The 144,179-nt window shown below is 38.0% G+C and overlaps 1 pseudogene; it reads right to left on the bottom strand.

Moving 5' to 3' along the window:
- Positions 1–33,083: 33,083 nt before the first annotated feature.
- On the bottom strand, positions 33,084–113,544 carry LOC138089322 (cytochrome b-like; annotated as a pseudogene).
- Positions 113,545–144,179: the final 30,635 nt, after the last annotated feature.

The raw sequence follows: 144,179 nt of genomic DNA, 5'->3' as shown, positions 1-144,179 counted from the left end.
AGATATTCACAAACTAGATAATCACGATGGTGGGATCATGACCTAGAGCCAGACATCCTGGAAAGCAAAGTTAAATGGGCTTTAGGAAGCATTGTTGCAAAGAAAGCTGCTGGAAGTGATGGAATTCCAGTGGTGCTATTTCAAATCCTAGAAGATGATGCTGTGAAAGTGCTGCACTCAATATGCCAGCAAACTTGGAAAACTCAGCAGTGGCCACAGGACTGGAAAAGATCAGTTTTCATTCCAATTCCAAAGAAAGGCAATGCCAAAGAATGCTCAAACTACTGCACAACTGCACTCATCTCACATGCTACTAAAGTAATACTCAAAATTTTCTAAGCCAGGCTTCAATAGTATGTGAACCGTGAAAGTCCAGATGTTCAAGCTGGATTAAGAAAGGTAGAGGAATCAGAGATCAAATTGCAACATCCATTGGATCATCGAAAAAGCAAGAGTTCCAGAAAACCATATATTTCTGCTTTATTGACTATGCCAAAGACTTTGACTGTGTTGACCACAGCAAACTCTGGGAAATTCTGAAAGATATGGGAATACCAGACCATCTGACATTCTTGAGAAATCTGTATGCAGGTCAGGAACAACAGTTAGAATTGGACATGGAACAACAGACTGGTTCCAAATAGGAAAAGGAGTACGTCAAGGCTGTATATTGTCACCCTGCTTATTTAACTTATATGCAGAGTACATCATGAGAAATGCTGGACTAGAAGAAACACAAGCTGGAATCAAGACTGCCGGGAGAAATATCAATAACCTCAGATATGCAGATGACACCACCGTTATGGCAGAAAATGAAGAGGAACTAAAAAGCCTCTTGATGAAAGTGAAAGTGGAGAGTGAAAAAGTTGGCTTAAAGCTCAACATTCAGAAAACGAAGATCATGGCACCTGGTCCCATCACTTCATGGTGAAGTGTCAGACTTTATTTTTTGGGGCTCCAAAATCACTGCAGATGATGATTGCAGCCATGAAATTAAAAGATGCTTTCTCCTTGGAAGAAAATTTATGACCAATCTAGATAGCATATTCAAAAGCAAAGACATTACTTTACCGACTAAGGTCCGTCTAGTCAAGCCTTTGGTTTTTCCAGCAGTCATATATAGATGTGAGAGTTGGACTGTGAAGTAGGCTGAGTGCCGAAGAATTGATGCTTTTGAACTGTGGTACTGGAGAATACTCTTGAGAGTCCCTTGGACTCCAAGGAGATCCAACCAATCCATTCTGAAGGAGATCAACCCTGGGATTTCTTTGGAAGGAATGATGCTAAAGCTGAAACTCCAGTACTTTGGCCACCTCATGCAAAGAGTTGACTCATTAGAAAAGACTCTGATGCTGGGAGGGATTGGGGGCAGGAGGAGAAGGGGATGACAGAGGATAAGATGGCTGGATGGCATCACTTACTCAATGGACGTGAGTCTGAGTGAACTCCGGGAGTTGGTGATGGACAGGGAGGCCTGGCGTGCTGGGATTATGGGGTCACAAAGAATTGGACATGACTGAGTGACTGAACTGAACTGATCTTTAAAAATTGAAAATAATACAGTAAATTGATAACATATTAATTAAAATAATTCTACAATATAACGTTTTTGAGAACCATAGCAAACATCTTAAATACTAATAAACATAAAAAGTATTTTGAGTGGATTTTTTTTTTTTTTTTTTTGCTAAGTCGCTTCAGTCGTGTTCGACTCTGTGAGACCCCAGAGACAGCAGCCCATCAGGCTCCCCTGTCCCTGGGATTCTCCAGGCAGGAACACTGGAGTGGGTTGCCATTTCCTTCTCCAATGCATGAAATTGAAAAGTGACAGTGAAGCCGCTCAGTCGTGTCAGACTCTGCGAACCTATGGACTGCAGCCTACCAGGCTCCTCCGTCCATGGGATTATCCAGGCAAGAGTACTGGAGTGGGATGCCATTGCCTTCTCCGATATTGAGAGGATTAGACATCATGATTGATTAGGTTTTATTTAAGGGATACAAGCATATGTCTGCATTAGGAAAGTTACTAAGGCAAACCATCACTTCAAAATCATAGGACAAAAGTGATATGTTATCTCTGAATATACCAGACAGATTTTTTTTTGTTTTAATCTAAAGTGAAAGTGAAAGTGAAGTTGCTCAGTCATGTCCGACTCTTTGCGACCTCGTGGACTGCAGCCCACCAGGATCCTCCGTCCATGGGATTCTCCAGGCAAGAATACTGGAGTGGATTGCCGTTTTCCTTCTCCAGGGGATCTTTCCAATCCAGGAATGGAACTCAGGTCTCCCTCATTGCAGGCAGACACTTTAACTTCTGAGCCACCAGGAAACCCTTTTAATCTAAAGATCTTAATCTAAAGATCTTCTTAATTTTTAAATTTCAACAATGAAAAAATGGTTATACTTTTAAAATGATCTCTTCTATTTGTTACTGATCCTTTCAAGTGGGCCCCAAAAGAGTCCTCATGCCCAGTGTCACTTACACCAACAAAGTTACAAACTTCACTTCTGAGTTTGTTTCAGAAGCAAAGGAAACTTATATTTGATCAAAGAATGAAGTGTGAACTCATGCTCTAAAGTTGACAATATCCCTAGCAGGCCATTGACTGTTGTGCTATACAGGGTGCTTTACAGTGTTCTTGTTAGTAGGGAAGTGTAGTGGAGTCCTTGCCAGTTGGGCACAGCTGTGTTGTACTCAGCACATCAGATCAAGGTCCTGGGTGAAAGCATCTCTGCACATGGCTCACCAGCACTATCCTGAATCAAGGTGTATTCAGCACTTCATATTGGTTTGCCAAGTTGAGATGCTGGACACAGTGGTTCTGGGCTGAGAATGTGTTAGGTACAAGGCAGCTGAACATAAGCCTGTAAAGATTAGTGAAACTATTAACAGACTGAGTACTAAAGAAGTTAACCTTATCTTATCATCTATATCCCATCTTATCTCTTCCAGGAACACCAATTGTCTTTGCACATGACATATTTATCTCACCAAAAGACAACATTATGCATAATATGAAATTCTCTATATGTAAAGAATTCCTGCTACTGCTAAGTCACTTCAGTCGTGCCCGACTCTGTGAGACCCCATGGACGGCAGACCACCAGGCGCCCCCGTCTCTGGGATTCTCCAGGCAAGAACACTGGAGTGGGTTGCCATTTCCTTCTCCAATGCATGAAAGTGAAAAGTGAAAGGGAAGTTGCTCATTCGTATCCAACTCTTAGCGACCCCATGGACTGCAGCCTACCAGGCTCCTTCATTCATAGGATTTTCCAGGCAAGAGTACTGGAGTGGGGTGCCATTGCCTTCTCAGGTAAAGAATTCCTAGAAAATTTTAAATCAAAAAGAGCAAAATACCTAAGAAAAGCAGCTAAAGAATAAAGAATTCACAAAATGGAATCAGTAGATGGTGATAACCCATACTAGTTACAAAGACAGCTCCAACTCACAAATAGATGTGATTAGCCACATTGAAATTAGATAGAAAAATGAATAAGTGGTGTTTAAAATTATATGAATTTATCATCACCCATTTCAACATTTCCTCCCACCGAAGCCAGATATAGTTTTTCTAAGACTTTATTGCCTCCTAAAATATTATATAATGTAAGAGTTATAATGTTTCCAGTCTACTTTCTCAGAATGTAAGGTCCATGATGACAAGGGTTTTTTTTTTTTTTTTTTTGCCTGCTTTGCTTACTAATATGGTACAATTGTTCAAAAAATATTTGCAAATACAGCTGAATAGGCTACAAACAAAAATCTCATGATGATAAGGGAGGCTATTTTTATTAAGGTAAATGAATCTCAAGTTGGACATGTCTATGATAATTATTTTATAAAGCTATTTCAAAAAATAATTATCATCTATTCTGTAAGATGTCAATAGACAACCTAATAATAATAACTTTACCTTTAAATTTTCTTGCATGAGTCTCTGAAATGGAATTTTGAAAATAAAAGATATTATTTGCTTATTGTTAAGGAGGAAAATACTAGTCATAAGTTCTCTCTTGTGCAAGTTAAATTACCTCACATATAGAGAAAATTAAGGCATCATTCTTGCTGGTTAGATATTTTCATGTTATATATATTTCATATTTCTCTATCCCTGCAGCTCTATTTAGTTAAAAAAAAAAAAAAAACTGCAGTATTTATCTTCAAACATAATGCTTGTTTCTCTTTAGTATTTCTATTATTAGAATTTTTTTTTTAATTATTTCACACTCAGGCATAATAATTTTATATACACTCTTTTATTTCCATTTTCTTTTTGTAGAGTATCAAATGCTTATGGGCTAACAACAACAAAAAATAGAACTTTGTCTTCAAACTGTTCAGTTCAGTCACTCAGTCACTTAGTGCAATGTCCAACTCTTTGTGACCCCATGGACTGCAGCACACCAGGCTTCCTTGTCCATCACCAACTCCTGGAAATTACTCAAACTCATATCTGTCGAGTTGGTGATGCCATCCAATCATCTCATCCTCTGTCATCCCCTTTTCCTCTCACATTCAATCTTTCCCACCATCAGGGTCTTTTCTAGTGAGTCATTTCTTCAAATCAAGTGGGCAAAGTATTGGAGTTTCAGCTTTAGCATCAGTCCTTCCAATGAATATTCAGGACTGATTTCCTTCAGGATAGACTGTTTGGATCTCCTTGTAGTCCAAGGGACTCTCAAGAGCTTTCTTCAACACCACAGTTCAAAAGCATCCAAAAGGATGATTCTGTGAAAGGGCTGCACTCACTATGCCAGCAAATTTGGAAAACTCTTCAGTGGCCACTGGACTGGAAAAGGTCAGTTTGCATTCCAATCCCCATAAAAGACAACCCTAAAGAATGCACAAACTACTACCACACAATTGCACTCATCTCACATGATAGTAATATACTGCTCAAAATTCTCCAAGCCAGGCTTCAAACCACATGTGAACAATGAAATTCCAGAGGTTCAAATCGGATTTAGAACAGACAGAGGAACAAGAGATCAAATTGCCAACATTTGTTCAGTTCAGTTCAGTCACTTAGTCGTGTCCGACTCTTTGCGACCCCATGAATCCCAGCACGCCAGGCCTCTCTGTCCATCACCAACTCCCGGAGTTCACTCAGATTCACATCCATCGAGTCAGTGATGCCATCCAGCCATCTCGTCCTCTGTCGTCCCCTTCTCCTCCTGCCCTCAATCCCTCCCAGCATCAGAGTCTTTTCCAATGAGTCAACCCTTTGCATGAGGTGCCCAAAGTACTGGAGTTTCAGCTTTAGCATCATTCCTTCCAAAGAAATCCCAGGGCTGATCTCCTTCAGAATGGACTGGTTGGATCTCCTTGAAGTCCAAGGAATTCTCAGGAGTCTTCTCCAACACCAGATTTCAAAAGTGCTCGGCGCTCAGCCTTCTTCACAGTCCAACTCTCACATCCATATATGACTACTAGAAAAACCATAGCCCTGGATCATTGAAAAAACAAGATAGTTCCAGAAAAACATCTACTTCTGCTATTTACTATGCCAAAGCCTTTGACTCTGTGGATCTTCCAAAGATGGCAATGCCAGAACACCTGACCTGAGAAATCTGCATGCAGGTCAAAAAGCATCAGTTAGAAATGGATATGGAACAACAGACTGATTCCAAGTTGGGAAAGGAGTATGTCAAGGTTGTGTATTGTTACTCTGCTTATTTAACTTATATGCAAGGAACATCATGTGAAATGACGGCCTGGATGAAGCATAAGATGGAATCAAGGTTACCGGGAGAAATATCAATAATCTCAGCTATTCAAATGACACCACCCTTATGGCATAAAGTGAAGAGGAAATAAAAAGTCTCTTGATGAAAGTGAAAGAGGAGAGTGAAAAAGTTTGCTTAAAACTCAGCATTCAGAAAACTAAGATCATGGAATTCAGTCCCATCACTTCATGGCAAATAGATGGGGAAACAATGGAAACAGTGAGAACTTTATTTTTGGGGGCTCCCAAATCTCTACAGATGGTGACTGCAGCTATAAAATTAAAAGATTCTTGCTCCTTGGAAGGAAAGCTATGATCAACCTAGACAGTGTATTAAAAAGCAGAGAAATTACTTTGCCAACAAAAGTCTGTCTAGTCAAAGCGATTATTTTTCCAGTATTCATGTATGGATGTTAGTTTGGGTTATAAAGAAAGCTGAGCACTGAAGAACTGATGCTTCATACCATGGGATCTGCATATTAAAAAAAACAACAACACCAACTTTTTCTAAATGAGATTCACAGAGAAATAGGCATATTTTATTTGCTACATTAATGCCTACAGATAATTCGTGCTTTTTTCAGATGCAAATATACATTCAACTTTAGACAATTTTATTCACAAGGAAGTCCTGTTAGTTTTATTTTTATGCCATCCCAAACATATTACATTAAAAGGATTTCTCTTTATGATATTTTTCTATGAACCTTTATTCAGAAAACACTGCATACCCCTGCTTGTCCCTATTTCACATAATAACTCATAGTGTCTTTTAATTTTAAAATGACAATTTAAATATATTTCAAATTAAGAAATGTTTTTACTTGTAATAAAAAGAAATATTTTAAGATAAAAGGTGAAATTGAATTTGTAGAAATAAAAACAAGACACATGTATTAAATATTAGTTTAACTTTATTTTGCTGAATAGAAAGTGGTAAAAGCCATTAAAATTAAATTTTATTTTAATTCTACATAGTGAAAGTCAGGAAATTAAGATGATAAGTTTAATTTTTAAATTACTATTTTAAGTAAATTAAAAGTCTCATAGCAAAAATAGTATTCAAAAAGCAGATAGCAGAAATACAATTATGATTGTATAGAATGATGGATATAGGTTAATTAATCCACTTATGCTTTTTATTTTATACTTCTGCGTGAGTCTCAACTGAGGACCAGAAGAGCATTTAACAAAATGTTGGAGAAAATGCACACTGCGCATAACAGATGAAATCATTAATATTTTAAATTTAGAATATTTGGACTTCCCTGGTGGCTCAGAGGTTAAAGTATCTGCCTGCACTGCAGGAGACCTGGGTTCAATCCCTTGGTTGGGAACATCCCCTGGAGAAGGAAATGGCAACCCACTCCAGTATTCTTGCCTGAAGAATCCCATGGATGGAGGAGCCTGGTAGGCTACAGTCCACGGAGTCACAAAGATTCGGACACGACTGAGCGACTTCACTTTCACTTTTCACTTTAGAACATAGAACAATCAGTCTTAAACCAGAAGGCCTTCTACAACTGAGAGGAAACTTAGAAAATATTATTTATGCATTTTAAAGGCAAATATGAATAAAATATGAATAAAATGCTGACTTTCTGACATTGTATGCTGCTCAAATGTGACTTTAAATAAAGTCAAATATTTTAGGGATATTTCTTTTTTCCTTTTTTCAGTTTGTAAACATCTGGACCCTAAGCCCTCTCCGAATAGGCTTGAGTCCTAGTCCGTTTTTTTTTTTTTTTTTTTACTAAACATTTTCATTTTTTTAAATTTATTTTAATTAGAGGTTAATTACTTTACAATATTTTATTGGTTTTGCCATATATCATCATGAATCTGCCACAGGTATACACATGTTCCCCATCCTGAACCCCCTTACCTCCTCCCTCCCTGTACCATCTCTCTGGGTCGTCCCAGTGCACCAGCCCCAAGCATCCAGTATCATGCATCGAACCTGGACTGGCGATTCATTTCATATATGATATTATACATGTTTCAATGCTATTCTCCCAAATCATCCCACCCTCTCTCTCGCCCTCAGAGTCCAAAAGACTGTTCTATACCTCTGTGTCTCTTTTGCTGTCTCGCATACAGGGTTATCGTTACCATCTTTCTAAATTCCATATATATGCATTAATATACTGTATTGGTGTTTTTCTTTCTGGCTTACTTCACTCTGTATAATAGGGATATTTCCTAAATTAATATTATCAACTCATCCTCAGTATGTTTAAAATTTGCATTTCAAATGTTATTGGAATATATAGATTACCCAATTATTTGGTTCAGGAATAAGCAAATTTGGTATGATCTATTATTTTTTTTTACCCACTTCCCTCAAATACTTTATTATATATAATTATTAGGACTTCTCAGATAGCTCAGTGGTAAAAAGAATCCACCCACCAATCAGTAGACATGGGTTTGATCCCTGGACCAAGAAGATCCCCTGGAGAAGGAAATGGCATTGCACTCTAGCATTCTTGCCTGAATAATCCCATGGACAGAGTAGCCTGGTGAGATGTGTCCATGGGGTCACAAAGAGTTGCATGAGACAGAGATGGAGAAACAACAAAAACAAAATGAACATACTGGGGAGATCTCAAACAAGTATGAAGCCAAAATTAATAATGATCCAGGATTACTTCAGTACCATAGAATTTCAAACTGGAGATCACCTTCATCCTGACAAGTAACCAGTTCAGAGAGGGTCTCTGAATGGTTGGTTCGTAAAACTCTTAATTGTGGCGTTTTGCATTGATTCACCAGCATATAAATAATGCAAGCTTTGCAAAGTATATCATCATGATAATATCATCTAGATATGTCAGCATTAGAAGTTTGGAAATTAAAATGGAACATGAATGGGACATTGCCTTTGTAACAATGGATTGCATATATCTCTGTCTCAAATGCTGCAATTTTAAAGAAATAGAAAACTTCTACGTAGCTATTCAGTTCAGTTCAGTTCATTTGCTCAGTCGTTTCCGAATGTTTGTGACCCCATGAATAGCACCACGCCAGGCCTCTCTGTCCATCACCAACTCCCGGAGTTCACTCAGACTCACATCCATCAAGTCAGTGATGCCATCCAGCCATCTCATCCTCTGTCATTCCCTTCTCCTCCTGCCCCCAATCCCTCCCAGCATCAGAGTCTTTTCCAAAGAGTCAACTCTTCGCATGAGGTGCCCAAAGTACTGGAGTTTCAGCTTCAGCATCATTCCCTCCAAAGAAATCCCAGGGCTGATCTCCTTCAGAATGGACTGGTTGGATCTCCTTGCAGTCCAAGGGACTCTCAAGGGTCTTCTCCAACACCACAGTTCAAAAGCGCCAATTCTTCGGTGCTCAGCTTTCTTCACAGGCCAACTCTCACATCCATACATGACCACTGGTAAAACCATAGCCTTGAGTAGACGGACCTTTGTTGGCAAAGTAATGTCTCTGCTTTTGAATATGCTATCTAGGTTGGTCATAACTTTTCTTCCAAAGAGTAAGCATCTTTTAATTTCATGGCTGCAATCACCATTCGCAGTGAGTTTGGAGTCCCCCAAAATAAAGTCTGACACTGTTTCCACTGTTTTCCCTAAATTAAAATATGCAAGATATAACACAAATATACTGCAAGCTCTAAAGTTGATGCATTAAATAGAATTCAGGCTAAAAGATTTCAAGATATATTAGCATAAATATGATAGAAATGTTTTTTTCTCTTTTTTAATTATGCAAATGAGTTGATTCAAACTGATGTTATTTTTTTAAATTGATATATTTATTTTAAATGGAGGCTAATTACTTTACAATATTGTAGTGGTTTTTGCAATACATTAACATGAATCAGCCATGAGTGTACATGTGTCCCCCATCCTTAGCCCCCTACCCACCTCCCTCCCCATCCCATCCCTCAGGGTTGTCCCAGTGCACCAGTCCCAAGCATCCTGTATCATGCATCAAATCTGGATTGGTGATCTGTTTCACATATGGTAATGTACAAGTTTCAGTGCTATTCTCTCAAATCATCCCACACTTGCTTTCTCCTACAGAGTCCAAAAGTCTGTTTTTTATCTCTGTGTCTCTTGCTGTCTCACATATAGGGTCATCATTACCATCTTTCTAAATTCCATATATATGCATTAATATGCTGTATTGGTGTTTTTCTGACTTACTTCACTTTGTATAATAGACTCCAGTTTCATCCACCTTATTAGAACCGATTCAAATGCATTCTTTTTAATAACTGAGTAATATTCTATTGTATATATGTACCACAGCTTTCTTATCCATTGTCTGCCGATGGACATCTAGGTTGCTTTCATGTCCTAGCTATTTAAAACAGTTCTGCAATAAACATTGGGGTACGCGTGTCTCTTTCAGTTCTGGTTTCCTTGGTGTGTATGCCCTGCAATAGGATTGCTGGGTCCTTTGGCAGTCCTATTTCCAGTTTTTTAAGAAATCTCCATACTGTTCTCCATAGTGGCTGTACTAGTTTGCATGTTTTAACTCCATTAGATCCTTCAAAGGGCCTAGAATTCTTTACCCTTCCTCTGTTTCTTTTCTTCCTCCTTTTTTCACTCCCTTGCTACTTCCATCCCACCTTTATTCCTTCCTTCCATTCTTTCCATTTTTCCTTCACCACTTCCTCTTTAAAAGCCAGGGTATTTTTCTCATTTGAATGGCAAAGCAAGGCCAGCTACAAGATTGAGTTCCTAGTTCTTAGCTAGTGATGTTTACATCACACACATCATTTTTGCTTATTTTTCAACAGTAATTACTTAGTCATATGATCATATTCACAGGTTAATGACTTTAAAATTTATTTTCCACTTAAAAGCCATATACCTAGTTAATAGTATACAACTGTCAGGATAGGGAACATGTGTATACCCGTGGCAGATTTATGTTGATGTATGGCAAAGCTAATATAGTATTGTAAAGTAATTAACCTTCAATTAAAATAAATAAATTTATATTAAAAAAGTGAATTATTTTGGGAGACAATGTATTTGTCTTTGGAAATACAAATTTCCAAAGTTTATTTGTGGAAAAGAGATAAGTTGTATTTGGGAGACAAAATACAATTGTATTTGGGGAGAAATGTGTTAACCATATTTAATTTAAAACAATATATTTTTTTAATTTTTTTAAACCATACTGTGATAACAGTTACAAACTTTATTTGATTACGATTAATTATCATAAAGTATAAATTCTGAACTTATCATTATTTTGGCTATAGAGAATAAATATATGAAATGTATATTTATACTTATTGAAATATTATATATGTGTTAGATTATACAGAAAACATCAAAGAGATTGAATTTAAATATTTAAATAAAAAACAATGGCTGCTTAACTGTTGGAAATTAATTTCTTCTCACAGTATGAGATTTTTCAGCTATAATCATTTATTATGTGTCAAGTCATATGGGCTTGCATGTTCACTCATTTTTCTTCTTTTAGTGTAAAAAGTTATATTTTGCATTGTATGTATAATGTTGCCTTCATATGAACAAAATACTTCATATTGTATTGTCTGTTTTATTCACTTGATGTAATTAATATACTATTATACCAGCATAATATATACGTGCATATTATATATTAAGTAAAATGGTTAATAGGCCCATTAAAAAAAAAATCATTCAATAAGAATTCTGCTCACAGAAATTTTGAACTAACTTGTTTTGGAACAACTTGCCTGCTGGGATCAACTAATGAAATTGAATGATGTTTTAGAACATCTATTTGAAACCATCAAACACTACTAAATCTATAAGAACTGTAAAGTCAAAGTCCTGGGAAGAAAGAAAACCCATTTCAAATGTCAGCTTCATATTTGGCAACTTCTTTTCTCTTAAGACATTTCAAAACCTGTGGCTATGAGGATAAACAATGGAGTAAAAAGCAATAACTGAAAAGATGAAAATATCAGTAGAACGTCCAGCAGTATCATAATACTGGATAAAAAAAAACTGAATTTGAGGGCCCAGAAAGGGCAAAATCTTAAGTAGACACCTCAGGATCTCAGCTTTGACTCCATCATAGTGGTTACAGTAAATGACAAACAAACCAGATCCCTCATTGACTCTAGTGTTTTCAAATATGCTCAAAATATGCCAATTTAATTGGAGTAAACTATTCTGTTTATTTTCTAACTTTTGTTTAGAAATCTTTCTTGAGGAATAGAGTATCACACAGAGCCGAAAATTATTCTTGTGTATTTTTTCATAGTTAATATCTAACAGTAAATGAGATAATAAACATATTTTTAAAAGAATTACCTAAACACAACATAAAAATACAGACTGTAAAAACAGACTCAGGAGATGCTATTGACATTATCAAAAGTCAACACATTATCAAACTTAATAATACTTTGCCTAGTATGTTTGAAAATGAAAAAAAAAATATTGGTAAGGAACAAGAATCTAAAATTAAAGCCTTAATTTTAAAGTTGAAATTAAATACTTAGTCTTTAGTTTCAACAGCAAATTTGTAACAGCTCAAAGAAAGTTTGTGAGCTGGAAAACAGGTTAGTAAAAAATAGTCACCTGAGTCATAGAAGAGTAAAAGGACAGAAAATATAGGAAATTACATGAGATATTTTGTAAAAGTGAAAGATCTAATATACCTATATGTTCAGTGTGAGAGAATAGAGATGATAAAACCATAACTTGAAAAGTTAATGGAAAATGTTTCCAAAATTGTTAAAATACTTTACAAAGGAAATTCAGGACAATCACAAAGACTATCCAAAAGAATTTCTTAACAAAGTTTAAAAATCAAAGTTATAGAGAACATTTAAAAATCAGTCAAAAGAAGGAAATTTTGAGCAATTAAATATAAATCACCAACAAAATTTAGCTACTCCTAACCTAATACCAGACGGTGACTGTAGCCATGAAATTAAAAGACGCTTACTCCTTGGAAGAAAAGTTATGACCAACCTAGATAGCATATTTAAAAGCAGATATATTACTTTGCAGACTAAGGTCCATCTAGTCAAAGCTATGTTTTTTCCAGTAGTCATGTATGGATGTGAGAGTTGGACTGTGAAGAAGGCTGAGCGCTGAAGAATTGATGCTTTTGAACTGTGGTGTTGGAGAGATCCAACCAGTCCATTGTGAAGGAGATCAGCTCTGAAATTTCTTTGGAAGGAATGATGCTAAAGCTGAAACTCCAGTACTTTGGCCACCTCATGCGAAGAGTTGACTCATTGGAAAAGACTCTGATGCTGGGAGGGATTGAGGGCAGGAAGAGAAGGGGACGACAGAGGATGAGATGACTGGATGGCCTACTGACTCAATGGACGTGAGACTGAGTGAACTCTGGGAGTTGGTGATGGACAGGGAGGCCTGGTGTGCTGTGATTCATGGGGTCACAAAGAGTCGGACACAACTGAGAGACTGAACTGAACTGACTGACTGACTGACTGAAGTCACTCAGTAGTGTCCAACTCTTTGCGACCCCATAGACTGTAGCCTACCAGGCTCCTCTGTCCATGGGATTCTCCAGGCAATAGTAATGGAGTAGATTGCCATTTCCTTCTAGAGGGGATCTTCCCAACCCAGGGCTCGAACCCGTGTCTCCCACAATGTAGACAGACGCTTTACCGTCTGAGCTATCAGGGAAGTCATGCTGAACTGAACTGAACTGAACTGAACTGAACCTAATACATTGAAAGCCCTGAAAGATTATATTTAAATAATTTATATATAATTAACGCCAGGCCTCACTGTCCATCTCCAATTCCCGGAGTTCACTCAGACTTACGTCCATTGAGTCCGTGATGCCATCTAGCCATCTCATCCTCAGTTGTCCCCTTCTCCTCCTGACCCCAATCCCTCCCAGCATCAGAGTCTTTTCCAGTGAGTCAACTCTTCACAAGAGGTTGCCAAAGTACTGGAGTTTCAGCTTTAGCATCATTCCGTCCAAAGAAATCCCAGGGTTGATCTCCTTCAGAATGGACTGGTTGGATCTCCTTGCAGTCCAAGGGACTCTCAAGAGTCTTCTCCAACACCACAGTTCAATAGCATTAAGTCTTCGGCGCTCAGCTTTCTTCACAGTCCAACTCATATACATACACGACCACAGGAAATACCATAGCCTTGCCTAGACGGACCTTATTCGGCAAAGTAATGTCTCTGCTTTTGAATATATTATCTAGGTTGGTCATAACCTTTCTTCCAAGGAGTAAGTGTCTTTTAATTTCATGGCTGTAGTCACCATCTGCAGTGATTTTGGAGCCCCCAAAAATAAAGTCTGACACTGTTTCCACTGTTTCCACATCTATTTCCCATGAAGTGATGGGACCGGATGCCATGATCTTCGTTTTCTGAATGTTGAGCTTTAGGCCAACTTTTTCACTCTCCTCTTTCACTTTCTTCAAGTGGCTTTTTAGCTCCTCTTCACTTTCTGCCATAACGGTGGTGTCATCTGCATATCTGACATTATTGATATTTCTCCTGGCAATCTTGATTCCAGCTTGTGTTTCTTCCAGTCCAGCGTTTCTCATGATGCACTCTGCATATAAGTTAAATAAGCAGGGTGACAATATACAGCCTTGACATACTCCTTTTCCTATTTGGAACCAGTCTGTTGTTTCATGTCCAGTTCTAACTGTTATTTCCTGGCCTGTATACAGATTTCTCAGGAGGCAGGTTAAGTGGTCTGGTATTTCCATCTCTTTCAGAATTTTCCACAGTTTATTGTGATCCACACAGTCAAAGGATTTGGCATAGTCAAGAAAGCAGAAATGGATGTTTTTCTGGAACTCTCTTGCTTTTTCGATGATCCAGTAGATGTTGGCAATTTGATCTCTGGTTCCTCTGCCTTTTCTAAGACCAGCTTGAACATCAGGGAGTTCACAGTTCACTTATTGCTGAAGCCTGGCTTGAAGAATTTGGAGCATTAACATATTAGCATGTAAGATGAGTGCAATTGTGTGGTAGTTTGAGCATTCTTTGGCATTGCCTTTCTTTGGGATTGGAATGAAAACTGACCTTTTCCAGTCCTGTGGCCACTGCTGAGTTTCCCAAATTTGCTGGCATATTGAGTGCAACACTTTCACAGCATCATCTTTCAGGATTTGAAACAGCTCACCTGGAATTCCATCACCTCCACTAGCTTTGTTCGTAGTGATGCTTTCTAAGGCCTACTTGACTTCACCTTCCAAAATGTCTGGCTCTAGATGAGTGATTGCATCATCATGATTATCATGGTCGTGAAGATCTTTTTTGTATAGTTCTTCCATATATTCTTGCCACCTCTTCTTAATATCTTCTGCTTCTGTTAGGTCCAGACCATTTCTGTCCTTTATTTAGCCCATCGTTGCATGAAATGTTCCCTTGGTATTTCAAATTGTCTTAAAGAGATCTCTAGTCTTTCCCTTTCTATTATTTTCCTCTATTTCTTTGCATTGATCACTGAACAAGGCTTTCTTATCTCTTCTTGCTGTTCTTCAGAACTCTGCTTTCAGATGCTTATATCTTTCCTTTTCTCCTTTGCTTTTCACCTCTCTTCTTTTCACAGCTAATTGTGAGGCCTCCCCAGACAGCCATTTATCTTTTTTATATTTATTTTCCATGGGGATGGTCTTGATCCCTGTCTCCTGTACAATGTCACAAACCTCATTCCATAGTTCATCAGGCACTCTATCTATCAGATCTAGGCCCTTAAATCTATTTCTCACTTCCACTGTACAATCATAAGGGATTTGATTTAGGTCATACCTGAATGGTCTAACAGTTTTCCCTATTTTCTTCAATTTGAGTCTGAATTTGATAATGAGTTCATGATCTGAGCCACAGTCAGCTCCTGGTCTTGTGTTTGTTGACTGTATAGAGCTTCTCCATCTTTGGCTGCATAGAATATAATCAATCTGATTTTGGTGTTGACCAACTGGTGATGTCCATGTGTAGACATGGAAGAAGGTGTTTACTATGACCAGTGCATTTTCTTGGCAAAACTTTATTAGTCTTTGCCCTGCTTCATTCTGCATTCCAAGGCCAAATTTGCCTGTTACTCCAGGTGTTTCTTGACTTCCTACTTTTGCATTCCAGTCCCCTATAAAGAAAAGCACATCTTTTTTGGATGTTAGTTCTAAAAGGTCTTGTTGGTTTTCTTAAAACTGTTCAACTTCAGTTTCTTCAGCATTACTGTTTGGAGCATAGACTTGGATAACTGTGATATTGAATGGTTTGCCTTGGAGACGAATAAAGATCATTCTGTTGTTTTTGAGATTGCATCCAAGTACTGCGTTTCGGACTCTTTTGTTGATCATGATGGCTACTCCATTTCTTGATTCCTGCCCACTGTAATATATATATATATATATATATATATATATATATATATATATATATATATATATATATATATAATCACATAAGATATATATAATATACATTTAGAATTATATATCCTATAGTAGTATGTTTAATGATGAGTGTGAGAAGTATCTTTCTTGGTAAGTATAAGAGGTTGTGGTATGCCAGTGCTCCTACTTCAACAATTAGAAAATAGGATTTATTTTAAAAATGTTATTTTTAAAGACACTGGAAGAATGACAATGACATAAACTAAGGTCTGTAAAGGCTGAGTCATTTCTACACCAGCCATATTTATTAGCCATTTCTTCCTTGGGAGAACTTTCTAATTCTGAGCATAGAAAATAATTCAGGATTTTTCTCATCACAGAGATTTACTGCCAGATGGAGAAACGAGTGGAGATTTTGTCAGACCACTAATTTGATGGTCACATGTTAGAGGCTGTCATGATAGACGAGAAACTAAGAATGTTAAAGCACGTGGATATTTTCCCCACAGAACTTATGCTGACATTAATGGTTATGTACAAACCTGGGAAAACTGAGCTAGCAGGCTTGTAGAATTGCAGTAAATATTCTGCAGTCTCTTGGTATTTAAGAAAGTGAAAGTGTTACTCACTCAGTCATGTTCAACTCTTTGAGACCCCATGGACTGTAGCCCCATGACCCCTCTGTCCATGGGATTCTCCAGGCAAGAATACTGCAGTGGGTACCAATTTCCTCCTCCAGAAGACCTTTCCAACCCAGGGGTTGAACCTGAATCTCCTGCATTGCAGGAAGATTCTTTACCATCTCAGCCACCAGGGAAGCCCCTACATAAGAAAGTGACCATTAAGAATAAACCTGACACATATTGGAACTATTCCTTTTGCTTTAAAATTTGTGCTCTATTTTCTGTGCTTAGTCAGGCTGTCTCTGCAGTTTTGTCTCCTCAAATAGTAAAATAATTTTACATACAACCTGAAATATGGGCTTCCCAGATGATTTTGTGGTAAGGAATTTGCCTGCCAGTGCAGGAGATTCAGGTTTGATCCCTGGGTTAGGAAGATATCCTGGAGAAAGGAATGTTAACCCGCTCCAGTATTCTTCCTGGGAAATCCCATGGACTGAAGAGCCTGGTGGGGGTCACGAAAGTCAGATGTGACTAAGTGACCAAAAAAAAAAACAAAAAACAAAAAACATAGCCTGAAATGTACGTAGTAGCCCTTTCTCCAGGCTATACCTCCAAGGCTCGACCTTTAAGAGCGTAACACTTCTCATCCATATAGAAATAAAAAGTTACAGAACAGAAATAGCATTTATCTTACTGAACATTTACAGGGAAATTATGGCCATACCTGCACAGACTGCTTGTTTTAATATTACCACCCTGCTTATTTAACTTATATGCAGAGTACATGATGAGAAATGCTGGGCTGGATGAAGCACAAGCTGGAATATTGTTTACAATTTTTATCAGTGGGTGAGTTTTTCGGATGTTGATCATTAGTGTTCTTGTAGTTGAATAACAACGATGGTTTTTCATATCATTGGTCATGGTTAGGTTCCATGCGGGAATAATGATAATATACATTGTATTTATTTTAAGTGTCATTTTTGTGATAGGTTTTGTGGGGTTTTCTTCAAAACCTTCACCTATTTATGGGGGGTTGGGATTGATTGTGAGTGGTGGGGTTGGATGTGGTATTGTGTTGAATTTTGGTGGGTCTTTTTTAGGTTTAATGGTTTTTTAAATTTATTTGGGGGGTATGATGGTGGTTTTTGGTTATATGACGGCTATGGCTACTGAGCAGTATCCTGAGATTTGAGTTTCTAATAAGGTTGTTTTAGGGGCATTTGTTACTGGTTTGTTAATGGAGTTTCTTATGGTTTATTACGTGTTGAAGGATAAGGAGGTAGAGATTGTGTTTAAGTTTAATGGTATGGGGGATTGGGTTATTTATGATACAGGGGATTCTGGGTTTTTTAGTGAGGCCATAGGGATTGCTGCTTTATACAGTTATGGTACTTGATTAGTTATTGTTACTGGTTGATCTTTATTAATTGTGTTGTAGTAATTATAGAGATTACTCTTGGAAATTAAGTAAAATTGTGCTGACGAGGATTGTAACTAGGAAAGAGAGGAAATATAGTTTAATTAGGCCTTTTTGGTTTGTGATTGTGGTAGATATTTTTATTTGGGTTAGTGAAATGATTTTTGGCAGGATGGTTTCTAGTCAGATTAGGTCTAGGAGGGAGGATGCTGATTTTTGGCTTATTGTTAGACTTATGTAGGGGGTTAAGCGGTGTATAATTGTGGGATAATATCCTAATAGGTTAGAGAATTTGAATATGTTTGATGGATGGCTAAATTTTAGGTAGCGGGTTATGTTGCTAATTTCTAGTGCTAAAATAAAGCCTAGGATTGTGACTGCTAGGGCAGTCATTTTTAGATAGTGGGGTATGGTTATTTGGGGAATTGTTGTTGGGGGAATGCTGTTAGAAATGATGAATCCTGCAAAAAGACTTCCAATTAGTAAGCGTTTGATTGAGTTAATTAGGAATGGGTTGTTTTCATTAATAGTAATAAGAGTTGGGAATCGAGGCTGTCCTAGAAGTGCGAAAAAAATAATGTGGGTGCTGTAGATGGCTGTGAAAGAGGTGGCGATTAGTGTTATTAAGAGGGCTCAGGCGTTGGTATATGACATGTTGGCGGATTTAATAATTAGGTCTTTGGAATAAAATCCGGTGAGGAAGGGTATTCCTGTTAGTGCGAGACTGCCAATAATGAGGGCTGTTGTGGTAAATGGTATTGTTTTGAATAGGCCTCCTATTTTTCGAATGTCTTGTTCGTCGTTTAGGCTGTGGATAATAGAACCGGAACATATGAATAATATGGCTTTGAAGAAGGCGTGGGTGCAGATGTGGAGAAATGCTAAGTAGGGTTGGTTAATTCCAATTGTTACTATTATAAGGCCAAGTTGGCTGGATGTGGAGAAGGCGATGATTTTTTTAATATCGTTTTGGGTGAGGGCACATATTGCTGTGAATAGTGTGGTAATAGCCCCTAGGCATAGTATAATAGATTGGGCAAATTTGTTATTTTCTGTTAATGGATAAAAACGGATTAGTAGGAAAATGCCCGCTACTACTATTGTGCTTGAGTGAAGTAATGCTGAGACGGGTGTTGGGCCTTCTATTGCAGAGGGTAGTCATGGGTGTAGGCCAAATTGTGCGGATTTTCCGGTTGCGGCTAGTACTAAGCCTATTAGGGGTAGATTTGAGTTGTGTGGTTTTAGTATAAAAATTTGTTGAAGGTCCCAAGTGTTAAGGTTAATTAGGAATCATGCTATTGCTAGGATGATTCCGATGTCGCCAATGCGGTTATACAGGATTGCTTGTAGGGCTGCTGTGTTTGCGTCTGCTCATCCATACCACCATCCGATTAGTAGAAATGATATAATTCCAACTCCTTCTCAGCCGATAAATAGTTGAAAGAGATTATTTGCAGTGACGAGAATGAGTATTGTTATAAGAAATAAGAGTAAGTATTTCAAAAATTGGTTGATGTTGGGGTCTGAGTGTATATATATATCACATTGAGAATTCTATGCTGGATCATGTGACGAATAGTGCTACTGGGACAAATATTATTGAGAAATAGTCTATTTTGAAGCTGAGTGATAGTTTAAGGGTTTGGATGGTCAGTCAGTGTCAGTTTGAAATAATTATTTCTTGTCCTGTGTGGATGAACATTATTGTGGGAATCATGCTAGTAATAAAGGCACATGAAATGGTTGTTTTTACGTAAAGTGGATAATTGGTAGATTTATGGGTGTTGGGACTAGTTATTATGATTGGTGTGGTTAGTAGAATTAGGGTAGTTAGTGTGAGGGAAGAGAATAGCTCTATTACTTTTATTTGGAGTTGCACCAATTTTTTGGTTCCTAAGGCCAATGGATAACTACCATCCTTTAAAAGTTTGAAAAAGCCATGTTGTTAGACATGGGAGCATAGAATTAGCAGTTCTTGCATACTTTTTCGGTAAATAAGATGGTAATAGGCTTCTATTGTTAGATTCACAATCTAATTTTTTTTTTTTAAACTATACTTACAGCACAGGGGGCCTAGGATAATTTTTGGGTTTAGGGATAGAAGTAGAAGTGGTAGTATATGTAGTGATATAAGTGCGTTTTCTCATGTGAAAGAGGGTGGAATGTTATTAATGTGAAGAGTATATTTACCCCGCTGTGTTGTGATTAGTATGTAAAGGGAGTATAGGGCAGTAATTACCATGTTAAGTCCTATTAGAATAATTGTGATGTTAGATCATGAGAAGGTTGATATTACTACAAATAATTCCCCGATTAGGTTAATTGTTGGGGGTAGGGCCAGGTTAGTTGGACTTGCTAGGAGTCATCAGGTAGCCATTAGTGGAAGAAGCGTTTGTAGGCCGTGGGCTAAAATTATTGTACGGCTGTGAATTCGTTCATAGTTGGAGTTTGCTAGGCAGAAAAGTATGGAGGACGTGAGACCGTGGGCGATTATCAGGGCGGTGGCTCCTATGTAGCTTCAGGGTGTTTGGATGAGGATGGCTATGATAACAAGTGCTATGTGGCTGACGGAAGAGTATGCGATAAGTGACTTCAGGTCCGTTTGACGGAGGCAAATTGAGCTGGTTATGATTATGCCTCATAAGGATAACATGATGAATGGATATGCTATGGAGTCGGTGATTGGATTTAGGAATGGTGTAACTCGTATTATGCCATATCCTCCTAGTTTTAGTAGAATTGCTGCAAGAACCATGGAGCCTGCAACTGGGGCTTCTATGTGGGCTTTGGGTAGTCAAAGGTGAAGTCCGTATAGTGGTATTTTTACTATAAAGGCTATTATGCATGCTAGTCATACGAAGGTGTTGGATCAGGAGCTGGGTATTGGTTGTACTCAGTATTGAAGGATTAGGAAGTTTAGGGATCCTATTGTGTTTTGAATATGAATTAGTGTGACTAGTAAGGGTAGGGATCCTGCTAGTGTATAAAACAAGAAATAGAGGCTGGCATTTAGGCGTTCTGCTTGGTTTCTTCATTGAGTAATAATAATGAGTGTAGGGATTAGTGTTGCTTCGAATAAGATATAAAAGAAAATTAGTTCTGTAGTAGTGAATGTTATAATCAGTAGTTGTAATAGGATTAATATGGAGATGAAAAGTTTTTTTCGGGCTAGGTTTTCTTTTGATAGGTGATGTTGACTAGCTATAAGTATCAAGGGAAGAAGTCATATAGTTAGGATTAGTAGTGGTGTAGATAAATAGTTGGAGAAGAAAGTTAATGAAAAGTTGAGGGTGTTATTGCCGAGTCAATTTATAAGGAGTAGGCTTGTAAGGCTAATTAGTAAACTATGAAGCGTGGGGTTGATCCAGATTATGCTGTTTTTTGACAGTCAAGTTAGGGGTATAAGTATTATTGTAGGAATAATATATTTTAGCAGTGTAGTAGGTTAAGGTTTTGTACGTAGTCGGTACCGTATGTGTTTGATACCATTACTAATAAGGATAGGCCTAGTGCTGCTTCACAGGCTGCGAAAACTAGTAGGATAATAGGTATTATGCTGGCTAAGGTGAAGTGTGAATTTAGGATTATTAGGGTAGCTATGACAAATAGGGATAATATTATTCCTTCTAGGCATAGGAGGGAAGACATTAGGTGGGATCGGTATATTAGTAGTCCTATAAAAGATACTGCGAATGCTATCATAATATTTATGTATACAAGGGACATTTGGTAATTATGAGCTTAATCATAATCTAATGAGTCAAAATCATTTATTTTGTTTTAAACTAAATACCATATTTGGTTCATTCTAGTCCTTTTTGGGTCCATTCGTAGGCTAAGCTTACGGCTAGTAGGAAGATTAGGAGAAGGGCTATGGTAAGCATTGTGCTTAGGTTAGTTGTTTGTGAGGCTCATGGTAATGGTAAAAGTAGTGCAATTTCTAGGTCGAAGAGGAGAAATGTGATGGCCACTAAAAAGAATTTTATGGAGAAGGGAAGGTGAGCGGATCCCATGGGGTCAAATCCGCATTCATATGGACTTGTTTTTTCTGAGTATACGTTTAGTTGGGGAAGTCAGAATGCGATGGTTACGAGCAACGTAGCTAGCGTAAGGTTAGTCAGGAGGGAAATTATAAGGTTTATTGTTCTTTTTCAGGCTAGACCGAAACTAACTGATTGGAAGTCAGTTGTACTGATTAATACTAAAAGGACATGAGCCTCATCAATAGATGGATACATAGAGGAAAAGTCAGACTATGTCTACGAAGTGTCAGTATCAGGCAGCGGCTTCAAAACCGAAATGGTGACTAGAGGTGAAGTGAAATTTCAGTTGGCAGAAAAAGCAGACAATTAAGAAAGTGGATCCGATGATGACATGGAGGCCATGGAATCCTGTGGCTACGAAGAAGGTTGAACCGTAAACCCCATCTGAAATGGTAAAGGGTGCTTCATAATATTCTGAGGCCTGTAGTAGTGTAAAGTATACACCTAGTGTGATAGTGATGAATAGGGCTTGTAATGTGTGGTTACGATCTCCTTCTATGAGGCTGTGGTGGGCTCAGGTAATGGAGACTCCTGAGGCTAGAAGAACGGTGTTGAGTAGTGGGACTTCTAGGGGATTAAGTGGGTAAATGCCTGTTGGGGGCCAGCAGCAGCCTAGTTCGGGTGTGGGAGCAAGGCTTGAGTGGTAGAAAGCTCAGAAGAATCCGGTAAAGAATAAGACTTCGGAGATGATAAAGAGGATTATTCCGTAGCGAAGGCCTTTTTGGACAGTTGGAGTATGGTGGCCTTGAAAGGTACTTTCTTGAATTACATCTCATCATCATTGGTATATTGTAAGTATATTTGTTGTCAGACCCAGGATTAGTAGGGCTGTTGAGTTGAAGTGAAATCATATGGTGAGGCCAGACGTTATTAAGAGGGCAGATAGTGCTCCTGTGAGGGGTCAGGGGCTTGGGTTTACTATGTGATAAGCATGCAAGTATAAGCTAACTAAGAGGGTGAATACGTAGGCTTGAATTATAGCTACTGCGAATTCGAGAATCGTTAGTAGGACTAGAACAATAAATGTAATAAGTGCTGTTGTGATACTGATACTTGTTAATGCAAGGGTGGCTCCCCCGATGAAGTGAATTATAAAGTGTCCTGCCGTGATGTTGGCTGTCAATCGTACGGCAAGGGCTATTGGTTGGATGAAGAGGCTGATGGTTTCGATAATTACTAGCATTGGGATTAGCGGAGTGGGCGTTTCTTGTGGTAGAAAATGGGCAAGTGATGCTTTGGTTTCGTTGCGAAAGCCTGTAATTACGGCTCCTGCTCATAAGGGAATAGCCATGCCTAAATTTATTGATAATTGTGTAGTTGGTGTAAATGAGTGGGGTAGTAGGCCTAGTAAATTTGTAGATCCAATAAATAGGATTAGGGACATTAATATTAATGTTCATGTTTGTCCTTTGGTGTTGTGAATGCTTATTATTTGTTTTGATACAAGTTAAAGCATTCATTGTTGGAGGGAGATGAGGCGGTTATTGATTAATCAGTTTGATGTAGGAAATAGTAAGCTAGGAAATAAAACAAAGAGGGTAACAAGGGGAAGGCCTAGTATTATAGGGGTAATGAAAGAGGCAAATAGATTTTCGTTCATTTTGTTTCTCAGGGGGTTTCTTGTTTTGATAATTTTGTTGTTATTAACTCTGGGATGTAGTGGAAGTCGTGTTTTGAGATTTTTAACTGGAAGATAATGAAAAGAACTAGAAATATTGATAGAATTATTGTAAGTCACGTTGATGTATCTAGTTGTGGCATGTCATCAAGAAGAGTATTATGCTCTCAGTCTTTAACTTAAAAGATTAACGCTGACATAGCTTCTTGATGATTTTATGATATTGATGCAGATCATTTTTCAAAGTGTTTCAGTGGGACTAGTTCGAGAACGATTGGTATAAAACTGTGATTTGATCCGCAGATTTCTGAGCATTGACCATAAAATAGGCCTGGGCGAGTTGACATAGGGTTGTTTGATTTAAACGACCTGGAATTGCATCTGTTTTTAGTCCTAGGGAAGGTACTGCTCATGAGTGCAGGATGTCTTCAGAGGAGATTAGTATTTGAATTGTTATTTCTATAGGCAATACAACTCGGTTATCTACTTCTAGTAATCATAGTTCTCCTGGTTTTAATTCTGATGTTGGAATTATATAGGAGTCGAAGCTCAAGTCTTCATAGTCTGTATATTCATAGCTTCAGTATCACTGATGTCCCATGGTCTTTACTGTGAGAGATGGGTTATTGATTTCGTCTATTATATATAGAATTCGTAAAGATGGAAGAGCAATTATGATCAGAATAATGGCCGGTAAAATGGTTCAGATTGTTTCTACTTCTTGTGCGTCTATGGTGCTGGTATGGGTTAATTTTGTTGTTAACATTAGTGAAATAATATAAAGTACTAGTGAGCTGATTAAAAAGACAATTATTAGTGTATGATCGTGAAAATGTAGCAGTTCTTCTATGATGGGTGATGTTGCGTCTTGAAAACCTAGCTGTATGGGGTATGCCATATGAGATGTACGGGACTTTCACCTGTAATTTAATCTTGACAAGGTTATGTAATGTTTTACTAACATCTCATTTATTGAGAGAGACATAGTGGCTATGGTGTTGGCTTGAAACCAATAGCAGGGGGTTCGATTCCTTCCTTTCTTATTTTAGGTTAACATATGTGGGTTCTTCAAATGTGTGATATGGTGGAGGGCATCTGTTTAGTCACTCTAGATTCGTTGTGGTTAAGTCTACAGCTAAGACTTCTCGTTTGGATGTGAATGCTTCTCAGATAATAAAAATTATTAGTATTACTGCTGTTAATGAGATGAATTGAGCCTACAGATGAAATAGTGTTTCATATTGTGTATGCGTCTGGGTAGTCAGAGTATCGTCATGGTATACCAGATAGTCCTAGGAAGTGTTGTGGGAAGAAAGTCATGTTAACGCCTACAAATATGATTGCAAAGTGGATTTTGGCTCATGTATCATTGAGAGTATAACCTGAGAACAGGGGGAATCAATGTACAAACCCTCCTATGATGGCAAATACAGATCCTATTGATAGTATGTAGTGGAAGTGTGCTACTACATAATATGTGTCGTGAAGGACAATATCAAGGGAGGAGTTGGCTAGAACAATTCCAGTTAGGCCTCCGACTGTAAAAAGGAAAATGAAGCCTAGGGCTCATATTATAGCGGGAGATCATTTGATATTGCCTCTGTGAAGTGTTGCTAGTCAACTAAAGACTTTTACTCCGGTTGGGATGGCAATAATTATAGTAGCCGATGTGCAGTAGGCCTGTGTATCGACGTCTATCCCGACTGTGAATATGTGATGGGCTCATACAATAAATCCTAGGAATCCAATTGATATTATGGCTCATACCATTCCTATATACCCAAATGGTTCTTTTTTCCCTGAATAATAGGTCACAATATGGGAGATTATTCCAAATCCAGATAAAATAAGAATATATACTTCAGGGTGTCCAAAGAATCAGAATAGGTGTTGATATAAGATAGGATCTCCTCCTCCTGCTGGGTCAAAGAAGGTTGTGTTTAGGTTTCGGTCTGTTAGTAATATTGTAATGCCAGCTGCTAATACAGGAAGTGAGAGGAGGAGTAGCACGGCAGTGATCAGTACAGATCACACGAATAAGGGAGTTTGATATTGTGATATTGTGGGGGGTTTTATGTTAATGATAGTTGTGATGAAATTAATGGCCCCTAGAATTGAGGAAACACCTGCTAGGTGTAGGGAGAAAATGGTTAGGTCCACTGAGGCTCCTGCATGGGCTAGGTTTCCTGCTAGAGGAGGATATACGGTTCAACCTGTTCCTGCTCCAGCTTCGACTATAGAGGATGCTAGGAGTAATAGGAAAGAAGGGGGAAGGAGTCAAAAGCTTATATTATTTATCCGAGGGAATGCTATGTCAGGGGCTCCAATTATCAGAGGAACTAGTCAGTTGCCAAAACCTCCAATTATAATAGGCATTACTATAAAGAAAATTATCACGAATGCATGTGCGGTTACAATTACGTTGTAGATTTGGTCACCTCCAAGTAGGGTTCCGGGTTGGCCTAGTTCAGCGCGAATTAGTAAGCTTAAGGCGGTTCCTACTATGCCAGCTCAGGCACCAAATAGGAGGTAAAGGGTACCGATGTCTTTGTGGTTAGTTGAAAATAATCAGCGGTTGATGAACATGGGTAAAATGGCTGAGTAAAGCATTAGACTGTAAATCTAAGAACAGAGGTTTGATTCCTCTTTTTACCAGGTCCTGTAGTGAATTATCATATTGAATTGCAAATTCAAAGAAGCAGCTTCAAACTCTGCCGGGACTTCTCCCGCCGTTTTTTCTTCGCGGCGGGAGTAGATTGAAGCCAGTTGTTTAGGGTATTTAGCTGTTAACTAAAGTTTCGTGGGGGTGGAGCCCACCAATCTAGTGAGGATTTAGCTTAATTAAAGTGGTTGATTTGCATTCAATTGATGTAAGAAGTGATCTTGCAGTCCTTATCAGGAATTAAGTAAATTATACTTGCCTAGGGCTTTGAAGGCTCTCGGTCTATTTAACCTAAATTCCTATTCTAGAATTTAGAGGATTGGTGTAAGTGGTAGTAGTATGGTGGATAGTACGGTTATTGTTGGTAGGAGGGTTATTCGTTTTGTGGTCGAGAATTGTCATTTTATTTTTATATTGTTTGTGGAGGGGAATATTGTGAGTGCGGTGGAGTATGTAAGTCGCATGTAGAAATATAGGTTGAGTAGTGCTGTGATTGCTATGAAGGTGGGCAAGATAATGCTGTTGTTTTTTGTTATTTCTTGAATAATTATTCATTTTGGTATGAATCCTGATAGTGGGTAAGTCCTCCGATCGATAGGAGGGTGATGAGGATTAGGACTGTTATGATGGGTGTTTTATTTCATGTATGTGATAGTGACAGGGTGGTTGTGGTTGAGTTGGCTATGAATAGTATAAATATGGTGGAAGTTATAATGATATAAATGATTAGGTTCAGTAATGTTACGGTGGGATTATATAGTAGGACTGCTGTTATTCAGCCTATGTGGGGGATTGATGAGTAGGCTATGATTTTTCGTAGTTGGGTTTGGTTTAGTCCTCCTCAGCCTCCAATTATAATGGATAGAATTGACATAGTTAAGATTAGGTCTAGGTTGATGGATGGGAAGATTTGATAAAGTACTGATATGGGTGCTAGTTTTTGTCATGTAAGTAAGATTAGGCCTGAGGATAGGGGAATACCTTGTGTCACTTCTGGGACTCAGAAGTGGAATGGAGCTATTCCTAATTTTATAGCGAGGGCTATTGTTATGAGTATGAAGCCTGTTGGGTTGAATAGTTTTATTACGGTTCATTGGCCTGAGAATATTAAGTTAATGATAACAGCTATTATTAATAGTATTGAAGCTGTTGATGATTGAGTTAGGAAGTATTTGGTTGATGCTTCCGTGGCTCGCGGATTGTGTTTTTTTATTATAATAGGGATAATGGCGAGTATGTTTATTTAAAATCCGATTCAGACAAGCAGTCAGTGGGAGCTAATCAAAACGATAATGGTTCCAAGTATAACGGTTATTAAAATAATAATAAAGATGGTTGGGTTTATCAGTACGGGAAGGATATAAACCAACATTTTCAGGGTATGGGCCCGATAGCTTAATTAGCTGACCTTACTATTAGAATTTGGTGTAATTGGGAGCACGAAGAGTTTTGGGTTTTTATGAGTAGGTTCGATTCCTATAGTTCTAAAAATAAGAGGATTTATACCTCTATTATTTACTCTATCAAAGTAACTCTTTTGTCAGACATATTTCTTATGTTTGTGAGGGAATGCTTGATAGGAGGATGGGTAGTGATACGTGCCATATGCATAGGGCTAGTGTTAGGGGTAGGAAGCTTTTTCATAGTAAGTGTATTAGTTGGTCATAACGGAATCGGGGGTAGGATGCTCGGATTCATAGGAAAGTAATTGTGAGTAGTAGTGATTTGATGGTGAAATTAATTGTGTAGAGTTCTGGTATATATGGGTTGTGGAATGCTCCTAAGAAGAGCGTTGTTGTGAAGATATTTATTATAATAATGTTTGCATATTCTGCTATGAAGAATAGGGCAAATGGCCCTGTGGCGTATTCTACGTTAAAGCCTGATACTAGTTCAGATTCTCCTTTGGTAAGGTCAAACGGTGCTCGGTTTGTTTCTGCTAGTGTTAAAATGAATCATATTATTGCTAGGGGTCATGCTGGGAAAATTAGTCATACTTGTTCTTGTGTAATAATTAATGTGGAGAGGGTGAAGGATCCATTTATCAGTAAAACTGATAGTAAAATAATTGCCAGTGTTACTTCATATGAGATTGTGCTACTGCTCGTAGGGCTCCGATGAGAGCATATTTTGAGTTGGAGGCTCAGCCTGATCAGAGGATTGAGTATATGGCTAAGCTTGATATAGCTAGTATGAAGAGGACTCCTAGGTTTATGTTGATGAGAGGGTGGGGTATGGGTAGGGGGATTCATATGATTAAGGATAGGGTTAGGGCTAGGATAGGTGCTAGAATAAATATTGAGATTGAGGATGTGGCAGGTCGTAGGGGTTCTTTAATGAAAAGTTTGATTGCATCGGCGATGGGTTGAAGTAAGCCGTATGGTCCTACAACGTTTGGGCCTTTTCGGAACTGTATGTAGCCTAGGACTTTTCGTTCAACTAGTGTAAGAAAAGCTACGGCTAGGAGAATAGGGATAATGAGTATTAGAATGTTGATTATAAACATTTTGTTAAGGAGAGAATTTGAATCTCTGAATATAAAGGTTTAAGTTTTACGCAATTACCGGGCTCTGCCACCTTAACTAGGCCCTTTTCTAGGGCGGGTCTTGTTTGTGAAATTAATTAAGAGAAAAGGTCATTAATTTGTTTAAGGTGCTTTGTTAGAGTTGGCCTTATTTCTCTTGTCCTTTCGTACTGGGAGAAATACATAACAGATAGAAACCGACCTGGATTACTCCGGTCTGAACTCAGATCACGTAGGACTTTAATCGTTGAACAAACGAAACTTTGATAGCGGTTGCACCATCGGGGTGTCCTGATCCAACATCGAGGTCGTAAACCCTATTGTAGATATGGACTCTTGAATAGGATTGCGCTGTTATCCCTAGGGTAACTTGTTCCGTTGATCAAGTTTTTGGATCAGTAAGCGATAATTTGGTTTGACTTGTAAGTCTAGCCTTTAAAATCGTTCGGAGGATTTTTTGTTCTCCGAGGTCACCCCAACCAAAACTGCTAGTACATAAAGAGTGTTGTTATCCCTTGGTGGTTAAGTCTATTTTCTTTGGGCTAGTTAGTTAAAGCTCCATAGGGTCTTCTCGTCTTGTTGGTTTATCCCTGCCTCTTCACGGGGAGGTCAATTTCACTGATTGGAAGTAAGAAACAGTAAAACCCTCGTGTGGCCATTCATATAAGTCCTTATTTAGAGAACAAATGATTATGCTACCTTGCACGGTCAGGATACCGCGGCCGTTTAACGTCTAGTCACTGGGCAGGCAGTGCTCCCAATACTGGGTATGCTGGGGGTGATGTTTTTGGTAAACAGGCGGGGTTTGTGTTTGTGTTTGCCGAGTTCCTTTTACTTCTTTTAATCTTTCCTGGGTGCACTCCTGTGTTGGGTTAACAGTACAATTAATAAATCATTTATTGTTGGGTTATTTTTATTTACTGTTAACAGTCAGAGTATTATCAGATACTGACTTAATCTTGTGCAAGGAGAAAATATTTTTTGTTACTCATATTAACATTATTGCTTCTATTTAGTAATAGAATAGTCCAGTATTAGGTCTAGGAGTTAGCTGTATTATTGCTGGGATTAATGTTATTTTTATTGTTGAGCTTTAACGCTTTCTTAATTGATGGCTGCTTTTAGGCCTACTATGGTGTTGTTAGATCTTACTCTCTAGTGAAGGTTGTACCCATTTCTAAAAGGCTGTACCTTTTTAGACTAACTTTTAAAGATACAGTGAGATTTGTTTATATTTTTGGTATCTTTAAAGCTGAACTAAAATTCATTTTCTGGACAACCAGCTATCACCAGGCTCGTTAGGCGTGTCACCTCTACTTATGGATCTTCTCACTATTTTGCCACATAGATGAGTTGGTTCTAATAAACTGTCCATGAGTAGCTCGTCTGGTTTCGGGTTACTTAGCTAAAATTCGTTTTGTTAAGTTTTTTGCTCGTTAATTCATTATGCAAAAGGTACAAGGGTTAATCTTTGCTTTTTTGTACTTTAATTCTTTCTTTCATCATTCCCTTATGGTACTTTCTCTATAGCGCCATGTTTAGAATTTCTATCTCCTATACTTTAACTAGGGTAAATGTTTTGTTTTAGTTTATTTTGGTCATTTAGATTTAAGAATGAGAGTTTTGGGCTAGGCATAGTTCAAGATATTCATGGTGTGTGAAATCTTCTAGGTGTAAACTAGATGCTTTAGTTAAGCTATACCTTGGTTTGTCCAAGCACACTTTCCAGTATGCTTACCTTGTTACGACTTGTCTCCTCTCGTGTGACTGGTGCGTGTAAATAGGTTTGAGTGCATTGTATCTACTTGAGGAGGGTGACGGGCGGTGTGTGCATGCTTCATGGCCTGGTTCAACTAAGCACTCTATTCTTAGTTTACTGCTAAATCCTCCTTTGGTCATTAGTTTCATAATGGCTTTCGTATTGGATTTTCTTGGGGTAGAAAATTTAGCCCATTTCTTCCCATTCCATAGGTTACACCTTGACCTAACGTTTTTACGTGCTATGATTGAGCTTACTTTTGTTCCTTTTTTAGGGTTTGGTGAAGATGGTGGTATATAGACTGTATTGGCAAGGATTGGTGAGGTTTATCGGGGTATATCGATTATAGAACAGGCTCCTCTAGAAGGGTATAAAGCACCACCAAGTCCTTTGAGTTTCGGGCTGTTGCCGGTAGTGCTCTGGCGAATAATTTTGTTTTTGTAATTATTTGTGTTTAGGGCTAAGCATAGTGGGGTATCTAATCCCAGTTTGGGTCTTAGCTATAGTGCGTCAGCTGCTATAGGGTTACTTTCGTCACTTATTTTTGTTGTAATATATGGCTTTTTACAGCTTAATTAGAATTTAACTCTATTTGATGTAGTGCTTTAACACGTTTTACGCCGTGTTCCTGTTAGCTCGGGTTAATCATATGACTGCGGTGTCTGGCACGAGATTTACCAACCCTAGTCAATATGGCTTAGTCAAACTTTCGTTTATGGCTTAATTTTTGTCACTGCTGTTTCCCGTGGGGGTGTGGTTAAGCAAGGCGTTATGAGCTATGGGGTGTGTGCTTGATACCTGCTCCTCTTAGTCTTATTGATTTGGAGGGCATTACTCACCGGGGCGTGGATGCTTGCATGTGTAAGTCTATTGAAAGTTAACAGGAAGGCTGGGACCAAACCTATGTGTTTATGGAGTTAGTGCACTCATCTAGGCATTTTCAGTGCCTTGCTTTAAGTTTAAGCTACATTAACCATGTGCCATGTAAGGGACCAGGCACCTATATATTTACCTTGGTTGGAGTGCGAATTTGAGTATTGGGGGTAGGATAAATTTATATTAGTATCTAGGGAGGAGCGTGTTAAAAATAGTGATAAATATCTAAGAGGAGGGGGGAAAGATAAAGGTATGGGGATGTATAATGTAATGGCTATGTCCTGTGACCATTGACTGTGATGCTCGTGCCTACCATTATGGTGATGCTCAAGATGCAGTTAAGTCCAGCTACAAGTCATGCTCCGGGTCAGGGCCTCAGACGGCCATAGCTGAGTCCAAGCATCCCCAAAAATTAAAAAAATACCAAATGTATGACAGCACAGTTATGTGTGAGCATGGGCTGATTAGTCATTAGTCCATCGAGATGTGGGCAATTCTAGGTGAGATGACCCACCTAGAAGAAAGAACCAGATGTCTGATAAAATTCATTAAATAGCTACCCCCACAGTTAATGGGCCCAGAGCGAGAAGAGGGATCCTTGCCAAGCGGGTTGCTGGTTTCACGCGGCATGGTAGATAAGCTCGTGATCTAGTGGACGGGATACGCATGTTGGCAAGGACAGATTTGACTTTATGTACTATGTACTAACAAGCAGTGAAATGTCCCATGTACTGCTAATGGAATTAATGTGCTTGCTTATATGCGGGGGGAAAGTCACTTAATGTACTATATACATATTATGTCCGTATTACATTAATGTTAATGTACATGCTTATATGCATGGGGTAAGTCATGTAATGTGCTATATACATAAAATGTCTGTGCTACACCAGTGTTAATGTGTATGCTTGCATGCATAGAACAAATAGCGTAATGTACTATATACATGTGACATTTATGTTACGCTAATGCTTGTGTGCATACTTAAATAGGGTTGGGGTCATGTAGTGTTGTATTATGTGTATATCATATTTGTTGAGCGTTAGTGTTGTGCTTTTTATACCAGTGTAAGTTGTTGAACATGTTGTGCACGCAAGCTTGTAGGGTGGGAAGTTCGTGTTGTGTTTTTGAAAGTTTTAGTGGATTTAATACTGGGAAGGCTCTTAATATTTTTGGGGATATATTGATAGACGTAGTTAATAGTGATCCAGGGAATAGTTTAAATAGAACTTCAGCTTTGGGTGTTGATAGTGGGGCTATAGCTTCTTCCTTGAGTCTTAGGGAGGTTGGTTGTTCTCCTTCTTTGGTTTACAAGACCAGTGTATTAATTGTACTACAAAGACTTTTCTTCATTTTAGGAGGTTATTCTCGATAGTGCTAGCTACTGGTATCAGTACTAGGATGATAAGGAAATATATGATAGATGCTAGTTGTCCAATGATAATATAGGGGTATTCGACTGGTTGTCCTCCAATTCATGTGAGTGTTAGTAGGTCTGCTACTAGGATTCAGAATATACATTGGTTGATTGGTCGGAATATTATGCTTCGTTGTTTGGACGTGTGGAGAAAAGGTACGAGTACTAAGATTAAGATTGAGAGGACTAGGGCTAGGACTCCTCCTAGTTTGTTGGGAACTGATCGTAGGATTGTGTATGCAAATAGGAAGTATCATTCAGGTTTAACGTGAGGGGGTGTGTTGAGTGGGTTTGCTGGGGTATACTTATCCAGGTCTCCGAGTAGGTCGGGTGTGAATAATACTAGTAGCATGAGGGCGAGGATTAGAAGTCTGGCACCTAGAATATCTTTAATGGTGTAATAAGGGTGGAATGGGATTTTGTCTGCATCTGATGGGATTCCCGTGGGGTTGTTGGATCCTGTTTCGTGGAGGAAAAGTAGGTGGACTACGGCGAGAGCTGTAATGATAAATGGGAGGATGAAGTGGAAGGCGAAGAATCGGGTGAGAGTAGCTTTGTCTACTGAGAATCCCCCTCAGATTCATTCGACCAGGTTTGTGCCAATGTATGGGATTGCTGAGAGAAGATTGGTAATAACTGTTGCCCCTCAGAATGATATCTGTCCTCATGGCAGGACATAGCCTATGAATGCTGTGACTATTGTTGCAAATAGGAGGACTACTCCAATGTTTCATGTTTCTAAAAAAGTGTACGATCCGTAATATAGGCCTTGTCCTACGTGCATAAATAGGCAGATAAAAAATATTGATGCTCCATTTGTGTGTATATATCGAATAATTCAGCCATAATTTACATCTCGGCAAATGTGGGTTACAGAGGAGAATGCTGTTATTGTATCGGATGTATAGTGTATTGCTAGGAATAGGCCTGTTAGGATTTGTAAAATTAAGCAGATGCCTAGGAGAGAGCCATAGTTTCATCATGATGAGATGTTTGATGGAGAAGGAATATTGATAACCTCAGATATGCAGATGAAACCACTCTTATGTCAGAAAGTGAAGAATTAAAGAGCCTATTGATGAAAGTGAAAGAGGCAAGTGAAACAGTTGGCTTAAAACTCAACATTCAGAAAACTATGATCATGGCATCTGGTCCCATCACTTCATGGCAAACAGATGGGGAAACAGTGGAAACAGTGGCTGACTTTATTTTTGATGGCTCCAAAATCACTGCAGATTGTGATTGTAGCCATGAAATTAAAAGACACTTACTCCTTTGACGGAAAGCTATGACCAACCTAGATAGCATATTACAAACCAGAGACATTACTTTGTCAACAAAGGTCTGTCTAGTCAAGGCTACGGTTTTTCCAGTAGTCATGTGTGGATATGAGAGTTGGACTGTGAAGAAAGCTGAGCACAGAGGAATCGATGCTTTTGAACTGTGGTGTTGGAGAAGACTCTTGAGAGTCCCTTAAACAGCAAGGAGATCCAACCAGCCCATCCTAAAGGAGATAAGTCCTGGGTGTTCATTGGAAGGATTGATGTTGAAGCTAAAACTCCAATACTTTGGCCACCTGAGGTAAAGAGCTGACTCTCTTGAAAAGACCCTTATCCTGGGAAAGTTTGAAGGCAGGAGGAGAAGGGGACATCAGAGGATGAGATGGTTGGATGGCATCACCGGCTCAATGGAAATGAGTTTGGGTAAACTCTGGGAGTTGGTGATGGACAGGGAGGCCTGGCGTGCTGCAGTTCATGGGGCTGCAAAGAGTCAGTCATGACTGAGCAACTGAACTAAACACATACTGCTGCAAAAACAAAAGATTATCACATTCCTTCTGAATTGTCTGCAAAAACTAGCTACAACCTCTTCCCTTTCAGTATGAAAGAAGTCTGAAATTCACTCGGATAAAATGGTTCTTTGGGACGTGGGTTTGACATCTTCAGGTTGGCTTGATTTCAGAAAAAAGTTGCAGTTAATTTACCCAAACCTTGCAACCCCCCCACCCATTTAATGGCCTGCTCTATGGAAAGCTAACACTACCAGTTCAGTTCAGTTCAGCTGCTCAGTCATGTCCAACTCTTTGTGACCTCATGGACTGCAGCAAGCCAGGCCTCCCTGTCCATCATCAGCTCCTGGAGCTTGATCAAACTCATGTCCATTGAGTCAGTGATGCCATCCAACCATCTCATCCTTTGTTGTCCCCTTCTCCTTCTGCCTTCAATCTTTCCCAGCATCAGGGTCTTTTCAAATGAGTCAGTTCTTCACATCAGGTAGCCAAAGTATTATAGTTTCAGTTTCAGCATCAGTCCTTCCAATGAATATTCAAGACTGATTTCCTTTAGGATGGACTGGTCAGATCTACTTGCAGTCCAAAGGGCTCTCAGGAGTCTTTTCCAACACCACAGTTTAAAAGCATCAATTCCTAGGCACTCAGCTTTCTTTATAATCCAACTCTCACATTCAAAGATGACTACTGGAAAAAGCAGAGCTTTGACTAGAGAGACATTTGTTGGCAAAGTAATGTCTCTTCTTTTTAATATACTCTCTAGGTTTGTCATAACTTTCTTCCAAAGAGTAAGTGTCTTTTAATATCATGGCTGCAGTCACCATCTGCTGTGATTTGGGAGCCCCCAAAATAAAGTATCTCACTATTTCCATTGTTTCCCCATGTATTTGCCATGAAGTGATGGGACTGGATTTCATGATGTTAGTTTTCTAAATGTTGAGTTTTAAGCCAACTTTTTCAGTCTCCTCTTTCACTTTTATCAAGAGGCCCTTTAGTCTTCTTCTCTTTCTGCTATAAGAGTGATGTCATCTGCATATCTGAGGTTATTTATATTCATCCCAGGAATTTTGATTCCAGCATGTGCTTCATCCAGCCCAGCATTTTGTGTGATGTACTCTGCATAGAAGTTAAATAAGCAGGGTGACAATATGTAGCCTTGGCATACTCCTTTCCCAATTTGGAACCAGTTTATTTTTCCATGTGCAGTTCTAACTGTTGCTTTTTGACCTGCATACAGATTTCTCAGGAGACAGGCCAGGTGGTCTGGTATTCCCAACTATTCAAGAATTTTCCAGTTTGTTGTGATCCACACTGTCAAAGGCTTTGGTGTAGTCAATACACAGAAGTAGATATTTTTCTGGAATTCTGTTGCTTTTTGGATGAGCCAATTCATTTTGGCAACTTGATCTCTGGTTCCTTTGCATTTTCTAAATCCAGCTTGAACATCTGGACATTCATGGTTCATGTACTGTTGAAGCCTGGCTTGGAGAATTTTGAACATTTTTCTGATAGTGTGTGAGGTGAGTTCAATTGTGCAGTAGTTTGAATATTCTTTGGCATTGCCTTTTGGGGATTGGAATCCAAACTGACCTTTTCCAGGCCTGTGGCCACTGCTGAATTTTCCAAATTTGCTGGCATATTGAGTACAGCACTTTCACAGCATCATCTTTTAGGATTTGAAAGAACTAAGCTGCAGTTCTATCACTTCCACTATCTTTGTTTGTAGTGATGCTTCCTAAGGCCCACTTGACTTCTCATTCCTGTATATCTGGCTCTAGGTGAGTGATCACACCATCGTGATTATCTGTGTCTTGAAGAATAGCAAAGAGAGAATGCCAGAGAATATCAGAGAATATCAAGGAGAGATAAGAACGCCTTCCTCACTGATCAATGCAAAGAAATAGAGGAAAATGGTAGAATGGGAAAGACTAGAGATCTCTTCAAGAAAATTAGAGATACCAAGGGAATATTTCATGCAAATATGGGCACAATAAAGAACAGAAATAGTTTGGATCTAACAGAAGCAAATTATATTAAGAAGAGGTTGCAAGAACACACAGATATATTATACAAAAAAAATATCTTTTTGCATAAGTTCTTTACTTATTCAAAGAACTTTTCAAGTAAGTTCTTATTGAAAGAACTTATTTGGAAAATCTTTTTTGCCTTTTGTTTAAAATTTTATTCACATATATTTTAGTATTATTTCTTCTCTAGCTTTACAGTCACATGGGTACCTATGACCAAATGTTTTACCCTGCATCTCTCAAGACTAAACTGTTTGAGGCTAACTCTGAATACACACTTCTGAACACAAGGTAATGATTTAAGATATTGATACCTAATTATTCCTTAAATCTACATACCAGAGTTGTTCATTAAGATAAATAAATAAATACAAATGAACTCATGGACATTTGAAGGATATATCTAATTTCTAAACTCATTATAATATCCAAACTGACAATGATGACAATGCAGGGAGATAATAATTGTATTTTTTTTTTTTCAAATTCTTGGAAATGTCATTAAAGGGTTGTTTTTGTTTTTGTTTTTGTTTTTACTGTTTCTATAGGCTATAAAGTGGAAGAGGGCCAATACAGAAAAAGAATCTTGAAGTCTATATTTCACAATTTATGTTTTGAAAAAATAATCATGCTATACTCAGTCTACTATTTTCCATTCTAGTGTTTAATGAAAAATGCAAATCCTTTGGCCTGTAGCATTTTAATCATACCCATATTCCTTAACTTCAATTATCTCTTTACTCTGCAAGTGGGTAACAATAATAGGATAACATTAAAAAAACAAATGAGAGAGAGAACTAGTGAATTACTGGAAATGTAGAACATTATGAACTTTGAATGTTTTTAAGTTCAAGATTGAGTCAAAAAACAATAGATGCCTGATGAATTGCATTTCTAAACTTTCTTTTAAATTACTCATATTATTAAGTTATGTCTGCTTAGTACTTTGGAAGAAGAGAGATTTCTCTCCTAAAAAAATCTTAAATTTTAAAAAACAAAATTGCATTCAGCTACATAATCATCCCTCTAGGTCTTTAGCAGCTATTTTATCTGAGACACACATTATGTCTCTATAATACAAATATTCATTTTCTTGATTCAAAACTTTCTTGATTGCAAATGCCAGAGTTTGTTTATGATGGTTCAATACTTGGAACTGGCATATCACTATAAATTTGCTTGTCCTTCTGAGTAACAGTTTGTTATTTCCTAAATAGCTGAAACTTCTTTTTATTTTAGAGCAATAAAATGATACATGCTGAGACTACTGGTTACAAAGCAGCTTTTGAATCTCATATGTGGCACATTTACATATTTGTTACTAGTCTTTTGAATTATACTAGACATGAGACATGTCTAGCCTTTTAGTGGAATAACATTTAAATAAGCTAGCTTGTAAAATAGCAGAAAACTATGCATTATTATTTGTATGACTAAGTAAATAATATGATTAAAATAGTGAAAGGATACAATTTTGAAATAACTCCTAACTATAAAATAATTCATGCTCATGCTTAGTTGTGTCCAACTCATTGCAACCCCATGGACCAAGGTTATCTGACCCTAAAATTTTCAAGGTAAGGATACTGGAATGGGTTTCCATTTCCTAATCCAGGGAACCTTCCTGACCCAGGAATTGAACCTGAGTCTCTTGTGTCTCCTGCATTGGCAGGTGGATTTTTTTTTTTTTTTTTTACCACTATGAAACCTGAGAAGCCAGGTTGAGATATTTCCTTGATAAATATTATGCTAAAATAACAAATAATAAATATAGAAATTTCTAATGCAGAAATAATCAGATTTGGAGTATGTAAATTACACCAATCATTGATGCAGACAATTGTTTGCTTTGGTGTATTTTTATTTGAAAAAGGTGAATAACTTTCCTTGAAAACAATTTAAAAAGCAATTGTACTGTTTCTGTTTAAATAACTGAATTGCTAGTTGAAGCAAACATCTGTAAATACAGAAAAAGCTGAAAATTGTTGATGGCCCAAGATGTTAATGCTTGACTTGTACTTTGTAATAAGAAACTTAAAAACACTCTAAATTTCAACTAAACATAAATAAAGGACCCACTAGTTTAAAACACATGCTAATTTATTGTTTGCAAAACTCTGTGTCAAGCCAGCAGTATGCTTCATCATATAATATGCTGTATTAAATGTTATCAGTCATGTCATGACTAATTTTTTACAATATTAACCATGCTGGTATTAAAATATTATATCTTATCCTATCTCTTTATGTCTTCTTCAAAATGATGTAGTAAGTAATTAGCACAGGAAAAAAAGAGGCATTTTTGAATTTAGGATTTTAAAAACTGACTTTTTGTGGAACAGACCTGTTAACTTTGATGCAGTAGAAAAAAGGAGGACATAAAGAAACCCTATTTATGCTTGCTAATCTCTTAGCACTAGCTTTCTGCATTCCCAATATGATACATAGCAGCTGGAATCTGAAGATTTCAGTAGTGAACACCATATATTTGATCTCTGATGATATGATATGAAATTAGAGAAAAGCAAAACAAAATATAGTGAGTGAACATTTACACAAATTGATCACTATTGTTCATTACTAGGTAAAGAAACTGAAGCATGCTACCTGGACATACAATTATAGAACTCGAAGTAGAACATTCTTATGGTCTAGTGTTAGTTGCTCAGTTGTGTCTGACTCTTGAGACCCCATAGACTGCAGCCTGAGAGGCTCCTCTGTCCTTGGAGTTTTCCAGGCAAAAATACTGGAGTCAGTTGCCATTCTCTTCTCCAGGGAATCTTCCTGACCCAGCGATTGAACCCAGGTCTCTTGCATTGCAGATAGATTCTTAACTACTAGTGCCACCTGGGAAGCCCTCTTATAGTGTAAGTTACCATCATTTGTAACAGGTGTAACTTGTGATAGATGATATCGTGATAGGTAGTGTGAATAGGTGTGATAGGCTGTCGTGAATTTTCATGGACAACTGCTGTGCTCTGATCTGTGCCCCTCAAGTTGTTTGGTTGTAAAATTTCAAATAGAAGAACATGTAACAAAACACAACCATTTTTCATTTTAGTTTTTTTTTTTCAGTTTTTATTTATTTATTTATAATTTTTTTTTTACATTGAGTTGTAGCTTATTTACATTGTCATGTTAGTTTCAGGTGTATAGCAAAGTGATTCCGTTATATATATATATATATATATATACACATATATCTATTTTTTGGATTCTTTTCCCATTTAGGTCATTACAGAATACTGAGTAAAATTCCCTGTGTTATAACATAGCTTATCAATTTTATATATAGTAATAGGTATATGTTAATCCCAAACTTCTAATTTATTCCTCCAACCACCTTTCTTTTTCTCTTTGATAACCATAATTTTTTTGTCTGTTTTATTGTCCATATCATTTGATACAGCTAACATCATATTCAATTGTGAAAATCTGAAAGCATTTCCTGTAAGATAAAAAACAGCACAAAGATGTGCACTTTATTTGACAAAGTTTTGGAAGTTCTAGCCACAGCAGAGAAGAAAAATAAGTAAAGGAAATTCAAGTTGAAAAAGAAGTAAAAGAAATTTTCACTATTTTCATATGACATGATACTATATATAGAAAATCCTGATTATGCTACTAGAAATCTACCATGTGTTCTTAGTAGGTCAGTCGTGTCCAACTCTTACAACCCCATAGACCTTAGCCTGCCATGCTCTACTGTCCATGGGATTCTCCAGGGAAGAATACTGGAATGGGTTGCCATTTCCTTCTCCAGGGGATATTCCCCACCCAGGAATTGAAGCTGGGCCTCTTGCACTCTAGGCAGATTCTTTACCAACTGAGGTATAAGGGATTCCTCTAGAAAACTACTTAGTTAAATCACTCAGTCATGTCCAACTCTTTGCAACCCCGTGGACTGTAGCCCACCAGGCTCCTCCATCCATGGGATTCTCCAGGCAAGAATACTGGAGTGGGTTGCCAGAAAACTACTCGTACTCATTAATGAAATCAGTAAAATTGCAGGGTACACAATTAATACACAGAGATCTGCTGCATCTCTATACACTAACAAATTTTTTTTTACTTACCATCACATCAAAAAGAATAAAATATCTAAGAATAACAGGAAAGATTGAAGGCAAGAGGAGAAGGGGATAACAGAGGATGAGATGGTTGGATGGTGTCACCGACTCAATGTACATGAATTTGAGCAAACTTCAGGAGTTGGTGCTGGACAGGGAGGCCTGGTGTGCTGCACTCCATGGGGTCACAAAAAATCAGACACTACTGAGAGACTGAACAATAGCAACTTTATATGTAATGAAACAATTCCAAAAAACTTAGGTAAAAATACATCCCAAACTGAAAATTATGCTATGCATAATTAGTTGCTGTAGAGGCAGTCAGATCTCTTTGATGTGTCTTTTATCAATACCATACTTAGCAATTTTCTTCAACTCGTTTTCTCTAGATGAGTTTTTCAGTTAGCAGTTACACTTGATTTTCATTTAAGTGTCACTATAATTAGAAGTTAAAGTTGCAAATTGCAGAATGGACTCTGAGTCAGTTTATCAGTAAGTATAAATATCAAGAATAGTTCACTTAATCTCCATTAAAGCCCTTGAGTTTGGCTTTCAAGCAGCCAGTTAGTGGTCCACCAATGAGCCATTTCACCCTTTTGATAGTCATAGATACCAAAGCTTGAAAAGCTGATGTAAAAAATGGATATTAGTATTTCTGCCGCCCCTGCCATAGTTACTCTTAGGGCTAGAAAATAGCTTCTCTGTGACAGCATCATCCTTATTGTGTTTGTTTCTGTTTCTGATTGGTATCTATGGATGAGGCCTACTGACAAACCCTTAACCATATTTCTGTGACCTAATGCAAGTAAGTCTGGGGAAATGAAATCCTAACAACAGTTTTGAGGACAGTGTTGTTTATTAGGCAAAAAATTATCCTAACAGAATATTCCAAATAAAGCATAAACCATGCATTTACATATTCAAATTGTGAATGCTGATCATATCACCTATATAATTATGTATGACTTACTGTCTATGGCAAAAGAGTCATTGTGATTGACACTTCTCAACACAACAGGATTATTTTCGAGTCATAATTCCCAAAATGGAAAGATGCTATCATTACATAAATATCACATACATAGATTTGGATTGTTTGCCAACTGAGAAAAAATGTGTATACACACAAATATAGTATCCATCTTTTTTATTTTTTCTTTCTTATCATGTATAAATGATTATTAAATTATGTAGTCTTTCTGGTGTAAGATGGCCTGTATTTAGGAAAAGTAGGTTAAGAAAAATGGAAACAGAAATCTCTAAACTCCTTGTCATTAATCCATATTATGCTAAATAGAGTTTTGGCTTTTGAAGGTTACAGTAATGAAAACTTAAAATTTTCCACAAAGAGCTTTCACTTAACTCTTTTGCATAATATTTTCTGTCAAGAGAAAATATAGCTATTTTGGAGGTGTAACTGACATCTGTCAATTACAATATGACAAAATTTCTTTATAAAATTGTTTTCAAAATTGAAATTTTTTTTTCTCTTTTTCTATATTGATAATAGTATACATTCAAAATATCATTTGTTGACATAAATTCTGTAAAATAAGAACCAAATTGACCACTGAGATTTTACTATTTTAAAAGACCTTAAGCAACTCTAAAGAAAGCAACATCCTGCTTGAAAAAAAGCTTAGTTGACTCACTAAGGAGATGGTTAGGGACAGGGAGGCCTGGAGTGCTGTAGTCCATGGGGTCACAAAGAGTTGGACACAACTAGGTAACTAAACAACAGACTCAAAAATCTGTACAAAGATGTAACTGATTGGTTGAAGGACTAATGGCCTCCTTATCACCAAAGTTCCTCAGTTAGAGTCTTTCTGATCACTTCATGGAGATGTTGTACACATAATGCAGGCATCAGTTGGTGAGATTCAGATCTTTTTAATCTTAGAGTGACAGAATTTAACTGCCTCCCTGAGATAATATGAAAACTTAAAAAAAAAAAGCACAATAATTTACAAATTTAGATGCATTTGTTTCTTCCTCTTGTGATGCACAGCTCTAGATGAAGTTGATTTTATAGTGACCTTAGTGACTTCTGTGAAAATTTCAAGGTATATGTATATTTTTTTCAGCAGTAGCTATTTCCTCTACTACACTATGCAGAAGTAGTAACATCCAGACAGTAGCAGAGACATGAGGTTATATTTGGTATTTTGCCTTCTGAACCTAGAATCTTTAATTAAAAAGTATTCAGAAACTTAAATGAATACTTCAGATATGCTGTTTTAAACTTAGCATTATAATTTCCAGATCTACTGACATTAAAAAAATTAGGGTACTATCCCATGAAGAAATATCTTCTGTAATTCATGGGCAGTTCCTTTATTACTTATGTAAATGAGTATTGAAGAATTAAAGCCATTTAGTATGTTGACATTCTTTCTACTTCTCCAACATAAGAGAAGTTTTAAAGCAGCATGAAAATGGAAAATCATTTAATTGAAGGATAATCATATTTTTACTAAACCTCAATGTAGTCTCATTTCTGTTTGGTTTGAAAATGAACAGAGAAGCAATAAAGCTATTATATCTGGATTATATTTTTTAGAATATTAAGAAAAAAGAGAACTAGTGTGCTTTAAATGAGTATAAGTACTGGTCATTTTGAGAGCAAAGAATAATGTTTTTGAGAAAAAGTAAAATTCATTACTTTTATAAACACTGATCAATGATATCAGAAGTTTAAATGACAAAAAAAAAAAAAAAAGTTGAATGAGTATAGACCAGTGGGGACACAAAAAATAGTCTTAAATTTGACCAAGTTAAAAAAAACAACAACAACAACAATTTATAAGACAGAAACTGACACCATAAAATAAAAGTCAGAAGGTAGAAATACTACAAAGGAAACATCAGTGAATATTTAAGGCAAAGTGAAACAAACAACCAAACAAAAAAGTGAAAGTGCTGCACTCAATATGCCAGCAAATTAGGAAAACTCAGCAGTGGCCACAGGCCTGGAAAAGGTCAGTTTTCATTCCAATTCCAAAGAAAGGCAATGACAAAGAATTCTCAAACTGCAGCACAATTGCACTCATCTCACATACTAGTAAAGTAATGCTCAAAATTCTCCAAGCCAGGCTTCAGCAATACATGAACTGTGAACTTCCTGATGTTCAAGCTGGTTTTAGAAAAGGCAGAGGAACCAGAGATCAAATTGCCAACATCCGCTGGATCATGGAAAAAGCAAGAGAGTTCCAGAAAAATATCTATTTCTGCTTTATTGACTATGCCAAAGCCTTTGACTGTGTGGATCACAATAAACTGTGGAAAATTCTGAGAGAGATGGAAATACCAGACCACCTGACCTGCCTCTTGAGAAATCTGTATACAGGTCAGGAAACAACAGTTAGAACTGGACATGGAACAACAGACTGGTTCCAAATAGGAAAAGGAGTATGTCAAGGCTGTATATTGTCCCCCTGCTTATTTAACTTATATGCAGAATACATCATGAGAAATGCTGGACTGGAAGAAGCACAAGCTGGAATCAAGATTGCCGGGAGAAATATCAGTAACATAGATATGCAGATGACACCACCGTTATGGCAGAAAGTGAAGAGGAACTAAAAGCCTCTTGATGAAAGTGAAAGAGGGGAGTGAAAAAGTTGGCTTAAAGCTCAACATTCAGAAAATGAAGATCATGGCATCTGGTCCCATCACTTCATGGGAAATAGATGGGGAAACAGTGGAAACAGTGTCAGACTTTATTTTTTGGGGCTCCAAAATCACTGCAGATGGTGACTGCAGCCATGAAATTAAAAGACAGAACTCCTTGGAAGAAAAGTTAAGACCAACCTAGATAGCATATTCAAAAGCAGACACATTATTTTGCCGACTAAGGTCCGTCTAGTCAAGCCTATGTTTTTTCCAGTAGTCATGTATGGATGTGAGATTTGGACTGTGAAGAAGGCTGAGCGCCAAAGAATTGAGGCTTTTGAACTGTGGTGTTGGAGAGGACTTTTGAGAGTTCCTTGGACTGCAAGGAGATCCAACCAGTCCATTTTGAAGGAGGTCAGCCCTGGGATTTCTTTGGAAAGAATGATGCTAAAATTGGAACTCCAGTACTCTGCCCACCTCATGCGAAGAGTTGACTCACTGGAAAAGACTGTGATGCTGGGAGGGATTGGGGGCAGGAGGAGAAGGGGACGACCGAGGATGAGATGGCTGGATGGCATCACTGACTCAATGACATGAATCTGAGTGAAGTCTGGGAGTTGGTGATGGACAGGGAGACCTGGCGTACAGTGATTCATGGGGTTGCAAAGAGTCAGACAGGACTGAGTGACTGAACTGAACTGAAATGAAACAAAATCATTCATGAGTTATCAGTTGTTTATGCTATCAGGAGAAAAAGAGTCAACAAGAATGAATGAAATATTCAGATATCTTTAAAATCCTCTTTTTAGAATCTGCTAAGTACAAGCCAATATAGCATATTTACTAATTCATGGTGTTAATCAACTTCATTCAAAAGCTAGTTCCTATAAAACTCTTTATACTATAAGAATATGGCTTTTCTTCCCCTCATATAGAGCTCCGCATCGTAAATTTCTTAAATTTTTATCATATCTCTACTCATAAGATTTAAGATGTAAGAGTCAAAATTTAACTGACTTCTCTGTTACGTATTTATATTACACTTACTGGCAAGATTAAAAAAGAATATTGTATCTCTACTAATACTGGAAACACTGTTCCATCTCTCTTATGGCAAATTATGCCAAAACCAGAGCAAATAAAACAAGATGAAGATAGCTAAAATACCTCCTAAAAGAGACAGGGAGGACAATGTGCTTCTAGGTCAGTTCTGATCATCTCCTATCTTCTGATAAAACTATGAAAATGAATCAAAGTGAAAAAAGAAATATTATTGCTCAGTTCAGTTGAGTCGTTCAGTCGTGTCTGACTCTTTGCGACCCCATGAATTGCAGCATGCCAGGCCTCCCTGTCCATCACCATCTCCCAGACTTCACTCAGATTCATGTCATTGAGTCAGTGATGCCATCCAGCCATCTCATCCTCGGTCGTCCCCTTATCCTCCTGCCCCCAATCCCTCCCAGCATCAGAGTCTTTTCCAATGAGTTAGCTCTTTTCATGAGGTGACCAAAGTACTGGAGTTTCAGCTTTAGCATCATTCCTTCCAAAGAAATCCCAGGGCTAATCTCATTCAGAATGGACTGGATGGATCTCGTGGACTAGAGGAACTCTCAAGAGTCTTCTCTAACACCACAGATAAAAATCATCAATTCTTTGGCATACAGCCTCCTTCACAGTCCAAATCTCACATCCATACATGACTACTGGAAAAACCAAAGGCTTGACTAGATGGACCTTAGTCGGCAAAGTAAAGTCTCTGCTTTTCAACATGCTATCTAGGTTGGTCTTAACTTTTTTTCCAAGGAGTTGTGTCTTTTAATTTCATGGCTGCAGTCACCATCTGCAGTGATTTTGGAGCCCAAAAAAATAAAGTCTGACACTGTTTCCACTGTTTCCCCATGTATTTCCCGTGAGTGATGGGACCAGATGCCATGATCTTCGTTTTCTGAATGTTGAGCTTTAAGCCAACTTTTTCACTCCCCTCTTTCACTTTCATCAAGAGGCTTTTTAGTTCCTCTTCACTTTCTGCCATAGGGGTGTCATCTGCATATCTGAGGTTTTTGATATTTCTCCCGGCAATCTTGATTCCAGCTTGTGTTTCTTCCAGTCCAGCGTTTCTCATGATGTATTCTGCATAGAAGTTAAATAAGCAGGGGGACAATATACAGCCTTGACATACTCCTTTTCCTATTTAGAACCAGTCTGTTGTTCCATGTCCAGTTCTAACTGTTGCTTCCTGACCTGCATACAGATTTCTCAAGAGGCAGGTCAGGTGGTCTGGTATTCCCATCTCTCTCAGAATTTTCCACAGTTTATTGTGATCCACACAGTCAAAGGCTTTGGCATAGTCAATAAAGCAGAAATAGATGTTTTTTCTGGAACTCTCTTGCTTTTTTCATGATCCAGCAGATGTTGGCAATTTGATCTCTGGTTCCTCTGCCTTGATGTTCCTCCAGCTTGAACATCAGGAAGTTCACAGTTCACGTATTGCTGAAGCCTGGCTTGGAGAATTTTAAGCATTACTTTACTAGCATGTGAGATGAGTGCAATTGTGCTGCAGTTTGAGAATTCTTTGGCATTTCCTTTCTTTGGGATTGGAATGAAAACTGACCTTTCCCAGTCCTGTGGCCACTGCTGAGTTTTCCAAATTTTCTGGCATATTGAGTGCAGCACTTTCACAGCATCATCTTTCAGGATTTGAAACAGCTCACCTGGAATTCCATCACCTCCACTAGCTTTGTCCATAGTGATGCTTTTTAAGGCCCACTTGACTTCACATTCCAGGATGTCTGGCTCTAGGTGAGTGATAACACCATCGTGATTATCCGGGTCATGAAAATCTTTTTTGTACAGTTTTTCTGTGTATTCTTTCCACCTCTTCTTAATATCTTCTGCTTCTGTTAGGTCCAGACCATTTCTGTCCTTTATCGAGCCCATCTTTGCATGAAATGTTCCCTTGATGTCTCTAATTTTCTTCGAGAGATCTCTAGTCTTTCCCATTCTGTTCTTTTCCTCTATTTCTTTGCATTGATCCATGAAGAAGGCTTTCTTCTCTCTTCTTGCTATTCTTTGGAACTCTGCTTTCAGATGCTTATATCTTTCGTTTTCTCCTTTGCTTTTCACTTCTCTTCTTTTCAGAGCTATTTGTAAGACCTCCCCAGACAGCCATTTTTCTTTTTTTTTTTCATTTGTTTTCCATGGGGATGGTCTTGATCCCTGTCTCCTGTACAATGTCACGAACCTCATCCCATAGTTCATCAGGCACTGTATCAGATCTAGGCCCTTAAATTTATTTCTTACTTCTGCTGTGTAATCATGAGGGATTTAATTTAGGTCATACCTGAATGATCTAGTGGTTTTTCCTACTTTCTCCAATTTCAGTCTGAATTTGGTAATAAGGAGTTCATGATCTGAGCCACAGTCAGCTCCTGGTCTTGTATTTGTTGACTGTATAGAGCTTCTCCATCTTTGGCTACAAAGAATATAATCAATCTGATTTCAATGTTGACCATTTGGTGATGTTCATGTGTAGATTCTTCTCGTGTTGTTGGAAAAGGGTGTTTCCTATGGCCAGTGCATTTTCTTGGCATAACTCTATTAGTCTTTGCCCTGCTTCATTCTGCATTCCAAGGCCAAATTTGCCTGTTACTCTGTGTGTTTCTTGACTTCCTACTTTTATATTCCAGTTCCCTATAATGAAAAGGACATCTTTTGGGGGTGTTATTTGTACTTCACCTTAAACAAAACTTCTAGTCAGAGAAAATCCTTAAACTCTACCCATTATAATCCTTTAGAGGGGATCATCAACAAGGAATGACACCTGTTTGAAAACATTGGAAACATTATATTTTGGAAAATATTTCCTACAACCAATTAAAACAAACAAACAAACAAACAACTTTTTTTGTGATGGTATGAATATATACATTTTGAAAACCAGAAAGCAAACAGTTTTAATTAATTTATATGTAAGACTTCATAATTTGTCCATAATGATGTCTCTGCTTTCTAATAGACTGTCTAGGTTTGTCACAGTTTTCCTTTCAAGGAGCATGTGTCTTAATTTCATGACTGAAGTCACCATCTGCAGGGATTTTGGAGCCTTTAATTAAGAAATTAAAGTCTGTTACTTTTAGCATTTTTTTCCCCTTATATTTGCCATAAAGTTTTTGGACTGGATACCATGGTCTAAGTTCTTTGAATGCTGAGCTTTATGTCGGCGTTTTCACTCTTCTCTTCCATCCTCATCAAGAGGCTCTTTAGTTTTCTTCAATTGCTGGGATTAGAGTGATGTCATCTGCATATCTGAAGTTGTTGATATTTCTCCCAGCAATATTGATTCCAGCTTGTGATTCATCCAACCTGGCATTTTACATAATGTACTCTCCTTGCTAAGTCACTTCAGTCATGTCCAACTCTTTGGGACCCTATGGACTATAGCCCACTATGTTCCTCTGTCTTTGGGATTCTCCAGGCAAAAATACTGGATGGGTTGCCATGCCCTCCTCCAGGGAATTCAGGGATTGAACCCATGTCTCTTATGTCTCCTGCATTGGCAAGGGGGTTCTTTACTACTACCACCACCTGGGAAGCCTCCAGGTACTCTTCATGTACGTTAAATAAACCAGGTAACAATACATAGCCTTGTGGCACTCCTTTCCTAAATTGAAACTACTCAGTTCCATGTACTGTTCTAACAATTGTTTCTTGACACTTGTAGTACATGTTTCTGAGGAGATAGGTAAAGGAGCCTGGTATTTAAACCTATTTAAGAATTTTCCACAGCTTGTTGTGATCTACACTGTCAAATGAGGGAGACACAGGTTCAGTCCCTGGGTTGGGAAGATCCCCTGGGGAAAGGAATGGCAACCCACTCCAGTATTCCTGCGTGGAGAATTCCATGTGCAGAGGAGCCTCGTGGCTACAGTCCATGAGGTCGCAGAGTTGGGCGCCATGAAGTGACTAACACACACTGTCAAAGGCTTTAGCTTAGTCAATGAAGCAGTTTATCTGGAAGTCTCTTGCTTTATCTATGATCCAATGGATGTTGGCACTTTAATCTCTGGTTCCTCTGTCTTTTCTAAATTTAACTTGTACACCTGGAAGTTCTCGGTTCACATACAGCTGAAGCCTAGCTTGAAGGCTTCTGAGCATAACTTTACTGGCATGCAAAACAAACACAATTTTAAGGCAGTTTGAACATTCTTTGGTATTGCCTTTGTTTGGGGTTGGAATGAAAACAGACCTTTTCCAGTCTTGTTGGCCACTGATGAGTTTTCTAAATTTGCTGACATACTCAGTTCAGTTCAATCGCTCAGTTAAATCCAACTCTTTGCAACCCCATGGACTACAGCACATCAGGCTTCCCTGTCCATCACTAACTCCTGGAGCCTACTCAAAATTATGTCCATCACATTGGTGATGCCATCCAACCATCTCATCCTCTCATCCCCTTCTCCTCCCACCTTCAGTCTTTCCCAGCATCAGGGTCTTTTCCAATGAGTCACTTCTTCACATCAGGTGGCCAAAGTATTGGAGTTTCAGCTTCAGCATCAGTACTACTCAGTGCGTCAATTTTTAGGATTTTAAATAGCTTGAAGTCCATCACCTTCACTAGCTTTGTCTATAGTAATCTTTGAGTTATTTTTATTTACCTTAAGGAAATGTGTTTTCTGTATGGATTCAGTTATTATAATGTAATTTAGTAATATAATGGGCCCTCTTTAGGGATCCTGGACTGAATTCTTTCTTCACAACTTTGTGTTATATGATGGTTTGCTTAGCTGTATTATGCCTCAGTTTAGGGTATTAACTTTGAATTAATTTTTATTGCTGCCTTAACAAATGATTGCAGATTTAGTGACTTCAACCAACAAAAATATATTACCTTATAATTCTAGGTCAGAAGTTAGATTTGAATATAATTGGCTATAATCAAGGTACTGGTAGGGCTGCCTTTGTCTATAATTACTTAGCCATTCTAGTACAATATAGGTTTTGGAAGCCAGAATCACTGTACTAAATATCTTATTATTTACAACAGTGTCAGCAACATCACAGGCACTGAATGGCAGCTTGATGTTGAAAAAATAAATGCATTCAACAAATCAATCATCACACTCAGTGCATTGAATGTAATTCTAAGATAAAAATAGTGATAATTAAAATGGAGCCAATGCATTCTTTGCCTAGGTTGATTTTTGGCTACTTGGTTCCAAATTTGGACTTTTCCCAAAAAAGCATCTATTATATGACATGATGATTGTATTAATACTTAAACTATAACTTTTCAGGAAAGAAAAATCTAATGAATTTTCATTAGAAATGAAGTCAATTGGGTGCTTGTAGGACGCCTAGGCATGAAGGCCTTTCTATCTCCCAGTTTCTTGAAGACAAGACTTCACCCTCCATGAGCTTCCCTCAATTCCAAAGGATTCAAACAGTTGCTAATCAGGGAAAAGCAGCCAAGAGACTACTGGAAATAAGATTAAATGGACCAGAGAATCTCATCTACATCAGGAGAGTAGTCTCCAGAAACAAAATTAAGGGAGTAGAAGCCATGCTCACCCCCTAATCTTATCAGAGACTCCACTTTGATCCCCTGTTATAAAATCCTTCATCAAGCTCTTTGGTTTTGGGACACATAGTTTTTTGAGGCAGAACCCTGGTATGTCTCCTTTTGCCTGGCAAATAAATGAAAGTGAAAGTGAAAGTTGCTCAGTCATGTCCGACTCTTTGCAACCCTGTACAGTCCCTGGAATTCTCCATGCTAGAATACGGGAGTAGGTAGTCTTTCCCTTCTCCAGCGACCTTCGCAACCCAGGGATCGAACCCAGGTTTCTTGCATTACAGGCGGATACTTTACCCCCTGAGCCACAAGGGAAGCCACAGCAAAGCTGTAAAGCTGTCTTTTTCTGTTTAACTCAAAACTGTCTCCAGGATTTGATTCAGCACCAGTACACATGGAGACTGAGCTTTCAGTAACACTACTTCATAGAAATTTAAAATCATATTAAAGGTGATTATAAATTCTGTTTTTTCAATAAAACTTCAGTAACAAATTAGAGAATAAACAATAAAAAAGATAGCTTAAAAATTAATATAATCATGGAAATTACAAAATTTAGCTAGATAGGATACCCAGATCAGTATATATATATGTATATATATATATATATATATATATATATATATATATATACATATATATATATGTTAAATATGTCACTAATACTCATCCTTAATTTATAAATTCACATCTTTCAACATAATACATATACAGAAAACAAAGATCATGGCATCTGGTCCCATCACTTCATGGGAAATAGATGGGGAAACAGTGGAAACAGTGTCAGACTTTATTTTTGGTGACTCCAAAATCACTGCAGATGGTGATTGCAGCCATGATATTGAAAGATGTTTACTCCTTGGAAGAAAAGTTATGACCAACCTAGATAGCATATTCAAAAGCAGAGACATTACTTTGCTGACTGAGGTCCGTCTAGTCAAGGCTATGGTTTTTCCAGTAGTCATGTAGGGATGTGAGAGTTGGACTGTGAAGAGGCTGAGCACCAAAGAACTGATGCTTTTGAACTGTGGTGTTGGAGAAGACTCTTGAGAGACCCTTGGACTTCAAGGAGATCCAACCAGTCCATTCTGAAGGAGATCAACCCTGGGATTTCTTTGGAAGGAATGATGCTAAAGGTGAAACTCCAGTACTTCGGCCACCTCATGGGAAGAGTTGACTCATTGAAAAAGACTCTGATGCTGGGAGGGATTGGGGGCAGGAGGAGAAGGGGACGACCGAGGATGAGATGGCTGGATGGCATCACAGACTCAGTGGACGTGAGTCTGAGTGAACTCCGGGAGTTGGTGATGGACAGGGAGGCCTGGCGTGCTGCTATTCATGGAGTCGCAAAGAGTCGGACATGACTGAACGACTGAACTGAATGGAAAAAGCAACTGAATATAGATAAAACTTTGGACTAGATTTTCTTTGATTCTATTATTACTCTGCCAGTATATAGTTGAGTGGTTCAGTCAAGTTACATAGTTTATCCATACATTAAGAGGTTTTTCCTAGTTAGCATTTATATTCTATAACAGTAGAACTCTTTCATTTCTGTGAGGAGTAATTTTTTTTAATATATCATCTTTTATTAAAATGGTACTTTGATGTATTAAATGAGGAACAAAAGTATGATTCATAAGTAATATGTCAAACCATGACATTTCTAATGAATAAAAAAGAAATGTTCTTCCTTATATCCTGTTGGTTGAAATTACATATGACTATATAAATAATAAGGATAAATATATATAATTTATCTAGACCATATGCTTATACCCACATTATTAAAACATCTCAATTTTATGAAATTGCATCTAGCAAAACGGTATAGAATATAGTGATCACTCACTTAAGGAGATACAGATATTCTTTAACCCTCATAATTTAGCAAGCTATCAAATGTTTCAGTAAAAAAAATACATAAGTCAACAATTAGGAATTTTGTCTAATCAATTAAAAAAACTTTAATTTGTAGACATGTCATTGCTATTTTTAATATCATACAAGTACATTTCTGGTATGTATTTTTTTCAGTGACCAATATTATGATTTTCTATAATAATATATGCTTACTTAGCTTTAATTTTTAAAAGCTACCCTGAATGACATGTTATTTTATAATATTAAATTTTGTGGGATGATTTGAAGCTTGTATTTAGTAATCCCTTATTATGAACTTTTCACAGAAATATTAACTCTTTCTTGATATGACTTTCTATTTGTTTCTTTCTGTCCTAGAAATTCTGAAAACACTGGGCCCTATATAATAAAATAAAGTCAAATAATCTAAGCCCTGAGTTATTTTAATTACCATTTGAAATATTTCACTTGAAATAAGTATGAACTGGATTAATTTAATTCAATGTATTTTTCTCTCCATTGAGGGTGATTTTAAATCAAATCCTATAAGAAAATACTCCATTGTGATTAGGAAATATGAAGTCACAAGAAGGTCTTTCTTTCATTCTATTTCTAGTACATAATACAAGGTTTACAAATAATATCTTTCAATGTAAACTTCAGCACTAGTGTACTGGTCAACATAATTGGCTTAGTAACTTTCTTCTTAACCTAAAGCTGCCTAATATAGTATTCCACATATATTTCATATATATTACTTGTTCCACAGTAGACTGTAATCAAACTGATGGTATTTAGCAGATAGTCAAGATGATGCTTTTGTAATGAACCTTGTTGAAGTCCCATCTCAATCATGTAAGAGGTCTCTAACTTTGGATATCTCATGTCTTTGTGTTTAGACTTGGCACATTCAAAAAAAAAAAAAAAAAAAAAAGAGTGACTTGGCCTTCCTTGATGGCACAGTGGTAAAGAATCCACATGCCAAAGAAAAAGACACAAATTCAGTCCCCAATCTGGGAAGATAAACTCATGCACTGTAACTACTGAGCCTGTTCTCTAGAGCCTGGGAGCCCCAACAACTGGCCAGACAGAGGGTGGTGTGCTGCTGGGACACCATCCAGCTGGCCAGGGCTGGTGTGTGGCTCAGACACTGCAGCTCCACATTCACGTAGCAGGTGTTCCCCAGATTCTGAAGCCCAGCCCGCACGCCCCCCACAACCCCCTCCAACTCAGGGTGACTTTCTGGCCAGGTGCCAGCCCTGCTGACCCAGGAGCCAAGTCACCCCGCTGGGGGCGCCCAACCGCCAGTGACGGCCCCTGAGGGACAGAGGGTCCCCGAAGGGTATCCGCACCAGCGGCGCTGGGCCGACCACCTTTCCCTCCAGGTAAGACATTGAAGGGAGCCAGACATGCACCTCACCTGTGCTCAGAAGCAGCCCTCGGCTTTCTGCAAACAAGGCCCACAAGGGTTTCCATCTCCTACCTGCAGCTCCACATTGATGCCTCCTTCCCTCAGACGGTCGTCTCCAAAAAGGGGCTGGGCCCCGCCCCCTCGGTCCTTTGGGGACTTTCCCACAGCCGGCCTAGAGCCTGTGCTCTGCAGCAAGAGAAGCCACCACAGTGAGAAGCCTGTACACTGCAGCTGGAGAGAAGTTTCCAATATCTGCAACTAGAGAAAAGCCCACACAGCAACAAAGGCACAGCACATCCAAAAACAAATAAATAAAATTTAAAAATGCCTCTTATGAATTCAAAAATTTTAAATGACGCATGAATAGTACACATACTATTAATTTTATGTTCCATTTTGAAGATCAGAATAGAAGAAAATAAATCAGAAAAATAAAATTAGAAGGGATATGGGACCCCATTGAGCAGTTGTTGTTGGCTAAATGTTCTTCTCAGTCAGTGAGTCACAAGGGTAAGTATCAGACTGGTCATGGAATTTAATGCTAATTATATCTGCCATGGAGAAGGGAATGGCAACCCACTCCAGTACTCTTGCCTGGGGAATCCCAAGGACAGAGGAGCCTAGCAAGCTACAGTCCTCGGGGTCACAAGAGCAATATACGACTTTGTGACTAAACCACCGCCACAATGGCCATATTTAAGATTGTTGTCTTATATTGAGTACAACATGGCTTGGAGAAGCATCATTTATACTTGGTTCTTCAAGTGCACATGCTCAGTTGTGTTTGATCTTTTGTAACCCTATGGACTGTAACCTGACCGATTCCTCTGTCCATGGGGTTTCCCAGACAAGAATATTAAAGTGGATTTCTATTTCCTTCTCGAGGCATCAAACCCCAGTCCTGTGTCTCCTGCATTTGCAAGCAGGTTGTTTATCACCCAGTCACCGGGGAAATCTCATGTTTGGTTCTTAGGAGGAAGTATTTTGTGAGGCAGGAAGACTTATAGAGGCAGGCCATGAATTCTGAAGTTTTGTAGAGTTTCTGTCCTGTTTTATCTTTTGAGAAAAGCAGACTTGGTTATTTTTTTCCATAAAATGTATGTAATATAGGTAAATAGAGATTCAGTTCGGTTTAGTTCAGTTCAGTCACTCACTCGTGTCCGACTCTTTGTGACCCCATGAATGGCAGCACGCCAGGCCTCCCTGTCCATCACCAACTCCTGGAGTTCACTCAGACTCACGTCCATCGAGTCCGTGATGCCATCCAGCCATCTCATCCTCTGTTGTCCCCTTCTCCTCCTGACCCCAATTCCTCCCAGCATCAGAGTATTTTCCAATGAGTCAACTCTTCCCGTGAGATAGCCAAAGTACTGGAGTTTCAGCTATAGCATCATTCCTTCCAAAGAAATTCCAGGGCTGATCTCCTTCAGAATATCTCCTTGCAGTCCAAGGGACACTCAAGAGTCTTTTCCAACACCACAGTTCAAAAGAATCAATTCTTCGGCACTCAGTCTTCTTCACAATACAACTCTCACATCCATACATGAGCACTGGAAAAACCAGACCCTTGACTAGACAGAACTTTGTAGGAAAAGTAGTCTCTGCTGTTCAATATGCTATCTAGGTTGGTCATAACATTTCTTCCGAGGAGTAAGTGTCTTTTTATTTCACGGATGCAGTCAGTATCTGCAGTGATTTCGGAGCCCCCCCAGAATAGATTCTGACACAGTTTCCACTGTTTTCCCATCAATTTTCCACGAGGTGATGGGAAAGATCACTATGATCTTTGTTTTCTGAATGTTGAGCTTTAAACAAACTTTTCACTCTCCACTTTCACTTTCATCAAGAGGCTTTTTAGTTCCTCTTCACTTTCTGCCATAAGGGTGGTGTCATCTGCATATCTGAGGTTATTGATATTTCTCCCGGCAATCTTGATTCCAGCTTGTGTTTCTTCCAGCCCAGCATTTTTCATGATGTAGTCTGCATATAAGTTAAATAAGCAATATACAGCCTTGACGTACTCCTTTTCTTATTTGGAACCAGTCTGTTGTTCCATGTCAAGTTCAAACTGTTGCTTCCTGACCTGCATATATGTTTCTCAAGAGGCAAGTCAAGTGGTCTGGTATTCCCATCTCTTTCAGAACTTTTCACAGTTTATTGTGATCCACACAGTCAAGGCTTTGGCATACTCAATAAAGCAGAAATAGATGTTTTTCTGGAACTCTCTAGCTTTTTTGATGATCCAGTGGATGTTGGCAATTTGATCTCTGGTTCCTCTGCCTTTTCTAAAACAAGATTGAACATCTGGAAATTCACGGTTCACAAACTGCTGAAGCCTGGCTTGGATAATTTTGAGCATTACTTTACTAGCATGTGAGATGAGTGCAATTGTGGAGTTGTTTGAGCATTCTTTGCCATTGCCTTTCTTTGGGATTGGAATGAAAACTGACCTTTTCCAGGCCTGTGGCCACTGCTGAGTTTTCCAAATTTGCTGGCATATTGAGTGCAGTACTTTCACAGCATCATCTTTCAGGATTTGAAATAACTTAACTGGAATCACCTCCACTAGCTTTGTTCTTAGTGATTTTTTCTAAGGACCACTTGACTTCACATTTCAGGATGCCTGGCTCTAGGTGAGTGTCACACCATCGTGATTATCTGGATAGTGAAGATATTTTTTGTATAGTTCTTCTGTGTATTCTTGCCACCTCTTCTTAATATCTTCTGCTTCTCTTAGGTCCAGACCATTTCTGTCCTTTATCAAGCCCATCTTTACATGAAATATTCCCTTGGTATCTCTAATTTTCTTGAAGAGATCTCTAGTCTTTCCATTCTATTGTTTGCCTCTATTTCTTTGCATTGATCGCTGAGGAAGTCTTTCTTATCTCTTCTTGCTATTCTTTGGAACTCTGCCTTTAGCCAGTATGGGAGATCCCACCCATGACAAGATCATGCAGAGGAGACCTGACAGGCAAGACGGATCAGGACTTGAGGGACTCCCTGGACCTGCTCATGCATCTATCCCCAAACCAAAATCTGTCTGTCTACTGTATACTATATTTTGCCTTTCACCAACCCTTCTAACATTTACAGTGGGCTATCCCCGACCATCTTTCTCTGGAGAAAATAAACTTAGGGCTCTAGTTGATAAGTCTCCTGGGCATGAAAGGAGCATTTCAATTCAAACCCCCCTGTTAGCATTCTAGCTTGCTTGGCAGGTTTATCCAGACTCTTGCAACTACGCATATGATTGTTCACAAACTATGACACAGGAAGCCTAAGCATTCTAAAAATATAGAGCCCTTCGAGGGGTGAAAAAGTTTTATTAAAATAATACTGGTGAAAGGTTTCATTGTTAAGCCAATGCTTGCTGTCAAGTTCCCATATCCCTTATTCATGTGTGCCTGGGAGTGCATTAGTTAATATAGTTGGAATGTGAGAAAAACAAGTAGTAGCCTTGGTATTAACCACATCAGAACTTTGAGTTAATAAGTTCTTTTTTTTTTTCTTTTTGTAACCCACTGAACCTTTGCTCCATGAGAATGTAACTCTGTTTAGTAGATTCTGAGGCTGACACAGATTAGAGGTATAAAGAAAAAATACTTCAAGGGAAAACAAGTTTTCTGGTTGAACAACCTTTATCAAAAAAGAGTCATAAAATCTCAACAGGCCTCCAAGGCCAGAAGATAATGTGCACAACATAAGACCATTGTTTATGGGAAAGGTATGCAGAAAAAATCCTGGTTTCCATAAGGGCAAAACTGCGGGAATGTTTGAGCTGACTCTGGATGATGATGCATCTTTCATTTTCCTCTATGTACAAATCAGGGTATAAGCTCTTTTTGAAAATAAAGTTACGGGCCTTGTTCACTGAAGCTTGGTCTCCCTGTGTCATTCTTTCGTTTGCCAACGCCGTTCATCCTGAGGGTATCCCTGGACTGTGCTGAGACTGGAATCCAGCAGAACTCTGCATTCAGATGCTTATCTCTTTCCTTTTCTCCTTTGCTTTTCTCTTCTCTTCTTTTCACAGCTATTTGTAAGGCCTCCCCAGACAGCCATTTTGCTTTTTTGCACTTCTTTCCCATGGGGATGGTCTTGATACCTGTCTCCTGTACAATGTCACAAACCTTATTGAATAGTTCATCAGGGACTGTATCTATCAGATCTAGGCCCTTAAATCTATTTTTCACTTCCACTGTATAATCCTAAGGAATTTGATTTAGGTCATACCTGAATGGTCTAGTGATTTTCCCTACTTTCTTCAATTTAAGTTTGAATTTGGCAATAAGGAGTTCATGATCTGAGCCACAGTCAGCTCCTGGTCTTGGTTTTGTTGACTATATAGAGCTTCTCCATTTTGGCTGCAAAGAATATAATCAATCCAATTTCGATATTGACCACCTGGTGATGTCCATGTGTAGAGTCTTCTCCTATGTTGTTGGAAGAGGGTGTTTGCTATGACCAGTGCATTTTCTTGGCAAAACTCTATTAGTCTTTGCCCTGCTTCATTCTGCATCCCAAGGCCAAAATTTTCCTGTTACTCCAGATGTTTCTTGACTTCCTACTTTTGTATTCCAGTCCCCTATAATGAAAAAGACATTTTTGGGGCGTGTTATTTATAAAAGGTCTTGTAGGTCTTCATAAAACCATTCAACTTCAGCTTCTTCAGCGTTACTGATTGGGTAACTGTGATCCAAGCGTTACTTGGATTACTATGATATTGAATGGTTTGCCTTAGGAATAAACAGAGATCATTCTGTTGGTGGCTGTGCGGGCACAGGAGGGCCTAGAGGAGCTATTCCACATTCACGGTCAGGAGAGGCAGAGGTGAGGAGATACCCCTCGTCCATGATAAGGAACAGAAGCTGCACTTTGAAGGAGCAGCCATGAAGAGATACCTCACGTCCAAGGTAACAGAAACCCAAGTAAGACATTATGTATTGCAAGAGGGCATCAGAGGGTAGACACACTGAAACCATCCTCACAGAAAACTAGTCAGTCTAATCACACTAGGACCACAGCCTTGTCTAGCTCAGTGAAACTAAGCCATGCCCTGTGGGGCCACCCAAGATGGGCGGGTCATGGTGGAGAGGTCTGACAGAATGTGGTCAGCTGGAGAAGGGAATGGAAAACCACTTCAGTATTCTTGCCTTGAGAACACCATGAATAATATGAAAAGGCAAAATGATAGGATACTGAAAGAGGAACTCACCAGGTCAGTAGGTGCCCAATATGTTACTGGAGAACAGTGGAGAAATAACTCCAGAAAGAATGAAATGATAGAGCCACAGCAAAAACAATACCCAATTTTGGGTGTGACTGGTGATAGAAGAAAGGTCCGATGATGTAAAGAGCAATATTTCATAGGAACCTGGAATGTCAGGTCCATGAATCAAGGCAAATTGGAAATGGTCAAACTAGAGATGGCGAGAGTGAACATTGGCATTCTAGGAATCAGTGAACTAAAATGGACTGGAATGGGTGAATTTGACTCAGATGACCATTATATCTACTACAGTGGGCAGGAATCCCTCAGAAGAAATGGAGTAGCCATCATGGTCAACAAAAGAGTCCAAAATGCAGTACTTGGATGCAATCTCAAAAACGACAGAATGATCTCTGGTCATCTCCAAGGCAAACCATTCAATATCACGGTAATCCAAGTCTATGCCCAACCAGTAACACTGACGAAGCTGAAGTTGAACGGTTCTATGAAGACCTACAAGACCTTTTAGAACTAAGACCCCCCCAAAAAAATAGAGATTACTCCTTTTAAAAACTTTATTGGTGAAACCAGGAATATATGCTTATGCACATTTTCTTAGAGATTCTGCTTCTTAAAAGTATATATACAAAATTAAATATTCAAATAATGCTGTTTTAGTATATCACTTGAGTTCATGAGAATGGGAGCAATAGAGATGTTTATAGAAATAAATTTCAAATATTCTGACAAAAAGCAAAAGTAAACATTTATACTCATTAACGAGATTTAGATGTAAGGTTGTACTATCAATCATGTTATCAAACACTGTCCTTCTAAATATGACAAGGCAATTAAGCCAATATAGATAATTGCCAATAATAATAAATAGCCCAGCTACTAATTAATATGTTTAAATGATTTATCATTTTTAACTCTGATACGTAAACCCTTGGTTTGTATTACACAAAAACATTCTGAACATTCAGCAGTAGAAAGCAACCTCCATTTGCTCTAAGAGATTTAAACTAGGCCAGGGGCCTGACCTTGGGATACCCCCATATAGCCGGTTGGGTGATCTAAAGAGTAACCCTAATATAATGAGTTTGGAAGTTTACCTTCCTCTGCAATTTTCTGAAAGAGCTCGAGTAGGATAGGTGTTAGCTCTTCTCTAAATTTTTGGTAGAATTCAGCTATGAAGCCGTCTGGACATGGGCTTTTGTTTGCTGGAAGATTTCTGATTACAGTTTCAATTTCTGTGCTTGTGATGGGTCCATTAAGATTTTCTATTTCTTCTTGGTTCAGTTTTGGAAAGTTGTACTTTTCTAAGAATTTGTCCATTTCTTCCACTTTGTCCATTTTATTGGCATATAACTGCTGATAGTAGTCACTTATGATCCTTTGTATTTCTGTGTTGTCTGTTGTGATCTCTCCATTTTCATTTCTAATTTTATTGATTTGATTTTTCTCTCTTTGTTTCTTCATGAGTCTGGCTAATGGTTTGTCAATTTTATTTATACTTTCAAAGAACCAGCTTTTGGCTTTGTTGATTTTTGCTATGGTCTCTTTTGTTACTTTTGCATTTATTTCTGCCCTAATTTTAAAGATTTATCTTCTTCTACTAACCCCGGGGTTCTTCATTTCTTCCTTTTATAGTTGCATTAGGTGTAGAGTTAGGTTATTTATTTGACTTTTTTCTTGTTTCTTGAGGTATGCCTCTGTTGCTATGAATTTTCCCCTTAGCACTGCTTTTACAGTGTCCCACAGGTTTTGGGTTGTTGTGTTTTCATTTTCATTCATTTCTATGCATATTTTGATTTCTTTTTTGATTTCTTCTGTTATTTGTTGGTTATTCAGCAGCGTGTTTTTCAGCCTCCATATATTGGAATTTTTTATAGTTTTTCTCCTGTAATTGAGATCTACTCTTACTGAATTGTGGTCAGAAAAGATACTTGGAATGATTTCAATTTTTTTTTAATTTATCAAGGCTACATTTATGGCCCAGTGCCAGGAGCCAGCATGGGAGATCCCACACATGACAAGGAGACCTTGCAAGCAAGGCTTCAGGACTCGAGGGACCCCTGGACCTGCTCGAGCATCTACCTCAAAACTAGAATCTGTCTTACTATTTTATGCCTTTCACCAACTCTTCTGACATTAACAGGGGTTATCCCCGACTATCTTTTTCTAGAAAAAATTAACTTAGGTCTCTGGTTGATAAATCTCCTGGGCATGAAAGAAGTGTTTCAATTCAAACCCCCTGTTAGCATTCTAGCTTACTTGGCAGGTTTATCCAGACTCTAGCAGCATTGTTGGGCCAATGCTTGCTGCCAAGTTCCCAAATCACTTGTCCATTGTGTTCCTGGGAATGCATATAGTCAGGATGTAGAAAAAACAAGCAGTAGCCTTAGCATTAGCAACATTAGACTTTGAGTTAATAAGTTCTTTCTTTGCTGTAACCCACTAAATTATTGCTCCATAAAAATGTAACTCTGTACTTTAAGGGTGACTCAGGCTAGGAATTTAAGAAGAAACACTTCAAGGGAAAATTATTGTTCTGGCTGACCAACCTTTATCAAAAATAGGTCATAAAATATCAACAAGCCTCCAGGCCAGAAGATAATGTACAAAAAATAAGACTCTTGCAGGAAGGAACCTGATATTGATAAAAGTTAATACTGATGAAATGTTGAGTTGACTCTGCATTTTTCACTTTGCTCAATGTACAACTCAGGGTATTAAAGCCCTGTCTGAAAATAAAGTGACGGGCCTCGCTCACTGAAGCCTGGTCACCCTGTGTCATTCATTCATTCATTCACTGATGTTGTTCATCCTGAAGGTATCCCTGGACTCTGCTGAGGCTGGATCCCGACAGCCCAGGATGTGATCTATCCTGGAGAAGGTTATGTGTGCACTTGAGAAAAAAGTGAAATTCATTGTTTTGGGGTGAAATGTCTGATAGATATCAATTAGGTCTAACTAGTCTATTATATCATTTAAAGTTTGTGTTTCCTAGTTAATTTTCTGTTTAGTTGATCTATCCATAGGTGTGAGTGGGGTATTAAAGTCTCCCACTATTATTGTGTTATTGTTAATTTTCCCTTTCATACTTGTTAGCATTTGCCTTACATATTGTGGTGTTCCTATGTTGGGTCCATATATATTTATAACTGCTATAACTTCTGTCTTTGATTGATCCTTTGATCATTATGTAGTGTCCTTCTTTGTCTCTTTTCACAGCCTTTGTCTTAAAGTCTATTTTATCTGATATGAGCATTGCTACTCCTGCTTTCTTTTAGTCTCTATTTGCATGAAATATCTTTTTCCAGCCTTTCACTTTCAGTCTGTATGTGTCCCCTGTTTTGAGGTGGGTCTCTTGTGGACAACATATATAAAGGTCTTGTTTTTGTATCCATTCAGCCAGTCTTTGTCTTTTGGTTGGGGCATTCAAACCATTTATGTTTAAGGTAATTATTGGTAAGTATGATCCTGTTGCCATTTACTTTATTGTTTTGGGTTTGAGTTTATACACCCTTTTCGTGTTTCCTGTCTAGAGAATATCCTTTTGCATTTGACGGAGAGCTGGTTTGGTGGTGCTGAATTCTCTCAGTTTTTGTCAACCACTTGTAAAAAAATGAAACTAAAACACTTTCTCATGCCATACAAAAAAGTAAACTCAAAATGGATTAAAGATCTACACATAAGGCCAGGAACTATAAAACTCCTAGAGGAGAACAGAGGCAAAACACCCTCTGACATAAATCAAAGCAGGATCCTCTATGACCCACCTCCCAGAAGATTGGAAATAGAAGCAAAAATAAACAAATGGGACCTAATTAAACTTAAAAGCTTCTGCACAACATAGGAAAGTATAAGCAAGGTGAAAAGACAGCCTTCAGAATAGGAGAAAATAATATCAAATGAAGCAACTGACAAACAACTAATCTCAAAATTACACAAGCAACTCTTGCAACTCAATTCCAGAAAAATAAATGACCCAATCAAAAAATGGGCCAAAGAACTAAACAGACATTTCTCCAAAGAAGACATACAGATTCAGCTTCCCTAGTGGCTCAGAGGGTAAAGCATTTGCCTGCAATGCAGGTAGACCTGGGTTCGGTCCCTGGAAGACCTCTGGAGAAGGAAATGGCAACCCATTTCAGTACTTTTGCCTGGAAAATCCCATGGACGGAGGAGCTGGTAGACTACAGTCCACGGGGTCACAAAGAATCAGACATGACTGAGTTACTTCACTTTAACAAACACATGAAAACATGCTCAACATCACTCATTATCAGAGAAATGTAAATCAAAAGCACAATAAGTACCATTTCATGCCAGTCAGATGGCTACGATCCAAAAGTCTACAAGCAATGAATGCTGAAGAGGGTGTGGAGAAAAGGAAACCCTCTTACATTGTTGGTGGGAATGCAAACTAGTACAGCCACTATGGAGAACAGTGTGGAGTTTTCTTAAAAAAAACCTGGAAATAGAACTACCTTATGACCCAGCAATTCCACTGCTGGGCATACACATGGAGGAAACCAGAATTGAAAGAGACACATGTACCCCAATGTTCATCGCAGCACTGTTTATAATAGCCAGGACATGGAAACAACCTAGATGTCCATCAGCAGAGGAATGGATAAGAAAGCTGTGGTACATATACACAATGGAGTATTACTCAGACATTAAAAAGAATACATTTGATTCAGTTCTAATGAGGTGAATGAAACTGTAGCTTGTTATACAGAATGAAGTAAGACAGAAAGAAAAACACCAAACAGTATACTAACGCATATATATGGAATTTAGAAATATGGTAATGATAACCCTGTATGCAACACAGCAAAAGAGACAGAGATGTATAGAACAGTCTTTTGGACTTTGTGGGAAAGGGAGAGGGTGGGATGATTTGGGAGAATGGCATTGAAACATGTATAATGTCCAGGTTTGATGCATGATACTGGATGCTTGGGGATCGTGCACTGGGATAACCCAGAGGGATGGTATGGGGAGGGAGGAGGGAGGGGAGTTCAGGATGGGGAACACATGTATACCTGTGGTGGATTCATGTTGACGTATGGCAAAACCAATACAATATTGTAAAGTAATTAGCCTCCAAATTAACATAAATAAATTCATATTAAAAAAATAAAAAGTAACTCAACATCTCCAGACTTCTGAGAAACTTCTTGATGAGTTTGTTTCCCTTTCCCTTCCTTCTTTAATAAAAGAAAGACAATTTCTTTTAACTTCTGGCATCTCTGAGATTTCACAAATGTTTTGAGTGTTTATTTGTAAATGTTGAAACATTGTAGTGCTTATTATCATTAGTTACATGATTAGTGTGTTATCTAAGTATTCTTTGCAAAAAGTTAAGAACATGACTCTCAAATCTATCATTTGTCAAATATTTCTTTATCTCTTTAATGAGAAAATCAGTAAGATAATAAAGCTGGTTCCAAGGAGAATACAGAGACAGTTAGCTAAATGAGCCACTGACTTTCTAGAGTCAGTGAAGGAAAAAATTGCTGAAATACAATTCCTAAATTACATATTTAATTGTTTAGTTTCCTATAGAACGAAAAAAACACAACATGATGCAATCATTTGCACTTCTAGAAGTCTTTTAGAATTTAAATTTTAATGTCCAGGCTGACTTTGAAAGACACACAATAATCTTTTGCCAGATTTCTACATTAAATAATTTATTTTAATGGTATATTAAATTTCCCTAGTTCTAAGATGTTTGCAAGGTTTCCTGCCTTCTGAGGTTTAGGAAGAAATGACACATACCTGTATTAGACATGCTATAGAAACACCAATTTCTTTTTAAAATCAAATATACTTCAACTAAAAAAACAAAACAAAACAAAAAAACAGAACTCCCACAGTTTTTCTTAATCATTTGATGTTTTTTGGAAAGAGGATTCTAAGATACTAGTATCTACCTTTCTGTTGTTAGATTCCTATGGCTATTATTCCCTATCATTATTGCTATTCTTTATACCAGAGAATCACTCTCTAATTAAGTTATCATCTTCAAACATTCACACATATGCAGTGTTCTCAATGGGAAATTTTGAAGTTTCTATTTTTATTGAAAATGTGTTAAGTAGAAAAGTACTAAAGATACTTCTTTTTCAGTGTTAGAAATGCCTAACATCGTAGAATCATACTTGTTGTTGCTTTAGTTCCTAAGTAGTTTCTGACTCTTTCTCAATCTCAGGGACTGTAGCCCACCAGGATCCTCTGTCCATGTCATTTCCCAGACAAGAGTACTGGAGTGGGTTGCCATTTTCTACTCCAAGGAAATCTAATTGACTGAAGAATCAAATATCTTGCATCTCCTGTACTGACAGGTGGATTCTTTACCACTGAGCCACCAGAGATCTTATTTTTGTTCTCCAAATTTGTCACTGGCCACAATCCTACCTCTTACTCTAATCTTGAGGGCATCTCTTCCATAGACATCTTGATTTTTTTTTTTTTAACTTGAAAAGGTTTTTCTCCCTTCCATGAAAGTCAAGAATTATACCAAATATTTGAAAAAGGGCAAATGGAGCAGAGTTCAACTCTTTTCCAAAAGCAATAGATACTAAGGTCAAAATGGTACAAACACTAAACAGGAAAAATCCCACTACACTGAACCCTGCAGGACACTTTGCACTATTTTAAAGTTCTTAAAAATATTAAATGTGTCCAACAATGCATTGATTTCAACTGATATATTTCTTGTGTTTGATTAATGTCTTCAGATTTGGATTTTGTTTGCATTGAGAGAGAAGCTTTCAGTGACAGTTTTTCTTTAAAAGTGTTTGCTCTTGGTAAAAGTTTTAAGTGAATTAACATAGTTAAAGGGCTTCCCTGGTGGCTCAGTGGATAAAGAATCCTCCTGAAATGCAGGAGACCCAGGTTCAATCCCTATGTTGAGAAGATTCTCTGGAGAAGAAAATGGCAAGCCACTCCAGTATTCTTACCTGGAAAATCCCAGGGATAGAGGAATCTGGCAGGCTACAGTCCATAGGGTAGAAAAAGGTCAGACACTACTTAGCGAGTAAACCTCTACCACCACAAGGTAGTTAAGGTCTTGGTGGAAGTGATATGATTTTAGACTCTCAAATCTAAATGCCTGAGTTTGAATTGAGGCTTCGAAACAAGAAAAACTGCACCTCATTTAGTTTGGTGTGTGTTTTAAATTGTTAACAAATTAACCATTTAAGAAAGGTAACTAGCATAGAAGATGATGTTTGTTGTTAATATTCTTAACATAGCAGTGGCATGTTGAAAATGTCTCACCATTGTCCTAAAATGTTTACAAAAATAATCTGAATATTTATGCTACTCAAAATTAGAAATAAAGATTCTGTCACTTATTTTCATAGAACGTAAATGGTGCTATGTGACACTCTATTTACTGAATGGGAAAAAAAAAAAAGGAAGACTGTGGCTTACTGTGGGCATTCAGTGGGTTGAAAAGAGGAACTTATGCAAGGTCTGTATACTGGGGAAGGCAAGAAAAGCGTGAAGATGTGAATTTCAAAAAAAAAATACAAAAATCCTTACATTACTGATTGAGAAAAGATGAAGACTGTCACAAAGCAATGGACACTCCTAGATAATTCTTCATAGAAATTTTAAATTTAAAATGTTCTTCACATATTTGTATCTTGTCTTTTTCTTAGTACTTTTATTTTCTTTCTTTATTATTATTTTCTTTTTTGTTTAAGTAGCTGGTACAGTCAACAATAAAAAAGAAAAAATCAATTATAATGGCGACACAAACTAATAATTGCAAAAAATATTTATTCTTAAGGCAATCATGCTGATTTAAATAGCTCTAAGAATACAATACCATTTTATGGTGGTCCTGTGGTAAAGGATCCACCTGCCAATGCAGGAGACTTAGGTTCAGTCTCTGGGTCGGGAAGTCCCTCTGGAAAAGGAAATGCCACACACTCCAATATTCCTGCCTGAGGATCGTGGAGGGCTACGGTCCATGGGTTTACAAAACAGTCAGACAACAATGTTTGTTTAAACAACAAAAGCTGTGTAGCATCTAAACAGCAACAACAGTGGTAAGAATGGAGGTACATTTTTCCATAATCACTTTAGAAAATATATTTTCTTGAGACTGTCTCTCTGAATTGTGCTCAAATTGAATGTTTCAATAGTATTTGGCCACTGAGAAATTTGAATGTAGAAATAAATATTACTTTTTCTCCCATCCTTTAAGATGGATTTGCTTTATAAAAAAAAATAAATAAATAAAGAATAAATAAATAAAATCTGTAACCTCAGAATCCACTCCATGGAAAGTAATGTCATTAGATCATTATCACAGTTCTTTTCACTGTGCTAAATGAGCTGAACTTTTTTGAACAAAGAAGGCTATGTTCTTTAATAGGGCAGAACTGGGAAGCTGCAGCCACTGCCTGTTGCCTTTGCAGTGAGATATCCTTATTGTGTTTTTATCATGCCATTATCAGATACTTGTATTTGCTCTCACTTCAGCATTCAGTGGAGGCAGTTGGGACTAATTTGCCATGTCAGTTTTATGAATTTAACTGCCTTATTCAATATAATGTACCAAAATGGAAAATCCCTCAGTTTTATCTATTCCTTCTATCAGGATTTTGTACAATACTTGAATTAATTCATTGTTGAGGTTTCTTAGGAACATATAATAATAATATTCTAAAGCTCTATCTAACATAGGGTTTAACTACACAACTATTGAAAAATAAACTCTGGGCATCAGAAGCATTGTGTCACAAACACAGTAATATATTTTGTCATTTCAGCTGAAGGATAATCCAGTTTTCTTTTGCTTTCGTTTTAATATTTATTTACTTGTTTCACTAAGTGTGGCTGAGAGGAGCTACCCCACGTCGGAGGTCAGAGGCAGCAGCCTAGAGTGCCAGGCTGAAACGGCGCAGGAATGGCCGAGAGCAGCTACCCTCCGTCCGAGGTCAGGGGCAGCCGGGAGAAGGCACCCCACTCCCAAGGCCAGGGGCAGTGACCCTGAAGAGCCACCCCGAGCTGGAGGCCAGGGACAGAGCTGGGAGGAACCACCAATGCCCGATGCCAGGGCCAGTGGCTGGAGGAGCAACCTGAGGAGAGGTGGTTCCACAGACACAGGAGGGCCTAGAAGAGCTATCCCACGTTGAAGGTCAGGAATGGCGGTGGTAAGGAGATACCCCTCGTTAAGGTAAGGAGCAACGGCTGCACTTTGCTGGAGCAGCCATGAAGAGATACCCCATGCCCAAGGTAAGAGAAACCCAAGTAAGATGGTAGGCGTTGCAAGAGGGCATCAGAGGGCAGACACACTGAAAACATGCTCACAGAAAACTAGTCAATCTAATCACACTAGGACCACAGCTTTGTCTAACTCAATGAAACCAAGCCATGCCAGCAGGTTCACCCAAGATGGGCAGGTCATGGTGGAGAGATCTGACAGAATGTGGTCCACTGGAGAAGGGAATGGCAAGCCACTTCAGTATTCTTGCCTTGAGAACCCCATGAACAATATGAAAAAGCAAAATGATAGGATACCAAAAGAGGAACTCCCCAGGTCATTGGGTGTCCAATATGCTACCGGAAATCAGTGGAGAAATAACTCCAGAAAGAATGAAGGGATGGAGCCAAAGCAAAAACAATACCCAGCTGTGGATTGACTGGTGATAGAAGCAAGTCCAATTCTGTAAACAGCAATATTGCATAGGAACCTGGAATGTTAGCTCCATGAATCAAGGCAAATTGGAAGTGGTCAAACAAGAGATGGCAAGGGTGAACGTCGACATTCTAGGAATCAGAGAACTAAAATGGACTGGAATGGGTGAATTTAAATCAGATGACCATTATATCTCCTACTGCAGGCAGGAATCCCTCAGAAGAAATGGAGTAGCCATCATGGTCAACAAAAGAGTCTGAAACGCAGTACTTGGATGCAATCTCAAAAATGACAGAATGATCTCTGTTCGTCTCCAAGGCAAACCATTCAATATGACAGTTTCCAAGTCTATGCCCCAACCACTAATGCTGAAGAAACTGAAGTTGAATGGTTTTATGAAGACCTCCATGACCTTTTAGAATTAACCCCCCAAAAAAGATATCCTTTTCATTATAGGGGACTGGAATGCAAAAGTAGGAAGTCAAGAAACACCTGAAGTAACAGGCAAATTTGGCCTTGGAATGCAGAATGAAGCAGGGCAAAAACTAATAGTGTTTTGCCAAGAAAATGCACTGGTCATAGCAAACACCTTCTTCCAACAACACAAGAGAAGACCCTACACATGGACATCACCAGATGGTCAACACCAAAATCAGATTGATTATATTCTATGCAGCCAAAGATGGAGAAGCTCTATACAGTCAACAAAAACAAGACAAGGAGCTGACTATGGCTAAGATCATGAACTCCTTATTTCCAAATTCAGGCTCAAATTGAAGAAAGTAGGGGAAACCGTTAGACCATTCAGGTGTGACCTAAATCAAATCCCTTATGATTATACAGTGGAAGTGAGAAATAGATTTAAGGGCCTAGATTTGATAGATAGAGTGCCTGATGAACTATGGGATGAGGTTCGTGACATTGTACAGGAGACAGGGATCAAGACCATTCCCATGGAAAAGAAATGCAAAAAAGCAAAACGGCTGTCTGGGGAGGCCTTACAAATAGCTGTGAAAAGAAGAGAGGTGAAAAGCAAAGGAGAAAAGGAAAGAGATAAGCATGTGAATGCAGAGTTCCAAAGCATAGCAAGAAGAGATGGGAAAGCCTTCTTCAGTGATCAATCCAAAGAAATAGAGGAAAACAACAGAATGGGAAAGACTAGAGATCTCTTCAAGAAAATTAGAGATACCAAGGGAACATTTCATGCAAAGATGGGCTCTATAAAGGACAGAAATGGTCTGGACCTAAGAGAAGCAGAAGATTTTAACAAGAGGTGGCAAGAATACACAGAAGAACTGTACAAAAAGATATTCATGATCCAGATAATCATGACGATGTGATCACTCATCTAGAGTCAGACATCTTGGAATATGAAGTCAAAAGGGCCTTAGAAAGCATCACTAACAACAAAGCTAGTGGAGGTGATGGAATTCCAGTTGAGCTATTTCAAATTCTGAAAGTTGATGCTGTGAAAGTTCTGCACTCAATATGCCAGCAAATTTGGAAAACTCAGCAGTGGCCACAGGACTCAAAAAGGTCAGTTTTCCTTCCAATCGCAAAGAAAGACAATGCCAAAGAATGCTCAAAGTACAGCACAATTACACTCATCTCACATGCTAGTAAAGTAATGCTCAAAATTCTCCAAGCCAGGCTTCAGCAATATGTGAACCGTGAACTCCCTGATATTCAAGCTTGTTTTAGAAAAGGCAGAGGAACCAGAGATCAAATTGCCAACATCTGCTGGATCATGGAAGAAGCAAGAGAGTTCAAGAAAAACATCTATTTCTGCTTTATTGACCATGCCAAAGCCTTTGACAGTGTGGATCACAATAAACTGTGGAAAATTCTGAAAGTGATGGGAATACCAGACCACCTAACCTGCCTCTTGAGAAATCTGTATGCAAGTCAGGAAGCAACAGTTTGAACTGGACATGGAACAGACTGGTTCCAAATAGGAAAAGGTGTACATCAAGGATGTATATTGTCACCCTGCTTATTTAACTTCTATGCAGAGTACATCATGAGAAACGCTGGGCTGGAAAAACCACAAGCTGGAATCAAGTTTGCCGGGAGAAATATCAATAACCTCAGATATGCAGATGACACCACCCTTATGGCAGAAAGTGAAGAGGAGCTACAAAGCCTCTTGATGAAAGTGAAAGAGGAGAGTGAAAAAGTTGGCTTAAAGCTCAACATTCAGAAAACAAAGATCGTGGCATCCAGTCCCATCACTTCATGGGAAATAGATGGGGAAACAGTGGAAACAGTGTCAGACTTTATTTTTGGGCTCCCAAATCACTGCAGATGGTGACTGCAGCCATGAAATTAAAAGACGCTTACTCCTTGGAAGAAAAGTTATGACCAACCTGGATAATATATTCAAAAGCAGAGACATTACATTGCCAACTAAGGTCCGTCTAGTCAAGGCTATTGTTTTTCCTGTGGTCACGTATGGATGTGAGAGTTGGACTGTGAAGAAGGCTGAGCACTGAAAAATTGATGCTTTTGAATTGTGGTGTGGGAGAAGACTCTTGAGGGTCCCTTGGACTGCAAGGAGATCCAGTCAATATATTCTGAAGGAGATCAGCCCTGGGATTTCTTTGGAAGGAATGATGCTAAAGCTGAAGCTCCGGTACTTTGGCCACCTCATGTGAAGAGTTGACTCATTGGAAAAGACTCTGATGCTGGGAGGGATTGGGGGCAGGAGTATAAGGGGACGACCCATGATGAGATGGCTGGATGGCATCATGGACTCGATGGATGTGAGTCTGAGTGAACTGCAGGAGATGGTGATGGACAGGGAGGCCTGGCGTGCTGCGACTCACGGGGTCGCAAAGAGGCAGACGCGACTGAGCAACTGAACTGAACTGAACTACTTGTTTTACTAAGTTAGATAAGATATAGGAGTGTTTACATTACCCGTGTAAAACTGTCTTGATTTTTAATACTAATATTATGTATTAAATATCATAATCAGTTTTCTCTGGAACTAAGCAAACATTACGCATCTAATCTTACAGCATAAGATCATGCTGAAATACATGAGACTACCATACCCTGTCATAGAGAACATGTTGCAATGGTACAGTACACTAAATGCATTTTTGTATGCATTGAATTACATAATTTTCCCATGATCACTGTAAGGCATTATAGCAAGGATTATCTCCACTATACAGAACACTGAGTCTTGTGCTGGTTGTGACTTGATCTTACATTAGAATAATTGGAATAATCTAGAGAATGCTATGAAACTACAAATGCCTGTCCAATCCTAAGTTTAACTGAATGAGAATCTCTGTAGATAAGGACTGTCTTTGCAGCTTTACATTGTCTCACTATTGTGTTTTCAAAGGAGATTGACAACCACTCTTTATACTGTATGGCTTCAGACTGTCAACATGCTCAGTTACTCCATCAGGTTCCCTTTTCCAAGGGATTCTCCAAGCAAGGATACTTGAGTGGTTTGCCAGTTCCTCCTCCAGGGTATTTTCCTGACCCAGGGATCAAACCCCTGTCTTCTGCAATGCTGGCAGATTTTTTACTGCTAAGCCCCCAGGGGAAACACTTGGGCTGGCACTCTGCAATAATGGTGGGGCTGGGTCAACAGTGAACTTGTAGTTAGTGCCTTAGTAAGAGGAATCAGGCTCACCTTTTATGGAAAATACTTCAACTAGACATCTTAGACATCAGCACTTGAGGACACCATTTGCTTGCATCCTTGCCAGATAATTCCTTATTTTATTTTTCTTTACTGGTATTTTTTAAAAAGTAGAAAGGGAATGAGAGGGAGAAAGGGTCACTTCTGGGAAGTTGCACCAGTATTCCCAAATTTCTCTCTCCCAAGAGCTTTTTTTTTTTTTTTTTTTTTTTTGGCTTAGTGAAAAACTGTAGAACCTCTGAAACTTTGCTTAATCCAAAACCTGCCACAGTCAGAAAAAAACCTTCAAAGAATAATGATATCCTTGGGCCTGGTAGACCTTAAATACTGATAATGAGAAGGAAGGTGGAAACATCTTCCCCTTGGGGATTAAACACAGTCTATTGGTGTAAGACTTTTATCTCTTACTGGTGTATTCTGTTCTGCTTGCAGACAGAGATAATTTAGGTAATTGATAAAGGAAGTTAAAGAAATATGTTTCAACAGTCTACAGTAGTATTTATTATTTCCAGATTGAGTCAAGTTTAAATAAAATGTCAGGTTTTTTAAATAATTGTTTACATTTATTTTCATGAAATATAAAATAAAGATACAGAATATATACACTAATCTCTGATGTCCTAGAGATGGCATGTCCTTTTTTCCTGCTTACTTTTCTATCCCTAGTACTTTGGAATTATAATAACTCAAAGCTTATTGTAAAAACCCCATTGCCACGCTCCAATGCATTAGATACTGCATCTTCTATAAAAATTCCATTTATGGAGTCTGATTTTGATTTCAGATAAATGAGCACAGAGCATTACCTCTGCAACTGGAGATTTATAAGATAGCTCATAATGCATGCCTGGTTATCTGAATTCAAAATCTAAAACAGACAGATATCTTAATCACCTCACTTTGGCTCACAGCATTTCTATTTTTTTCTTTTTACACGAAACCTCTCTGCATTTTCCCATCACATATTTAAAGTGGATATTTTACTGTTGTCCTTAAACTATGCCTTAAGTTAGAGAAGATTGTCTTATTTCAGACAGGACGCAAAAAACTATATCTATTTGATGCTAGTGTATTCAGAATCAATGTACTTAGACTTTACAATTTTCATAATGTTTTGATTTAGAGTTCATTATCACAAGGCATTTTACACACATAAATAAATTTTCAATGCTAGAGTTTTGACATGAAGAGTTTGTTTTCTCTTTGAACATATAAGATAAAGATTCATAATTACTAAATGTATGCTTTTCTAAGGACACATAGAAAGGTAATATTGCTGTTTCTTAAGCAGTTCATGGAAGAAACCAGGGACGTGTAATTCTCCAGAAATACAGGAGTTTTATCTGTTAATAGTTATACCCTTAGCACATAGGAGATAATATATATTGATGAAAAAGTTATTGAATTATTGTGACCTTGGAGATATTATAAAACTCATCTCCAAATGAATTATTTTGATCTCTCTTGAAGCATTATGTGTTAAATGAGTTAAATATACTTCAAAATGTATTATTATGTATATTATTATGAATATTTGTAGTGGTTTTATTATAGAATAGCAGAATAAACTAGTTACTGTTTGAATACACCTATATTTTAAAGATGAATCAAAAAATAATAATTGCACAGAACATTAATCCTAGTAAAATATCAAATGTAAATCCCTGATATTTAAAAAAGGTATCTAGTTTTCCAAATTGCTAATTATACATTGTGATATTAATCTGATAAAACTTTATAAATACGTGAAATATTGTAATGTATTTCATGAGCAGGCAAGCATCAACAAGAAATCAAAATCTTGCTCTGACTAGATAAAGAGTACTATCGTTTTTTTTTTTTTTTCTTTGCATTGTTATTAATATTCTGTGGATGGGCCAGGAGGGCATTTTGCCTTCTGAGAATGCTGAGTACCATCTCCTATCCTATTTTTACCCTGGGAGACCAGGCTAACTCTACTTCATACTATGGACACTTGGTTTTCTCATATTAAGAATGAATATCTCAGTGGACAATTACAGGTGCATACTTATGGGAAAATGTAAAACTATCCTTATAAATGCAAATATCTTTTGTATCTTGGACACAAAATTACAAATGCATTTAATTTGGATGAACTAAAAATGTTTTGTCAACAGCCACAGTTTAGCATGTAAATTTAGCCTACTTTTCAAGTGTATCTGAGAGACTGCACTGAGTGAATATGTTCCTTGATGTAGAAAGATACCAGATAATAAAAACAGTTAATATAATACACTAAGTTTCAATTCTCCCAGACACCTAAGTCTGACTCATGATTGGTTTATAGCACTCGCTGATGGGCAAATAATAGCCAGCCAAGAATTTCATTTTTTAAAAGATATTATTTGCTTCCTATTTTATTTTGCTTTGCTTTAATGTAGCAATTGGAGGCAAGGGAGTCACTATTGTTTCAGGTTTATTGATTTGTGTTTAAGATTTAGGAATCCTGAGAGAGATCATAATCCTATTCATATGGACTATCATAATGATAGATGGGTTTAGCAAAAGTTTTTAAGATACAAAAAATCACTGTAAACTCAGTATCACTATACGTTAACAGTGCTGGACCTACCCAATTATGAGGTATCAGAGCTTTTTATTTGCATTGTTTTTTTGTGTTTATAGGTGTTCTCTTAACAGTTGCAAAAACCATCATTAGAGGAAAAAAGAGGAAGCCCCCTGGATCCATTGCTATAAATTTAAGACAGAAAAAAGTGCATTTGTAACAATTCCTTAATATCCTAAGTCTATAGGGTCTAAAATCAGTAATGAAAGTGAATCAGAAATTAGCAAGCATAATGTTTGGATGTTTAAAGAATTAACTAATTAATTACACAAATACTTACTACTTGCTTATTAAGGCTAGGACTTCATGCTAGAAAATGGTAAAGTGGAGATATACTGAATAAGAGGATAAAAAACTAAATGTCAAAAGAGAAAAATAAGTATTTATCTGAATCTCTAACTGTTTATCATAGAGAGATATTTGTACAAACCTAAAATTTTATTTTAAACATATTTTAAAATAACTAAACTTTTGGTGTGTGTCTGTGTGCATGCATGTTAGTCACTCAGTCATGTCTGACTCTTTGCTACTCCATAGATGGTAGCCTGCCAGTCTCTGCCCATGGGATTCTCTAGGCAAGAAAACTGCAGTTGGTTGCCATTTCCTACTACAGGGCCTCTTTTGACCCAGGAGTTGAACCCGAGTCTTCTACAGTTCAGGAAGATTCTTCATTGTCTGAGCCACCAGGGAGGCCCAACACTTTGCTCAGTCAGGCAGTTCAGTCTCTCAGTCGTGTCCGACTCTTTGTGACCCCATGAATCGCAGCACGTCAGGCCTCCCTGTCCATCACCAACTCTTGGAGTTTACTCAAACTCATGTCCATACAGTTGGTGATGCCATCCAGACATCTCATCACCTGTCGTCCCCTTCTCCTCCTGGCTACAATCCCTCCCAACATCAGGGGATTTTCAAATGAGTCAACTCTTTGCATAAGGTGGCCAAAGTATTGGAGTTTCAGCTTTAGCATCAGTCCTTCCAATGAACACCCAGGATTGATCTCCTTTAGGCTGGACTGGTTGGACCTCCTTGCAGTCCAAGGGACTCTCAAGAGTCTTCTCCAACACCACAGTTCAAAAGCATCAGTTCTTCTGTGCTCAGCTTTCTTCACAGTCCAACTCTCACATCCATATATAACCACTGGAAAAACCATAGCCTTGACTAGACAGACCTTTGTTGGCAAAGTAATGTCTCTGCTTTAGAATATGCAATCTAGGTTGGTCATAAGTTTCTTTCCAAGGAGTAATCATCTTTTAATTTCATGGCTGCAATCACCATCTTCAGTGATTTTGGAGTCCAAAAAAATAAACTCTGACACTGTTTCCACTGTTTCCCCATCTATTTCCCATGAAGTGATGGGACCGGATGCCATGATCTTCATTTTCTGAATGTTGAGCTTTAAGCCAACTTGTTCACTCTCCTCTTTCAATTTCATCAAGAGGCTTTTTAGTTCCTCTTCACTTTCTGCCATAAGGGTGGTGTCATCTGCATATCTGAGGTTATTGATATTTCTCCCAGCAATCTGGATTCCAGCTTGTGATTCTTGCAGCCTAGCATTTCTCATGATGTACTCTGAGTAGAAGTTAAATAAGAATGGTGACAACATACCGCCTTGACGTACTCCTTTTCCTATTTGGAACCAGTCTGTTGTTCCATGTCCAGTTCTAACTGTTGCTTCCTTACCTGCATACAGATTTCTCAAGAGGCAGGTCAGGTGGTCTGGTATTCCCATCTCTCTCAGAATTTTCCACAGTTTATTGTGATCCACACAGTCAAAGGCTTCAGCATAGTCAATAAAGCAGAAATAGGTGTTTTTCTGGAACTCTGTTGCTTTTTCCATGATCCAGCCGGTGTTGGCAATCTGTTCTCTTGCTCCTCTAAAACCAGCTTGAGCATCTGGAAATTCACTATTCACATATTGCTGAAGCCTGGCTTGGATAAGTTTGAGTATTTCTTCACTAATGTGTGAGATGAGCACAATTGTGCGGTAGTTTGAGCCTTCTTTGGCATTGCCTTTCTTTGGGATTTGAATGAAAACTGACACTTTGATAGAAATAGCTAAATTATTAACACTATAGTCCAAAAATAATAATGTTTTATAATGTTAAATGTTGGATTGACCTTTCCTTTACTGTGGCTGTTATTATGGTACCAAATATTTTCAACTCAAAGTACATGCTTACAATCAATTGTGTCTTGTATAGAAGCAAAATATTTTTTTATACCTCTGCAAGTAAAAAGTAAGGAATAACTTTTTTTTTCCTTATAAAAGTCATGACTTAAGTGGAATTAAATAGGTAAATATGAAATATAGTCTCAGAAGAGGACAAGATGGCAGAGTAGATAGATCCTCGTCCTCCAAGGACACACCAAAACTACACTCCACATAGAGGAAATATCTCTGAGACTGTTCTGAGATAGTAAAAAATAATTTCTACAATCAAATTAACAGTGAAAGCCACTCAGTCATGTCCAACTCTTTGCAACCCCATGGACTGTGACCTCTCAGGCTCCTCTGTCCATGGAATTCTCTATGCAAAAATTACTGGAGTGGGTAGCTGTTCCCTTCTCCAGGGGATCTTCCCAACTCAGGGATTGAATCCAGGTTTCTTGCATTGCAATCAGATTCTTTACTGTCTGGATAGGAAATGTGGAGACATGATCTGGCCAAACCATGTCTGTTCAAACTCTCTCTGGGTAATGAGATGCTGGCAGGTACAAGGTTTTATGGGTGATTTTTTTTTTTTTTTTTTTTAATGTTTGACTTACCTTCTACCTACCTGGCCAAGCACTGATGAGCACCATTTGTGACTCACCCCATCTAACTAGCACCACTCACCACACTTTGGGTTTTTCTATAAACCTTCCCTACCCAGTACTTCTGTAAAAAGTAGTCAGCCTCAGCTGTTAACAGGATACATCTAAAGTAGCTCCTGCCCCAGGAGATGACCCAGCACAAGAGACCACCTGAATAGTTGCAACCAGGCTTTACAGCCAACTGTATCAGGGGCCAGCCCTGTATGCTAGCAAACCTATAGTTATCATTGCTCAGTGAAAGCAGGAGAGTGCACACAGCCCACCAGGGGACATTTCTGGAGTAATTGGCTCTGCTGAAAGGGAACACTGAGCAGCTAGGCCCTGTAGTATATCTTTTATTAAAAAACAAAAACAAACAAAACCTCTTTTAAGACTAGGGGATATAGGTAATCTACAAAATGTATAGATAAAATTACAGAGAGAAAGGAAAAATAAAGAGACAAAGAAGTATGTTCCCAACAAAATAATAAGACAGAACTTTGGGAAAAGAACACAATGTGATGGATAATTAATCAGATAAAGAGTTCAAAATAGTGATCATAAAAATACTCATTAAATTCAAGAGAAAAATTAAGGGTCATAGAAAATCAATAAGGAGATAAAACATACTACAAGGGATCAACATTAGATTTCAAGGTTCAGAAGAATGGATAAAAGACCTGGAAGACATGGTAGTGAAAAATCACACAATTGAAATGGCAAAAAAAAAAAAAAAGAAACAAAAACGTGAGATGGCATACAATGCCTCTAGGCAGTCTTGCCATTACTAACATTTGCATTATAGAATTCCCAGAAGGAGGAGAGAAAGGGTCATAAAACTATTTGCAGGAATAATGACTGAATATATTCCTAATTTGGTGAAGGAAACTGATATCCAAGTTCAGGAATCCCAGAGTCCCAAGCAAGATGGACTCAAAAGATCCTCATTAAAATGCATTATAATCAAAATATCAAAAGCTGAAAATTAGGAGAGAGAACTTAAAAAGAAACAAGAGAAAAGAAGCTAGTTTCACATTAAGGAGCCTCCAAAAGACTGTCAGTTAACTTTTCAGGAGAAACTCTACAGGCCAGACATGAGTAGCATAATATATTTAAAGTGCTGAAAGAAAAAATTACAATCAAGAATCAACATTATTATTCAGAGTTGAAGGAGATACAGTTTCCCATATAAGCAAAAATTAAAGGAGTTCACCAATAAATTGAAATGTTAAGCAGACTTCTTTCCTTTCCTTTTTTTTTGGCAATGCTGCAAGGCTTATAGGATCTTAATTCCTTGATCAGAGATAAAACCCAGGCCTTTGTCAGTTAAAGCGCAGAGTTCTAACCCCTGGACTGTCAGGGAATTTCCTAGAGATTTATTTAAACAACAGCAACAACAACAACAAGCCATAACTAGAAATACACAAAATTAAGAAAAAAAAAAAAATCATTGTTAATGGCAAAACTAGAGAACAGGTAGTGTATCAACCACCTATGTAGCTAGTATAAGTTAAAAAAACTAAATTATTTATATCTAAAGTAATTAGTTAAGGGATACAGAAAACAAAAAAAGTATAAAAATATAAATGGTGATATTAAAAATGGTAAATTTAGCAGAGGGAGTAAAATATAAAGCTTATAGAACTCACTTTAACTTAAAAATGAACTGGTATATATACATGTTGTTATATAAGAACCTCAAGGCAACAATAAACCAAAAATCAATAATAGATGCAAACACAAAAAAGAGAAAGGAATCCAAAAAACACTAAAAATATCATCAAATTACAAGAGATGAGAAAAAGAGAAGAACAAACACTAACAAAAAGAACTAAGAAAATGATAATAAATGCATACTTACTAATAATTTAAGTGGAAATGGACTAAATCCACCAACTAATAGACAGGCCAGCTGAATGACTTTTTAAAAAAGATCAACATGTACAGTGTCCACAGAAGACTTACTTCAGCTGTAAAGATGCACACAGGCTGAGAATAAAGAAATTGAAAGAATATTTTCCATTAAAGGATATATTCTATTAAAGGATATTTTATTAGTTTTAGGCATTCATTCAGTATTTTTAGGAACATGTATTGTTTCATAATAAATTTAATAGTCTACTTAAAATTATCTATTATAATAAAAAAACTTGAATTACCTATAAATGTGTATTTTCATATTTGATTATTTTTAGTGATATTTGGTCTTAGTAAGACAATGTGATTCTAACACATTGCTTTAGACAGGACAGGACAAGAGAGCTGCTAATAGGGGTACATGAGGTATTAACTCCCAGGTAAGCAGTGATCTCCATTTCAGTTGAGATATTTAAAATTCTAAAAGATGATGCTGTGAAAGTGCTGCACTCAATATGCCAGCAAATTTGGAAAACTAAGCAGTGGCCACAGGACTCGAAAAGGTCACTTTTCATTCCAATCCCAAAGAAAGGCGATGCCAAAGAATACTCAAACTACCACACAATTGCACTCGTCTCACACGATAGTAAAGTAATGTTCAAATTTCTTCAAGCCAGGCTTCAACAATATGTGAACCATAAACTTCCAGATGGTCAAGCTGGTTTTAGAAAACGCAGAGCAACCAGAGATCAAATTGCCAACATCCTCTGGTGCCAGGGTCCAGCCCTGGTGGATCCAGGGAATTCGAAGTGGGGATGGAGGAGAGACTTATTTATTAGAGATATAAAGAGAGATTAGGAAAGAATAGTGTAGTAGGAAAATTAGTGGAGAAAAGAAGCTAAATAACTTGGTTTATGCAGAGAACCAATAAAACTCTGAGACAAGGAGTTTGCACCACCTATGTAGGCCACAGGTGTTTTCCCAGTCTCCCAAAGGAGTGGAGACACAAAGTGCCTCCCCGTTCAGATCTTAGAAGCCCAGGCATAATTAGTAGGCTTGGTGAGCCTCTGAGCTCCAGATGGGAATTCAGCCTGAAAAGGGAGAAAAGAACGACATGGGGGAGCCAAGCATTGGTGCCAGACCCACAACTTTATTTTCAAAAGCAGCTTATATTCCCCAAGTTGTACATAAAGAAATAATGGAATATGCAGAGTTATGCAGGGGCAGCAGTCCTGACCCTTATTGAGACCAGGCTTTCTTTTTGCATACCTACCCATATACAAAAGGTCTCAGGTGGTTTTACATCATCTTCTGGCCAGGGGGCCTGTTAACATTTTTATGGAGCTTTTCCTAGATAAATGTCTATCAACCAGAAAACTCATTTTCCCTTGAAGTGTTTTTTCTTTAATCTGCATCGCCCTCTAAGTACTAAATAAAGTTACATTCCTGTAGAACAAAGGTGCAGTGGGTTATAACAAAGAAGGTACTTAAAGATTTAGTGTTGCTAATACCAGGGCTATTACCTGTTTTTTCTACATACCAACTGTATCAACAAATAAGAGATATGAAAACTTGGCAGCAAGTATTGGCTCAACAAATGAAACCTTTAATCAGTCCTATTCTAATGATTTTGACTCCTGGAAGCCCCTACATTCCTAGGATGTTTAAAGCTTCCTGTGCCTCTCGCAGTCAGGAGGCCGCAAACAATCACATGCGCAGCTATAAGAGTCCAGCAGGCAGGCCAGAAAGCCATCAGAGGGGTTTTTGGATTGAAACACTCTTATTATGCCCAGGAGACTTATTATCTAAAAGCTCTAAGTTAACTTTTTCCAGAAAAAGGTGCTGGGGGGACAGCCCCCTGTTAATGTCAGAAGAGTAGGTGGAAAGCATAACACCGTAAAGCAGGCAGACTCTGGTTTTGGGGGTAGATGCTTGATAAAATCCATGGGCGACCCCTGAGGCCTGATCCCGCCTTTGCGTTTTGTCAGGCCCCCTTCCTCATGACCTTTGCCACGGGCAGGATTCCCCATGCTGGCTCCCAGCAAGCTGGATCATTAAAAAAGCAAGAGAGTTCCAGAAAAACATCTATTTCTGCTTTATTAACTAGGCCAAAGCCTTTGACTGTGTGAATCACAATAAATTGTACAAGATCCAGAAAAACTTGCGTAGACACTTGCCTCTTTCAAAGAATTAGTGAATATCTCATATTTGAGGCAAATTCTTCCTCTATATGGAATTGGTAACTGTGTGGCTTGTAGCTCTGATCACCAGGATTACTCTTTATTACTTGGGGGATTTGTAATTCACCTCAAATTAATTTCTGGTTCATGTCTCAGTAGGCTGGTATTTCCTCCTTCTTGAAATAAGTTCTAGCTCTATTATAGTGCTTTTAGGTATTCCTGCTACTCTGGCAATAGCTGGAACATGTTGTCTTCAGTTGTCTGGTTCCCTTTATCCCAAGATTCTGAATATTTAATAACCACTTATTCAGAAATCTGAGCTCAGTTCTATATGGATAATTGCTCTACAATGCTTAGTACTGGTTCCCAAAATTTTAATTTTGTATATTCATCTCTAAATGTGTTAGCTGCTTACACACTCAGCATTTGTGTAACCTCAATGTGTTACTTTTGCCTCTTCAATATTCTTAATATCTGTTTAGCATACTTCACTGGTGGCTCAGACAGTAAAGAATCTGCCTGCAATGCAGAAGACTTAAGAAACAGAAATTCCATTCTTGGGTGGGGAAGATCCTCTTGATAAGGGAATGGCTAGAGGCACACTAAGCGCAGGTGGCTGCGACTGGCGCACTAAGCCAGGCGGAGAGGAGCTACCCCGCGTCCAAGGCCAGGGGTGGCGGCTGGGAGGAGCCACCCCACGTACAAGGGCAGTGCCATCCCACGTTGAAGAGAAGGAACCATCCCTTGTTGAAGGTCAGGAAGGGCAGTGGTGAGAAGATACCCCTCATCCAAGATAAGGAGCAAAGGCTGTGCTTTGCTGAGCAGCCATGAAGAGATACTCCATGCCCAAGGTAAGAGAAACCCAAGTAAGATGGTAGGTATTGCAAGAGGGCATCAGAGGGCAAACACACTGAAACCATACTCACAGAAAAATTGTCAATCTAATCACACTAGGACCACAGCTTTGTCTAGCTCAATGAAACTATGCCATGCCCACAGGGCAACCCAAGATGGATGGGTCATGGTGGAGAGGTCTGACAGATTGTGGTCCACTGGAGAAGGGAATGGCAAATCACTTCAGTATTCTTGCCTTGAGAACCCCATGAAAAGGCAAAATGATAAGATACTGAAAGAGGAACTCCCTAGGTCAGTAGGTGCCCAATATGCTACTGGAGATCAGTGGAGAAATAAACCAGAAAGAATGAAGGGATAGAGCCAAAGCAAAAACAATACCCAGTTGTGGGTGTGACTAGTGATAGAAGCAAGGTCCGATGCTGTAAAGAGCAATATTGCATAGGAACCTGGAATGTCAGGTCCATGAATCAAGGCAAATTGGAAGTGGTCAAACAAGAGAGGGCAAGAGTGAACGCTGACATTCTAGGATTCAGAGAACTAAAATAGACTGGATTGGTTGAATTTAACTCAGATGACCATTTATATCTACTACTGTGCGCAAAAATCCCTCAGAAGAAATGGAGTAGCCATCACGGTCAATAAAAGAGTCCAAAATGCAGTACTTGGATGCAATCTCAAAAAAGACAGAATGATCTCTGTTTGTCTCCAAGGCAAACTTTTCAGTATCATGGTAATCCAAGTCTATGCCCCAACAAGTAACACTGACGAAGCTGAAGTTGAACAGTTCTATGAAGACCTACAAGATCTTTTAGAACTAACCCCCCAAAAGATGTCCTTTTCATTATAGGGGATTGGAATGCAAAACTAGGAAGTCAAGAAACACATGGAGTAACAGGCAAATTTGGCCTTGGAATGCAGAATGAAGCAGGACAAAGATAATAGAGTTTTCCCAAGAAAATGCACTGGTCATAGCAACAACAACACAAGAGAAAACTTTACACATGGACATCACCAGATGGTCAACACTGAAATCCGATTGACTATGTTCTTTGCAGCCAAAGATGGAGAAGCTCTATACAGTCAACCAAAACAAGACCAGGAACTGACTGTGGCTCAGATCATGAACTCCTTATTGCCAAATTCAGACTTAAATTGGAGAATGTAGGGAAAACTGCCAGACCATTCAGATATGACATAAATCAAACCCCTTATGATTATACAGTGGAAGTGAGAAATAGATTTAAGGGCCTAGATCTGATAGATAGAGTGCCTGATGAACTGTGGAATGAGGTTCATGACATTGTACACGAGACAGGGATCAAGACCATTCCCACGGAAAAGAAATGCAAAAAAGCAAAACGGCTGTCTGGGGAGGCCTTACAAATAGCTGTGAAAAGAAGAGAGGTGAAAAGCAAAGGAGAAAAGGAAAGAGATAAGCATGTGAATGCAGAGTTCCAAAGCATAGCAAGAAGAGATGGGAAAGCCTTCTTCAGTGATCAATGCAAAGAAATAGAGGAAAACAACAGAATGGGAAAGACTAGAGATCTCTTCAAGAAAATTAGAGAAACCAAGGGAGCATTTCATGCTAGATGGGCTTGATAAAGGACAGAAATGGTATGGACCTAACAGAAACAGAAGATATTAAGAGGAGGTGGCAAGAATACACAGAAGAACTGTACAAAAAATATATTCATGGCCTGGATAATCACAATGGTGTGATCACTCATCTAGAGCCAGACATCCTGGAGTGTGAAGTCAAGTGGTCCTTAGAAAGCATCACTGTGAACAAACCTAGTGGAGATGATGTTATTCCAGGTGAGCTATTTCAAATCCTGAAAGATGATGCTGTGAAAGTGTTGCACTCAATATGCCAGCAAATTTGGAAAACTCAGCAGTGGCCACAGGATTGGAAAAAATCAGGTGTCATTCCAATCCCAAAGAAAGGAAATGCCAAAGAATTCTCAAACTACCGCAAAATTGCACTCATCTCACATGCTAGTAATGTAATGCTCAAAATTCTCCAAGCCAGGCTTCAGCAATATGTGATTGTGAAATTCCTGATGTTCAGCCTGGTTTTAGAAAAGGCAGAGGAACCAGAGACAAATTGCCAACATCCGCTGGATCATCGAAAAAGCAAGAGAGTTCCAGAAAAACATCTGTTTTTGCTTTGTTGACCACACCAAAGCCTTTGACTGTGTGGATCACAGTAAACTGTGGAACATTCTGAGAGAGATGAGAATACCAGACCACCTGACCTGCCTCTTGAGAAATCTGTATGCAGGCCAGGAAGCAACAGTTAAAACTGGACATGGAACAACAGACTGATTCCAAATAGGAAAAGGAGTATGTCAAAGCTATATATTGTCCCCCTGCTTATTTAACTTGTATGCAGAGTACATCATGAGAAATGCTGGACTGGAAGAAACACAAGCTGGAATCAAGTTTGTTGGGAGAAATATCAATAATCACAGATATGCAGATGACACCACCCTTATGGCAGAAAGTGAAGAGGAACTAAAAAGCCTCTTAATGAAAGTGAAAGAGGAGAGTGAACAAGTTGGCTTAAAGCTCAACATTCAGAAAACGAAGATGATGGCATCTGGTCCCATCACTTCATGGGAAATAGATGTGGAAACATTGGAAACAGTGTCAGACTTTATTTTTCTGGGCTCCAAAATCACTGCAGATGGTGACTGCAGCCATGAAATTAAAAGACGCTTACTCCTTGGAAGAAAAGTTATGACCAATCTAGATAGTATATTCAAAAGCAGAGATATTACTTTGCTGATTAAGGTCCTTCTAGTCCAGGCTATGTTTTTTTCCAGTCGTCATGTATGAATGTGATAGTTGGAAATTGAAGAAGGTTGAGTGCCGAAGAACTGATGCTTTTGATCGATGGTGTTGGAGAAGACTCTTGAGAGTCCCTTGGACTGCAAGGAGATCCAACCAGTCCATTCTGAAGGAGATCAACCCTGGGATTTCTTTGGAAGGAATCATGCTAAAGCTGAATCTCCAGTACACTGGGTACCTCATGCAAAGAGTTGACTCATTGGAAAAGACTCCGATGCTGGGAGGGATTGGGAGCAGGAGGAGAATGGGACGACAGAGGATGGGATGCCTGAATGGCATCACTGACTCGATAAACGTGATGAATCTGAGTAAATTCCGGGAGTTGGTGATAGAAGGGAGGCCTGTTGTGCTGCGATTCATGGGGTTTCAAAGAGTCTGACACAACCGAGCGACTGAACTGAACTGAACAAATTTATAAACATGTCATATGTTACTACGTGGTTACTGCTTCATGAGATGTGAAAAGATATGACTCATTGTTTGATCATTTAAGATGCCTCTTGTACAGAAAAATCATGCATCAGAGTTATCTTTTGAAGAGAGAAAAGGAATAAAAAGAAAACTTATTTGACAGGTGTCCTCTCTCTTTTGTTTCCCCTGATTATAATTTGTTTCAGAGACTTACAATACTTACAGATTGACATTCCCTTTGAGAAGTTGCTGGGGAAGCCAGATTTGACACATTATAGCATACTGCTACATCGAAATATAAAAGGTATGGGAGGAGTAAAAGTTTTTTGAGTCTGTTTGGATTAGTCCCAGGCATTATTAGTATTATGAAAACCATGCAGATCCATACCATTAGCTCCTGTTAACAGACAATCTTGCTAGATGTAGCTTCAACAATTCTAGTGACTGAAGTGATAAATGTGATAACGGGTGATTGGGAAGACAGGTAAGGTTAAGATAGTCTAAGTAATGCATAACATGATCTCATAAAAAAAAAAATCCTGAGAATTTTGTTAATGTTTGTGCAGTCGTCAACTCATATTCAACCCTTCGTGATTCCATGATTTGAAGCACATTGCTCCTCTGTCCTCCACAATCTTCCAGAGTGCACAAATTCACGTTCCTTGAGTCAATGATACTTGGATGCAGTCTCAAAAATGACAGAATGATCTCTGTTGATTTCCAAGGAAAATCTTTCAATATCACGGTAATCCAAGTTTATGCCCCAACCAGTAATGATGAAGAACCTGAAGTTGAACAGTTCTGTGAAGACCTACAAGACCTTCTAGAACAAACACCAAAAAAAAGATGTCCTTTTCATTACAGGGGGCTGGAATGCAAAGTAGGAAGTCAAGAAACACCTGGAGTAACAGGCAAATTTGGCCTTGGAGTACACAATGAAGCAGGGCAAAGGCTTAAAGAGTTCTGCCAAGAGAACACAAGAGGGTCATTGCAAACACCCTCTTCCAACAACACAAGAGAAGACTCTACACATGGACATCACCAGATGGTTGACATTGAAATCAGATTGATTATATTATTTGCAGAGAAAGATGGAGAAGATCTATACAGTCAGCAAAAGCAAGACTGAGAGCTGACTGTGGCTAAGATCATGAACTCCTTAATGCCAAATTCAGACTGAAATTGCAAAAAGTGGAGAAAATCACTAGACCATTCAGGTATGACTTAAATCAAATCCCTTATGACTATGCAGTAGAAGTGACAAATAGATTTAAGGGACTAGATCTGATAGACAGAGTACCTGAAGGACTATGGATGGAGGTTCATTACATTGTATAGGAGACAGACATCAAGACCATTCCCAAGAAAAAGAATGCAAAAAACAATATGGCTGTCTGTGGAGGCCTTACAAATAGTTGAGAAAAGAAGAGAACCATAAAGCAAAGAAGAAAATGAAGGATATACCCATCTGAATGCAGTTCCAAGAATAGAAAGGAAAGATAAGAAAGCCTTCCTAAGCAATCAATGCAAAGAAATAGAGGAAAACAATAGAATGGGAAAACCTGGACATCTCTTCAAGAAAATTAGAGATACCAAGGGAACATTTCATGCAAAGATGGTTCTATAAAGGACAGAAATGGTAGGGACCTAACAGAAGCAGAAGACATTAAGAGGAGGTGGCAAGAATACACAGAACTGTACAAAAAAGATCTTCATGACCGATAATCATGATGGTGTGATCACTCACCTAGAGCCAGACATCCTCGAATGTGAAGTCAAGTGGGCCTTAGAAAGCATCACTATGAACAAACCTAGTGGAGGTGATGGAATTCCAGCTGAGCTATGTCAAATCCTGAAAGATGATGCTGTGAAGGTGCTGCACTCAATATGCCAGCAAATTCAGAAAACTCAGCAGTTTCCATAGGACAGGAAAAGGTCACTTTTCATTCCAATCCCAAAGAAAGGTAAGGCCAAAGAATGCTCAAACTATCACACAATTGCACTCATCTCACACACTAGTAAAGTAATGCTCAAAATTCTCCAAGCCAGGCTTCAGCAATACATGAACCATGAACTTCCAGATGTTCAAGCTAGTATTAGAAAAGGCAGAGGAACGAGAGATCACATTGCCAACATCTGCTGGATCATGGAAAAAGCAAGAAAGTTCAAGAAAAATATCTATTTCTGCTTTATTGACTATGCCAACTCTTTGACTGTGTGCACCACAATAAACTGTGGAAAATTCTGAAAGAGATGGGAATACCAGACCACCTGACCTCCTCTTGAGAAATCTGTATGCAAGTGAGTAAGCAACAGTTAGAACTAGACATGGAACAACAGACTGGTTCCAAATAGGAAAAGGAGTATGTCAAGGCTGTATATTGTCACCCTGCTTATTTAACTTATATGAAAAGTACATCATGAGAAACACTAGACTGGAGGAAGCCCTCGCTGGAATAATGATTCAGTTCAGATCAGTTCACTTCAGTCGCTCAGTCGTGTCCGACTCTTTGCTACCCCATGAATCTCAGCATGCCAGGCCTCCCTGCCCGTCACCATCTCCTGGAGTTCACTCAGACTCACGTCCATTGAGTCCGTGATGCCATCCAGCTATCTCATCCTCTGTCGTCCCCTTCTCCTCCTGCCCCCAATTCCTCTGAGCATTAGAGTCTTTTCCAATGAGTCAACTCTTTGCATGAGGTGGCCAAAGTACTGGAGCTTCAGCTTTAGCATCATTCCTTCCAAAGGACACCCAGTGCTGATCTCCTTTAGAATGGCCTGGTTGGATCTCCTTGATGTCCAAGGGACTCTCAAGAGTCTTCTCCAACACCACAGTTCAAAAACATCAATTCTTTGGCGCTCAGCTTTCTTCACAGTCCAACTCTCACATCCATACATGACCACAGGAAAAAACATAGCCTTGACTAGACGGACCTTAGTCGGCAAAGTGATGTCTCTGCTTTTGAATATACTACTGGGAGAAATATCAATAACCTCAGATATGCAGATGACAGCACCCTTATGGCAGAAATTGAAGAAAAAGAACAAAAGAGCCTCTTGACAAAAGTGAAAGAGGAGACTGAAAACGTTGGCTTAAAGCTCAACATTCAGAAAACTAAGATCAGGGCATCCGGTCCCATCGCTTCATGGGAAATAGATGGGGAAACAGTGGAAACAGTGGCTGACTTTATTTTTCTAGGCTCCAAAATCACTGCAGATGATGATTGCAGTCATAAAATTAAAAGACCCTAACTTCTTGGAAGGAAAGTTTTAACCAACCTAGACAGCATATTCGGAGAAGGCAATGGCACCCCACTCCAGTACTCTTGCCTGGAAAATCCCATGGATGGAGGAGGCTGGTGGGCTGCAGTCCATGGAGTCGTGAAGAGTTGGACACGACTGAACAACTTCACTTTCACTTATCACTTTCATGCATTGGAGAAGGAAATAGCAACCCACTCCATTGTTCTTGCCTGGAGAATCCCAGGGATGAGGGAGCCTGGTGGGCTGCCATCTATGGGGTTGCACAGAGTTGGACACAACTGAAGCGACTTAGCAGCAGACAACATATTAAGATCCAGAGACATTACTTTGCCAACAAAAGTCCATCGATTCAAGGCTATGGTTTTACCAGGGGTCGTATATGAATATGAGAGTTGGACTATAAAGAAAGCTGAACACCAAAGAATTGATGTTTTTAAACTGTGGTATTGGAGAAGACTCTTGAGAGCCCCTTGAAATGCAAGGAGATCCAGCCAGTCTATCCTAAAAGAGATTAGTCCTGGGTGTTCATTGAAAGGACTGATGTTGAAGCTGAAACTCCAATAATTTGGCCACCTGATGTGAAGAGCTGACTCATTGGAAAAGACCCTGATGCTGGGAAACATTGAGGACAGGAAGAGAAGTGGACGACAGAGGATGGCATCACCGACTCAATGGACACGGGTTTGGGTGGACTCTGGGAATTGGTGATGGACAGGGAGGCCTGGCGTAATGTGGTTTATGGGGTCACAAAGGGTCAGACATGACTGAGCGACTGAACTGAACTGAGTCAATGATGCTATCTAACCATTTCATGCTCTGCCACCATCTTCTCCTTTTGCCTTCTATCTTTCCCATTTTCAGGGTCTTTTTCAATGAGTCAGCTCTTTGAATCAGGGTGCCAAAGTATTGGAGCTTCACTATCAACATCAGCCCTTCAAATGTGGATTCAGGGATGATTTCCTTTAGGGTTGACTGGTTTAAACTCCTTGCAGTCCAAGGGACTCTCGAGAGTATTCTCCAGAACCACAGTTTGAAAGCATTAATTCCTTGGTGCCCAATTTTCTTTATGGTCCAACTCTCATGTCTATACATGACCATGTAAAAACCATAGCTTTTACAATATGGACCTTTGCCAGCAAAGAATGTATCTGCTTTTTAATACACTGCCTAGATTTGTCTTAGCTTTCCTTCAAAGGAGCAAGCATCTTTTAATTTCATGACTGCAGTGACTGTTCTCAGTGATTTTGGAGCCCAAGAAAATAAAATCTTCTGCTGCTTCCATTTTTTCCTCTTCTATTTCCAAGAAGTGATGGGACCAGTTGCCATAATATTAGTTTTTTGAATGTTAAGTTTAAAGTCAGCTTTTTCACTCTCCTCTTTCACTTTTATCAAGAGGCTCTTTAGTTCCTCTTTGCTTTCTGCCATAGTGATCATGTCATCTGCCTATCACAGGTTGTAGATATTTCTCCTGATGATCTTGATTCCAACTTGAGCTTCATCCATCCTGGCATTTCAAATGATGTACTCTGCCTATTAGTTAAATAAGTAGGATGACAATGTACATTCTTGTTGTACTCCCTTCACAATTTGGAACCAGTCCATTGTTCCATATCCAGTTCTAACTGTTGCCTCTTGACCTGCATACAGGTTTCTCAGGAAATAGGTAAGGTGGTGTGGTATTCACATCTCTTTAAAAATTGTCCAAGTTGTGATCCACACAGTCAAAGGCCTTAGCATAGTCAATAAAGCAGAAATAGATATTTTTTCTTGAATTATCTTGCTTTCTCCATGACTCAGCAACACCTCTCTGGTTTCTCTGACTTTTTAAAACCAGTTTGTATATCAGGAAGTTCTTGGTTCACATTTTGCTGAAGCCTAGCTTGAAGGATTTTGAGCATTACCTTGTTAGCATGTGAAATGAGCACACCTGTGCAGTAGTATGAACGTTTTTTGTTTGAACAAGAAGGCCTTGTCCTTCTTTGGGGTTGGAATGGAAATTGATCTTTTCTAGTCCTGTAGCCACTGCTCAGTTTTCCAAATTTGCCAACATGATGAGTGCAGCACTTTCACAGCATCATCTTTTAGGATTTTAAATAGCTCAGCTGGAATTCCATCAACTCCATTAGCCTTGTTCATAGTAATACCTCTTAAAGACCACTTGACTTCACATTTCAGGATGACTGACTTTAGATGAGTGACCATGGCATCATGGTTATCTGGGTCATTAAGACCTTTTTTTGTTCTTCTGTGTATTCTTGCAACCTCTTCTTAATCTCTTCTGCTTATATTAGACCCTTTCTGTTTCTCTCCTTTATCGTGCCCTTCCTCGCATGAAATGTTCCCTTGATAGCTTCTATTTTCTTAGAGGGATCTCTAGTCTTTGCCATTCTATTCTTTTCCTCTATTTCTTTGCAATGTTCATTTAAGAAGGCCTTTTTATTTTTCCTTGCTATTCTCAGGAATTTTGCATTCAGATGATTATATCTTTCCTTTTCCGCTTCCCTTTCACTTCTTTTCTTTCCTCAGCTATTTATAAAGTCTACTCAGACAACCGCTTTTCCTTCTTGCATCTGTTTTATTTTTTGCATCTGTTTTTCTTTAGAATGGTCTTGGTCACCACTTTCTGTACAGTATTCCAAAACTCTATCCATACTTCTTCAGGCACTCTGTCTACTAGATCTAATCCCTTGAATCTATTTCTCACTTTCACGGTATAATCATAAGGGATCTGATTAATGTTATATCCAAATGGCTTATTTTCTCCTTTTTATTTTTTTCAATTTAAGCCTGAATTTTTCAATAAGAAGCTCACCATTTGGGCCATAGTTCCAGGTCTTAGTTTTGCTGACTTTATAAAACTTCTCCATTTTTGGCCACAAAGAATGTAATCAATCTGATTTTAGTATCAGCTATCTGATGATGTCCATACACAAAGTCATCTCTTGTTGGAGGAGGGTATTTGTGATGACCAGTGCGTTCTTTTGGCAAAACTCTGTTAACTTTTGCCCTGCTTCATTTTATACTTCAGGCCCAAACTTTTCTGTTACTCCAGGTATCTGTTGGCTTCCTACTTTTGCATTTCAATCCCCTATGGTGAAAAAAATATATCTTTTTGGTGTTAGTTCTATAAGTTCTTGTAGGTCTTCATAGTACTGGTCAACTTTACCTTCTGAGGCATTAGTGGTTGGAGCATAAACTTGGGTGTAATGTTGAAAGCTTTGCCTTAGCAATTGAGATCATTTTGTCGTTATTGAGATTGTACTCAAGTACTGCATTTTGTGCTCTTTTGTTGACTATTAGGGCTACTTCATTTATTCTAGAGGATTCTTGCCCAAAGTAGTAGATATAATGGACATCTGAATTAAATTTCTCCATTCTCATCCATTTTAGTTCATTAATTCCCAAGATTTTGATGTTCACTCTTGTCACCTCCTGCTTGACTATATCCAATTTACACTGATTCATGGACCTAACATTCCAAGTTCCTAAGTTATATATATATATATATATATTTTTTTCCACAGCATGAATCTCTACTTTCACCATGAGCCATATCCACATGTGTGTCATTTATGCATTGACCCAGGCCTATGATTCATTTTGAAGTTATTAGTAATGATCCTCCACTCTTCCCTAACAGCATATTGGACACATTTCAACCGTGGAGGACTCATCTTCCTATCTTATATTTCTGCCTTTTCATATTGTCATGGGGTTCTTGTGGCAGGAATCATGGAGTGGTTGGCCATTGCCTCCTGCAGTGGAGACTGTTTTGTCAGAACTCTTCACTATGACTCATTCATCTCGGGTTGTCCAGCATAGCATGTCTCATTAGTTCATTGAATGAAGTAAGCTCCTTCTTCATGACACAGCTGTGATCCATGAATTTATTTTTATTTGGAGAATAATTGCTTTACAACATTGTGTTGGTTTTGCCACATAGCATCACAAATTAGCCATAGGTATATGTATGTCCCCTCCCTATTGAACCTCCCTCCCATCTCCTACCCTTTCCTACCATTCTAAGTTGTCTCTAAGGAGAGTACCGTCTCCTTCTTTTCTGTATCCACAAGGGGATCACAATATTAATTAAAGTAAATATCTCTCTTAAAATTTCCATTCTCTTATGACTTATTTAGTAGTATACTTATTTGTGGCTTATTTAGGAGTATAGCTATGACTGTAAAAGTACTTAATGTGTGTTACTAGTACCTACTTAAAAGTAAAATTTTAAAAGTAAAATTCACATTTTAGATTGCTCTATGAGTTATTAGGAAAAATCATGTGTTTGCTTATGGCATGTGAGGGAAATACTGTTTTACATAAAATTATTTCAATGATAAGTTTTAAAGTATTACAAAGTGGCCAAAATTATGTAATTGGAATTTAATCTAGCCTGATGTTTGCATAATTTATATAAGAAATTATAGTCTCATTTCATAAAAAGTAAAATGCTACAAATAGTATATTTTCATGGGATGATTCTGGATAACCTGCAGTCTGAAAAATGATTCACTAGAGATATAATTACTATGATTCCATCACTCAGATAAACACCAGAGAAGCAATTCAAAGGTATATAATTAAGGAAACTTGAAATTAGTTTGATAGCAAAATCATAAAAATTAGACATAAGTAAGTTAAGCAGTGATTAAATAACATTATTAACATTTTCAAGATAATATGGGCCTCAGAAATAGAAAAACAATCAGAAAAGAACAAGTATTCAGGGTTAGTATGCAGTATATGAGTTCTCTATATTTTCCACTAATCTGTTTCTGATAATAAATGATTTAGAATCCTTGTACAGATATTTATTAACAATACAAAAACTTGGCAAGATTCTTATTACAGAAATGTGTTCATTATGAGGGAAGAGAGAAAAATAAACTGAATTTCTAAAGATTATTGAAATTTTGTAGTAAACCATAAAATGACCTTTTACTGAGTATAACTTTTAAAATTAAACTAGTCATACCCAGACATAGCTCTAATAAATATTTTACTTATTAAAGAATACTGTAGGACACCAAATTCCAATTCTTACCAATTCTATTTCAGAAAAGAGCTAGATATAGTAAGTACACTCAAGCAAGCAGATGCTCAAGTGACCATATAAGACAACAATCCACACTTGAAGTTGCAATCAAGATTGTATTCACTGAGATAGTACATACAAGAGGCAAAAAGAGGCTTGGCTCCTCAGTGTTTAAATGTTTCCCACTGAATGGGACCAAGTGGATGCAATGCAGATGGGTCCAATCACCTTAGGATCAAGGATCTCTGAATAAAGACTTTTCATGTCTTTATGTGTATATGGGATGAGGGAAAGGAGATGAGTAGAGTCTAAGAATGAAAAGATTCTGAGTCAAAGTGGAGAATAATGCATCAGCAAAAGCCTTTATACGGAGGCCCTCCACTAATAGTAGCTGAGATGGGAATGCATATATATGTCTGAGATTGATTGGTTTGAGCAAAAAAGACTGAGCCTTTGACTGGAACTCTCTCCAGAAACTGCAATGCACTGTCTGTACACCACGTCTGATGTGAGAAAGGCAGATTCTCACCATGGGATCTGCCAAAGAAATCTAAATGCCTAGCTTCAGGTTTGAAATATCACATACAAAAGTGCTAGAACTCCTCAGGTATGAGTAGCCTATACACCCACTCCTCTTCTAAGATAAATCCTGAATAATCTTAATCATAAAGAATAACATTTATCATGCTCCACTTTTGTTCAGTATATGTTCCAAAGTATACTTGTGGAGAAACTTGCTTTCAGAACATGAGTAGGCTCCCATTATCAAAGCAAGGCCCTCAAGGCATTCATTCTCTGGGTTATGTTACAATCAACATATGGGAAAAAAATTCAGGAGGAAACATTTTTTTTTTAATGTTACAATAAAGCTATGAAAAGCATCTGCTTGTTTCAGGTATAATTGAATGTGTTATTCAGTGATAGCATAATTAATTTTATATTCTAAAATTTAGATTCAAAAGATGAACTATATTGAACTCACTGAATAAAAATCTAAGTAAATGAAGAAATACTAATGACTTTTCTTAAAGGAGGAGGAAGCTCTAATTGGTGGAGTTAAAGATAACAATGCTAATACAAGATTATTCCTTCCAAAAGGAAAGGTGGCGACCTTCAAATTGAAATTTAAATACCAATTATTTTTTCAATCATCTCAACTTCTGTTTGAGTGAATGGCTTTTTTTATATTCTTCAGTTACTTAGGTCATCTAGAGGTTTTCCGTTGAAACAAAAAAGTATGCTGGAGAGGAATATTTCAAAACGCCTAAGCAAAGATGTCTGAAAATTTACTCATCCATGGAAACAATGAGAACCTTGAAAAAAGTGGCAAAAATGAAACTTTCAGAACTCTGAAATTTAATAAAATATTGTAGGCTTTTACAGAGTTAGTTAAGAAAAGTCCCTAGGAAAAATAATTACTAGCAACAACTAAGAACAAACAAACTCAACACTGGAATGATTGACTTTGATTTGTAGAGTTGGCATATCAGATTACTTAAAAAGTTCAGTTTTCAAAAATACATTATAAGATAAAAGTAAGCACCAAAGAGTGACAAATAAAGAGAGAAAAAAAAAAAAAATGAGTCCGCAAAAACTCTCACTGAGGAAGATCACATATTGTACCTACTAGATAAAAAGAATACGTACAAACTGTAAAGAATATTATTTTCAAAAGATAAATGAAAAATTGACAATGTTTGATCATCAAATAGAGAATGTCAATTAAGAGGTCACTTTTTTTTTTTAAAGAAAAAACATTATTTACCTAGAAATTTCAAAAATAAAATGACAAATTCTCCACAGGGGCTCAACCTCAGATTTAAGCAGAAAAAAGAAGGAATTAGTAAAACTGAAGATAGATCAACTGGAGTTAGACTATCTGAGTAGAAGACATAATAAAGAACAAAGAAAAATTCTCAAACTTTTGGGACACTATCAAGTATACCCACATAAGAAGTAACAGAGAGAAAATAACAGAGAAAGCCTCAGGAATGTTTTCTGTTTCTTTCTTTCTTTATTATTATTATTTTTTTTAATAATGGCAAAAACTCCCCCAAATTGAAAGTTTATTTAGCTTCAAGTAGGATAAAATTAAAAAAAAAAAATCCATACGCAGTTGTGTTATAATAAAACTGTCAAAAGTCAGGGACAAAGAGGGAACCTAGAAAAGACCATGAGAAAAATAATGCATCACTAAAGAGTGATCTTCAGTAAGATAAACAGCTGATTTCTCATCAGAAACCACAGTAACCATAGGTCAGTGAAATGACAGATTCAAAGTCCTGAATGAAATGATAATTAACCAAGAATTCTATACACAGAAAAACGGCCCTTCAAGACTGTGGAAGAAATTCATACCACTCACAGGTAAGGAAAAACTGAAATGTCACTAGTTACCTGTCCTATGAATAATATTGAATGAAATTATTCAAGCTGTAAAGAAATAACTTTAAATAGTAAGTTGAATCCACGAGAACAAAGAGCACAAAGAAATAACACCTGATATAAATAGAATATATAAATGTATTTTCCTTTTGTTGACTAATTGAAGTGGCACATGAATAAAGCAAATACAAATCTGCATGGGCCATGATGCACAAAGAAGTAATCTGTATGACACAGTACAGACATCTTTGGGAAGGAAACACACTTTTACACAAGCAAAATTTTGGGAGCTCACTGAAATTAAGTTAGTGTATTAGTTTCCCATTTCAGTTCAGTTCAGTCGCTCAGTCGTGTCTGACTCTTTGCGACCCCATGAATCGCAGCACGCCAGGCCTCCCTGTCCATCACCAACTCCCAGAGTTCACTCAGATTCACGTTCATCAGTCAGTGATGCCATCCAGCCATCTCATCCTCGGTCGTCCCCTTCTCCTCCTGCCCCCAATCCCTCCCAGCATCAGAGTCTTTTCCAATGGGTCAACTCTTCACATGAGGTGGCTGAAGTATTAGAGTTTCTGCTTCAACATCAGTCCTTCCAAAAAAATCCCAGGGCTGATCTCCTTCAGAATGGACTGGTTGGATCTCCTTGCAGTCCAAGGGACTCTCAAGAGTCTTCTCCAGCACCACAGTTCAAGAGCATCAATTCTTCTGCATTCAGCTTTCTTCACAGTCCAACTGTCTCATCCATACATGACTACTGGAAAAACCGTCGCCTTGACTAGACGGACCTTAGTCAGCAAAGTAATGTCTCTGCTTTTGAATATGCTATCTAGGTTGGTCATAACTTTTCTTCCAAGGAGTAAGCGTCTTTTAATTTCATGGCTGCAGTCACCATCTGCAGTGATTTGGGAGCCTGAAAAAATAAAGTCTGATGCTGTTTCCCCATCTATTTCCCATGAAGTGATGGGACTGGATCCCATGATCTTCGTTTTCTGAATGTTGAGCTTTAAACAAACTTTTTCACTCTCCTCTTTCACTTTCATCAAGAGGCTTTTGAGTTCCTCTTCACTTTCTGCCATAAGGGTGGTGTCATCTGCACATCTGAAGTTATTGATATTTCTCCCAGCAATCTTGAGTCCAGCTTGTGTTTCTTCCAGTCCAGTGTTTCTCATGATGTACTCTGCACAGAAGTTAAATAAGCAGGGTGACAATCTACAGCCTTGAGATACTCCTTTTCCTATTTGGAACCAGTCTGTTGTTTCATGTCCAGTACTAACTGTTGCTTCCTGACCTGCATGCAGATTTCTCAGGAGGCAGGTCAGGTGGTCTGCTATTCCCGTCTCTCTCAGAATTTTCCAGTTTATTGTTATCCACACAGTCAAAGGCTTTGGCATAGTCAATAAAACAGAAATAAATGTTTTTTCTGGAATTCTCTTGCTTTTTAGCAAATTATCACAAACTTAATGACTTAAAGCACTTTAATTTACATTATAGTTAAGTAAGTCAGAATTCTCACTAAAATCAAGGTAGCAGAAGCTTCACATTCTTCCAGAGGTTTTAAGAGAAAATCTTTTTTTTTTCCTTCTCTAGTAATTGGAAATTGTGTTACCCCACTTTTAACAATGGATACAAAACTAGATAAAAGATCAGCAATAGAAAACTTGAACAAGAATATAAATTGATTATGTGTAACATCATCTACTTATCACTCCACGCAAACAAAGCTGAATGCACACTGTTTTTGCGTATACATGGAGCTCTTCTATAATAGAGCATATGTTACATCATATAACAAGTTTCAATAAATTTAGAAAAATTGAAGGCATTCGGAGAATATTTTCTGACCACACTTGAAGGAAATTAGAAATCAGGAACAGAAGAATATTTAAGAACTTCATAGATGTGTGAGAATTAGACATACACAAATAGTCAATGAGTCAGGCAAGAAATGAAATGAAAATTAGAAATTACTTTGAGATGAATAAAAATGAAAATGCATCCTACAAAAATTTATGAAATGCCATTCTCCAAACCTCATTCCTACCATGATTTTAAAAAGAAAGGAAAAGTAAACAATACAAGGCCACAACAATGACAACAAAATGTTTCCATATTAGACTGATTTATATGTTCAGACTATTTATTGATGACTCACTCCTGGTTTCAGTAATAGTTTCCTAGTACAGTATTTTGACTGCTCTGGTCTCAACAATTGTAGTTCTTGGAATATTAATATAGAACCAATAGATAATTTTTGGTGATATATATGGAAAAAATATACAAAAGCTTAAATATATAACCCTATATATTTATAATTACTGCTTGTCAGAACATTATTTATGGGCTTCATAATCAAACAATTGAGTTCTCATATTGTCAGTCCTAAAATTTGTTCTCTTCATGTGAATTTTGTATGACAATAATTAGCTATATAGGTATTTGTGAGACTTAAATGAGAACATATCTATGCATTACCGGATTTAAAATAGATGATAACAACTATTATGTATCAATTTATTTATTAATTAATAAGTTATTAGTATAATCTGAAACTATTTTTCAAGGTTTATGTAGAAATTTTGGCTCATTTTCCCCCGATATGATTAAAGTTCTAGAATAAAAGCAACAATATGGCCAGCACGAGTACTTTCTATTAAGATGTGATAATCGAGTCGCCAGACAGTTGGAGTAAGGACGAATGAAAATTCCCAGAGAAGGAAAGGAGGCAGTGTACCTGTGAGTGTTCCATCTTCCCATCTTCTGCTATTTTGAAAGCTTTGTCTCCTATGAGAGCAATTTAATACAAAATACAATATGAATTTCTTTCAGATTTTTAGGGGTTCTGATCATGTCCTTCAGTTTCATAGAGGTAGAATTCCAAAGTAATTTGTCTGTGGTAATATATGATTCTAATTGAGTATTTCAAGATTATTCCATTTAGCTTATGTCTAGTGGTGAGGGTTTAAACAGTCAGGTATAGAACAGATCACTTTAGATTCAAATATTACCTCAAGTCTTTATCAGTCTTTTTGAATTTTGAGATGGAATAAAACATTATTTCCTAGAACCAAACTCAAGACCTTCTGGAAAAATAGAAAAAAAGAAAAGGTTTTCAGTTGCTTTACTTAGTAGATAAATTGCATTTTCTTCAATATTTTGGCTTTTATTTACATAATTTTGTATCTTTACGTATCCACAGAATTTATATCACATGAGTATAAACTCTAGGCTGTATTATATCACTAGTATGTATTAAACAAAGAACTAATTTTAGATTAATCTTATAAAATTATACAGACTGTCTTTATTTGTTTTAATCATCTCTTACATAGAGCTAGTGATATGAAATAGTTTAGGAATGATTGATGTATTAGAAAGCTTTGTTACAATACATAGTTTTAAAATCAGTGTCAAGAATGATTCACCAAGCACTCTGTTAAATGAGAGGTTGCTTGTTTACTACTTTTTTCTCATGGGTATTAATTTAGTAAGCTGATGGGTGATTGTACTCATTATATACTGGAAGAAAGTCATCTTTTGACACCCAATTAAGGACATTATTGTATAATATGACTATAATAAGAATATTTTGATAATAGTAATTTTGTTTCTTAGGAAAAACATTCCAAAATATTGACAAAATATCTTGAATTATTTTAAATAAATGTGAACATTAATTTGGATTTTTAGTAATGATAACATGATTTGCATTAAAAAGACGTTTTAGGTTGTTGGGCTGAGAATTTTTAATCATTTTCCAACACTGATTAAGATAGAATTCAGTAACATAAAAACTCTAATTACCCTTTATTTCAATATACAATTTTATTGTTGTATAATCAATGACATCTTTAAGAATTCTCTTCACAATTTTATTTACTCTCTATTTGACACTGGTTTTTCCTCATGGTTGCATTTAATTTTCTTAATGTGTAGAGGTGGTAACCTGTTAGACTATTGTCACATTCAGTAAAATAACAGAAATACAAAGCTATATTCCTGAAGAATTTTATTTTAGTGTGATCATACAAATATAGTTCCCTGTTCCAACTTTATTAAGTAATTTTATAACTATTAAATATGCTCAATTTGATAAAGTATAAGATTCTAATCATATGGTTATTTAATTCACTTGTGATTTTACTGGACAGAATCCTATTACCTAAATAATATCTTCATTAATGTTCATTTTCTTTGTGGGAATCGATAGAAGAATAAGAAAAGCACACGATACAGCACTGTTGTGACTACTCCTTCACTACAGCAATGTGATTTTAAACAGATTCAATTAGATCTAGTTTTACTTGCCTATAGGTCATCACTTCAATTAACATTGTCTATGTGATAATTTAAAAAGAGCAACTATTTTCAACTCTATTAATGAATAGCCTCATTAAAAAAATAACACACAAAACTTGAGCTCATATAGTGAAAGCTATTCTAAAATAATTTTAATGCTCTTACATTTTCCAATTTTATCTTTAAAATTTTCTTAATAATAAATTTGACTTTACTTGACATAGTGTTGTAGAAATTTACATTGTGGTTTTATATGGGTTTTCTAATTGATAACTTCAAATATGTCAGAAAGATAATTTCTATTATACACATGTACAAAATATAATCTATCTTAATAAAGCAAGTATATTTGGGCACTGATAGTAAATGCCTAAACTTGATCTACTGCATTGTTTTCTTAAATCCTTGGATGTAAAGAAATATGTATGCTATGTGATTACTGTTATTGTTCAACCATGTCTGTATGCAACCCTGTAAACTACAGCAAGCCACACTTCTGTCCTTCACTATCTCCTGAAGTTTGGTCAAACTCATGTCCATTGATTCAGTGATGCTATCTAACCATCTCATATTATGTTGCCTACTTCTCCACCTGCCCTCAATTTCACCAGCATCAGCGTCTTTTCTAATGAACTGGCTTTGAGTATCAGGTGGCTGAAGTATTGTAACTTCAGCTTCAGTATCAGTCCTTCCAGTGAATATTCAGGGTTGTTTTTTTTAGGATTGACTGGTTTGATCCCTTTGCTATCCAAGGATCTCTCAAGAGTCTTCTCTAGTATCCAGAGTCTGAAAGCATCCATTCCTTGGTGTTCAGCCTTCTTTATCATGCAACTCTCACATCTGTACATGACTACTGGAAAACATGGACTTTTGTTAGCAAAGTGATGCCTCTGCTTTTGTGTGTGTGTGCATGATGCCTCTGCTTTTTAAAACACTGTCTAGATTTGTTATAGCTTTCCTTCCAAGGTAAAAATCTTCTAACTTTATGGCTATAGTTACTGTTCACACTGGCTTTGGGGCCCAAGAAAATAAATTGTGTCACTGTTTCCAGGTTTTCCCTTGTATTTGCCATAACGTGATGGGAGTAGGTGCCATCACTAGTTGTTTGAATGTTGAATTTTAAGCCAACTTTTCACTCTCCTCTTTCACTGTAATCAAGAGGTTTGTTTGTTCCTTTTTACATTCTTCTGTTAGAGTGGTATCATTTGTTTAGCTGAGATTGTTGCTATTTCTCGTGTCAATCTTAATTCTAGTCTCTCATTAATCCAGCCCAGCATTTTGCATGATCTACTCTGCACAGAAGTTAAATAAACAGGGTGACAATATACAGCTTTGTTTTACACCTTTCCCAATTTTGAACTGGTCAGGTGTTCCATTTAAGGTTCTAACTGTTGCTTCTTGACCTACAAATAATTGGTCACTCAGAAGACAGGTAAGGTGGTCTGATATTCCCATCTATTTAAGAATTTCCCATAGTTTGCTGTGATCCATACAGTCAAAGACTTTCAAGCAGTCACTGAAGCAGAAATAGATGTTATTTCTGGAATTCCCTTGCTTTCTCTATGGTCCAACAATTGTTGGCAATTTTATGCTAAAAGAACAGCAAGTACAAAAATATATGCTAAACATCATTAATCATCAGGGAAATATAAATCAAAAGCACAGTGAAATATCACCTTACACCTATTAAGATGAATGTCATGAGAAAGAATAGGGATAGAAAGTGTTGATGTGGATATAGAGATAAGATAAAATGTTTTTTCTTATTAAATTTTGAGAAGATTTCAGGTAAAATGCCATTTGAGAGCTCAAGAGCTAGCATGATAACATGCCAAACTATGAAATTCTTCCTCTCTCTGGGAATCTTGGGTAAAAATTTATGATAAAATCTGCTTGCCAAGTCATATATTGATTAGATGGGAGATAGCTAGACAAATAGGGTCACTTTAGAACAACTGTCATGAAATTTGAGCTTTGGACACATTTTTGCTTAGTAGTATGGTTTTCCCTGGTGGCTTAGTGGTAAAGAATATGCCTGCAATGCAAGAGTCTCAGGAGACCTGGGTTTGATCCTTGGGCCAGGAAGATCCACTGAAGGAGGGCACTGACAACCACTCCAGCATTCTTTCTTGGAGAAACCCATGGACAGAGGAGCCTGGTGGGCTACAGTCCATGGGGTCTCAAAGAGTCAGACATGACTGAAGCGAGTTAGCATGGCATGACACATGCTGCCTGCCAATTACAACCTCCTTGATTCTCATCTCAGTTCTGGTTTACCTAGGTTGAACAAAAGGACAATTATGAATGTAAAAAGAGTGATAATCAGATGAACAATAGGAGAAATGGCATTAATCAGGACTGCTGATTTTAGTTTTAGTTAACAAAACTAAAATTGGGACATACAGTGGCAAGGTATCACAGTATTTCTTGCAGTTTACATTTTTAAAATGAGATAACTAGTTCACTGAAAGAACAAGCTTTCACAAACTATTTTGCATTCACTTTAGAGGAGTATGAATTTAAGAAATATTTGCTGAATAAATTGATGAATAAGTGAAAGAATGAATATTCTTAGTTTGTCTCTAAACCTTCTTTCCTTCAAAATTATCATATAAAAATATTTAAGGAAAATGAAAACATCTACAGAGACAGTAGAACACCACAATTATAATTCAAAAGATACTAGAGGAAAAATAGAAAATGCTTTATAATTTACACCTACATTAATTGTGAATGTTAACAGATTAGGTGTTCCATTTTTATTCACATAAATAAAAAATGACTTAAATTATTAATGATACTAAGATGAACTAAAAAAATAGAATACTGATTTTACCTAAGTATAACGTTTTGACAGAAACTGTAATAAAATTTCTAATAATTTCCATTTTCATGTTATATAAAAATGAAACTTTTAAAATAATGCCATAATACTTATTAATTCCCTTGGAATTAATTATGGAATTACTTTTGCTAATATGACTCTCATTAGTAACACATTTGTTATAATTTCACATATACTAAAACATTTGTTATCTTGAATGTTTAATTAATTGATGTAATTATGTAACTTTTGCCCCTTATCATCATAGAACAGAGTGAAAAGAGACATTATTGGTGGTCTCTATTCGCAACTGAATGCAGATTTTAAGGAAAATCATGCAATATGAGAAAAAAAACAAATCAATGGAGGTGAAAAATACAAATTATTTTCTATTTCTTCTAAAGGAAGAAATTTTTATGTTATTTATATAGTCATATTATTTAAGATAATTTTATTTTCTTGAGAATTAGCCAACCATACAGGACTGTATTGTTCTTTCCATATAGGAATATGCCAAAACAGAATTTTCTGAGATACAATGTAATTAAATATGAATGGGCTTCCCTGATAGCTCAGCTGGTAAATTATACATGTGCAATACAGAAAACTTGGGCTTGATCCCTGAGTTGAGAAGATCCTTTAAAGGAGGGGATAGCAACCCACTCCATGGGTTTGCAAAGAGTTGGACATGTATGAGTGACTAAGCACATAACAGTATATATATATACTGTTTCCATATATATATATATATATGGAAAATCTGTCTCAATCATTTCTATTTAAGTAATCAGCATGTGTATTATGTGTGCCTAGATTAAGTAGCAGGAATAACTATAGGATGGAAGAGCTTAAATTAGAAGGCAACAGTGTCAGGTCAATGTTGAAGTAGAAGTAAGATGAAGAAACAGAGATTTAAAAATTCACAATTAGTTCATGGTGAAGGGTAATCTGTGAGGCAATGAGCAAACTTGTTATAGTTAAAATAAAAAGTAAAAATTGAACATATAATTTTGACTTCTGAATTATTATTTTAAAAGTTTTAATTATAATTATTTAGCTTCAGAGTTGGAAAAACAGCCCACTTTTACAATGTTATTTTTAAATATAAATTTACTTATTTTAATTGGAGGTTAATTACTTTACAATATTGTATTGGTTTTGCCATACATCAACATGAATCCTCCACAAATTGCCAGTCCAGGTTCGATGTAGGAAACAGGATACTTGTGGCTGGTGCACTGGGATGACCCAGAGGGATGGTACGGGGAGGGAGGTGGGAGGGGGGTTCAGGATGGGGAACGCGTGTAATGTTATTTTTTAGTTGGGTATAAGTTACTGCTTATTTATAATTCATCTTCATTGATATGGAGAGGAAATGATAAGAGATGAGAGAATAATTTTACTCCAGAAAATAGATGATGAAAGACAAAACTGTATTTAAAAACTGTTCCTATTTTCCAAAGTGTAAAAGCTTTTGAATATTTGGAACAGTTAGTAACAAGTATCACCAATTTAGATGAAATTAACTTCATTTTCTTTTTGCATGATGACATTAGGTATATCATATTGTTTTCATAGAGCTTATTTGACTTTTTCAGTGCAGTCAAATTAATTCATTATGCTCATTTAAAAAGGAATGATTTAGGCTGAATATCCTGTGGAGGGAATATTCATAGCACTAGAATGGTCGAAGATTAATTAATTTTAATCTAAAGTCTGTCTCTAGAGATGAGGCATGGTCCCTGACCTGTTCTACTGATTTATCAGCTTCTTGAACAAGGACATAAATAGCTTACCTCTGTAATGTGAAGGATATGCAAAGGAGAAAGATAGTGAGAGAGAGAGGATGTATGAAGACTATTGAACCAAAAAAAATATTCCAGCTGTGGGGAATAGTGTGTGATGGAACTGCTTTTTTTTGTTGTTGTTGTTTTTTCCTCAGCTATTTTAAAAGATACCAAAGAAGTTATTTGGGTGTAAGTTCAAAGTACATTATCAGGGCATCAAATTGGCCACACTAAAATATATTGCAAAAGGAAAATTATTGATTTCAGGGGAAAAACAAAACTGCCATCAGATAATCTGTAAATATCTGTAAATGAGGATTTGAACACCAAAGTTTATTAAGAACATGATGAAATACAAGATATACGGAAGAGGTTAGGGAGATAGAAATGTAAAAAGTGAAATGACGATTGCTTTCAAATAGTTAAAATATAATATGAAGGAGGCCTACATTTATTTCATTCATTATAATAGGAATAATAGGAAACAATCATTGAAAATTAATGAGACACATTTCAAGCACAGCACAAGGATCAACTAGAGTTATTTCTGAGCAGGACAGATTTCCCCACGACATAAAAAATTCTCTGTGTGGAATCTTTTACAGACAACCTCAATGTTTATGTGCCAAAGATATCATACAGTAGATTCCTCCTTGGTAGGGCCATTTCTTGTCACATTTACCTTTGCTTAATTAGACACAAATAGATAGAAATTATGTAATAATATTTGATTCCTTAAGATTTTTAGAATGCAAATTTTTAGGGATGAAACATTTATGAGGAAGAAGAAGGAAGGAAGAGGAAGAGGAAAGGGAGAATACAAAGAACAAAGTTCATCTGTACCATTTTTTTCTAGGTTCCATATATATGCATTAATATACAGTATTTGTTTTTCTGACAGCCTATTTTCAGGTTAGGAATAGAGATACAGACATAGAGAATGGAGTTGTGACCATAGCATGGGAAGGAGAGGGTAGGATGAATTGGGAGAGTAACAATGACATATATCATAGGTAAAATAGACTGCTAGTGTGCAGCTGCTGTATAACACAGAGAGCTCATTTCAGGGATTCATGATGACCTAGAACCTGCAGAAACCATGCTTTCAGGAGACTTGTGTGCAGTTGATAACAGACCAGTTACATGCCTTATGTAAGGAGTCAGGAGGCTTATCTAAGGTTTGCTTCTTCACATTCTAGTAGTATGAGCTAATGGTAACAAGGTTTAGGGGGTCTTAGTATTCTGATATTAAGAAGAGGTAGCAAGAATACACGTAAAATTTCCTCATGACCCAGATAATCATAATGGTGTGATCACCTACCTAGAGCCAGACATCCTGGAATGAGTCAAGTGGACCTTAGGAAACATGACTGAAAACAAAGCTAGTGGAGGTGATGGAATTCCAGTTGAGCTATTTCAAATCCTAAAAGATGATGCTGTGAAAATGCTGCACTCAATATGCCAGTAAATCTGGAAAACTCATCAGTGGCCACAGGACTGGAAAAGGTCATTTTCATTCCAATCCCAAAGAAAGGCAATGCCAAAGAATGTTCAAAGTACCACACAATTGTACCCAACTTACATGCTATCAAAATGATGCTCAAAATTCTCCAAGCCAGGCTTCAACAGTACATGAAGTGTGAACTTCCAGATGTTCAAGCTGGTTTTAGAAAAGGCAGAAGAACCAGAGATCAAATTGCCAACATCCATTTGATCATCAAAAGAAGCAAGGGAGTTCCAGAAAAACATTTGCTTCTGCTTTATTGACTTTGCCAGTGTGTATCACAACAAATTGTAGAAAATTCTTAAAGAGATGGGAATACCAGATCACCTTACCTGCCTCCTGAGAAATCTGTATGCAGGTCAAGAAACAGCAGTTAGAACTGGACATGGAACAACAGACTGGTTCCAGATTGGGAAAGGAGTATTGGGAAAGGTTGTGTATGGTCACTGTTTATTTAACTTATATACATCTTGAGAAATAAACAGAGTGACAATACACAACCTTTCCCAATACTCCTTTCCCAATTTGGAACCAGTCAGTTGTTCTATATCCAGTTCTAACTGCTGTTTCTTGACCTGCATACAGATTTCTCAGGAGGAAGGTAAGGTGGTCTTGTATTCCCATCTCTTTAATAATTTTCTACAATTTATTGTGATACACACTAGCAAAGTCAATATAGCAGAAGCAAATGTTTTTCTGGAACTCTCTTGGTTTTTTAGATGATCAAATGGATATTGGCAATTTGATATCTTGAGAGGGGCTTCCCTGGTGGTGCAGAGGTTAAAGCATCTGCCTGCAATGTGGGAGACCTGGGTTCGATCCCTGGGTCAGGAAGATCCCCTGGAGAAGGAAATGGCAACCCACCCCAGTATTCTTGCCTGGAGAATCCCATGGAGGGAGGAGCTTGGTGGGCTACAGTCCACGGGTCACAAAGAGTTGGACACAACTGAGAGACTTCACTTACACTTTCACATATTGAGAAATGCCAGGCTGGATGAAGCACAAGCTGGAATCAAGATTGCCAAGAGAAGTATCAATAACCTCAGATATGCAGATGACACCACTCTTATGGCAGAAAGTGAAGAGGAACTAAAAAGCCTCTTGAGGAAAGTGAAAGAGGAGAGTGAAAAAGTTGGCTTAAAGCTCAGCATTCAGAAAATGAAGATCATGGCTTCTGATCCCATCACTTCATGGGAAATAGATGGGGAAACAGTGAAAACAGTGTCAGACTTTATTTTTTAGGGCTCCAAAATCACTGCGGATGGTGACTGCAGCCATGAAATTAAAAGACACTCCTTGGAAGAAAAGTTATAACCAACCTAGATAGCATATTCCAAAGGAGAGACATTACTTTGCCGACTAAGGTCCGTCTAATCAAGGCTGTATTTTTTCCAGTGGTCAAGTATGGATGTGAGAGTTGGACTGTGAAGAAGGCTGAGCACCGAAGAATTGATGCTTTTGAACTATGGTGTTGGAGAAGACTCTTGAGAATCCCTTGGACTGCAAGGAGATCCAACCAGTCCATTCTGAAGGAGATCAGCCCTGGGTTTTCTTTGGAAGGCATTATGCTAAAGCTGAATCTCCAGTACTTTGGCCACCTCATGCAAAGGGTTGACTCATTGGAAAAGACTCTGATGCTGGGAGGGATTGGGGGCAGGAGGAGAAGGGGACGACAGAGGATGAGATGGCTGGATGGCATCACTGACTCGATGGACGTGACTCTGAGTGAATTCCAGGTGTTGCTGATGGACAGGGAGGCCTGGTGTGCTGCGATTCATGGGGTTCCAAAGAGTCGGACACGACTGAGCGACAGAACTGAACTAATTGGTACCCTTTAGCTTAGTCAGCTTGGTACATATAATTAACCATCACAGTATATGTACTTGTTATACCTTATTGTTAGTAAGCAAATCAGCTTATGATCATCTCTCTTGAGATACCATTTCCATCCTCTGTTTCCATCCCCATTTCAGAATGTCTCTGATCCCCCTGTCTCTTACTCTATCATAGTCACCTCTTTGGAAAACACTTGTGTATAGGCTACAGCCTCTGCTCACACCTATACCATCAGCTTCTCATCTCCTCGCTCAATATTTATCTACCAACACAGTGGTCTAGGGTAATACATGAATTTCCCTGCTCATTCATATGCAATTTATAAGTGACAGGGAAGAAACATTAGAGATTTTTAAAAATTCTCAAATTATTGAGTAGCCCGGCTCTATAACATTGGCCATGTCATCCTTGTATTGCTTTTCCCTCCTTCCTTTCTTTGCACTCTGTTCCTATTCTGTCTAACTTCCCCCAACACAATCACATGTAGATGGTTTTTCTGGCCCCAGTCTCTAGGAAATCAGGGCTAAAACAGTTGTTTTTCATACCTAACAAATTCAGATGTATCACACTAACATGGTTCTAAGGAAATCCATTCTAGTATAATATTCATTCAACATTCTATTCATTCTACACTCTGATTAAAAATAATAATGGCTATTGCCTGAGATTTTTCACATTACTTCTTCATAGGAGCAATTAAAAATATTATATTTTCTCATTTTTCTTCAGATTGATTGAGGTATACTTCTCATAAAACATTATACTATTTTCAGGTGCACAGCATACAGATTCAGTGTTTGAATTATTTTGTGAAATGATCAAGTGGCACTTATTTATAATATACTCGATATGAGAAATAGGCTTTGGAATGTAGCATTCTACAAGTGACAAAAATAAGAGCAATGGTAATTTTTTAGTAACTTTGTAATATCTACAAAAGTATATTATTCCTGTTTACAATCTGTCAGAGAAATGCTGTAAAATTTAATTATGAATAAATGACACATTTTTCTCATTTTAGGAAAGCTACTTTTATAAAAATTATTAATTAGGAAAAGGTCACATATCTGCAGTTACTTTATTTACTTGTTTATGTATTTATATGTTTATTTAGTCATCAATTATTTATGATGTACCTTCTATTTGCCAGAAATAGTCTCAAATGCTATCAAATGTCTGGTGTGCAAAAGTAAAATTGTGATTTTCTTTAATATTATCATATGAATATGAAATACAGGCTAAAGTGCATTGCTTTGTGCATAAATGTAACTAATGCCTTCCCTCTCATGCTTCTTTGGCCACTGATTGACAAAAATATCTATACCAATATCTGATAGATGAATTCATAAATATATGAATGCCACTTGCTCAGTTGAATAATCCCAGGTTTACAAATCCCTGACCTCTGAAAGAATGTATAAATGCTTTAAAGAAGATTGGTTCAAGAAATTCTGCAGTACTTACACACTTTATTTAGTATTTATGTTTCCAGTAGTGAGTATATATGTTCCCACATATATACTTTGGTATAGTATGTGTCTATTCATTTGAATGATTATATTGAGAAACTACTATGATTTTGGCAGTTTTCAACACCAATTTTTTTTAAGCATTTATTTTACATTTTGAAATGCACATTTTGGCAAATTTTACAACATATGGATTGAATTTCTTTGTTTGGATTAGTGTTAAGTGTAAGGTCTACTGATTGAATTATTTAAATAATGTTCAGTGTAAGGCTTGTTGTTCATAAAATTAGGTTTTAATGATATCTTAAACAATTAGGGCTCAATTTTGATGTTCATCAATTAATAGAAGGTCAGGTTTCTTCCCTATCTTTGTTATTGCAAATAGTGCAGCTCTAAGCTTTGGGGTATATATCTTTTTGAATTAATGTTTTCCTTTTCTTTGGATATATATCCAAAAGTAGAACTGCTGATCATACAGTAGTTGTATTTTTAGCTTTTTAAGGAAATGTCATACAGTTTTTCACAGTGACTGCACCAATGTACATTCCCACCAGCAGTGTAAAAGGATTCTCTTTTCTCCATATCATCAGCAATATTTCTTATTATAGACCTTCTGGTTATACAATTTTGATAGTTGAGAGGTGATGTCACATTGTTGTTTTCATTTGCATTTCTCTGATTATTAGAGTTTTTGAGCATCTTTTTATGTGCTATTGACCATCTGCATACTTTGGAAAAACCTCTATTAGTATTTTCTATTCCTTTTTATTTGAGCTGTTTCATTTTTAATATTAAACTGTCTTAGTTGCTTATATACTTTGGATATTTATTATACATTTGCAAATATTTTCTCTCAGTAATTTTCATTTTCATTTTTTATGATCTCATTTGCTATGCAAAAGCTTTTACTTTTAACTCAGTTCAATTTCCTTATTTTTTACTCTTGTATACTTTACCTTAGGAGACAGATCCAAAAACCTATTGCTATAATTTATGTTATACAATGTTCTGCCTATTATTTCTTCTAGGAGTTTTGTGATTTCTGGACTTGCATTTAAGTATTAATCTTGAACTTTAATTTCAGTTTAATTTTTGTATGGTGTAAGAAAATGTTTTAAGTTCATTCTTTTATATGTAGCTATCAAATTTTCCCAGCACTCCTTTTTGAAGAGGCTGTCTTCTCCCCATTGCATAGCCTTGCCTTCTCTGTCATGGATTAATTGACACAAGAGCATGTGTTTATTTCCAAGCTCTCTATTCTGTTCCATTGATCTATGTGTCTGTTTTTCTACCAGTACCACACTGTTTTGATACTGTAGCTTTGTAGTTTATTCTGAAGTCAAGGGCATAGTATCTTCAGTTTTGTTCTTTTAAGATTTTCAAGATTTTGATCTTTTCAAGATTGCTTTGGTTTACCAGGTCTTGTATGGTTACATATAAGTTTATTGGTGTAGGCTTGTATTTTAAACTTCTCTCTTAGAACTGCTTTTTCTGTATCTCATAGATTTTGAAAATTTGTGTTTTTATTTTCATTTGTACTTCTCCATTGATCCTTTGTTTTTTTTTTTTTTTCCATTGAACAAGTTCTGTTTTCCCATTTTGTTTTATTTTCTGTTTTCATGAAATGAAGTGAAACACTTATCTTAGTCTTGAAGGTTTGCCATTTGTGGGACTATTTCTATACAGTCTGCATGTACCCAGTGACCTTACTGTGAGAGCTGTATCTGACAAGGACAGGAGTCATGTCTCCTCCCAAGGTGTGCTGGCAGCTATCAACTTGATAGGATATGGGTCTGGAGATGGAGTGGCTAGAGCCAGAGCTAGGTATGAGCCCGGCTTCTCCTCTGCTAAGTGGCCCTTAATGCCCTATGAGGAGTGAAGTCAGGCCCCAAGTTACTGGAGCAGAAGTCCTGAGCATGGGTTCCAAGCTGGTCTGCTCCGTTTAAGTGTGTCTGCTCAACTCTTTGAGCACTGGCATCTCTGTTCTAGCAGGGGGCAGTGCTGGAGCAGACATTGTGGGTCAGGACACATCCTGAGACAGTCCCAGCAAACAAGTTCCAAGTTGGTCCAGATCTGCGCACCTCCCCCGCACCCCCCATCCCCAAAACTACCAGTAATGACTGTCCTTGCCCTGTTTGGTTCCCATTCAAGGCCCAAGTTGAGTCAATTCACCTACAACAGTGTACTCTTAGCCATGACAGTCTTTGTCCCAGTGTGGAGCTTTACAGTAGAGTAAGAGAAACCCAAGTGAACACTGAGTTCAGCCTCTGGCACACACTGGGATGATCATGGGAATCTGGCCAGAGTCTTGGGTAGTTTTAATCTACTCCTTCACCTTGTTCTTAGAGAAAGCAAGCATGTATGTGCTCTTCCTGAGCAGAGTCTATATTTCTTTCAGGGATGCTTAGTTCCACTGGCTTTCTCATCAGCTTGAGGGACTCCTCCAGTATCAGAGCCCAGGCCTAGGGCACCCATCATGTGGTCCAACCAGCTACTTACCCTTGGAAGATCTCTAAGCCTGTGTAATTCCTCTTTACTTTCGAGGGGCACAGGCTGAGTCCTTCTGTGCCTTCTCTTTCTTTCCAGATAAAATGTGTGAATCTTACTTACAGTCTTAGCTGCATGAGTCTTTCTGCCAGTCTCCCGTTTGTTTTCAGTGAGAAATATACCACTTCTAGAAATGTTTTTCGTGTGTTCATGGCGGGTGGTGAGCTTTACATCCACCTTCTCTCCCATCTTGTTCTCCTCTCTATGCTATATTTATTTTGGCACAATAAAAAATTAAGCTCAGCATTTATATTAAAATAATATCAGATGAGCAATAATGTAAGATTTGAATGTGGAATTTTTAAAAAAATCACCTTGGAGGTTTTCCTAATGGAAATGAATACAAATATCTTTTATTATTTAATTATCTAAGAAAGATAAAGTTGTAAGCAGATTTTAAAATACTAATTAACATGATTTTACTTACTGTTATCTGTATTTAAACTGCAATGTTTCAGTTCAGTTCAATTCAGTCACTCAGTTGTGTCTGACTCTTTGCAACCCCATGAATTGCAGCATGCCAGGCCTCCCTGTCCATCACCATCCCCCGGAGTTCACACAAACTCATGTCCATTGAGTTGGTGATGCCATCCAGCCACCTCATCCTCTGTCGTCCCCTTCTCCTGCCCCCAATCCCGCCCAGCATCAGAGATTTTTCCAATGAGTCAACTCTTCACATGAGGTGGCCAAAGTATTGAAGTTTCAGTTTTGTCATCATCCCTTCCAAAAAACACTCAGGGCTGATCTCTTTAGAATGGACTGGTTGGATATCCTTGAAGTCCCAAGGACTCTCAAGAATCTTCTCCAACACCACAGTTCAAAAGCATCAAATCTTCAGCACTCAGCTTTCTTCACAATCCAACTCTCACATCCATACATGACTACTGGAAAAATCATAGCCTTGACTAGATGGACTTTTGTTGGCAAAGTAATGTCTCTGCTTTTGAATATGCTATTTAAGTTGGTCATAACTTTCCTTCCAAGGAGTAAGCATCTTTTATTTTCATCGCTGCAATGCTTACTTATTGTTATTTATAAACTGGATAAGCAAATCTTTTAAAATATACTAAAGTACTATAAGACACTATGATTAACAAAAATGTTTTGTCTAGAACACTAAGTCCATTAAATAGGGTGTAAAATTGTGAATCATATTTACATAGCATGAAATCAATTTTTATTTCTCAGTTTTCCTGTAAGTCAATTTGTATAGCATTTATCCTTAAATGAATTCTTTTTTTTTTCCTCCTCAGAATAATTGCACAACATATTTTGATATTTTGTTTTCTTAAAATTTCTCTTTTCCTTGAATTTATAGAAATAGAAAGTCTATATGTATTTAAGTTATCTCCATTTATATTATAGCTTTAGAGAATATCTGAATTTGGAGAGATTTTTGCTTGAAAAGAGGGTACACGAGTTGAGAAGAGGAAATTATAACTTTAGTTATCTATAGTTCAGAAAGGTTAAGTCATCAATTAGAAGATTGGTACCCTAGACACTCATAAAAGTCAGCAAGTTTCTATACTGACTCACTGGTATGACACTAGTTTGCCACTGATTCATACGTGCATGTGCATGCTCAGTTGTTTGGTAGTGTCTGACTCTTTGCGACCCCATGGACTGTGACCCACCAGGCTCCCCTCTCCATGGAATTTTCCCAGACAAAATGCTGAAGTGGGTTGCCATTTCCTCCTTCAGGGCATATGCCTGACCCAGGAGTCAAATCCACATATCCTGAGTCTCCGGCTTTGGCAGGCAGATTCTTTACCACTGAGCCACCTAGAAAGTCCCACCATCGTTTCATATTCAGGTTTAAATCATGAGTTTTCACAGTAGCATATGATTTCATAGATCTAATTTAAAATGAGGATATATGCTTAAGTATTTTCAACAAAAATTTTCATGGTATATTTTATTTAAAATTTTGGTAAATATAAATGTTAAGAATATTGCGTTACTTACCTTAAATGACTTCCCTGGTGGCTCAGATGATAAAGCATCTGTCTACAATGTGGGAGACCCGGGTTTGATCCCTGGGTCGGAAGATCCCCTGGAGAAGGAAATGGCAATCCACTCCAGTATTATTGCCTGGAAAATCCCATGGACAGAGGAGCTTGGTAGGCTACAGTCCATGGGGTCTCAAAGAGTTGGACATGACTGACCGACTGCACTCACTCACTCACTACCTTAAATAGTGTTAATTGTCCAGCCAGTTGGCAAGCTTATTGTATTGGAAAATGAAGTTGTAAATGAGACTAATTATCTTTGTTATTGAAGAACATTTGTTACTATGCTTCTTCAAAAAGAAATGCAGATTTAGCACAGATTACCCATTTTACCCTTTTCTATTCAAGAAGACCATTTGTGGAAACAATTGCTTCTTTGCTTTCTTTCAGGCTAACAAGATTTACATTTTTCAATGTGCCATTGCTGTCTACAAGTTGATTTTGTTATATAGGTTGTTCTGAAAATGTATGCTGAAGAAAAGTTGACATTTAACCAAAAGCCCTTTCTTTGTAGAGTTTAGCTTCACTACCAAGCCTGTTGTACAAGGTGCTAGTGATTTTTGAAAAGATTATATCGATTCTGGAGCAGTAGGTTTGCTACTCTCGGGAAACAGTTTTCAAGTAGGGTTTTGCAATCAGGCATACTTCCTATTGTTCTGAATATTCAGTCAATAATTGTAGTTTTTGAATGCGTGTGTGCTGTGCTGAGTCATGTCTGACTCTTTGTGACCCCTGTACTGTAGCGCACCCAGGTTCCTCTGTCCATGTGTCGGGGGAGTGTGTAATTTCCTCAGTTCTGCTGCATCACAACAAAAATTTGAAGCGACAGATGGACCAGTGTTACAGTCCTCAGATTGACCAGTGTTAAAGCTGTTGGACTGGCCACTGTTAGGGCTCCGTGTTACAGCTCAGTTTCATTTAGAAAGTAAAGGAAAATACATCCTTGAGGTGTGAGGGAATGCCGACCCAAAAGACGCAAAGAGAAGAGAGGCCACAACCCAATTTTGGCTCCTCTTTTTATATTTTCTTCTCCTCCCCCTGGGCCTATGTAAATTGGGCTAGCCAGGAGTGCTGTTTTTTTCACCTGAGATCCTCACTCCAGTCCTCAAACCTTCCTTTGTTCTATTTTCATAGGATTTTCCCTTCTTTGTCTTTTAGCCACCACCATTTTGGACTCTTTTTTCCTAATGTAACTACCTAACATTCTCTCCTCAAGAGATAAGAAGCCCAATTATTTGGGAATAGGGGTGCCGAGATCTCTCTGGCTGCTTTCTGTTGAACTGGGATGGAAAGGGGTATTGGGCCTCCCCTTTTGCTAGGCTCAAGCCTCAGAGTCCTTAAAGTGGTATACATCTAAGGGTGAGTGATATTTTCTGTGGTTGGCTGTAGTTTTATATATCCTTGTTGAACTGGCACTGTATGTTGTAGCTTGTTGACCTGGACAGAGACAAAACAGGTTAGATACTTGGTAATACATGGAACAATCATAAACAACATCAATTTGGCGATGAAAGAGACTAGTAGGGGCATTAGCCAACTACAAATTTCCCATCACCAGGAGGATCCTCCAAAGAGAGATTGTAGCCACCCCAAGAACTCTCCAGCTCGTTCTTTGAGATCCTGTAGGGTCTGAATGATTTTCTTGAGGACTGCAAGACTTTCTTTAACTTAGCTGGAGGTATTTACCCAGAAACAACACGTCTCATTCAAGATGGCTCAAGTACCTCCTTGTTCAGGCATCATGAGATCTATCTGCTGTCTGTTTTGAAGTACACCCCTGCAAAGCTATTTTGGCTCTTGAGAGCTGTCCTGAGAAATCTTATCTCCAGAAACTTAATTTTGGGTGTGTTCATTAGATGGCACTCATTTTTAGTTTTGAATAGGTATCTGAGATCTCCCAGGGACTCACAGGTGTACTGAATGTCCTCCTCTGTTTTCTTGTATGGCTTGACTCGTGAGTAGTGAATCCAAGAGTCATGTCCTGGTACCTTGACTGCTGTAGGGGTAGAAAGTATTACAGGATAGGGGCCCTTACAGGTGGCTTGAGTTGAGCCCTTGGGGACCCATCTTTCCAGGCTTTAATTAGGACGAGTTCCTGGAGCATAGAGTGATGGTTCTTTAGGCTTTTTTGGATTCTGGTTGACACACAATAAGCATGTATCCTTTTGGAATTGCCCAATGGCCATGGTATAAGACCAGAGTGTCTGAGCCTCTGGATCTAGGAAGAGGTCATTGACATAAAAAAAGGTCTCCCATATAGCATCTCATAAGGACTAAGACCAACCTTTTCCTTAGAGGCAATTGGGTGTGGAGGAGAGTTATTGGCAAAGCCTCCTTCCATCCCAGGGAGATCTCCTGGGTTATCTTTTTTATTGCTGATTTTAAGAATTGGTTAGCTCTTTCAACTTTTCCTGAAGACTGAGGCCTCCCAGCACAATGGAGATAATAAGTAATGCCCAGTGCTTTAGAGACCCTTTGGGTAACCCTAGAAGTAAATGATGTCCCATTGTCACTTTATAATGACCTGGATAGACCAAATCTTGGAATGATTTCATGGAGCAGTTTTTATACCACCTTGTCAGCCTTCTTAGTCCGGGTGGGAAAGTCTTAAATCCATTCTGTGAATGTATCTATCATGACGAATAGGTATTTATATCCTTGAGAAACTGGCATCTGGCTGAAGTCCATCTGCCAGTCCTCTCCTGGGTAGATCCCTAGTTCCTGGACAGGCTGGGCCGGCTGGGCCAGCTGGGGTCTTTGAGCCCCTTAGTGAAGCTGGTCAGTCATGTCTGACTCTTTGCAACCTGATGGACTGTAGACTACCAGACTTCTCTGTCCATGGAATTTTCCAGGCAAGAATACTGAAGTGGGTTGCCATTTCCTTCTCCAGGAGATCTTCCCGACCCAGGGATTGAACCCAGGTCTCCTGCATTGTTAGACAATTGCTTTACCATCTGAGCCACCAGGGAAGTCCTTGGGGGTTGTTTAATTGGCAAGTGGGACAAGAGAAGAACTCTTGCCTTATAGTTGTTTGGAGACCTGTTCCTCTGAAGGATCTTTCTAGTAATCTTTGGAGGGCCTTCTCCCCTAAATGAGTGGTAGCATGTAAGGAGTTAACCAACTTCCATTGGAGGTTCCCAGGCAAAAAAAGGAGCCCCTCCCTTTGGAACCACCCCATATGATCTTCTTGAAAGCCTTCGCTCTTAGCTTTAAGAGTTTCACCTTCAGTATGTGAAGGAGTTTCTGGTAAATTAGTCTGTAGACCTAAGGTGGCAACCCCTATCATGTCACTGTTCTGTATTGCTGCTCTCTTAGCTGCCTGATTGACTGCCTGGTTCCCTCGTGCAACTTCCATGCTCCCTTTTTGGTGTCCTTTACAGTGGGAAGCTGAAACCTCAGAGGGGAGAAGGACTGCCTCCAAGAGCCTAAGAATTTGATTACCATATTCGATTGGGGACCCTTGGGTGGTCAAGTGGCCCCTTTCTTTCCAAATAGCAGCATGTGCATGTAGCACCAGAAGGGCACATTTGGTGTCAGTGTAAATGGCTTCTCTTTTTCCTTTTCTCAGCTCTAAAGCTCGAGTCAGGCGTATGAGATCTGTTCAGTTCAATTCAGTTCAGTCGCTCAGTCGTGTCTGACTCTTTGTGACCCCATGAATCGCAGCACGCCAAGCCTCCCTGTCCATCATCAACTCCCAGAGTTCACTCAGACACATGTCCATCGAGTCTGTGATGCCATCCAGCCAACTCATCTTCTGTCATCCCTTTCTCATCCTGCCCCCAATCCCTCCCAGCATCAGAGTCTTTTCCAATGAGTCAACTCTTCGCATGAGATGGCCAAAGTACTGGAGTTTCAGCTTTAGCATCATTCCTTCCAAAGAAATTCCAGGCCTGATCTCCTTCAGAATGGACTGGTTGGATCTCCTTGCAGTCCAAGGAACTCTCAAGAGTCTTCTCCAGCACCACAGAGATCTGTCAATTGGGCCTAAGTACCTGGTGGCAAAAGTTTAGCTTTTGTGGCCTCAAAATTGGAGACTATTGCATACCCAGCTCTTCTTTGTCCATCCATGACAAAGCTGCTTCCATCAGTGTACCAGATTTCCTCAGGACTGCTCAGAGGATCTTCTGATAATCCCTCTCAGGGTTTTGTCCATTGGTCCAAGGTTTCTAGGCAAGAGTGAATGGGGAAAGAACCCTTGGGGGTAGGCAAGAGGGTGGCTGGTTTAAGAACCTCATAAGGAGATATAGTCAGACCTGGATTTTCCATCAACACTACTTGATATATGAGGATCCTTTGATCAGACCATAAATGACCAGATCCATAAATGGCCTTTCCCATTCAGGAGTTGTTTCACTTGGTGGCTGGTAAAAATAGCTTGCCCTTAAGATAGAGTTTTGGAGAAGGAAATGGCAACCCACTCCAGTGTTCTTGCTTGGAGAATCCCAGGGACAGCGGAGCCTGGTGGGCTGCCATCTATGGGGTCGCACAGAGTCAGACACGACTGAAGCGACTTAGTAGTAGTAGTAGTTAGAAAGACCTTTAAAGTATCTTCCATCAGGACTGCAATAGCTACAATATTTCAAAAGCAGGAAAGACCTCTTCCCAATAAGGGAGTAGAACACTCAGGGACCACCAGAAACTTGGGAAAATATGTGTCTATCCCAGAAACAAAGAAGTGCTTGGGTGAATATTTTGTAATTGTTTCCTGTAGCACCCAAAATGGTACAAGCTGGGGAGGAGAAGCCTCTGGAGTAGGAAGTCAGGACAGATTAGGTAGCCACTGGGCGAACCAAGAACTTCTCAGACCTACCAGCCACATTCAGTTGCACCCTTGGCTCCAGCCCCATGATGGTTACCTGTGACAGGTGGGCTGGCTGGAGCGGGCTGCTTCAGTCCTGTTGAATCATCATGAGGGAAGGCTTGGCACTTTACCTTGAGGCTCCTGGGTTCCAAGGGCAGAGTGCCACCCAATGTCCCAATTGATGGCATTTTTAGCAAACCATTTTAGAAGACTTTTCAGTTTGGACACTCTTTGGCCCAGTGCCTCCCCTATCTACAGATTAGGCGTTTGCTTTGACCTTTACAGACTTTAAAGTATTTGCCATAGGGCTTCCCTGGAGGGTGGCCAGCATCTGGGCATGCTTTATCTCTTTCTTTTTCTCCCTTTCCTGGGCCACGGCCTTCCTCTCCTGTTTTCTGTTATAAAACGTATTGGTGGCTGTCTGAACCATCTCATTTAAAGAGGCAGCAGGGTCCTGCTGCTGTAGCTGTTGTAACTATCCTGATGTCTGATGCACTTGGGACAGGAATCTGTCCTTTAAAATCACCTGTCCCTCATAAGAGTCTAAGTCCAGATTGGTAAACTTTCAGCCTTTCCAGAAAGGCAATGGGGTTACTTTCCAGAAAGGTAATGGTGTTACTTTCCAGAATGGCAATGGTGTTCCTTTCCAGAAAGGCAATGGGGTTCTCATTGGGCTCCTCAGTTATTGCTGAGATGGGGCACAGTCCCACAAGTAATAGGCTTCCTTCTAGTTCCATGGGTGGACTTCCTTAGGGGTGAGTCTTTCTGAAGCTTATCCTACTCAGTGCTGTTGCAACCAGAGAGCCAGGCGTCCACGGGTCAGGGTGCAGATCATCAGGCAGGCTGAGGCATGACAGCCTCTTGGAGATTGAATCCCAAGGCAGGTCGAGGCATGTCAGCCTCCCAAGAATTGGGTCCCTGGGCAGGCCAAGGCATATCGACCTCCTGGGACCCCAGGACTGGTGGATCCCTGAGAAGGTTGAAGTGTGACAACCTCCCGGGGACCAGATCCCTAGGCAGGTCAAATTCCCAGGATCCCGGGCTGATGGATCCCTGAGCAGACTGAGCCATGACCACCTCCTGGGGAGCAGATCCCTAGGCAGGTTGAGACATGTTGACCTCCTAGGACTCCTGGTCTGGAGTTAGGCATTCCCAAGATATCCAGCACAATCAGTGTTGGGTAGGATTAAGGGGTTTTAATTTTAACATATTGCGAGTTTGTTCACCACAGGTGGGAATAGATATCATGATGTAAAGCAATCAAAGGCTATGCCCTGAGACTGGGAACCTGGTAAAACAGCAGTAATCCTTATCCTCTTACTGCTCTAAGGGAATGTATGTCACTGGAGCTAAAAGCCTCTTGATGAAAGTAAAAGGGGAGAGTGAAAAAGTTGGCTTAAAGCTCAACATTCAGAAAATGAAGATCATGGCATCCGGTCCCATCACTTCATGGGAAATAGATGGGGAAACAGTGGAAACAGTGTCAGACTTTATTTTTTGGGGCTCCCAAATCACTGCAGATGGTGACTGCAGCCATGAAATTAAAAGACGCTTACTCCTTGGAAGAAAAGTTATGACCAACCTAGAGAGCACATTCAAAAGCAGAGATGTTACTTTGCTGACTAAGGTCCGTCTAGTCAAGGCTATGGTTTTTCCTGTGGTCATGTATGGATGTGAGAGTTGGACTGTGAAGAAGGCTGCATGCCGAAGAATTGATGCTTTTGAACTGTGGTGTTGGAGAAGACTCTTGAAAGTCCCTTGAACTGCAAGGAGATCCAACCAGTCCATTCTGAAGATCAACCCTAGGATTTCTTTGGAAGGAATGATGCTAAAGCTGAATCTCCAGTACTTTGGCCACCTCATATGAAGAGTTGATTCATTGGAAAAGACTGTGATGCTGGGAGGGATTGGGGGCAGGAGGAGAAGGGGACAACAGAGGATGAGATGGCTGAATGGCATCACAGACTCGATGGACGTGCGTCTGAGTGAACTCCGGGAGATGGTGATGGACGGGGAGGCCTGGCGTGCTGTGATTCATGGGGTCGCAAAGAGTCGGACACGACTGAGCAACTGAACTGAACTGATTTCCTCTCCTAGTCCTCCATAAGGGCATTTAGGGTGTTTCCAATGGTAAACATTTCATTGTCAGAGACCCACTTTAGGCAATAACAGAAGTAATAACAAAGGAGTGTGTTATCTTGTTCTGTTGGGGCTTTGGAGTATTTTAATAATAGGCTGGGTGGAGCAGTGTTGCCTATAAGGTGTAGGGTCCTGGTTGTAGGATTTAGTAAGTGGTTTAAGAACAAATTAATAAAAGGCAACAGACCAGATATTCTATAAAAATGGAATGGAGATTTGATTTAGGGGTATGTCTGTAACTTTAGGAGAAAGGTGATAAGGGTTTGGGCCTGAATGGCCTGGAGGGCTAACTCCCAAAGTGGCAAACATTGTCCCTGTCAAAGCTTAATTGCCTTTGAAGGGATGCCAACAGATGGTCTTCTAGCAGGCCCTGTGTGCCTGTCACTTGCCCAAGTGGGTCCACTGAGAGATGCTGATGTTGCATATTTTGTAGGAAACATGGAAGATGAAGGCCTGATTATCTAGAGGGAGAGGATATTATACATCATTTCCCTCCCAAGGGCCAACGGCCAACTACTTTCTGGTTGCCCCTCCAGAAGATTGTAGAAGCAACATTGTGGGTCCGGATGGGGCTCAGGAAAAGAGCATGAAACAGGAGGGAAGGGGGCAGGGCACAGCTTTTGAAAGATGACATAGCACAAGGGCATAATATAAATCAATTAAAATCAAATGGATCCAAGATGACAAGTTAAATTCAACTAAACCTTGATCCGCAAATTGTAAGCTAAATGACACATCCAGGTGGTAGGAGAGCTCCAAGGCACTGTTGAAGTGGTTCCCCAATGGTTGGGATGATCCTCCCACTCATTAGCATATGAATTCACTCATTAACATATGAATTAGCTCTCAAAACCTAGCCACACAGCATGCCAAGGCTGAAGCACTTGCGTGCGCTCTGTGGTGGCCCACACCCTGTGGAGTGTGCTTCCCTCTGAATCCGAACAAATCCACCTCTGACCTATCAATGTGTCTCTAACTGAATTTTTGCAATTAGACATCAGAGCATGAGCTTCATTAGCTCCTGAAGCCAGTCACCATGGGCTTTTGCCTGGCTCAAGACCTGGGAGAGAGGAGCTGAAGTACAGGAGGAAAAAACAATGGGGAAAACGTGCCAAGGAATCCCCTTCATAACCTGCAGGAAAATCTGCTAAATACCTGACATGTGCTCACAGTTTTCATTGACCTGATCCTTGGCACAAAGAAGATTAAGAACAGATGAACCTCCACTGGCTTGGGTAACAGCTACTGGGGCCTAGCAGATAGTGGAGCCTTTGGGACACACCGAGTAGTAGCTCCTGCCAGAGTCCCTCAATTGTACCTATGGCTGTTTTCCTTTTTGTGGGGGGTTCAAGGAAATAAGAAATGAGAGATTGTAAAGGAATTAAGATTTTGTTAGGCATGTGTCCTTCCAGCCATAGGAGCGAGGACCTCCTATCTTAACCGGAAGTCTTCTAGAATCTGAGACTGAGCCACATGTGGTTTCTGCTGAGTTTGTTTTCTGCTGTCCCAGTTTCCAGCACACTGGGCTTCTTGTCACTTCCACTGCGCTGGGTTTTGTTCGCATTCAGCTTCCACCATGGGAGCATTCACTGAGTTTTTCTCCTGATGTGCTTGGCCTCCTGTTTGAGGGTGTTTCAGCCAAGTTAAATCCGAGTCATGGAACATAGATGTTGGGGAGTGTGTAATTTCCTCAGTTCTCTCTCATTGCAACAAAAATTGAAGCAATGGACAAACCAGCGTTATAGCCCTTGGACAGACCAGTGTTACAGCTCTTGGATGGGCCAGTGTTACAGCTCCATGTTACAGTTCAGTTTTATTTATAAACTAAAGGAAAATATATCCTTGAGGCGTGAGGGAATGCTGACCCAAAAGACGCGAAGAGAAGAGCGGCCCTGACCCAATTTTTTTGTTTGTTTTTGTTTTTACTCCTCCCCTGGGCCTGCCTTATGTAAACTAGGCCAGCCAGGAGAGCTGTTTGTTCTACCTGAGGTCCTCACTCTGGTCCTCGGACCTTCCTTTGTTCTATTTTCATGGGCTTTTCCCTTCTTTGTCTTTTAACCACCGCCATTTTGGACTCCTATCTCCTATTCTAACTACCAAGCACATGTAATTTTCAAGGCAAAAATGCCAGAGTAGATTGCCATTTCCTACTCCAGGGGTAGTTTGACCCAGGATCAAAGCTGCATCTCTTGTGCCTTCAGCATTGGCAGGTGGATTCCTTACCGCTGTGCCATGTGGGACTGTATAAATTAATAGAAATATCCAAGCTGTTGGAAATGTAGAAAACCAGGTGCAGACATCCATGCCAAAGTTTGGGAGAAGTGCTTGCAGCAGTCTAATAAAACCTCTAAGGTTTTTACGAAAGTTAAGCAGCATGAACTGCAATTGAAAGGCATTATTGAAAGATCTACAAAATATTGACATAAATTAAGAGGTTTATGGATATCTATTCTCTTATTTTGGAGAAGGTGATGGCATCCCATTCCAGGACTCTTGCCTGGAAAATCCCATGGACAGAGGAGCCTGGTAGGCTCCAGTCCATGGGGTCTCTAGGAGTCGGACACAACAGAGGTACTTCACTTTCAGTTTTCACTTTTATGCATTGGAGAAGGAAATGGCAACCCACTCCAGTGTTCTTGCTTGGAGAATCCCAGGGATAGGGGCGCCTGGTGGGCTGTTGTCTGTGGGGTGGCACAGAGTTGGACACAACTGAAGTGACTTAGCAGCAGCAGCAGCAGCATTCTTTTGTTGGCTTTGTTGGCAACAGTCTCCCAGAAAGTCAGCTGGAAAACCTCAGTTATTTTTTTTACTCCTATTTATCCTCTTCTCCCTTTCTACATCATATTCAATAAATTGTTTCAGTCATTTGTGTCTTTATAAAACACCCTGTAAGCATCCTCTTCTGTATTTCTATTCAGAACACCACTATTTTAACACATACTTTTAGCATTTAACCCTTGGACAATTTTATTCTCTCCACAGTTTATCTTGTTTTCAAATCCTTGTCCTCAAATCTATTCTTTATCCTTGTAAAATAGTTAATCTTTGAGAATAAAAAGTTATCATGTCCCTTCCTAGTTGCAAAAAAGTTTATCTCCCTTTAGTCATTACAAAATAAAATACAATGTTCTTAGCATAATCTGAAACATTAATTGATGTGATCAAAGGCCAGTTCTTGACCAGACTCTCATTCCATCCAGTGCATGTGTACTAAGTTGCATCAGTTGTGTCTGATTCTTGCAAGCCTTTGGACTGTAGCCTCCCAGGTTCCTCTGTCCATGGGATTCTCCAGGCAAGAATACTGGAGTGGATTGCTGTGGCCTCCTCCAGGGGATCTTCCCGACCCCAAGATGGAACCCAGATCTCTTATGTCTCTTGCACTGGCAGGAGGGTTCTCCATACTTGCATCACCTGGGAAGCCCCTTAAGTTCCATCTCACGGGTAACTTAAATTTTGGTTACAATTGTCCTGCTCTCTTAATATTCTTTCAGCTTGGAATATCTTGAATCCCAGGTTAGAACTGTGAAATCCTAGTGTATGGCACTCAGGTCAAATATCTCACATTTCTAATCTTCAGAGTAGCAGTCCACTTTTCCTTTTGTCTAATAAATTGATTCTATTTTTATTTTCTTATAAGATATATAGATATTCAGCTATTTAAAAACTGTGATGACCAAACTGGTTTGCCTAGTCTGTCCATCCATCCTTCCTAAGTTGCTTCAGTCATGACTAACTCTTTGCAACCCTATGGACTGTAGACCACCAGTACTTCCATATAATAGCAATGTTTAAATTTTTTTAGATAGCTATTGAATAATAAGCATTATTATTATTCTAAAATGATAAGAAAATAACTTTATTAATAATAACTGATTTGTATAATATTTCATACTGTACAAATATTTTGAGCATTATATATATATTCAGTCATTGTAACAACACTAGGGTAATAATATTATGGGAAACTGGAAACAAAGTTTACATGGTTTTCTGAAGTCTCAGATTAAGTGCTAGAGGGGTATTTGAACCTTGACATTTACACTCTAGAAGCCATAGTCTCAATTACTATGGTTACTGCCAGATAGGTAGTTTTTAAATTTTCTTATTTTGCAAGCAATATAGATCAGTTTGCTTTTCATAATTTGGTACTAACACTTTATTTTATTGCTTTCATTTTTTGAGATGAAGTACCAACGTTTTTATTTTAAATTGTCTAGAATTATTGAAGAACATTTTCTGTTATCATAGATTCTCCTTAGAACAAATTCTTGGCTTTTCTATAATTGAAAATTGTTTTACAATGCTACATTAAATTCTCTATTTTTGAGTCCTGGTGCTCAAATGTTTTTAATCTACTCTAGTCAGTTAAGATCTAAAGAAGTGAACACTGACATTTGCTTTGGAATAGATCTTGTAGCATTCAAACACTGATGGGTTTCAGAAGAACAACACTGCCAACATTTAAATAAGAGAATCACTCATTACCCATATGCTAGGAGCTCAGCTGAACTGGGAGAGAGAGCTAAACTGCCAGGCTTCAGAACAGCCAATTAAAGCAACAAGCCAAAAACAAAAGTGATAAGGCTTTAATCACTTACTGCTGTAGCCTAAGCAAGTCTAAAACCTGAAAAGTGCAGACTCCCCCATGTTCCATTTTCCTGCATAGAATGGTGGAGGGTCAGGTGGATCGTCACAGATGTGGGAGTCATACTGCAGTTAAGGAAGACTTAAACAACAAAATGATCAGGATACGGACTTTGGAGTAAAAGCCAGGGGGTGTGAGGAGTGGGGAGCTAGGAGTGGAAAAGTACTAGTGCTGAGTAGGAGTACGAAAAGTGTGCCCATGGTTTGGCCTTTCTTACCTACAATAATGAAGATTTGGGCAGAGATGCTTAAAAAAGACCTCTGAGCAGAAAAGAAGCGAGAGGAAAGGAAAATAAAAGAAGAAGGGGAAAAAAAAAAACAAAAAAAAAAAAACCTTTGCACAAAGCCTCAAATAGACAGAGGCTTGAAGGCACCAGGTTAGGAATTTGGGAAGCATGACCACACTGCAGGCCCTGATTCCTTGACTACAGAGTAGGGACAGTGTACCAAGCGTCATGTGGGAAAGGCTGTTTTCCCCTTGTAGCCTGGCAGGCAAAGTCTTTCTAATTGCTTATATTAATAGACCTGAAAAATTCCATGTAGGGTTAACCAGAAGCTGGATTCCTTATGGTAGTCATGACAGTAATAATAGCATAAACTCATCACTGCTAATTATATTCCAGGTATTGCCTTAAGCATGCAATTATGCTAACTCCTTTAGTCCTTTTTACAATTTAACAAATGTGTTATTATTATTAATTCACTATTACTAATGAGGAAATTGAAAACCTGTGAAGAAATGTAACTTGCTCAAGTCACACACCTAGCAAATAGAGGCATGTAGGGGTCAGAGTTGAAACTTATACGTAAAGTTTACTCCAACTGTGACCACTCAACAGAGTTTTTTGAACTAAGAGTAACCTGAATGATGAAAGAAATTAAAAACAAATAAATCAGCGGGTCTTCAAGGCATTGTGTGAATGCAGGCTCAGTTGCTTCCGTCATGTCTGACTCTTTGTGATCCCATGGACCATAGCCCACCAGGCTCCTCTGTCCACGAGATTTTCCCATCAAGAGTATTGGAGTCAGTTGCTATGGCCTCCTCCAGGAGATCTTTCCAAGCCAAAGATCAAACCAGCGTCTCCTGCATAGCAAGTGGATTCTTTACCACTGAGCCACCGGAGAAGCCCTTTCAAAAGCATCATATTTCTTTTAATCTAAACAAATTTTACATTCACAGAAACATGAGAAAGACACATATAGAAAACCGTATATGGTAAATTTGGAAAAGATGAATGAGCAACTTTTTATATTTATGATTCTTCTGTGTGCATATTAGTGGCTCAGTCGTGACTGACTGTGACCCTGTGGGCTGTAGCCCATCAGTCTCCTCTATCCATGAGATTCCCCAGGCAAGAATACAGGAGTAGGTAGCCATTTCCTTCTTCAAGGGATTTTCCTGACCCAGGGGTTGGACCTAGGCCTCTTGCACTGCAGGCAGATTCTTTACCATCTGAGCCACAAGCAAAGCCCAGTTAAGTGACACAGAGGTAGTAGATGCTGGCCAGAATTTATGACATAATAATTTTAGGTCAGTGGCCATAGTATGACAAGCATTTTGAAGTATGGTGTGCTAAGAAAGAGATTAATATTCAGAATATTTTTCAGATGTAATTTCTGATAAAATTTTCTAAGTAATAGTCAAGTATTTTCCCTGGTGAAATGTATCTCCAATCATATATTTGTCATATTGAGTTACTAGATTTTTTAAACTCATCAGGACTCACTGAAAATGGCAGAATTGGGCATACTATCCTAACCAAAAATCCAAGTAAGCTGAATGGCAGATATCAACGGCAAAGACAGATTATATTTCACTCAGAATAGAAAAAATTATAAGAAAATGGCACATGTCATATACCAGTTGTTATGCTTAACAAAGTATAGACCAAAGAATAATATAAAAAGTAAATACTATTTTTTCATCTGGAGGACAGGAGAGAATTCAGGTGAAAAGCATAGCCAAAAAAAAAAAAAAAAAAAAAACTACGAAGAGCTGGATCTTGAAGTGTGTAAGTGAAGCAGATCAGTTTCAGAGGCACAGCTCCCAACCAGCAGGTTTGGTGTGAGGAGATGGCCGGGAAGAATGGCCTTGATAGTTTATCAAGTTCTTCAAAGATAAGAAAGAGCTTCTTATACATTCCTTATGCAAGAACAAAACTATTGGAAGACTGAGATAATTTTCTCATAACAAAGTGAAATTATATGTAGCATTATATAAAGTGACTTTCTCACAAATATTGTATTTGGTTTTCTTTATCAATGTAAAAATGTATTTATATGTTAACTAGATTTTATTGCTTTAAGATACTTAGAGAATTATAATATGCATTTCCTAGGTAAGGAAATCAAATCAGACAAAAAATGTAGGTGTATATATTCACACACACACATAGAAGCATAAATGCATTTTTCTTATTTTACCATGATCATTGATAGTATTGTGTGTGTTTTAGTTACACAGTCCTGTCTGACTCTTTGACACCTCATGGACTGTAGCCCGCCAAGCTCTTCTGTTCATGGAGTTTTCCAGGTAAGAACGCTAGAGTGGGTTGCCATTCCCTTCTCCAGGGGATCTTCCTGACCCAGCAAATGAATGTGGGTTTCCCACATTGCAGGCAGATTCTTTACCATCTAAGCCAAGGGGAAAACCCTGTTGATAGTAATATCACAATTTAAATCCAAGATTCTAAACATTTAGTTCCATATTTTAATAAGGATAGTAATATTTATTAAACATCTGTTATGAACTAGACATTATATAAGTTTAGTGTATGTGTCCTTGTTTAATTCTGCCCCCCCACACAAAAAAAATAAATAAATAAAAATAAAACAGTAAGATCTGAAATCAATATTACTCCCTAAAATTGTTACTTCCTAAATTTAAGACCAGGTATTCTCTCTGTCCATGTGTTACAAAATACTGAGACCAGGAAAAATTCACTTAGCTACTTGCTTCAGCAAATACTTGTGGCAAATGAAACAGCAAACCAATTTAAAAAAATACTGAATATTAATCTCTTTCTCAGCACCACGTACTTCAAAATGCTTGTCACACTATGGCCACTGGTCTAAAATTATTATGTCATGAATTCTGGCCAACATCTACTACCTCCTCTCATTAAGTCCTTCTTAAAAGTAGCAAGCCCAGGGCCCCAAACTCTGAAATGATTATCATCTAATTTTCCAAATTGAGGCCCTACTAAATTTCAGTAAAAATGATGCTCATAAAAACTTAGTTTTGCCTGACCAGTGTATTTTAATGATGATATTTGGGGAGTCAAGTATTACAATTATGATATGGTTAATTTTTAATGTAGTTGCTCAGGGTCAAGTCTATAGTGAGTTGAAAAGCCTGCACTGAAACTATGGTATTTCATTTTCCAATGGCCATTGCTTTTGCCTAACTTGGAATTGGCTTTGTACAGAAACACTTCAGCAATTTTTTTTTTTCCTAATACAAGTTCCATCATTTTTCTAAGGTAGAATTTTTTTACATTTCTGAGAGTTAACACATTTTAGCTTCATAATATAGATTTTTTAATGGCCTTTGGATAGGTAGAACTGTTAAGCTATGTATTCAGATGTAATATTTGAATGGAAGTTATCTGAACCAAAACAAAATTAAAAATAAAGATATATGTACTAAGAAGAATGATTTCAGTGGTTGATATCTATGGAAGATAACTTTGACTGTACTGTGTGTTCTGGGCAACACTTTCTTTTAAAAACTTATCATGAAAATTAATATCATATTTGGAGATCTGAAGATATTAGTTGACCTCAGTTTTAAGTTAAGAACTAGAATAACCCCTTTATTACATATTTATTTATTCTACTGGGCTGGTTCTTAGTTGCTGCATGAAGATTCTTTTTTTTTAGTTGTGGCATGTGAGATTTAATTCCCCAACCAGGGATTAAACCCACTGGACAATCAGGGAAGTCCCTAGAATAACCTTTTTACTGAAGCTTGAAGCATTCATATAAAGATTGAATATTAACTTGTCTTTGACCACAACTTTGCAAAATGAATACAAACTGCTCCCATGCTCCCTTTCTTTGTCACAAAATGAATGACTTAAAGATCATATCATCACAAGTCTCAGAAGCAGCCTTTAACTGAGTGGTGGATAAAATGACTAGAAAATTTCTGCTCAATTTTTATATTAAGTATGCAGAACTTCCTTTGGTTTCAGGGAATAAATGCATTATTAAAACTTGTATTTTACCAAAAAGGTGACTAAGAGATGGGACAGATTCCATAAATTAGTACATAGAATTTTCCTCCTTTTATCTATGAAAATGTAATCTATTTTCCTTGATTTTCAGATGCTAGTCAACTCTGATGACTATTTGATATAATAGAAATGCCATTATTGAACTGCGTTAGTATTTAAATTATACAAAATTAAACAATAATATATTGAGAATTGTGCATCTATAAATTTAAGATGTTTTCTACAATAAATATTTTAGTATATCCATCACTTCATGGCAACAGATGTGAAAACAATGAAAACAGTGACATACTTTATTTTCTTGGGCTCCAAAATCACTGTGGATAGTGACTGCAACCATGAAATTAAAAGATGCTTGCTTCTTGGAAGAAAAGGTATGACAAACCCATACTGCATATTAAAAAGCAGAGACATCACTTTCCTGACAAAAGTCCGTCTAGACTACTGGTTTTTCCAATAGTCAAGTATTGATATGAGAATTAGATCATACAGTAGTCTGAGTGCCAAATAATTGATGCTTTCAAACTATGGTGCTTGAGAAGAGTCTTGAAAGTCTTTTGGGCAGCAAGGAGATCAAACCAATCAATCCAAAGGAAATGAACCCTGAATATTCATTAGAAGGACTGATGCTGAGGATGAAGCTCCAATACTTTGGCCATCTGGTGTGAAAAGCCAACTTACTGGAAAAGACCCTGATGCTGGCAAAGATTGAAGGCAGGAGGAAAGGGGATGACAGAGGATGAGATGGTTGGATGGCATCACCAACTCAATGGACATGAGTTTGAGCTTACTCCAGGAGATGGTGAAGGACAGGGAAGCCTGGTGTGTGTCAATCCACAGGGATACAAAGAGTCGGACATGACTGTGTAACTGAGCAGCAGCAACAATCATAATCTTCATGAAGACAATGATTCTGGTTTTTATTTGTGAGTTTATTTTTGTTGTTGTTTGTTCACACTTGTTATGCCTGGTACTTAAACTATGCCTAGGAAAGCATAGTTTTTAGAAAAATAAACTCTAAATTGGATTAATTAATTAGAAAATGCCCAATTGAGCAACTGAACAACAAAAACAAATGTAAAATTAATTTGTCTCAGCTGAATAAAATGTTCAACATTGATTGAAGAAGACTTTTTTTATTTTCCTTTTAGGCATCAAGAAAATTTGTCATTTTACTAGCTTTTTATGAGACTCAACCTCAATATAGAACTTCCAATTGAATATCAGAATCTGAATATGTGTTTTGTTTCCTTAGTGTTATTAATATTTAATGCATTTTCTATCAGAGAAGATCAAGTAAAATTTAAAAAAATGCTCAACTTAAATGTTTTGCAAGAAAATAAATGTGAAGAAGGAAAAATAAAAGAGATGGAAATGAGTAACGGATGTTATCATTGTTGAATTATAGAAGACTATGAAATTTTAGAGAACAAAGCTTAATTGATATGTTGAATCTTGTCTATGTGCATGCTTAGTCACTCAGTCACATCTGACTCTTGCAACCCAAAGACCTTACCCTGGGTTCCTCTGTCCATGGGATTCTCCTAGCAAGAATACTGGAGTGGGTTGTCATTTCCTTCTCCAGGGTATCTTCTCCATTCAGGAATCGAACCCAGATCTCTTGCATTGTAGGCAAACTCTTTACCTATTGAGCTATGAGGGAAGCCTCTAAGTTTCTTTCTTCTGAACGTAATTTGCTGAAAAGCATAAAACATTTTTATGTATCTAGTTCAGCACTGTATTCATATCAGTTGTAATATATTTTTTATATGAAACTGTTATTTAGATACACAGAATTTTTCATTGTGATAATGTAACTGATTATACTGGAAGTAACGATTTCACAGTATCATGTAGTAGCTCAAAATTTAGGAATTAAAACATTTAAAATCATCTTGGGTTATATTATGAAGTACATAAAATCAGTTCTGAGAAATCTAAACATGTACCTCCAAGAAAAATGATCAGAAAAATTACCTACTTTCCATGGAAAGATTTAGAGCATTAAGAAACATTTGCATAATTATCTCTGAATAAAACTAAGTATAAAAAATTAGTTATATCAAATGCAAACATATTAAAGTACATATATATATATTTGACTTTTCTAATGATTTATGTATTCTTTATTAAGCTAACTTTTATTTATATTGCCATTAGCCCTTGTTTGAAAAAGTTTGAACTTTCAAATAAATTTCCATTGGGAAATGTAACTTCAATGCTTTACTGCTCTATTGAAACATATAAAGGGAAAAGTTGCTTTTTAAATTATTTCTTAAGTTTTACAGATGTCTTTACTGGAGAAAGAACAAGTGTTTGTTTACATTTTGACACTTTTTGTTTCCAAAGGTGTTGTGTGGACTCTTGATAGCCATACTTAATAAATGAAAATTTATTTTTTATTGCCTCTGTTAGTATAATATTAAGTCACATAAAAAATGCTAGCAAACATAAATTATTTTATTTTTACTATTGAGGTACTAACTTTGGAAGAAAAATGAGTGGTTTGTGTATGCTGTGTGAGTGTATATAATAAAAGCTATAAGTACCTACTTGATACATGCAAATGAAAAGTTGTGCGAATATATTACATATTACATATATGTCATACATGTATGTACTATCTAGCTATACACTAAAGAAGAAAATATCTTCTTTTAAGTATACACAATGTATTTTAAATAACCATATCATAATTTTAAAAATAAAGCTTTTCTTAGGGCAGAAACTGTTTCTGGATCCTTTCATCAATGAATATATGAAAAACCACTTAAGAAAAAAAAAATCTTTGTAGCCTTCAGTTAATAACTTTGGGTTAAAATTATAACAAATGCTTATGGTATAAAAGTGATAATAATGTTAAGTATTAAACCCTATTGGATGCAGACAAACTTGTCTTCTGAGGTAAAGTCACTCTTTCTCTGTCTCAATAAAACAGTATTTTCATTTCTTTATTTCCTTGTAGCCCTCATCATATTTACATAATAGAAATGTTATACTTCTACTACTGTTTTAATTAAGTTTATTTCTTATCTTTTATGCTCCTCTATTTAGATTTTCAAAGTCTGTAAATATAAGATATAGTACATAATTCATTCAGTTATTTTCAGAACAAAATTATGAAAGAAAATCCACATGATGGGGATAAGAATGCCTGGGATATTTTAAAATCTCAATACATATTTGCTATTATAATTTTAATTAAAATAGCATTTATGTACACATGATATATTTAGCCTCTTGCAAGGCTTAGTAAGGGGTTTCCCTGGTGGCTCATTGGTAAAGAATCTTCTTGCTGCTGCTGCTGCTGCTAAGTTGCTTCAGTTGTGTCTGACTCTGTGAGATCCCATATTGGGCAGCCCACCAGGCTCCACCTTCCCTGGGATTCTCCAGGCAAGAACACTGAAGTGGGTTGCCATTTCCTCCTCCAATGCATGAAAGTGAAAAGTTGAAGTGAAGTTGCTCAGTTGTATCTGAGTCTTAGCGACCCCATGGACTGCAGCCCACCAGGCTCCACCATCCATGGGATTTTCCAGGCAAGAGTACTGGACTGGGGTGCCAATCTTCCTGCAATACAGGAAAACCTAGTTTGATTCCCGAGTCTGTTAGCTACTCTGGAGGAAGGAATGGCTACCCACTCCAGAAGGCTGAGTCCACAGGGTCAGAGAGTTGTACACGACTGAGCTACTGAACGACTAAGCACAGCACAGAAAGCTGATTAAATTATCTATATCATTTATAATGTATCCTAAATCCTCTTGTAGCCATGAAATTAAAAGACGCTTACTCCTTGGAAGAAAAGTTATGACCAACCTAGATAGTATGTTCAAAAGCAGAGACATTACTTTGCCGACTAAGGTCCGTCTAGTCAAGGCTATGGTTTTTCCTGTGGTCCTGTATGGATGTGAGAGGTGGACTGTGAAGAAGGCTGAGTGCCAAAGAATTGATGCTTTTGAATTGTGGTGTTGGAGAAGACTCTTGACAGTCCCTTGGACTGCAAGGAGATCCAACCAGTCCATTCTAAAGGAGATCAACCCTGGGATTTCTTTGGAAGTACTGATGCTAAAGCTGAAGCTCCAGTACTTTGGCCACCTCATGCCAAGAGCTGACTCATTGGAAAAGACTCAGATGCTGGGAGGGATTGGGGTCAGGAGGAGAAGGGGACAACCGAGGATGAAATGGCTGGCTGGCATCACGGACTCGGTGGACGTAAGTCTGAGTGAACTCCGGGAGATGATGATGAATAGGGAGGCCTGGCGTGCTGCGATTCATGGGGTCGCAATGAGTCGGACACAACTGAGCGAGTGAACTGAACTGAAATCCTCTTGTAACTGTGTTTTTCCTTCAATAATTAAATCAAAGTTTAATAAAATGGGAACTAATTTGTATCTTAAAAATTTACTATGTCCATTCTGTAGGTATTATAATTATATGAATCTGCATATATAGATCTATATATACAGACACAGACATACATATGTATATAAATATACACATACAAACGTAATGTCACAATGTGAGTGAGCCATTCAGGCCTTGCTCTTTGTAAGTAATTAGGTTTTTATGTCTACATGTTTTTAATATTTTTAAATGCTTTTTTTTATTCAAAATAATTTAGGGTGTATTTCAACATTAACCTTATCTTAATAACTTTGCTTTTATATAGGCAATTTTCTGTTTCAGTTCATTTCAGTTCAGTCACTTAGTCATGTCTGACTCATTGAGACCCCATGAATCGCAGCACGCCAGGCATCCCTGTCCATCACCAACTCCCAGAGTTCACTCAGACTCATGACCATCGAGTCGTTGATCCCATCCAGCCAACTCATCTTCTGTCGTCCCCTTCTCCTCCTGACCCCGATCCCTCCCAGCATCACAGTCTTTTCCAATGAGTCAACTCTTGGCATGAGGTGGCCAAAGTACTGGAGTTTCAGCTTTAGCATCAGTCCTTCCCATGAATACCCAGGATTGATCTCCTTTTAGAATGGACTGGTTGGATCTCCTTGCAGTCCAAGGGACTGTCAAGAGTCTTCTCCAACATTACAGTTCAAAAGTATCAATTCTTCACCTCTCAGCTTTCTTCACAGTCCAACTCTCACATCCATACATGACCACTCGAAAAACCATAGCCTTGACTAGACGGACCTTAGTCGGCAAAGTAATGTCTTTGCTTTTCAGTATGATATCTAGGTTGGTCATAACTTTTCTTCCAAGGAGTAAGTGTCTTTTAATTTCATGGCTGCCGTCACCATCTGCAGTGATTTGGGAGCCCCCCCCCCCCCCCCGCAAAAAAAAAAAAAAAGTCTGACACTGTTTCCACTGTTTCCCCATCTATTTCCCACAAAGTGATGGGACCAGATGCCATGATCTTCGTTTTCTGAATGTTCAGTTTTAAGCCAACTTTTTCACTCTCCTCTTTCACTTTCATCATGGACCCCATGCCTGAGGTGTGGCAGCCAAGAGGAGCTAGTGCATGTCCAAGGTCAGGGGCCGCAGCTGGGAGGAGCTACCCCATGTCCGAGGTCAGGTGCGGTGGCCGAGAGAATTTTGTGTTTTGATTATACCTTTTTGTATATTAAGGTACAAGATGGTGATATAATGATGATAATGATTACAGTAACTACCTTATATACATCTTTTTGTTTCAGTTGTTTCATTTTACCAAAAATGATAATTATCTATAATTTGGATTGTGCTCTCTGAAATTCATATCTATTATTTTATTCATCATTAGCTTTGTTTCTACTGTTCCCAAGATATCAGGAGAACTTTTGTTTTTCTATATATTGTTCTTTATTTTTCTTGTATACTTTTAAATAATTTTTGTTTTAAATTTTAATTGGAGGCTAATGACTTTACAGTATTGCCCTGGTTTTTGCCATACATTCACATGAATCAGCCATAGGTGTACCCCCCCATCCTAAATCCACCCCCCCCCCAACTTTCCTCCCCATCCCATCCCTCTGGGCTGTGTCAGAGTACTGGCTTTGAGTGCCCTGCTCCATGCATCAATCTTGCAATGCTCATCTATTTTACAGAGGGTAATATACATATTTCAGTGCTATTCTCTGAAATCACTCCACCCTTGCCTTCTCCCACAGAGTCCAAAAGTCTGTTCTTTACATCTGTGTCTCTTTTGCTGTCTTGCATATATGGTTGTCATTACCGTCTTCTTAAATTCCATATATACATATATACGTTAATATTGGTGTTTCACTTTCTGGTTTACTTCACTCCATATAATACGCTCCAGTTTCATCCACCTCACTAGAGCTGACTCAAATGCATTTTTTTTAATAGCTGAGTAATATTCCATTGTATATGGACCACAATTTTCTTATTTATTTGTCTGGCTGCTTCCATGTCCTAGTTATTATATATTGTTGATCTGAACTTACACTGAAACAAATTTGTTCTTCAATGGAGATTTAAAATACTAATATTGATAATGTTACTATATAAAGATGTATAATTCTTTTTATTATGAAATTTTCCTTAATTAGGTTTTTTATTTTCTTCTACCTTTTAAGTTTTAAATATCTTTTGCTATAGGAAGCACAGAGATATTTTTCCAAATATATATCTCACTGATTATTAAAAAATAGCTTTTATATGAACTTGTTCTACTTGGTAAGCCAAGGAATAATCTAGTATTTACATTTAATTAAATAATTGGAAACATTTTCATCATAAAATTTAATACAGTAGCTTCTCACTAGTTTAGACAAACTAAAGAGAGTTATGTCTCATCTTTTTCTTGTTGTTCTTGTTCAGTCACTCATTTGTGTCTGACTCTTGGCAACCTATGGACTGCAGCATGCCAGTCTTTCTGGTCTTTCACCATCTCCTGGAGCATGCTCAAACTCATGTCCATTGAGTAGGTGATGCCATCCACCCATTTCATCCTCTGTCGTCCCTTTCTCCTGCCTTCAATCTTTTCCAGCATCAGGGTCCTTTCCAATGAGTCAGGTCTTCACATCAGGTTGTCAAAGTGTTGGAGATTCAGTTTCAGCATCAGTCCTTCCAATGAATATCCAGGACTGATTTCCTTTAGGACTGATTGGTTTGATCTCCTTGAAGTCCAAGGGACTCTCAAGAGTCTTCTCCAACACAGTTCAAAAGCATCAATTCTTTGTCTTATTGATAATAAATAAAATATTAATTCCCAGTCACATCCATCTTCTCTTATGAAGCAATCCAGATTTCACAACCAGTACTAGACACGTTTCTTGCAGGTATCTTTGTCTCAGTGAATCATCATTTTATCATCTATTCTAAATGATAACTAATTATTGTTGAATAAAAGTGAGTGACAGCTTTATATTTCTGTGAACATTTTAAAATGGGAGAAATCCATTGCAAGAGCATAAAAACTATATGACAGTTATCCCCATTTCATGATAACTCTATTTTTTTTCCCCATAATGTGAAAGATGGTTGCCTGACATATGAGAATAGGTGATCCATTAGCTTCTCCCTGAACTATATGATTTGCTTACCGATATTGAATTCTTACTATAGCTTCCTACCCTTTGTATTAAGTGAAATAAATCTCAACTTTTAAAAATGGCAGGTGGCTGGCAGTTTTACTTTTTTAGTTTTGGAAAATCTATAAAGAGAAAAAAAGTAAATCATGTGTTAAGAAAAGAGAAAATAGGTGAAACATTTAGGTTAGGGCCATTAGCAAATAGTAATGATTTAGTGGAAGGCAATGTTTTTGAAATATGACACTTCTGAGGTGCCAGAGTGATCAGTTACATCCTGATAAAATGAGAAATGTTAAAAATAGTTTTCTCCATTATATGCTTTCTGACTTGTTATTGTTTAATATTATATTCCATTTCTTTTTTTTTTTTTTATCTACCCCTCCAGGCTTACTTTTTCATAAGCCTAGTAATGTGCTTACAGGGGTTTCCTGGGTAGCTAAGTGGGTAAAAAATCCACTTGCAATGCAAGAGAACTTGGTTTGATTTCTGGCTTAGGAAGTTCCCCAGGAGAAGGGATAAGCTACTCATCCTAGGATTCTTGGGCTTCCCTGGTGGCATAGATGGTAAAGAATCTGCCTGCAATGCAGGAGACCTGGGTTTGATCCCTGGGTTGAAAAGATTCCCTGGAGGAGGGCCTGGCAACCCTCTTTTGTATTCTTACCTTGAGAATCCCCATGGACCAAGGAGCCTGGTGGGCCACATTCCACGAGGTCGCAGAGAGTCGGACATGACTGAGTCACTAAACACAGCATAGCACATTATGCTTATTGAAGTTTTATTCTTTTATACTTTATTAATATATATATATATTTTTTAATTTCAAAGAAGAGGGGATCTCCTGTCAACGGTTATTAACAGAGAAAATGTCCAACTATCCTTTATTGTGCTAACTCTATAGAATTTCATTTTCTGATATACTTCTCAAAGTCAGTTTCAAATAGCTAGCTCAGAGTTTCCCTTTCAGTGTTTAGTAACATACATCTGATACTGGTGTAATGAACTGTAGACCTGTTTTCTACCCTGAACTATGTGTCTGCCATAGTGAATACTGGGCTATTGATAAAACTTTAACCCCAAGAATGTATTCCTTCCAGAATATCCATTTTTTTGTTTTCTTCTTAGAATATTGTTTGGAGCCACAATTTCTAGGTTAAAGAAAGTGTATTCCAGTTCCTTATCACATATATATATATATATAATACAGACATGTGATTTTATGTTTTGCTAATTGCTTTGCAAGAAAGTAGAATGAGAGATGTGTGAGATTATGGAGATATGATTCTAAATAGATATCTAGGAAGATGGCTGAGAGAGAGTATAAGAGGAAATTTTCAAACACTAAAGTAGGTAATAACTAATCATTCTCTCCTTGTTAAACTGATGACCCTGTGTGTATAATGCATAAAACTTCAGAAATATTAATATTGTTGTTTTTCTTGGCTTGCTATGTAGGGTGCAACTCTGTGCATAAACTGCAGCAAGCCAGGATCCTCTGTCCTCCACTATCTCCCAGAGTTTGCTCAAATTCATGTACATTGAGTCAGTGATACTATGTAATAATATCATATTCTGTCATCTCTTTCCCTTTTTGCCTTCAATCTTTTCCAGAGTCAGTGTCTTTTCCAATGAGAGTGCCCTTCACATCAGGTGGCCAAAATATTGCAGCTTCAACATCAGTCCTTTCAATGAACAAAGGGATCATTTCCCTTAGGATTGGCTGGTTTGAACTCCTCCTTACTTTCTAAGGGACTCTAAAGAATGTTCTCCAGAACCATAGCTTGAAAGCATCAATTCTTTGATGCTCAGCCTTCTTAGTGATCCAACTCTCACATTCATACATGACTACCAGAAAAAATATATCTTTAATTAGATAGACCTTTGTTGGCAAAGTGATGTCTCTGCTTTTTAATATGCTGTTTAGGTTTGTCATATCTTTCCTTCCAAGGAATATGCTTTTTTTTTTTTTTTTTAGATTTCACATCTGCATTCACAATCTGGAGTGATTTTGGAGCCCAAGTAAATAAAATCTATCACTGCTTCACCTTTTCCCTTCTATTTGTCATGAAGTAATAGGGTAAAATGCCAAGATCTTTGTTTTGTAATGTTGAATTTCACTCACCTCTTTCATCCTCATCAAAAGGCTCTTTAGTTCCTCTTCACTTTCTGACATTAGTTGGTGTCATCTCTGTACCTGAGATTGTTGATACTTCTCCCAGCAATCTTGATTCCAGTCTGTGATTCATCTAGCCTAATATTTCACATGATGTACTCTGCATATAAGTTAAATAAACAGCATGACCCTATACAGCCTTGTCATACTCCTTTCCTAAATTTGAACTGCTCAGTGGTTCCATGTAAAGTAAACCTTACCCTCTTAGAATCAGCCCACTAACTTTAATATAATAAACAGTCAAATATTTACCTTTAATTGGGAGGATGGGATTGATATATACACACTCAGTTCAGATCAGTTCAGTTCAGTCGCTCAGTCATGTCCGACTCTATGCAATTCCATGAACTGCAGCATGCTAGGCTTCCTGGTCCATCACCAACTCCAGAGTCTACCCAAATCCATGTCTATTGAGTCTGTGATGCCATCCAATCATCTCATCCTCTGTCGTCCCCTTCTCTTCCAGCCCTCAATCTTTCCCATCAGGGTCTTTACAAATGAGTCAGCGCTTCACCTCAGTTGGCCAAAGTATTGCAGTTTCAGCTCCAACATCAGTCCTTCCAATGAACACCCAGGACTGATCTCCCATGGACTGGTTGGATCTCCTTGCAGTCCAAGAGACTCTCAAGAGTTTTCCGCAACACCACAGCCCAAAAGCATCAGTTCTTCAGAGCTCAGCTTTCTTTATAGTCCAACTCTCACATGCATACGTGACCACTGGAAAAACCATAGCCTTGAGTAGACGGACCTTTGTTGGCAAAGTAATGTCTTTGCTTTTTAATATACTGTCTAGGTTGGTCATAACTTTCCCTCCAAGGAGTAAACATTTATAATTTCATGGCTGCAATCACCATCTGCAGTGATTTGGGAGCCCAAGAAAAAAAAGTCTGACACTGTTTCCACTGTTTCCACATCTATTTCCCATGAAGGGATGGGAGCAGATTCCATGATCTCCATTTTCTGAATGTTGAGCTTTAAGCCAACTTTTTCACTCTCCTCTTTCACTTTCATCAAGAGGCTTTTTAGTTCCTCTTCATTTTCTGCCATAAGGGTGGTGTCATCTGCATATCTGAGGTTATTGATATTTCTCCCAGCAATCTTGATTCCAGCTTGTGCTTCTTCCAGCCCAGCGTTTCTCATGATGTACTCTGCATAGAAGTTAAATAAGCAGGGTGACAATCTGCAGCCTTGATGTACTCCTTTTCCTTTTGGAACCAGTCTGTTGTTCCATGTCTAGTTCTAACTGTTGCTTCCTGACCTGCATACAGGTTTCTCAAGAAGAAGGTCAGGTGGTCTGGTATTCCCATCTCTCTCAGAATTTTCCACAGTTTATTGTGATGCACACAGTCAAAGGCTTTGGCATAGTAAATAAAGCAGAAATAGATGTTTTTCTGGAACTCTCTTGCTTTTTCGATGATCCAGTGGATGTTGGCAATTTGATCTCTGGTTCCTCTGCCTTTTCTAAAACCAGCTTGAACATTTGGAATTTCATGATTCATATATTGCTGAAGCCTGGCTTGGAGAATTTTGAGCATTATTTTACTAGCGTGTAAGATGAGTGCAATTGTGTGGCAGTTTGAATATCTTTTGGCATTGCCTTTCTTTTGGATTGGAATGAAAACTGACCTTTTCCAGTCCTGTGGCCACTGCTGAGTTTTCCAAATTTGCTGGCATATTGCATGCAGCCCTTTCACAGCATCATCTTTCAGGATTTGAAATATCTCAACTGCAATTCCATCACCTCCGGTAGCTTTGTTCATAGTGATGCTCGCTAAGGCCCACTTGACTTTACAATCCAGGATATCTGGCTCTAGGTGAGTGTGAGTGATCACACCATTGTTATTATCCAGGTTGTGAAGATCTTTTTTGTACGGTTCTTCTGTGTATTCTTGCCACCTCTTCTTAATATCTTCTGCTTCTGTTAGGTCCCTACCATTTCTGTCCTTTATTGAGCCCATCTTTGCATGAAATATTCCCTTGGTATCTCTTATTTTCTTGAGGTGCTCTCTAGTCTTTTCCATTCTAATGTTTTCCTCTATTTCTTTGCATTGATCACTGAAGAAGTCTTTCTTATCTCTCCTTGTTATCCTTTGGAACTCTGCATTCAAATTGGTATATCTTTCCTTTTCTCCTTTGCTTTTCACTTCTTTTCTTTTCACAGCTATTTGTAAGGCCTTCTCAGACAGACATTCTGCTTTTTTTCATTTCTTTTTCTTGGGAATGGTCTTGATTCCTGTCTCCTGTACAGTGTCATGAACCTCCATTCATAGTTCATCAGGCACTTTCTATCAAATCTAGTCCCTTAAATCTATTTCTCACTTCCACTGTATAGTCATACGGGATTTATGTCATACATGACTGGTCTAGAGGTTTTCCCCATTTTCTTCAATTTCAGTCTGAATTTGGCAATAAGGGGTTATACATCTGAGCCACAGTCAGGTCCTCATCTCGCTTTTGCTGACTGTATAGAGCTTCTCCATCTTTGGCTGCAAAGAATATAATCAATCTGATTTTGGTGTCGACCATCTGGTGATATCCATGTGTAGAGTCTTCTCTTGTGCTGTTGGAAGAGGGTGTTTGCTATGATCAGTGCGTTCTCTTGGCAAAAGTCTATTAGCCTTTGCCCTGCTTCATTCTGGACTCCAAGGTCAAAGTTGCCTGTTACTCCAGGTGTTTCTTAACTTCCTACTTTTGCATTCCAGTCCCCTATAATGAAAGAGATATATTTTCTAGGTTCTACCATATTTTCTTAATTCTACTATATATAAAATAGATAAGTATTAACAACCTACCATACAGCACAGGAAGCTCTCCTCAATACTCTAATAATCTCTATGAAAAAAATAATATTGAAAAGAGTAGAGATATTCATATGTATAACTAATTCACTTTGTTGTACAGCAGAAACTAATAGAAATTTTTTAAATCATCCTCACTTCAAAAAAAATTAATTTAAAAAAATGATAAAAAGAGTTTTTCCCCACATTTTTAGTCTCTTTAGCAATGTAGTCACCTATTTAATTCAACTCAGTTGCCACTTTTAACTTGAAATGTATATATTTGATTGTCTTTGTATTTATGCCTGTAAAATTCATCCTAATGCAATAGTAATATATTACAATAAATATTATACATTACAAAATGCTTGAATTTATAGGTGTTTGATGATATTAATTTTAAAAACAGAATTTAATGCTGAATTACATAATCTATCTGATCATATAAATAGCTTGAATAATGATCTAGTTAATCTGTATTTAAAAGTATCTCATATTACCTAAAAAGCCAATTATATGATATGTAATATTTACTGATACACTGAAACAAGACAAAAGA

Source organism: Capricornis sumatraensis, chromosome 12, assembly GCF_032405125.1.
Source record: "Capricornis sumatraensis isolate serow.1 chromosome 12, serow.2, whole genome shotgun sequence".
In the NCBI taxonomy this organism is placed as follows: Eukaryota; Metazoa; Chordata; class Mammalia; order Artiodactyla; family Bovidae; genus Capricornis; species Capricornis sumatraensis.
Note: the sequence above shows the minus strand (reverse complement) of the source record. Positions and strands in the feature narration are given on the sequence as shown.